This window comes from Protopterus annectens, chromosome 3.part0 (assembly GCF_019279795.1).
Source record: "Protopterus annectens isolate FY-2018-M chromosome 3.part0, PAN1.0, whole genome shotgun sequence".
Classification (NCBI taxonomy): domain Eukaryota; kingdom Metazoa; phylum Chordata; order Ceratodontiformes; family Protopteridae; genus Protopterus; species Protopterus annectens.
In genome coordinates, this window is record NC_056731.1 from 670,992,444 (window position 1) to 671,136,622 (window position 144,179).

A 144,179-nucleotide genomic window follows, 5' to 3' on the forward strand; every position below is an offset into this window, starting at 1 on the left:
GGATAGTGTTTGGCCCTTCTGCTGCAGAGGTGTTCAAAAAGTGTGATGAAAGGGGCAAGCTGATCCAGGGAATCTGGAAGATTTCTCAGCCCACTTTTCCAAATTGTCCAAGGAATTTTCTTTCTCCTCATCTAGTTTTGGCAAAAAAAAAAAAAAAAAAAAAAACAGAATAAGCTGTCTGAACAAAATTCAGGTAAACAGATGTTTAAGAAAAAGTATCAAGGAGATCCAAAAATAATTCTCAAACCTCCCAGAACCAAGGACAGTCCAACAGGTCTGAATGACTGATCAAGAGACCCTGTGATCCTCTCGCACCCTGGCCACTATTCTCCTCCAGAAACTCTTAATCTTCATTTTTCTGTTTGGCAACAGATTGTTTCAGGCAAATGGGTTCTAAAGATCATTCAGTAGGGTTACAGATGACAGTGGGAGGAAATTCTTCTTTTCTAGGGAGTCTTTCCTCATCCTGCAGATCAGATACTTTTTTTAATTCCTGTTCTTCATCACATGCTGTCACAAGGAGTGGTAGAACCAGTTCCTCCTTCCCAGGTGGGGAAGGGGATTTATTCAGAGTTGTTCTTAGTGCCCAAAATAGAAAATGTTTGGAAACCTGTTTTAAACCTGTTTGTAACAGTGCTCAAATTCAAAATGATGTCACTTCACAACCTGTTACCTCTTCTTTCAATTCGTCTTTAAAGTTTCATGGTAACACTAAACTTGAAAAATGCTTATCATCACATCCCTATTAATCCAGACTTCAGACTTTTCTTAAGGTTTTTATGTCTGGATCACATTATACGTTTTCTGCCTTACCCTTTATACTATTGACTGCACCTAGAGTGTTCACAATGTGTCTGGCTCCAATCATTACAGGCTACAAGATATCTGCATTTTTCATTATTTAAATGACTGCTTATATTTGCAGAGTCTTATTCAAAATGTCAAAGGTCTCTCTCTCTCTTTCTCTCTCTCTCTCTTGGGTGAGAGATCTCTTGCACAAGGTGGAATTCCAGGAGAACATTCAAAAGTCTTTTTTGATTCCTACACTCAGGATTGTGTTTCTGGGATGTTATCTAGACACCTCAGTTCAAAGAGCTATTCTTTCACAGGAAAAATATATATCTACCTAGATCTATTTCTAAGATTTTCCACTCAGACTTCGGTTACTGCAAGAGAATACCTAAGAATTTTGGGTCTCATGGCATCTATGATTCTTTTGATACCTCTGGTAAGATTCCACATTATAAAGATACAGGATTATCTGAAATCTCTTTGGTCCCAACATCAACACCCTTTGCTTTTTCAGATTCAGGTACTGGGGTATGTCCCCTTTTCTATCATTACTCAAAAATAGTCAGTCACCACAGATGCTGGTGATTTTTACTTAGGGAGTAGTTTCAGGTGGGATAAAAGTGCAGCAGCTGTGGGACACCAAGGACAGGTGCAGGCACATAAATATCAAGGATATGCTTGCCCTGTTCAATGCTTTCAATGCTCTGAACCAATCTTTGATCCCTAGGACCGCTTAAAGCAGTTACAGAAATAACAGTCATGTAGTACATCAACAAGCAAGGGGGAAAACAGGTATTACCCCATCTGCAGACTAGCCATATTAGCTTGGGATATACCTTCACAGCACAGTCTCACTCTACAGGCATCCTATATTCCAGAAGAACTCAAACAAAACTGACACAAGCTGAAACAAAAAGTCCCACAAAAATGACAAATGCAGAAGGAAATAGTCCAAGGCAACAAAGTATCCATAAACAAAGTATTTATTAAGCGCTTTTCATTCCACCAGGTATTATAACTTCATCAGATAAAGTATTCACACATTTAACACTACTTAAATACGATTAACAACAAATCATATGACTATTCCACCAATAATAATTCCCCCACTGGCATATTAACCCTTTGAGTTCCTAAAAGGCTGTAATATACATTACTTATGTTGTTCATTTAAAAATCCACACAAAAAATTATTAACAAAAACTAGCTATTGTAGTTTAACTAATACAATACAACATATCAATATAATAAGAACCTTCTAAATTAAAATTTAAAATTATTGATTTAAAACTATCTTGTCAAACTTTTCAATTTCAAAATACACAAAATAGAAGACATTTCATTTAAGCCCGGCTGTACCCCTGCGTTCAATCTTAGTTTCCATAACAACTCTAGTCTCTCTAATAAAAGTGATGCAGGGCCACCCCTTCCATCTTGCGTAGTTTGATCAATTGCTTTAAAATTAAAAATATGAGTTGGGTATTCTACTGTGTGTTTAGCCAATGTGTTTTATATTTTACTTTTCCTTACACTGTATAGGTTTTCATACACCCTTTCTTTTAACTTTGCCTTATGTTTTACATTGCATTATTAAAATCTGAATTTGTAACATGGTGTGTTTTGATGAAGCCTTTTCTTGTACAAGATGAAAGCAATAAATACATTGTTAAAAAGTGGAAGTTTTTCCATTGATATGACTTGTCATGTTTTTGGTTTAGGCCATCTATTTTGTTATTAATTCAAATAAAAACAATTGTCCGTATTTCTTTAAATATGTTAAAAGATAAACTGTTAGAAAGAAATATATGGTACCTTAGTTTTGGATGAACAAAATTACTACTGGTATATTCTGAATAATTTGTATGGATTTCAAGCTATGAAAAGATGCTTGAGAAAAATGGGGGAGCTTTGTGTCTTGAAGGATAAGGTACAGAATAAGGGGATGTAAGAAGGACTGAATAAATTAATAGGATGGGAGGAGATAATGAAGACCATAAGACATCTTAGAAGTGGAAAGAGGGGCACTGTAAATGGCTTCCTTAGATTTCTGTAAGAGAGGAGAGTTGCAGGTGGCTAATACTTTAGTGGACATATTTACTGAGATACTGGAATGAGAAAGGATAACAGGAATGATGGAAGAAACCAATGGCCTGATTCTATGTAAACAGAAAGGCAGCTCAAAAGATGTGTGGAATTATGAACCAATATTATTATTACTTAATTTGGATGTGAAATGTTTTGCAAAGCTTTTAACAGCCACTCATTGACATGTGAACAGATATCACTGTTGTACAGACATCACTGGTGTACAGGTATCATTGGTGTACATATATCACTGGTATACAGACATCATTGGTATACAGATATCACTGGTGTACAGACATCGCTGGTGTACAGATATCCCGGTCTACATATATCACTGGTGTACAGACATTAATGGTGTACAGACATCCTGGGCTGAGTTGGGATGAAAAAGATTTCAAGAGGAAGGCAGGAATAGTCTTGACGAATATACAAATACTTTTGAGATTCAACGGTGTGTGACAGGCTTATATGGTGAGGGAAAAAAAGATGAATTGTAAAGGATTGATTGTCAGCAGAAAGTTAATAGGATGGGGTTCTCCAGATTTCAAAAAGTATATTACAGAGATAGATCTAGGCCAATAATTAAGAGAATGAAAACTGAAAGCAGGGGAATAGATCTGTGGGAAGAGGGATACAGAGGGAAATATATATCAGCATAGCAAGAAATTGAATAAGGGACAGTTAAGGCGGTACATAGTTTTCATAGAATGAAACCTATAAAAGGTAGAAAGAATTTATGAAAAGGGTAAAAGAACAGGAAGTGGGGAATAGAAGATGAACTCTGGGAGTAGCTGCCTTATACAGGCCCCTTAGATAAAAAGTATTAGTAAATGAGAGATTATCAGAATAAAAAGAAATGGGGCAGGGTACTCAGCAGGGAATCCCACCATCATCAGGATTATTCCTAATGGCAATTGACAGTTAAATGCAACAAATTAAACAAGCCTGTGTGAGGCATAAAGACAAGGAAAACAAAAGTATTTTCTTGTTTGTAGTTGATTGTTTGCTAATATTAGAAAAAGCAGAACATTAGTTTTCTCCAATTTTGAAAATTTCTAGAGCATTTGGGTATGAGGAATGATTACAATATCACCCAGAAAAGGCAGTAGTAAGAGGAACAGGGATTAAGGATGGTTGGGATGTGGAACTTAAAGAAGCATGAAAGGATAGAAATAGTTTGGCTACAAGGTTTACCAAAACCAAAGTTCAAATGTTTGGATTTAGTGTTTCTGGTGCTGCTCATTTTGTGAATGTGCAAAAGCTCTATTAGGGCTTGATCTAAGGACATTTATATGCCAAGCACAGATTGCCTCTCAACAATCTGTAGGAGACTGAGAAAAGTGCCAGGGCTGTAAACTGATCTTTATAGGACAGTGCTTTAATACCTTGGATTATTTAGGCAAGGAACCTCTGTGGGTATTCAAACTGTTGCATATGCCTAGTCAGGTACATGCGAAAGGGGACATTGTACTTAGTGATGGGTCTGATAAGGGACAAGTAGAAAGGTACTATAAGTTCCTTGGACCTGGATGACATTACCCTTAATTACAAATTGGGTGACATACAATGATTTTCTTACTACCTTGGCTATATGTTGGTCAAAGGTCAGATTACTGTCTACATATGTTACAAGATCTTTAATTACCAGGTCTAAACTTAGAGGTATATTAATATTTTGTATTTTTCCTAGGTAGACTTTTTCCTAAAATGCACTTCTTTGCAATCAGTTTTAATTCATAGCTTTGGCACCGGTCATTTGTCTGTGTTAGACCCTCTTGCAGGATGTTAGTGTCATGGGATGGATTTTTGATCGCTCCCAATTTGCCGTCATCTGTGAACTTGGTGAGCCAGAAGCCCTTGAAATAACCATTGACATCCGAGAAACAGATACCAGTTAGGAGTGGACCCAGCATGGAGCCCTGTGGTACTCTACTGGTGACTTGCCTTCTGGTGGAGGTGGCCTCACCAATCCTGACTTCTTGTGTCCTATCTGTAAGCCAGCTGGCAATCTGGCAAGTTGTGTAGGGATATATACCTATTTCAGTGAATTTGTCAACTATACGTGAGTAGAGTTTTTTATTGAATACCTTAATGGGGGTCTAAGTAGGCTGTATTTACTGTTTTCCTTTCCTCCATTGCTTTGATTACCTTCTCAAAGAAGTCTACCAGGTTAAGTATGTATTACATTCCTTACACAAAACCAAACTGGGATGGTTGAGTGTCTGTAGGTTGTCGATGTCTTTACTGATCATTTCCATGATAACTCGTTCCATGGCTTTGCATATTAGACTAGTCAGACTAATGGGACTGTAGTTTATGGGATCAGTTGATGGTCCACCCTTATGAAAGGGATTACTGTTGCTGTCCATCATTCGGTTCGTTCATAGCCTAATTTGAGGCTGTATCTGACAATTGACTCAAGTGGTCCTCATTGGTTATGTTTCAGATTACTTTGAGGCAACCCACAATATTGATGGGCCCCATTGAGGCTATGTTTTTAGCTTTAGAGAGCACCACTATGACCTTCTCCCTGCTGATAGTCGGGGGGGAGGTCATGGTGGTATGGATTTCATAAAGAATGGCTGGGAAAATGGGGGGTAAACTTTGAGCTGAATTTGTTGGCCAGCAGATTTGCTATGCCAGTCTGCTCAGTGAAGGTGGTACCATTTACTACCAGCTCACCACACTGTTGTATGTTACCTTTGAGGTTTCAAAACTATCTGTAGAAGGCCTTGTGTTTGTCTTTAGCCTGAGGAGCTATCTTGACCTCATAATTAACCTTGTTGGATTTAATTGGTCCTCATGGTTTCCTGTTTAGTTTTATTAGTGAGCTGCTGTCATTATAAAAGTTGATCTTTCAGACCTGACCATGTTTCTTTTTTTCCTTTGTTATACACCACCTCTGTTAAGATTAGGACTCCACCAATGTGGTTTGTTTTGGGGGCTTATTTTGGGCTTATGTCTAGTAGGTAGAGCAGAATCTATGCAGTCATTTAATTTTATACAGTGTTCCTTTGAATAATTCTGCATAGCCTAGTGTAAAATCGAGGCTGGAGAAGACAGTATATTCAGACAAAATGTCACTTAGGATCTAGTTTGCCTTTAAAATAGTTTCTAACTGTAACAGGTTTTGCGTGGTTGATTTTTGTACTGAATTGTTTAGTAAATCAGCAGGTTTATCACTTTGGCATTGGCTAAAAGGGCTCTAAGAAGCTGTATAAAATTTTAGCTAGACTCCAGAAGCCCGGGGGTACAGGTGCATGGCATCTTTGGCAAATCGACATGGTCTGTTGGCCATGTCCTCCCATACGGACAGATATTGAGTCTTCCTGGACTGACACCAGAAACTAAGCCGGTTGTTAAAGGCAATCACCTCGTGTTCATTTGGTGGCATTGTCCTTGGTGAAGTTAGAATGTTGCTCAAAGCAAGGCACATACCAGTCTGTGATGCATATTATGTGAGGTCCATAATGCCTTTCTCTTCTTAAAATCCAGAGAAGTATATTTCAGGTCATTTACATCCACGCAAACTATGGCAGAATCATACTGGTACCAGTGGTGCAATGTCATGAGTGCTTGTGTAACTTGGTGGATCCTGACTCAAGATAAGCAAATGACCATAATCTCCTCCTTGTCCAGTCTGATAAGTAGAGCATCTGTGTGTCATACAATGGAAGTCCCCTGTGACAAGAGTCCTGGTAAATTATTTGCTTGCCTTATTGGCTTTGTTTTTGGGGGGGTTGCATCGGATGTAGGCTTATGTCCAGTGCTTGATGTTGCTTTTGGTATATGCTTCTGAGATTGCTGAGGACACGCATTTTTGAGATTTGGGGATATTGCTTTTTAGTGCCTCAGCATACGATGGTCTATGTGTGTGGACACTATGTGTAGTGAATGTAGAGTGTGTTTTCTTGACAACCTTGTTTGTATGAAAGACCTTTGCCTCCAAAATTATGTATGTACATCTCTCATATACTTTGTAAATTTCTTTAAGGATTAAAAGGTTGTTAGTGAATATAAGACAAATGCTACATTCTATCAGGATGCTCATCTCTACCAAGCTGGATACAGAGACGTTTAGAAATTGCATATCCCTGTTGTTCGGGCCTGTATTAGGGTGGGCTATTTGGGTTTGAGGAGTGGGTTATACAGAGGTCTTCCTGAATGGTCTAAAGGGTTAGGGACTAGAGTTGACTAGTTCTAGGATATGGTATTAATGTTATCTGCCCTGCAAGCTAGCTAACCTGAGCTAAACTTGTGCATTACATCATAAACTGTAGGTTACTGCCCTAGTACTAGTTTTATAGGTTAACTTCCATGTTTTCCAGTTCATATAGACCAGGCCACACCTACTGCCACTAGATGGAATATCCCAGTCCTCTTAATGTAAACACACAAAAAAGATTGCTTGAGAGTGTATGGCATCATAAAAATAGCTTTATAAAGACTAGCTAGACAAGATGATTTCAAGTCAGTTAGACCAACAGCAGAACACTTTTGAGCAAATGCAGTAATTTTAGCCTTAAATACTGATACATGAACAAATAAATAAGAAATCAATATTAAACCTCTAAAATAGTTTCTGGAAGTGTCATTTTTAAATACAAGCACTCAGCTTGTGTCAGGATAGCACATGATGCAAGAAAATCCCTTCAGAGGCACAGGCGAGGACACCAAGCATTGCTGAGCTCTGTGGCAATCAGCCAAGAGCCTTTCAAACATGACAAATTTACACAGGCACTTAAAACAAAGGAAACTGTGCAGAATCCCATTAGCAAAGCCAACATTGCAGGACCACAACAATTAAGTACCAACAAAAATAGAAAGTATGAACTTATACAGTAACACTGCAAGTAAAGCTTATCAAAAGTGCAGTTCTCAGCAATTACAAGCAGTATAATATCAGGGGTACTTGAAAAAGATTCAAAGTGAAAAATCAGCAAAAAGCAGTTAAGTGAAGTGCAAAATGGTAAAATAAATCATTTGTTTGCAAGGGATGGTACAGGATTTATTCAGAACCCTCTCATAGTGTGGCAAGGATGTTAAGCAGATGGGAACTTAGTGAAAATGATGATTTGTAGTAAAGAAGGTTAGCTAAAGAACAATACTTGCTTGATGAATGGGCTCTCAGTATTATTGATCTATGTAAAACAATGGGTGGTAAAAGTATTTAATCAGATTACACAACTGACAATAGTAATCAAAGGGGAAGAGAACTTTGGTGGTCAGATTACCATAAGGGTTGAAAGCCAGAGACACTGTTTTTTAAAAATAAGAACAGCAAAAGGGTGGGAGGCTTGGGAAAAATTTCAAGCTGATGTAAGAAGTCTGATAAATCACACACTACAGCTTGTCATCCACAATATATCACATCAGCAAGTGAGCAAATATGGCCAGAAATATGTTTTGGATCAGTGATATACAGACTTAGGTTAAAAAAGACCAGGATAGCAATCAGTCTGTAAAACAGATCTGTACAAACTAGAAAAAAGAAAAAAAAAAACAGATCCAAGAGCTTTTCTAAATCAGCTCCCACCAAGGCAGATTGTAAATGCTATATCCTCTACTTTTAACAGTATTGTCTCAGCTAAAGACCAAAACAGTTTACTTACAGAAAATTCAGCAGTCTGCTTTTAGAAAATTCAAGCTGATGTAAGAAGTCAGACAAGTGAGACACTATGGGGAGAATTTAATAAAACCAACATGGACTTTTTTCTGTGTAGGCATCATGGCACACTGCTTACATGAAAGTAACAGGATTTCAACCCAGTAAACAGAGCTTGTATCATGCAGACAAGCGCCAACATGGAAGTATGTATGGCATGCAAACCACCTCATAAGCGGGTGAACTGCATGCAAATTAGGGAGGTGGAGTGATCCAGCAAGCAGATAGTCAGTACTCTAGACCCTGTGTTGGTGTCCATAGTGTACATGGAAATATTCCATGTTCAGGATTTTAAGCAGACAACAGGGGCTATAAAAGTGCAGTTAGATGGAGAGAAATAGCATAGCAGACACATATATGTGCAAAATTATCCACCACATGTCCAAAACTGTATGGGAAATAACTTAAAATAATTTTATTTTTTTAATGATGTGGGTATGTTTGTGCAGTGAGCTGCAGTGCACAAATATGCTTTTGTGAAAAAAAAAATAAAAAAGAGTATAAAAAACAAAGTAATTAGTATGTGACAGTAATGTATTATAGGACCCTGCATGGAGTATCTACAATGGTGGAATTGTGCTGTTGCTAATGAGACAGGACCAGGAACTGGGTAGTTTCCAAGTTGTGCACATGGATTCCTATGCAAATGAGGTGGGGTTACTGAATAGCAAAAATGGGTATCCGTGTCCACAGATCCTATCCATGTAGGCACAGAACCATGGTGGTGTCCAAAGAAGATGTAGCTGACATCAAGGGGGGTACATCTGAGGACTTGTAAGCTCATTGGAGCTCAGCTGTGCCTGTTTGTGCAGCACGGTACTCTGCTGAGTGGGGGGTATACACTTTCTGCTAATCTTTGTTTACCTTTGGGGCATGTGTTTTCATGTATTTCCGAGTGTTTGCATGTGTTTGTGCTGCATGCTGCCATGTTGAGCATGACCTGACATGGGGGTTGTGTAGTCACTGCTGAGCATTGTTTACCTTTGTGGCATGTGTTTGCATGGTGTGCCGCAGTGCTGAGAGAGGAAGGCTGTCCGAAAAAAAAGAGAAAGCCAATGTTATATTATTTACTGCTGACTCCTGTTTCACTTAAACTAGGGCCATTAACAGTCTGTAATGATGTACTTGGCAGGTGGAATGCAACATTAGTAGCCAATTACACAGGCTGCACCTATAGCAGAGCACTATACAGGTTGCATAAACCCTACAATCTGATTTCAGCCCCCATACTCTGCACCAGTAGAGTACAGACTTGGGATTTTTAACTGAAGGAATGCTAGTTGTTGCTGCAGGTCTGCTACATCTGTATGTGCTAGATACTGAGGTCAGTCTGCTGCTGCTGGAGCTGACAATAGGCCTAGACTGAGAAGGAGAAGAGTTTTCAGGCCCAGCGTAACCTTTCAGGGGCTACATGAGCTGGGCATTGTAGAGCACTACAGGGTGGACAGGGACAAACTACAAGAACTCACTGAGTTCTGCCACCCTCAACTCAGACACTGAGTCAATAGAGAGGAACCCATCCCAGTGGAAACAGAGGTATGTGTATCTCTTAGAGTACTAGCTACAGGTACTTTCCAAAAGACCAACTAGGGACATGATGGGTGTCTCGCAAGCATCACCATCCAGGATACACCACCATTTCCTGAATGCCATGTTACCAAATGCCAGTGATCACATTAATTTTCCCCACACCCCCGAGGAGAGGGCCAGAAGTATGCAACACTTTGTAGCACACTACCCAGAGGTACTGGGTTCCATGAACTGCACTCATGTACACATCAAGGCACCACCCGGTGAGGAGAGTAGACTCTACATCAACTACAAGGGGTATCAGTCCATCAACTGCCAGGTCATGTGCAATGCCCAGGGAATTATCATGAATGTGTGTGCTGGCAACCCTGGCAGTTATCATGACTACCATATCTGGCACCCATCACAGCTGTACCAGATGTTTGCTAGGAGGGGCATCCTGCATGGCCATTTACTAGGGGATGCTGGCTACACACTTGAACCGTGGATGATGATACCCATCAGAAATGCACCCACACCCACGGAAGAACACCATAATGAGGCATATGCACAAACTAGGAAGATCATAGAGCATGTGCTTTGGCTCCTGAAGTCACGGTTTCAGTGCCTCAATATATCTGGTGGACCCCTGCAGTACTCTTTCCTGCCACATGTACACAGATGTTCACAGTATGTGCCATGCTACACAATATGATCCTTCAGAAACAGCTGCAGCAGGATCAGCAAAGGGAAGAGATACACAGCCCCCTACCAGTACCTAGGTCCCCACAGCCACATACATAAGGGGACTCAGAGGAGGAAACCCCTGAGGATGTCCCAGTAGGCAGATGTAGGCATGCCCAGTATGCCCTGGCCTTAGAGAAAACACAACACAATGCACGTGCACTGATAACCTGGGGCCCTAGGGACTGACAGCTCACCCCAACTCACATACATATAGTAAAAATAATCCCAGCCAGCCTGCACAGCCTGTTCCTAACCATGTATTGGCTGTGTACTGCATGCATCAGACAGTGCCAGCCCTGAACTACAAGCCTGTCAACTTCTGCATTTGCAAGGTAAGTCACTCACCTATACACTACTTGTCAGGGGTATTAGAATTTGCTACTTCTAGAGATCTAACAGCCACTTGGGACAAGAGGTACTCTGTCCATAATATGCACTAAGCCAAATGGCTGGAAAATCCACTACATTATTTAAGGGATATGGTAAACAGTGGGGTCACAGGACAGTTGAAAAACTGACTATGTTAGCTGGTCATCTCCCATCCCCAACACATCAGTGTTCCCATACAACTGCTATAACAGTGAGTCTGCAATGCTATATCAGCAGACCTGGTCTATATCACCATATCGAATGGTGATAATGCTGAATGCCAAAAACATCGAAATTTCACTAGAACAAACTTGTGTTTTTGGGCTTGCGGTACAGTGAGGATTGGGATATTTGCCCTATCCTCACTGTAGTGTGACCTCGGAGTTGGAATATATATTTAGCGGGGGATGTGGGGGGTGCAGCCCCCCACAATAGCAAGTTCGTTCTCGTGAACTTTCGATGTTTTCGACGTTCGGCATTATCACCATTCGCTATGGTGATATAAACCAAGCAGACCAGCCAATTCCAGGGCTGTGACATAGAACCTGGCCACATGTTGTATGTCTCACATAATGCAGGGGTGACAATATATGTCTGTATGCTGTTGATTGTGTGAGGAATGACACCTCTCTGTCTGGTGGCTGGTGTGGCTCACTGTGCTAGGGAGGTTAGCATAGGTCATGGTGTTTATGGTTTGATCTGGCAGCATCCACATCTTTTGCATGTGGTACTCGTATGGTGGTATTCCCACAGACTGTCTTGCCCGTCCCTCATTCTGTTACTGCAAGGAAAGCTGGACAAAGTCATAGAGAATGGGGGGATAAAGGGCCAAAACTACAGACAGACAGATATTACACATACCCTGATGAACCCATTAGGTGACTAGTATAACAGCAGGTTGCAAAACAACAGAATAGCTGCAGGATGTAAAGGCCATCGCTTAAATTTGTCAGGAGTTAGTACAATTCAGTGACTGCATTATACAATATTTTACTGGAACACCACAAATGTATGAGGAACAGACCAGACATATGGGGCAAAATACTGGACATTCTGCAAAAACATGTACAGTGAAAGGAATGCAGACTGTCACTCTGTGTGTGGTGTTACAATATGTACCCCACTCACATATTAAATATAGCACACAGCCGGGGAATGCCTTGGACAATTTCAGGGAAGTGCTGTATTCTGGAAACAGGTGCAGCAAATAATGTCTGCAGATCACAAAATCTCAGAGCAGAGTACAGGTAGCTCTGACCTGGAGTCACCTTGTAAGTACTGACGATCCCACTGGTCATGCTCCTACACTTAGCTAACTTGAGCACAGATCTGTTTCCTCTTCCTCACAAAGACCTGCTATGTGGAAATACATCTGAACATACAGACAGCTACGTATACATGTCTGTCTTTCCCTATCCCCACTCACACGATTAGTGTATCTATCAGTATGTATCATATATACATATGATACTAATATATATATATATATATATATATATATATATATATATATATATATATATATATATATATATATATATATATATATATATATATATATATATTATATGTATGTATGTATGTAGGTTCATAGGTTGGTACTAGGCTATCGGCCCTAGGGCCTCTACAAGCCTAGCCATAATTCCCTGGCTATTTCTTCCCACAGTATTTACTTCCCTGAAAGCTATATAAATTAGAATGATACACAGAAACTTTCACCAAATATCTATCCAACACATTTACATAACGTACACACACACAGCAACATTTAAAGACACATCCTTATTATACATATTTATATGTATGTGGGGATCTAAGAATATCTCCACATACGCACTGAATACTGAGGTTATCTGCACTTACACATCACAACAGTTGTCCAAAGGAACTAGGTCAAGGCTGCAACAGTACATAATCCACTCACCCACAGACCCCTGTGCCTGCAGAATGTCACCTTGTAGACAGACACATGTGAGCAGATGTTGTAATGTACAATGGTTTCAATGCATGCCATGGACAGGCCATATTGTCCCTGGCCACATGTTTGCCTATCTAACTACAAACAGCCAAATATGGCCATGCTGGTAACTGTACACACATAGCAGGGATATTAACAGGTATCCCACTCCTTGGACACTAGATAAAATAACAGTATGAATCAATATCACTCTGCAGGCCACACATGCTGTCGAACACAAGGCTAATTTGCATACTCCACAAGTACTGTGCCTGCAATCCCATATACAACAGACATAGTCTGTAGCACATGTGATAAATACTGTGAGCTATAGTGTGTAATAGTAGAGAGGTAGGGGTTCTCATCTCATATCAGCCAACTCTGTGTCAGTGTGTGTGTAAGAATATCCCCTTGCAGCACTATAGACATGCCCATATTGGCTATGTCTGTGCAATGGTTATGTATTTCTTGATGCCCTGTGACTAGGCCTGCTGATGTCATCCACCTTAAGAGCACTGGCAGACAGTCTCATACCAGATAAACTCCATAATGCATAAGATAAGTACTGTGAGATATAGTGTGTAATTTAGTAGTACAACTCCATGTGTATAAATATATCCCCTTATAGCACTACGGACATGTTCATATGGGTTATCTCTGTGCAATGAGTATGCATTTTATGACCCTGTGACTAGCTGCTGGCCCTAAATTGCCCTGCTCTACATAATCATAAGTGAAGTCTGCCACCTGTCTGATCTGGACACAGGATATTTGTAGATGTGTCAACTCCATCGCCACATTTTCTAGATTAGTAAGTTCAGAAAACCAAGGTGACACATAGCAAGGGCAGCAGACATTATCACAAAGTATGAATGCATGATTATGCTGACTGCTCCCATTGTCCCTAATAGACTCTTCTACACATAAGCACCTAGGGAGCCATGCACGTATGCTGGCATACCTTGCTGACATCATATTTCTACTGCATTGCCATGCCATCCTGTGCTGCTGCATTGCCATCATGGGTCCATAGTTTATTCTCTCAGACTGCTGGAACAGAAACATACACAGGTCCATGACACACCTGTCATTCCAAAACTCTACTGCCTGTCCAACATCATGCAACGAAGATACACAAAGTGTGATGTGTAATAATGACACATGCCAGCATACAGTATCTGTGGTGTCCCACAACAAGTGGCTTATCAAAACAAAAATCCACTACACAAGTACTTGTCAAGTAATATAGACACCATGTACATCAGACACATAGTAGCATTTCCATGCATGTATGGCATGGATGGCAGGGATGTGGCACAGGTATCATCACATGTACAGGGTGCCATACAGTTGACAGCATGTGCGTGAGTCAGGAAGGGGTGTGAGTTAGATGGGCCATGGATAGGTGCCGTGTGTGTCTGTTGGTGACCTGCATGTGACAGTGGTGTTTGAGTGTGTGCATGTACACAGTCAAGCCCAGTGCTAGCCCTACATGTGCGTATGTTGGACAGCTGTGGACCATACATGGTAGAGTGGGCAGTTCACCATCTCCAGTGATGAACACTGGAATTGGCTCTTTTAGGAGTAGCACTGGTACCACCATGCCCAAAGTCAGCTGCAGTGCTAGTACCTGATGGTGACTGCTGTCTTCTGGGGCTGTGTCTCCCACGGGACCACCCAGAACCATGTGTCCATGGCCTGCCACATCATGGTGTGGGCAGCACACTTCCCCCTGTAGCACTAGAAGTACTGCCACTATAAGAGCATGACTGTGCATGGCCACGTGGACACTCAGCAGACAGTGTTGCTGATGTATGCCCACGTATCCTGCACCCAACTCCAACCCGATGTTCCAGCACATGCAATGTGTGGTAGAAGACAGACACTGTCTTAGCCCACTGTCTGTCCCCTGTAACAGTGAACCTATCCAGGGTGTCCCCAATGTGGTGGAGGCAGTCATGGATGTCAAACTGTGCTGCATCCATAACACTAAGCATCCATCTGATGTTGCTTTCAGAATGTGCCTATGCCTCCATGATGGCCAGAATCATGAGCCGTGACCCATGATGTGACATCTGAAACAGGGGATGGATGGACAGCAGTCCTCCTAAGAGCACCCCTGTCATTCCACCTGTGTGGGAACTCACCAGGTCTCAGGCTATGGCCAGAGTCTACACTCATTGATGCCATAGTTACCACACTGTCCTGTTCAATGGTGCCACCCTCTGACTGCCCAATATCTGTAGCTTCTGGGGACAGGGTATGTGTGGGTATACTGACTGTATATGATGACAATGGGGGCAGAAGAGGGGTATCAACCTCTGGGACAGATTAAGCCCCCAATGACCCCACCTGTGCCTCATTATGGCCACCATCATCATCAGAGTCTGATGAGACACTGGCATCAAGTTGTGAGGGGGACAAACTCCAACCCCCCCGGTCAACTGTGAAATCCAGGACAAAAGCAGTACATTACTACCTGCACTTTTATGTATAGTAGTCCACACAGATTCATAGCAATGAGGATCCACAACTGCATTTCAGTCTCACAACTTCTCATCTCCGCTCCCATGCACAGCAGACAATCTCACACCATCATACACAGACCAGTCAAGCCCCTTATAACATGCAATTCAGCTACATCCAGTTAAACTTGTCAGTACAATCTGCCTGTAAGGTATGCGATATGACACTATATGTGATAGAACTACACATGAAACCCAGTGCACTTATCTTGAGAATGATATGCCAGTACTAGTGTCACTGCCTCAGGTATGTACCATCTCTCTTTAGTGTTTGAACAGGCATCTTGGAGTAATTGCGTCACATATACCAGGCTGCGTATCCACTCATAGCTATAAGTGCAAACATGTTGATGGTCGTTTAAATACACACTTGTGATTACCCAGTCTGTGAACTGTAGTTAACTGTTCCAGAATGGAGCACACATATAATCTACTCTGGCTAAACACAACATTTGTATATAGGGCAATATGGCAGCTCTTAACTTTCATAGGGTATATATGATCCATAAAAAACAGTATCACACTTACCAGGTACAGGACAATGGACTTGGGCCACACCTGACGGACCTATGAAAAGGTTAGGGAGAGATATTGTCAGCATCACCAAATGTTGCAGCACTACACTATAATATGTGCACACATCCATATGTACAGTATCTGCTGTAATACTGGCTGTATTGCTGACATTCTAAGTATGTGTGCACAACTGAGGTTAAACCCCATCTCCCCCCCATAATGCAGATAGACCTGACACTCATGTACAGGTGTGTACAGCCTGCCACAATGACTGATACAGTATTACACTGCTGAACACAGTATGCTTACCTGGACGCTCCTCTGCTGTGGACACTGTGGCATACACATTCACGACGTATGGTGTGATGGATGCCTGGGAGCTGTCATGTGTTCCTAGGTTCACCAGGAATTCCTCTTTGGCCAAGATCGGTTGTTCCATTGCAGGCTCTCCACCTATTGTGGCACAATCCCTGGCAAGATCAGCTGCCCTTCATTGTGCAGCATTCAACATGTCTGTGGCCTGGTGTCAGACGTGCTCATAGGTCCTGTCCTCTTGGCCAATCTTATTGACATACCGCACAAGGTCTGCCCACAATGATGCCCGCTGTTCCCGGTTATGTCTCCCTCAGACAACAAGATCTGATAGTGCTGTTTCTGTCCATCCACTATTATGTCATTCTCCACATCTGTGAAGGGGGCATGTCTACTGTGGTACATGGTTCCTGAAAGACAACAAAAGGGGAACATATTACAGGACCAGATACGTGGACGTCCATTATGTACAGATCCAGCACAACCATAATGGTCTGCTCTAGCCACTGCTCTCTCACATCATACATCACAGTCTGTCAGCATACTACATGTGTGGACACCACTAAGATAGTAGCAATACTGGGCTATGTGCCTGTGTGCCATGATATATTCTGTTGTACATTCCTACACCCAGCACTGCAGTCTACTGTGGTGTGTCCCCTATGGGCAAACTCCCACAAATATGTCATACAGCCACTGCCAGACAAATAGCATTGTGTGTAATTACAACCACTATATGAGGTCCAGCTACACCATTGTGCCACAATAACAGAAAACAATGCAAACCTGCTGCAGTATATGTTCTCTCAACTATACAGATGTTTGCAGAATGTTGAGATGTCTGCCTGATAGTTTTGTCATTTTCATACAAACGTGGGGACGTCTGACAAATGTTTGGCTAATCATTGGTGATTGCTGTCAGAGAATAAAGACAGATATCAGAGTTTCAGACGTCATACCCTTCAGAACACAGTTATGCTACTGTAGTATATGTTATTCTATTCAGTTTCTTACTTTGTGCAGGCAATATTTAACTCATTCTCTCCAATGGAGCTCAGAAAGTTTGCACTGTAAATTCCAATGGGTGGAACCTAAGCCTTTTGACAGAATCAAATTATGTCCTCACATTTCAAACTAATGTTCATATATCTGGAACCATAGGGGTTATGAAAGAAGTATAAATGGCAAACTCTTCAGCAAAAACTATTTTTATAGTGGTAGTATTCTTTAGGTTCTAGGTATTAAACTGAATTTCATAAGTCACAGTAAACACAGTAACTATTACATTTGTAATATTATGTAAACAACTTATAATGTTTCAGTAACCACTCATGTTACACATACACTGTCAGCAGCATTTTATTCATCTAGCTGAGAGTTTTCTTATGAGGCTTATAAGTTCTGTTTATTTTATTTGGTTGTTGACCTATACAAAAAATGTGAAAATTATATCTATATAAATTAATATAATAAAACCAAGTTTAATATCGCTTTACCTGTACTAGGCAGAGGTCAAATATTATCAGTTGAGTTTGTCATCATGTAATCTTTAAGATGAAATCTTTTAAAACCCTGTACATATCATGGTTTGGAATTATTGATGTAAATAAGAGCAAGCAATATTTGATACCTAGAGGCATCAGTAGGAGTTAACTGTAGATGCACCTGGTGGTGTCACTCATATGTAATGAGTTAAACAAAGTTGCTAGATTTGTGCCTTTGTCCCCCCATTAAGTATGGGTCTGTCCTAATTTCTTGCTGTAAGAAGCTGACAGATATGTTAGGCATAGCTCTCAACCAAATAGGGACAAATGTCAACAGAATCAGGGACTTAGCCAGAGTACATCAGGGACATTCACAGACACTGTTAAAATGTTAGAACTATTTGTGTGAGACATTGACAGAATAACAGGAGGTGTCTTACAGTACATTGTTTGATATTACAAGAGTATACACCATTATGTATAGTCACTATGTATTTCGTCTAATCCCCTATCTTTCCTACAACAGCCAACCTTTGTAGGAAGGATTAACAGGGACAGAGCTAAGATGTGCATGAAAATCAGTGTCCAATGAGAGGGATGGCTGTAGGTGTAGGACAGCAAATTATCAATGACATACCATCACCATAGATCTAAGACAGGCTTACTACTGCAATCGTTATTCCCCATACCTCTATCCTCCCATCTGCATTCTGTTATATGGAGAAATCTATTACCTACTTGGTGGAGTGCAGTACGTCTTTGTTGAACTTTGCTTCCGGTAATCCTTTGAAAATATGCTCTCTGTGTGAGTGAAGTCTCATACAGATCTGTCCTCATAAACACCTGGCTGCCTTTTTAAGGTACTGCTCATTAGTAGGTAATTGCCTCTGCGCCAGTCTGTGGGTCAGAGTTGCTAATTGCAGCCAAAACAGCTGAATTGCACTATTATTAGTCAGTGACATGCCACCACAGTGCAGTATATAACACCTTGATGTAGACCTGGACCCCTTTCTTAGTTGTTAAGATGGACATTACTGAGGTGTGGAGACTACAACATCACAGAGGGTAGGTACCATAATTGTCAACTGTAGAGATTTATGCAGTATATCCACAGTTTCACGTAATATGTGTGGTCAGTGTACCATGACATTGTGGTCATCTGGCAGTTCACTGTCATACATTGTGGGCTAAGGTCAGTAATAAAAGTCAGACATTTGAGTGTCAGACTTCATGCCCATCAGAATATGCCTGCTAATGCAATAGGTGTTATTCTATCAACTTACTATATTTGTAGGAGCAAGCTGTTAAACATGTCCCTTTCTCAGGGCCTTTGTCTCCCCCATTAGGTATGTCTGTGTCCAGAATCATTGTTCTAAAGAGTTGGGAGGTATGGTAGGTCTGTAGCAGCTACCTTTACATACAGCTGTGTGTGCTAACACATAGGGGAAGTGTGGACACTGTGAAGGACAACAAGCTGTAAATGTAATTGTGGCAACTATGTCAGCCTTATCATTATGGAAGAGGCAGGGTAAGGGCACCCTTTACAGTCCAATTGAGGCATGTTCTTAAGCTACATCTGTTTTGCAATAGTGCCAATAACAGAGTAGTAGGTAACATGTAGTTAGGCTATACAGATATGTGCAGTGTGTCCCCACCTGCAGGCTTTTGATTTGCAGAACTGGATAGCAGTTTATTAATTAACAGTAAGCTGTGTGGCTAAAGATCACATGACTCAGTCATTACTTGCTGTCTTCACAATAATGTACTTGAACTGCAACACAAAACTGGATTTGAACCCAGGACTGTGTGTGGGAACATGTATTGCATGCAAGGCATTTAACTGACTGAGCTACTGAGTCACTGCTGCAGCAGGTGTATTTGCAAGGTATATGTGCAGACATACAGGCTGTGACACACATTGCCTGCATCCATCATTATGTGCATGGCTTTCTATTGCTGTATTTCTGCACCAGGGTTCCAGTTGAACATGTACGTTGCAATTAATGCTTTAGCAGGTGTGTTTCAACATGTTGCTGATAAAAGGGCACATTTACCTGCTATCACAGGCCTCACTTACATTCATTATGTCTGTGGCTGTCTAGTGATGCATTATTGTACCAGGGTCAAAGGTACACTCACATTTTTTCCATTAAATTGTATTCCAGTTTGAATGGTGCGGCACAGTGTGCAGCTCCGCTGAGGCATGCTCAATGACTGTAATTGGCAATCAGTATGTTTTGCTGAATTCAGATCTGTGTGGTGTGGCGGGTTAATGCAGTGTGCTGTACGTCTGAGGGGCTCATGTTCGAAACATGGCAGTGGTGTTTATTTTGTACAAGTGTCTGACAATGTAATAAACTCATTTAATCATTAAAGCTCCATTTAAATTAAGCTAAGAGAAGCAGCGTAGTGCAGTACACCACTCTGTGCAGCTCCACGCAAATGCATGCTAAAAAAAAAAAAGAAAAGGAAAAGGGAATGATAGGAAAGTGGCGAAATGGGGCAAGCAGGGGAAAAAACATAATAAAAGGTAGGTAGGGATGTGCAGGAAGGGTTAGGAATGAACCATAGCTATCCATTTCTTCTGCAGCAAAAGCTGTGCACTTTGACAGATTTTGCAGGTGAATTTGGACTCTCAAACCCAGGAAGAGGGGTGAGGACAACATAACTGCATTGTCAATCCAGTTGGACCAAATTTATTTTGTCTAGTGGACACGTGTGAAATGGAGAGATATGTACGGGGCGATATTTTTTTTGTATTAAGGTGAGAGTGGAATGTTTGGGAAAGGACATAGTTACATGTGGGGGAGGTAAGTGTCTTAGGAGAGGATGCATTCACAAAGAGACAAGACAGCAGACAGGTGCAGTGTGTGACACATGAGGGGGGTGAACACCTTGGATAGGGAGGATGTTGTGGGTTCCAAGTTTCACGTGCTTCCAGACAGCAGCAGCTTGACTCAAGTCCCCACCCTTGGGACTGTTGACACTGCTCCTTCAATACCTTAAGGGTGGCTGTGCTGGAGGCTGGGTGCAAGGGCAAGACTGCCCCAGCAAGTCAGCCAGCATACCCACAGTCCTGCACAGGTAGCGTTCAAAGCTCAGATGAACAATCCTGCGCGCCATGACTGGCAGTTGATCCTGGGTGACAATGGACCCTCCGCCACCTCTCCCAGGGGGTGGCCGGGACCTGTCCCCTGAGGCGGTCCCACCTAACACTGCAGGTGTTGCAGAGGGAGTGGAGGGGTCACCAATGGTCTGGGTCCCAGACATGCTAGGACCTGGTGCCATGGCCGGTTGAGGCAAGGTAGGTGGATCAGCGGGAACCAGCCTACCCTGACATGCTGTAGTAATGGAGACATAGGAATAAGTATAGGTTAGCTGTGAACAAATCATTGTTAGTAATAACAGCATGGCAGAACATTGTAAATACGCTGATTACATATCAATGCATGTTATGTGAAACACAACAATAAATAGCAGGACAGTCAGCATGTTAACAGCATGCCAGTAACAGTTACAGCATAATGCCAACGAAATAAGTAATTTAACAAGCTATGTTAATATACAACCATTATAATACATAACAATAATAAAACACACGTCCCAAAATACAGTTCATATAACAACATATGTTAATAGTAAATCATACCCAATGAATACCAATAAGAAATAAATTTAGAGTGGGGAGAGAGAGAAAAACAGACCATTTGCAAGACTGCATGTAATTTCCTTGACAACAGTACTATTATCTACTCCACAGGTCTGTATTTTTTATTTATTTATTTTTTAAAGAATACAGTGAAACTTTTGAACTCCTGCTACTCCCAGCTCTAGCCTACCTGTTTGTGCCCTGCTGGAAGCCAAGGAATTAACTCCTCAATAGAGAATACCTCAACCCGCTCCCCGAGAATCCTTTTTTTTCCCAGTAAAGAATACAGTGAAAGTATGTCTTCTAATGCTGTTATTGCCTAGCTAAATACTTCTGCTAGGTAAATAAGCAACCCTCCCAGATTAGCCAGCAGCCAAATCTTCTCCTTATTAGCCTCAAACTACCCTTTCTTCCCAATCTCTTACCCTCTTCACTCTGAATTAGGATAGCTCCATCCCATACTTCAGCTTCTTATCCCCCTTAAGGGACTTCTTATCCCCCTTAGGGGGGGTCTCGTTCTCCTGCTGCATTTACTTACCTGACCACTAGGTGGCAGCCTACTATCAGCTAACTGCCCTGTACTCTTTCCTGTCTCTAGTGACTCCTCCTGATGCTGAGTTCCTAGACTTTCTGTAGTCTACCTCACCCTCTGCCCTGTTTCCCAGTAGGTTCTAATTCTCACATCTCACTATACTTGTAGCCCAGTCTCTCCCTGCAACCCTTCTGCTTTTCCCTCTAGTTTCTCCCTGACACCCCCTTACTTTCCTCTTTAATTCTACACACTTACCTTCTGATCTTCATACCTTACTGATTGTTCTCCTTCACTTTTTCTTACCCTCTCTAGCTCTTATCCTGTTGCATTTCATCTCCTTAATACTCCTACCTTTCATTTCTCTAGTATTTCAGCCTTCTGATCTCGAGCCTGTTTATACCTATTTGTCTACCTGACTGTCCTTAGTACTTTCTCCTTTAGATCTGAAAGTTCATATACCCTTATCTTTTACTGGATATCCACTCTCCTTATCCCCTGCCCGCTCTATCTCTACCTTCCTTGTAGTCCTCACCCCACCCCTACCTTTCCCTCCTGCTTACAAACTAGCTGCTGTATATCTCATGTTCTCTGGTGTCTACCTGCTCTTACTCCCATTCCCTCCCCCTCTCCCCCTCACTTACCTCCTGCACTGCCTCAAATTCCTCACTAATGTGATAAATGTACCCCACTCCAAGGGATGCCATCTTTATTCTTCTGTCCCGTCCCCTGGCTGCTGTGCATCCCTGGCTCTGGTGTTTGCTACCTAGTGTAAGTACGGAATTGTTGACTGCTTTATTTAAAAAAAAAAAAAAAACAGCATCACTTGTGAAGGCTACGGACTGACAATATTTTCAGTGAATGTGGAAAACTGTCTGTGTTTGCTTTGGTATTTAATCTAATTTGTTTTTTTTTTTAAAACTACTGTAGCGTGGTGCACGTGGAGTGTTTTAAAAACTGCCTCACTTGTCTAGGCTACGGACTGCTACTGATTTTATTTTATCAAGTTAAGGGGATAAACAATCTGCATTGCTTTGGTTTGGCTATTAATATTCAGTGAATGTGGAAAACTGTTTGTTTTGGTATTTAATCTGATTCTTTTGTTTTAAGCTACTGTAGCGTGGTGCATGTGGAGCGGTTTGAAAACTGCTTCACTTGTCTAGGCTACGGACCGCTACTGATTTTTATCAAGTGAAGGGATAAACAAATTGTGTTGCTTTGGTATTTTCTTCTTGAATGGCTCTGTGGCTACTGTAGTGTGGTGCATGTGGAGCGATAAGATAAGATACGCCGTTTACAATCCGCTGTAATATTTGAGGCTAGTGTAATTGCCTTTGATATGTGATACAAGATCTAATACTTGATATTTGCACATACGTTCTATTTCTCATGCTGTAAGTTTCTGTACGGAGATGGTAGTAAAGCCTTAGGTTAAGTAATAGGGTTTGCTACACTTTTGGTTCTTTACTCCTGCATGGAGCCTATAATATAATATAATTACTATGGATTTCATCTGTTAGTGCTATAGTACCTACTGGTACGATTAAACTACTCTTTACTAGGTCTCCCATTGTATGCTGTCCCCTGGTCTTAGGAATTGCTTATCTAACATCTAACTTCAATTCATCATCTAGCGTGGACCTTGTATAATGCATATTAGTTACTGAACTTGCCTGTCTAGGTTATCGAAGGCTTATTCGGGTGGGTCTCGTTCTCTACCCGTTTCAGACACACTAACATATTTTATTTTATTTTTTCTTAGTAGTTACACTAAAATAGACTGAATAAATCCCTATTCACATTGATTCATGGTCGGGTTCTATCATATTAAACTAGTTGTAATCTAATGCGTGCAAATGCGTGCTGACCCTGTAGCCTTTTGGAGGCCGCTTTTATCAGGTTGTGGGGGGTTTCTAAGCTATTGAACAGGTTGCTACACCTTATTTCCCAGCTAGCTCAACCAGCCATTAATATTATTAGTGTATCTTTGTCCTACCAAACTTGTCTAAATGCAAGGGCATTAAATCTACTTTATCCTTTACAAACCTAAGTATTTGTTGGAACTTTTTAAAGTTAATGTAACCCTCTCTGTTAATATGTACATATAATGTTTAGAACTGTACAGCAGCTGTTGGAAACTGCCCAAATTTTCTCTGAACTGTAGTAATCAAGTTGTGAACTACTGTAATGGCTAAATAGATCTGCATGCATTACGTGGTATTTTTAAATTATGATGACATGCTATGATTTTTTGGGTTTCACCTGCTGAGGAAACTGTGACGCTTGTGTCTATGGGATTTCACTGTTTCTGCATCTCCTAATTACTTAACTGTTAGCCTTATTCACTGTTTTCTTCTGTTTATTTCTTTTATGTACCAGCTTTTGAACTCCTGCTACTCCCAGCTCTAGCCTACCTGTTTGTGCCCTGCTGGAAGCCAAGGAATTAAGTCCTGAACAGAGAATACCTCAACCCGCTCTCCGAGAATCCTTTTTTTCCCAGTAAAGAATACAGTGAAAGTATGTCTTCTAATGCTGTTATTGCCTAGCTAAATACTTCTGCTAGGTAAACAAGCAACCCTCCCAGGTTAGCCAGCAGCCAAATCTTCTCCTTATTAGCCTCAAACTACCCTTTCTTCCCAATCTCTTACCCTCTTCACTATAAATTAGGATAGCTCCATCCCATACTCCAGCTTCTTATCCCTCTTAAGGGACTTCTTAACCCCCTTAGGGGCGTCTCGTTCTCCTGCTGCATTTACTTACCTGGCCACTAGGTGTCTCTAGTGACTCCTCCTGATGCTGAGTTCCTAGACTTTCTGTAGTCTACCTCACCCTCTACCATGTTTCCCAGTAGGTTCTAATTCTCACATCTCACTATACTTGTAGCCCAGTCTCTCCCTCCAACCCTTCTACTTTTCCTCTAGTTTCTCCCTAAAATCCCCTTACTTTCCTCCTTAATTCTTCACACTTACCTTCTGATCTTCATACCTTACTGATTGTTCTCCTTCACTTTTTCTTACCCTCTCTGGCTCTTCCTGCTCCATTCGCCCTGCAGGCTCACTCCACTCCCCTACCCTACCCCCAACTCTCACCCACCCCCAGTGCTCCTACATTTATACATCACAAGCCACACCCCTACCCCTAATTAACCAAATAGCATCCAACCTTCACCTAACACATAACAAGAATGCACACCCATATTCCAAACACTCTTCACAATACCCTTCAGAATAGCCTATTTAATCTATCTCCTTAACAGTTTCCCTACCTTTTGCTGACATTCTATATTTCTTTCTTAAAAATGCCCTCACAACACAAACCTAAACTAACAATCCTTATTATATTACCTACTTTAATACTAATTCTCTCTATATCATTTAACCTTACTCTATATGAGAATGTATACTATAGGGAACCCCCCATTCTCTAAAACAAACACTGCCTCTCAGTCAACCAAGCTCACATATCCATGCTAACATCACCTCTACCTCTACCTACCTTTCCCCAAAGTATGATAGACTAGCTCATATTTCCATCCATCAAGCCAGAAAGTCCCTGAATAGTCTCTATAAAACCCTAAAGTTCTTACTTACCCTTCATCAACACCCATTACTCCATGGAGATATTCATCCCAACCCAGGACCAAATAACAACATCCCACTAAAGTCCCACCAACCACAGCCTACACCCCCTTTTACCTCTACTAAAGATCCAAACTCCTTACTCATAGCTCATCTTAACATACAGAGCTTAAATAACAAAATCAGCCAACTCCATGCTCTACTTCACACCCAATCCTTTGATGTCCTATGTCTAACAGAAACCTGGCTTAAACCAGCGACAAAGGACGAGGAAGTCATCCCACCTGGTTATAATATAATAAGATTAGATCATAGAACTAAAAACGGTGGAGGGGCAGCAATTTTGTTTAAATCTTCCTTACAAGTCTCCATAGTAGAGATGCATCTACCCTTTGATAGTCATGCAGAACTCCTTATCTCTAAGCTCCAGATCAGTGCAAACAAGTCCATTAATATAATATGCTCCTACCTCCCTCCAGGCAACAACATCAATATCCTATAAACCATACTCTATTGGCTCTCCTCCTCCTTCCCACAAGAAACCATCATGCTTGGTGACTTCAACATTGACTGGAATACCTGTACCTCAGCCCAACCTGCACTCCTTATAATCCTTATAATCCTTATAAATCTTTATGGCTTTTCACAAATTATCACCTCACCAACCAGAATCCATAAGCCTAGTGGAAAACAAAGCAGCTTAGACTGGATTCTTGTAAATAACCACCCACTCTCATATAAAGTTGATACCCTACCAGATGATATAAGTGATCACTTCCTTACTTACACAATCAGGGAAAAAACATTCATTCCCAACCAAACCATCTTTAAAACTATACGTAACAAAAATAATTTTAATCCAGTCAGCTTCCAAGCTGAACTACAAGCTTGTGACTGGTCTCCCTTGAAACAACTTCCACTGGATGAAGCTGTATCCTTTTTTAACTCCAAATTCCTACAAATCCTGGAACACCATGCACCTACTAGAACCATAAGAACTAGCACCAAAACTGCTCCATGGCTTACCAAAGAGACTAAAAAAATTTGATTAAGAAATAAGATCTGGTTTAAATGGCGAATCACTAAAAATCTAACTGACCACCAGAACTATAAACAGTTAAGAAATGCCACTAAAAGATCAATACTCCTTGACAAAAAGAACTACTACTTTAAACTTCAGCATAAACATCAACAAAAACCTCAAATTTTCTGGTCAGCTATAAATAAACTCTTACACCCAGGACACACCAAGACTCCAACCCCCGCAGGTCTCTCTTCAAACTCTTCAAATCAGATTGCTAATGCCCTCAATACCTGCTTTACTGAAATTGTACAATCTCTTGCTAACTCTTTACCTCCTGCTAACTCGAATCTCCCATCCACCCTGACAAGCATACCACCCCCCTTTCATCTAGAAACAGTTCCTACATCTCTCATCTTTACCTTACTTACTAAACTTAAATGATGTACCCCCTCAGCTGATCTTTTACCAGCTGAATATCTGCAGATTGCTGCAAAAGTACTATCCTACTCTATTTTCATTCTTATCAAGAGAACCATTACCGAAGGCCTTATCCCATCTCTCTGGAAAATCTCTCACATTATCCCACTTCATAAAGGTGGTAACTCCATCTAACTTTCAAACTATTGCCCCATTGCCCTACTCTCTCCTCTAGCCAAACTAATGGAAAAATGTATCCACCAACAGCTACTTCATCACCTTCTCTTAAATAACCTTCTGTCATATTGTCAGCATGGCTTTAGGCCTTTTCATAGTACCACGACTGCACTCTTATCCTTCTCTGACAGCATTAACAAAACTGTAACAATAATAAGCTCTCTGCTGCACATTTTATTGACCTTTCTAAAGCCTTTGATATGGTTAACCATCAAATCCTTCTAAACATACTAAATACTCTCTCATTCACCTCACAAACACTACAATGGTTCAAGACCTATTTAGAAAATAGACAGCAAGCTGTCATCTGGGACAATCATATTTCCTCTCATCTTCCTATTACTTTGGGGGTCCCACAAGGTTCTATCCCAGGACCTCTCATTTCCTCTATATTCATTAATGATCTACATCTAAATATTCCTCAAGCCACCTGCATTCAATATGCAGATGATTCTACTTTAGTATGTACTGCCTCATCTGCTCCTGAACTCCAAACTATTACTCAAACTGTATTTAGCTCAGTTGAGAATTGGTTCCTACAACGTTGCCTCCTACTAAATTCCAAAAAACTAAGCTACTGCTTTTTACCCCAACACTTAAGTCTTCCCCTATTCACCTCACTGTCAAGACCAGTAATGGCACTGTCATTGCACCAGACCCAACTACCAAACTATTAGGCATAACAATTGATCGACATCTTAACTATGATTCACATATTAACATGACTATCAAAACTGTAAACAGAAAATGTGGCTCTCTCTATCGTATAAAATCTTTTCTTACCCCTGAAGCCAGAACCACAATTGCCCATACCCACCTTATCTCTACCCTCCTCTATGCCTCTCCCATTTATACCAATCTCTCCAAAAGTAACCTTAATAAACTGGCAACCTCCTACAACAACTTTACCAGATTTGCCACTGACTCCCCATTTAAAACCCACCACTCTTTAAATCTTAAACAGCTTGGTTGGCTATAACTTCAAAACCAGATACTTTTTCAACAACTTATCATCACCCATAAAATATTACATCAGCCCACCAACACCCCTATTCTCAGTAGCCTCATCTCTCCCTATAGTAATCTCACTACCCTTCGCTCAGCGAATAAATTACAAGTAACCATCCAGAAATCCTTTAACAAAGCAGGAGACTCCCTCTTCTCTAATTCAGTAGGGAGAATCTGGAACAGACTTCCCAGCAATCTACAATTACTTTCATCATTACCACTCTTCAAGAATCAAATAAAACTACTCCTTAAAACCCAGTGGCTTTGCCCATGCACTAACCCAGATTAAAACTAAATGTAGTATTACTGTTTTCACCCTCATTCAATAACCAAACCTAATTACTAATATTGCTTTTTTGGGTTTAATCTTCTCCTATCTTCTAGTGCCTGTAAACTACCCTGTATTCATAAAATATGAATATTCCTCCTATTCCAAGCACTTGCATTTCAACCTTATATGTATTTATTTCTGTTTTACTAGTGGGTATAATCCTTATGATACCCAATAACCACCTAAATCCATCTTACCTTTCCTACTTTTCTCTAAGACAAATGTCTATCCTTTTACCTAATTATCTGCTTACATTGGGGGGAGCACTTTCTGAAATTCAGTCAATGAAGAAAATGTATATTAATGTTCATTGATGTGCATTTTTGTCTTCTGTCTTTATTGTCTATTTCATTTTTTCATTTATTCTTTGCAATATTGTTACTTAGCATAGTTTGGGGCTTATCTCCCCGGGCCTCCACTGAAAATGGACATGTATCCAGTTGGACTAGCCCAGTCAACAAATGTAAAACAAATAATAAATAAATAAATACATAAAATTTACCTGTAGTTCCTATGGAGAGAGAAATTGTGACTATTATGTGTCTGCTACTGTAATATTTACTTGTACTTACTACTGGATTTGAACCCTGGACTGTGTATGGCAAAATGTACTATACACAGAGCATTTAACAAACTGGGCTATTGAATCACTACTGATTACTGACTGACTGATATTTGCCTAGAGCTCACCTGGAACCAAAATATGACCTGTTAGTACTACTACAGTGTTATACTAGAGTGCAGTGACAGTAGAATACACATGCATGAAATAAAGCATAACAGAGATAGTAAAGCTATGTTTCAGTATCATATCTTTGAAGTCAACAAACAATATCAGCTCATGGAGTGGGCTACTTCACCCATATACCTTTATTACATGATGTCTGTGGATGATAGAGCATTATGTTACTAACATTGGATTAGAGACAGCCTTAAACAGTATTGCTATATGAGTTAATCAATACAATTTGCAACCATTAGATTTGCATTCTACAGCTATTACAGTGTTATACTTAACTGCAGCTCCTTACCTTACAGCCTCAATGCATACAGCTCTACTGCAATGGTTACAACAACACAATCCTGATGAAGACCATTTTCCTTTGTGTTACTGTTATTGTTTCATGTTTTTTATCACAGTACACTTAGCTTTATTCAATTATTGCAGCACAGCTCTAATTACACATTCATTGCACTACAAACTTTACTGCATATATTTTGATGCAGTTAATGGTACTGTTTCATGTTTTTATTGCACTACAGTTGGCATTATTCATTTATTGAACTACAGCTCTAAGTCTACATTTATTGCACTACAGACTTTATTGTATGTACTTTAATGCAGTTATTTGTACTGCTTCATGTTTTTATTGCACTATAGTTGGTAATATTCATTTATTGCACTTCAGCTCTAATTCCACATTTATTGTACTACAATCTTTACTGCATATACTTTAATGCAGTTATTGGTATTGATTCATGTTTTTATTGCACTACAGTTAGCAATATTCATTTATTGCAATGCAGCTCTGAATCCACATTTATTGCACTACAGACTTTACTGTATATACTTTATTGCAGTCCATGCTTTACTCTTTCTTGCTCATTTCACTACAGTTAGCATAATATATCCATACTCATGATGCTCATGGCACAACCTGGCGAAGCAGCTGGCATGCAAGTTGACATTGCGAGCCCTCTCAGCTGTAGCTGTTAGGAGAGAAGCAGACCATTATGCGTAAAAGTTTTACAGACATTCAGAATACATATTGGTAAAACAGAGGAAAAAGTACTTATATAGTTGTGGGGCATTCCCTGACCTCAGTTCTTGGACCCAGGTGTCCAAGACTCCCCTCTTCCATCGTTTCAGGTCATCATAGTAGTGCTGACACTGCTCACATATGTGGACGATACCAGTGACACTGTTGAATTGTCTGGCCAGCTGATCCCAGGTCTCCGCTTTACACTGTGAGTCTTGTAAACCACCCTGCAGCAGTCAGTCATCATGGTTTTGCACAAGGAGCACAGCCATGACCCTGGTCTCGAGAATGTCCCAATGCTGTGCCCAAAAGAGGGCACCTTCACCACTGCCAGCCATAGTATGCCATCAGTTGATAGACACCAATGGATTCTGCTGTATTCCCACCCATTGGGCTTATTATAGGCTGTTTTCCTGCCCTTACAAATCATTGGGAAACATTCAAAAAAGTAACACGTTGCTTAACACCATGCAAACCAGCACAGTTGAGCTGGGAAGCATGAAAACTCATAGAACCATAGTCTTAGCAGAGCTTAGCAGTGTGCAAACCAGCAAAGCAGTACTAAGCAGTGCATAAAAATTGGCAGCTATTACCTTGTTTATGTGGTGCTTAGCAGGTCTAAGCACAGTTGAGCATAGCTTAGCAGACCTCAGCGGGGCCATATTTTAAAATAGTCTGCATAATATGTATATCAAAATTAAATACATATTTTCCCTTCCATGTATTCAAACCCTGGACCTATTGCATATGAGGCTGCAACTCTTGCCATTTAGCTACATGGATATTAAGCAATCCAGTATACCTTCACATATACCATTGAGCTACCTATAGGCAGTGCCTTGTAAACACGCTCAGACATGCTTAAACACACCTTTAAATAAATAATTAATTACATCCGGTTTCTGTTTTTAAATGTCTGCTATCTTGTATGTGGGTAGAGCCTGACATTGCTGCACTCTGCGTTATGCCATGCAAACATGCTTTTTTTCAAAAAATAAAATTAAATAAAAATAAAACAAAAGGACATTGCAGGGTGTCTCATACTCATCTCCGGCCCTGGTTAGCACTACACCTCTCCTTAAACTGATTCAATAACCTGTTTCTTCGGCTCTCCCTCAGCAATATGCCATCATTAATATGCATGGCATGCTGATGAGGGAGCACTGTGACCATGGACATGGATACATTCCATGTAGGCTCTACACAGTGCCTACATGGATTTTATTAAATCCTTGGGTATCTCATGTCATCCACAATATATCACATTTGGCTAGGAATCAGTGACAGTGATATATAGACTAATTAAACAAAAGCCAGGATAGCAATCACTCTGTAAAACAGATCTATACAAACCAGAAAAAAAAAGATCCAAGAGCTTTTGCAAATCAGCCAAGCTCCCACCAAGGCATCAAGACAGACTATAAATGCTATGGTCTTTAATTTTAACATTGCCGTCTCAGCTAAATAACAAAACAATTTACTTATAAAAATTCAAAATGATGTAAGAAGCCAGGCAAATCAGAATCTACAGCTTGTTGTCCACAGCATATCATGTTGGCATGTGAGACAAAATGATTTACTATCCCTCCTGTTTGTTTAGCCCAATGCTGGATAAACAGATGTCATGAAATGAGCCTACTGCTTTTCTTCAAGCTCTAGTTTATTAAAAACTCTTCCTAACTAAAAAAAGATTCTGCTCATAAGCAATATTTACACCAACTGTCTTAGAACTGTTAGATCAAGAGTCATCACTGCCAAATATGGTTTCACCATGTGTAGATGCAATACTGGACTGCAAAACATCTATTTGCTCCTTTCTGTTGAACATATTTATATGAAAAGCATTCTTATTCTGCTGTACTGTGTCAGAGCACTGATTATGACCTAACTTAGCCAACAACTGATTATTTTCTGTGCCTATATAGCTTAACATTGATTCGCCTTCCATAATAGCATCACATGCATTGTTTTGTTTATTACCTGTTTTGAGGTTTGTCTGCCCTAGCTGGTAGTACTGCAGATTGAAATAAGATCAAAAATATAGTAGCATTTTTCTTCATCTGTGTGTTTGCATAAAATATGGTTTGTAAGACTGAAATGTACATCAGCAACATCCTGTTTCATTGAATAATGATTACTAACAAACTATCTAACTAGCTAAAATCCTTGGCAGAATAAGGGACTTGTTAAAAGACTTTTCCTGCTTCAAACTCCCCTCCCCTTGCTTACCATAAACTTGTCTGAGGTTACACAGCCTGAGGTTTGTTTATATATTTCTGAGACAAATGGAGCTTGCTTGCAGTGATTCTCTCCAAGATGTAATACATTCTTCTTCCCCTTTTCCTTTATGTTATTCTGAAATGTCATTTTCTGTGGCAGACACAATTGATTAACCTACTGCAGCAACCTACAAAACCACTTTTCATTTATTATGCCTGCAGTTTGTGGAACCATTGCTACATCTTCCTTTGAAGTGCCATATAATTTAATTTTATCTTTAATCTATGTTTTAACTAATAACACCACATTTCATTAATGAAATACTACATTTTGAAGTCCGTGCTTGCTGTACATTAATTCTATTTTTATTACTTCTTATACTATTTTATCCTTTCTGTTATTTTTTTTTCAGATGACTAGAATTTGCCCTCATGTAGTTCAATATCATCTATGTTATTAGCTTCAGCATTTATCTTCATCCTTTGTTCACAGGGAAATATAATATAGCAATAACCCATGGCTGCTGTGGGTAATGGAAACCAAAAGCCAGCAGAGAGCTCACAGCACAGCTATAAAAATATAAAAAAGTTTAATTAGGTAAGCACTTTCAAGTCACACAGGATGCTTCTTCATACCATAAAAACATTACTACAGAATCAAGCAATATATACACAAAGTAACCACTCAATTCATTTAAACAAACTACGTGACTTGAGATAAGATTTTAAAGGTACAGTCTATTTAGACCAAGACCATTTTCAGCTTGCAATAAAACAATCCATTTTAACTCACACTCATCAGTCTTATTTTTCCAATTGCCCATTCTTAAACTCTGTGATATTAATTGTAACACTAAAAAGGTAAAATAATGTGTGGAACCACATAAAAGAACATGCTTAGCTAAAGCAATCTTAATGTCCAATTTACGTATCTCATATAAGTGTTCACAAATCAACTACCTTACGTAGTGGTTCGTCTTGCCCACATGAAACTATGGGCTAATCTTATATTTTGCTAAATATACTAGATCCCTGCTTGTACAGTCTGCATAAAATGAGAAAGTAAAAACTTTTTCAGTAGATGGATGACAAACTATATTACTATTTTCAATAAATGAACAAATACTGCAAGATCTACAGCAAAAGGTACCTGTGTGCTCAGACTATTGTTGTACCGAATGTCCATGTCCATGTTAACGGCTGCCAATGTTTGTGCTATGCTTGGCTCTGATTGGCTGGTTTGCACACTGCTAAGCTCTGTGAGTTTTTGTGCTTCTTAGCTCAGTTGCACTGGTTGCACAGTGTTAAGTGATGTGGTGCTTTTTTGAATGTTGCCCAATGACATGCAATGGCAGGAAAACAGCCTGTATTAAGCCCAATAAGTAGGAATACACCAGAAACTATTGGAATTCTTTCTTTGATGGTTACTATGGCTGGTGTTGGTGAAGGTGCATGCTTTCAGGTGCAGCATTGGGGCATTCTGGAATCCAGGGTCATGGTTGGACTCCTAGTTAAAAAACATGATGACCAGCTGCTGCAGAGAGGTTTCCAGGGCTAAGAGTGTAAGACAGAGCTGCCCAGAGAACTCACCAATGTTACTGGTATCCCCCACACAGGCAAGCAGTGTCATCACCACCATGATGAACTGAAACGACAAAAGAGATGACTCTTGGACCCCTGGGTCAAGAAACTCAGGTAGGGAATGCCCCACAAGTATGTAAATAAGTTTACCTCTGTTTTAGCAATATGTACTCTGAATGTCTGCAAAGTTGGTATGGATAACAGTGTGCTTCTCTCCCAACAGCTGCTGCTGAGAGGGCTCGCAATGTTGAGTCGCACACCGGGCGCTTGGCCAGGTTGCTCCATGAGTGTGGTGAGTAGAGATGTATTTTGCTAACTGTAGTGAAATAAGCAAGAAAGAGTAAAGTATTAAATGCAATGAAATATATACAATAAAGTTTGTAGTGCCATAAATGTGGAATTACCATTGTACTGAAAGAAATGAATAATGCCAACTGTAGTGCAATAAAAGCATGAAACAATACTAGTAACTGCATTAAAGTATATGCAATAAAGTCTGTAGTACAATAAATGTGGAAGAGGAGCTGTTTTGCAATAAATGAATAATGCCAACTGTAGTCCAATAAAAATGTGAAACAATACCTGTAATTGCATTAAAATATATACAATAAAGTCTGTAGTGCAATACAAATGGAATTAGAAAAGTATTGCAAGAATTGACTAATGTCAACTGTTGTGCAATAAAACATAAAACAATTCCAATAACACCAAGGAAAATGGTGCACATCAGGATTGTCTTGTTGTAACCATTGCAGTAGAGCTGCATGCAGCCAGGCTGTAAGGTAAGGTGTGCCAGTTGAATATAACACTGTCATAGCTGTAGAATGCAAATCCAATTCCAATGGATGCAAATTGTATTGGTTAACTCATACAGTAGTAGTCAAGGCTGTCTCTAGGCCAATATTGTACACATAATGCTTTGTCATCCACAGACAGCAGGTACTAAAGGTATATGGGTGAGGTAGTCCACTCCATGAGCCGATATTCTTTGTTGACTTCACATATATTTCAAACCACTAACAATAAATTATGTACACCAGCATTGTTTATACTGACATATAGCTTAGCTACTACCTGCGTTATGCTTGTATTTCTTCCATGTATGCTCTACTGTCACTGCAGTCTGGTATAACACTGTTGTAGTACTACCAGGTCATGTTTTGGTTCTAGGTGAGCTCTAGGCAAATATCAGTCAATCAGTAATCAGCAGTGACTCAGTAGCTCAGTTGGTTAAATGCTCTGTATATAGTACATTTTGCCACACACAGTCCAGGGTTAGGATCCAGTGCTATCTAGCACTAAATATTACAGTAGCAGTCACATAATGTTTACAAATTCTTTCTCTACAGGTAAATGGTTAAGGTATCCCTTATTATGAGTAGATACTTGTGTGTTTAGATGTCACAGACTGTTAAAATCATTAGCAAGAATGTGTTCATGAGCAATGTTCAGTCAGAAATAAAATGTGTAATCCCAGTATGGTTGTATGCCTGGAGTGTCTGTTAAAAGTTGCTGCAGTCAATTAGTACATCCTATGCACATGTCTCCTGTAGTCACTGCTATTGGATTCTATTCCCATGCCTACCAACAAAGGCATGACAGTTGTTTAGTGTCTTTCCTGTACACATACATGTCTCTCAAATGTCACGATTTCATGTTATGTAATAGTGCGTAATCCGTCTGTCACATGATTACCATGGAAATGATTACCTAGATTGCAAAGTATCACTAAATCTGCCCACAGAATACCTTGGCAGTTATATAGGTCCACCTGATGTGCAAGTTCTGTGTAGTTGTGTATCCGCAGTTGTTACTGCCTGGCCCATAGTGTCCTATGCAAATAGCTTGAGAGGCATGTATGTGCTACATCAGCTATAGGAGACTTGTACTAACTGTACACATAAACAAAATATAGACATGTACAGTAGATAGTAGTACTGTTGTCAAAGTACTAATCTGAAATGTTACTAATGGTCTGTTTTTCTCTCTCTCCTCACCCCTAATCTTCATTTATTTCTTATTGTTATTCATTGGTAATGTTTTACTATTAACATATGTTGTTGCAATACCCATATCTTGAGACTTGTGTTTTATTATTATTTTGTTTTATAATTATGCATATTAACATATTTTGTTGCATTATCTATTTTGTTGGCATTATGCTGTAACTGTTACCGGCATGCCGTTAACATACTTACTGTTCTGTTATTTATTATTGTGTTTCACATAATATGCATTGATATGTAATTGGGTTATTTCCAATGTTCTGCCATGCTGTTATTACTAACAGGGATTTTTTCCCAACTAACCCATACTTATTTCTATAACTCTGTTACTACAGCACATCAGGGTAGGCCAGTTCATGGTGATCCACTTACCTTGCCTCAACCGACCATGGCACCAAGTCTTAGCATGTCTGGGATCAAGACCGGTGGTGTCCCCCCTGCTGCCCCTGCACCACCTGTGGCGTCAGGTAGGACCATCTCAGGGGACAGGGCCCGGCCTCCCCCTGGGAACAGTGGCACTGGAGCCATTGTCATTCAAGTTGAATTGATGTTCATGGTGTGCAGGATTGCTCAGCACTGGTATGAACACTGTCTGCACTGGATTGAGGGCATGCTGGCCAACCTGGTGGGCCAGCCTCTCCCTGCTGCCCAGTCTCCAGCACAGCAACCCTTGGGGCAGTGAAGGTCAGTGTCGACTGTCCCATGGGTTGGGACATGAGTCATGCTGCTGCTGTCTAGAGGCACATGTGACTTGGATTCCACAACACCCTCCCCATCCAAGGTGTTCACCCACCTCATGTGTCACACACCTATCTTGTCTCTCTTGTCTGCAAATGCATCCTCTCCTACCCAACTTACCTTCCTACATGTACCTATGTCCCTTCCCCAGTATTCCACTCTCACCTTATTAAAAAAAGGGGGGGGGCACCTGTCCCAAAAAAAAAAAAATATATCACCGCATACATATATCTCCGTTTTGCACACATGTCCACTGGATATAAGTAATTTGGTCTAACTTGACTTGACAATGCACTTATGTTGTCCTCACCCCTCTCTCTGAGGTTTGAGAGTTCAAATTCATCTACAAAATCTGTCAAGGTGCACAGCTATTTCTGTACAAGAAATAGATAGTGATGCTTCTTTCCTACACCTTTCCTGCACATCCCTACATACCATATGTTTTCCCCCTGCTTAACCCCATTTCACCACTTTTCTAGCTCCACTTTTTTCTTTTCTTTGTATTTTTTAGTGCAGAGCTGCACAGCGTGGCATTACTCAGCTTCATTTAGCTAGCTAAATAGAGCTCTATTGTGTATATGTGTTTATAGCATTGTAAGTCACATGTACAAAACAAACACCTCTTCTATGTTTCAAACCCAAGTCTATCACACCTGCAGTACACTACATTAACCCAGCACGCCATGCAGATCTTAATGAAAACAGGTGTTTATATCAAAATATAGTAATTGCCACTTACAGTCATTAGGTGTGTCTCAGTGGAGCTGCGCACTGCTCCTCACCCCGCAAACTAGAATTAAAAATTAATGGGAAAATGGGAATGTTCCTTAGACTCTGGTGCAATAATGCACCACTAGACAACTAAAGACATAAAAATGGATGTAAGTGAGGCTTGTATCAGAAACAAGTAGAAAGATACCTGCTAAGGCATTCGTGGCAAAATACATATTCAACTGAGGCATTGATGCAGAAATACATCCATATAAAGCCATACACATACTGATGGATATAGAAAATGTTTGTCACAGCCTGTATGTGTGCACATATATCTTGTAAATACACATGCTGTAGCAGTGACACAGTAGCTCAGCCTGTTAAATGCCTTGCGTGTAGTACATTTTGCTGCACACAGTCCTGGGTTCAAATCCAGTCTTGTGTTGCAATGTTGTTCAATTACATTATTGTGAAGACAGCAAGTAATGACTGAGTCATGCAATCTATATCCACACAAGTTACTACTAATTAATTAACTACTATCCAGTTTTTCAAGTAAAAAGCCTGCAGGTGGGGGGACACTGCACATATCCGTACAACATAAATATATGTTGCCTACTACTCTGTTATTGGCACTGTTGCACAACAGATGTACCTAAATCACATGCCTTGATTTGACTGTAAAGGGTACCCTTACTCTGGCTCTGCTGTAATGGCAGGGCTGACATAGCTGCCACAGTTACATATATGGCTTGTTGTCCTGTAAAGTGTTCACACTCAGCCCCCAAGTGTTCTATACTGCAGCAGCAGCTGCTGCCTGCAGCACACACACCTGTATATAACGGCAGCACACACACCTGTATATAACGTTAGCAACTACAGACTACCATACTTCCCAACCCCCTATCACAAGGAATATAGACACAGCCATACTTAATGTGGGGTCAAAGGTCCAGAGACTGGGACATGTTTTGCAGTTTCCCCCTACATTGATAATAGGTTGCTACAATATCATCTATTGCATTAGTATGCATATTCAGAGGGGTATGCAATCTGACACTCAAATGTGTGTCTTCTATTACTGACCCCAACCCACAATGTTTGCCAGTGAATTTCCAGATGACCACAATGTCATGGGACACTGACCACACATATGAAGCAAAGCTGTGGACATACTGCATAAATCTCTACAGTTCACAGTTATGGTACCTACTCCTCAGTAATGCCCATCTTAACAGCTATGGAAGGGGCCCAGATCTGCATGAAGGCCATATATATTGCACTGGGTTGGTATCTTATTGGCTAATGTTAGTGCAATTCAGCTGTTTTGGCTGCAATTGGCATAGCAGAGCCACATACTAGTGCAGAGGCAATTACCTGCTAAAGAGCAGTACCTTAAAAAGGCAAGCAGCTGGTTATGAGGAACAAGTCTGTATGATACTTATCTCACACAGACAGCATATTTTGAAAAGATTACCGGAAGCAAAGTTCAACAAAAGAGTACTGCACTCAACCAGGTATGTAATTGTTTTCTCCATATAACAGGATGCAGATGGGAGGATGGAGGTATGTGGAAAAAGGATTACAGCAGTAAGCCTGTCTTACATCTATGGTAATGACATGTCATTGATACTCAGCTGTTCCACACCTACAGGCATGCCTCTCAAATGCTCATAGGCTCATAGGTTCATAAGTGTTTACTAGGCTAATGACCATAAGGGCCTTTTTAAGCCTAGCCAAGCATCACAAATCTCTGACAAGTTCTGATACCCTTGATAAGTGTAAGCATGGGCCTGGGAGATGAACCATTTATAGGTTACCTATTGGCATCCGAGACATAGGTGCCAATCCAGAGCTGAATTTCCATATTCCTATCCAATTGTCCAAGTTGCACTTGAATTGGATTAGGGAGGAACTCTGCTTCACATGGGTGGGGAGCCTGTTCCATAGATGGGGTAGTCTCTGGGATACATACCTATCTCTCCAGCAGGTCCTATTTATATCACAGGCAAGGTTTAAGTATTTAGAATGGGTAATTCTGGTACTGTTTGGTTTGTGAATATGCAGGAGGTCCATCAGAGTGGGGTCTGACAATGCCCTGTATGCTAGGCATTTATTTATTTATTTATTTATTTATTTATTTATTTATTCCAGTTTGATAACCGGGGAGGTCCACTGGGCTCAAGGAGCCAGGGACGTCGGGAGGCATATGCACTGTACTGATTTCAGTACAACTTTTTTAGATGGGGGGTAGCTTTTTTGAAAAAAAAAAACGTACATATTTAAAGGGTCACGTGAAAGAAAACAAAAGCTGGATAAACGCCTGGTATACACCTCAAGCGAAAAAAATGAAAAGACCAATGGTTAGACCACAGCTGAAGATAAAAATGGAATAATCCATGTCAGGAAATAAATCACTTGCAGCTTCACAGTAGTGCCCTTTATAAAACCAAAAGTTGTAACTGAGATGTAGTAGTCAAGGTAGGAAACGGTTCACTTGCAGTTTCACACCACTTTATTAAACAAGAGTAAGCGCTTTCATGATCTAAGTCAGCTGATCGCTTCTTCATACTCATAAAAACAGTTAAAACATTGGTATTTAAAATATGGTTCAACCAATGAAAACACATATAGAACTATGACATAGACTAATTAAAATTCCATACACCAGTACATTAATTTGCCTTATATTCTGCAAAAGATGAAATAAAATATACATATAACAGACACATTTTATGTAATAATCCATATTACTTAATGTTTTAGTGGTCTGGATTTTAAAAAAGGTTGCAAGGAAACAACATTGTTCAATCCAGGAGACCTATCAGCCTGAAGTAATAAAATCCATCTTTGTTCTGCTTCCTCTACCTTATTCCTTATATCACCTCCCCTCTTACTTTTATTTATTATTTCTAAAACCTTGAAATTAAAAATATGTTTCCTATCTTCTTCTTCCACATGTTTTGCTAAAGCACTTGTGTCTTTTTTATTTCTTATATCTCTAAGGTGTTCAAGGATACGTTCCTTTAGACACCTATTGGTTTTGCCTATATAAAAGGCATGACAGACAGTGCAGAAGCTGTAATAAACCAAATTGTGTGTTCTGCAGTCAGCATAAAAATCTATATCAATTATAAATCCTAGTGTAGGATGTTTATATGTTGATTTATTATATAAATAGTCACATGCTGTACAATTTCTGCAAGGAAAAGTCCCCTGCCTATCAGATAGGATCATTCTTTCATTGTTTCTGGATTTATAACAGAGTTGCTTTTTTAAGGACCTCTTATTTCTAAAAGAAAAGCTGGGTCTATCTTCTAACAATTCTCTCAAGTCAGGATCCGACAATAAAACATTCCAATTCTTCTCAAAAATATTACAGAACCTTCTGATGTCACTTGAATAGGTGATAGGGAATCTAACTTTAAAGTCATGACCTTCCTTGCTTTTAACATCTTCTATAGTATTTGAGAAGAGCGGTTTACATCTCCCATCCCTATTTTCAGTGGTATATTTAGAGCTTTCATTTATGTCTTTCTTACTATAACCTCTGTTTAAGAAGTCTTTCTCTAATATATTCATTGTCTTCACAAAGCCTTCATCTCTGTTATGTAAGCGGCTTATTCTCATATATTGTCCTTTCACTACATTTTTGTGTACAAATGTTGGATGCATACTAGTCTTATGTAAGATACTATTTCTCCATGTACATTTTCTATGCATCCCTGTTGTAAGTTCATCTAATGCTGTCTTCTTAACCAAAACATCTAGGAACTCAATAGAGTCCCTGGAATGTTGACTAGTGAATCTTAAAAATTCAGTGGTGCTATGTAAGTACTCCACCATCTCTTGCATCTCTTCACTAGTACCATCCCATAACAGGAAGACGTCATCTACAAAACGTATATACCATACAATTTTGCCAGCATATTTATTGCTAGCACTTAATACATGATCTTTTTCCCATGCAGCCAATGCTAAGTTGGCGTAGCTGTTAGCATAAGCCGTGCCCATTGCTACACCAACTTTCTGTAGATAAAACTTGTCATTGAATAAAAAGACATTATTTTCTAGGACAATATCAAGCAACTCGCATATCAAATTAATCTTAGTGCTTTGAAAAACTTGTTTCAAGGTCAGAATATCATGTATTTTCTCAGTACCCCATTTATTCGGTATCACTGTGAACAGTGAAGTGACATCCATTGTCACAAACATATAATTTCTATTAATATTCCTGGTCTTATTGCAGAATATAAGGCAAATTAATGTACTGGTGTATGGAATTTTAATTAGTCTATGTCATAGTTCTATATGTGTTTTCATTGGTTGAACCATATTTTAAATACCAATGTTTTAACTGTTTTTATGAGTCTGAAGAAGCGATCAGCTGACTTAGATCGTGAAAGCGCTTACTCTTGTTTCATAAAGTGGTGTGAAACTGCAAGTGAACCGTTTCCTACCTTGACTACTACATCTCAGTTACAACTTTTGGTTTTATAAAGGGCACTACTGTGAAGCTGCAAGTGATTTATTTCCTGACATGGATTATTCCATTTTTATCTTCAGCTGTGGTCTAACCATTGGTCTTTTCATTTTTTTATATTTAAAGGGTGTTGGCTCCTTTAAGGAGCATAGGAAGTGAGCTCACATCATGTCCGGCTGGCTGGCTGCAAGCAGGAAACAAACTTGGAAGGCAAACAATGGATGCGAGCAGGAAACAAACTTGGAAGGCAAGCAATGGATTTGCGAGCGGGAAACAAAGGTAGGATTATCGGAAGGTGGCTGCATGGATTCGTGAGTGGGAAACAAAGGTAGGATTATCGGAAGGTGGCTGCATGGATTCGCGAGCGGGAAACAAAGGTAGGATTATCGGAAGGTGGCTGCATGGATTCGCAAGCGGGAAACAAAGGTAGGATTATCAGAAGGTGGCTGCATGGATTCGCGAGTGGGAAACAAAGGTGTGTGTGTGTGTGTGTGTGTGTGTGTGTGTGTGTGTGTGTGTGTGTGTGTGAGAATGCCCCCCACATAATACACCTGCTGGCTATAGGTGTTCAGGCTCAAACCCTGTACCTTTGCTTCAGGGTAAGAACAGCCTAAAGTCCGTAACCACCACCATTTCTGAACTTTGTTCAGATTTTGATGTTTGTCCAAGTTTTTTGTGCTAAGGTATGAATGGTTGTGAGCTATGGTGAGAACTGAAGTATTTCACCCATTATTGATTTTGATGTTTGTCCAGGTTTTTTGTGCTAAGGTGTGAAGTGAGACGTTCTGGGATCAAGACATGCATGGTGATAACACAGCATTTTATTCTAGCAACTTTTCAAAATTATACAAGCAATGTTTAAAATGTGTCCCTGTTTTTTTTGGGCTTTTGTCCCCCCCCCCATAAATGTTGGTTTTTTCCAGATTTCTTGTGCTGCAAAGTTCAGAGATACAGCTGAGTGTCAACATTTTACAAGGAGCTGAGAGCTGCAGGGGAACTTAAGTTTAGTGCTGCTTATGCAGAGTCTGCTTCAATTGTTAATAGCACAACAGGTAGTGTACTTGCTTTTTGATGCAGAAGGTTGTGGGTTCTTCTCCCACAGTAGGTAGATGCATTGCTGATACTGTAGTGTGTTGTAAAGGGGGGTGGATGCTGTAGTCTGTTTTGGCAAAGATATCTAGTAGTAACTATGAACCTGTTATCAGTGTGCCATCCATTCCCTATTGCAATATTACTAGCGTATCATTGTTTCTAATGCAACATAGGCAATTTATTCCTCAATGGCAACAGGCACATTATTTGTAGATGAAACCATAAAATATAAAGTTGTTTGCTAGCAGCAGCCTCTTCATTAGTTACAGATTTCTCTAATGTGGAATTATGTAGATGGCTTTTACAAGTTCAGAGATTGTGCATATTTACTGATACTGTTGGACTGTAGAAGTTTGAGTAGACTTTTATGATGGAAGGTGTATCAAAGAGCACATGTATGTTTCATGTGCAAAGGGCCTATGATTTGAAAACAGCCCAAAGTTAATCTTTATCTGCCACTGGCAAAATGTATTTTCTTTGAATGTGGGTTTCAATGCTGTTTCAATGAATGTGAGTTTCAGGGGCAGAGAAGTTTTAATGCTAAGTCTAGTTTCATTGTGAGACTGCATTGCTTTGTTTAGCAGATATTTATTGGTGTCCGTGCTGTAAAATGCAAAATAAAACTTTTTCTGGCAAATCATTTAGGAATGAAGTCATTAAATAATGACTGTTAAGTTTCAGACATCATAATCTTCAGAAAAATGCATGCTAAAGCAAGACCTGATATTCTAGCAACTGTCTTAAGTTTATACAAGGTCAATTTTTAGTACTGTTTGTATGTTCCCCCAATATATTTGGCCTTGTCCAGATTTCCTGCATTAAGAGGTTGAGAGGTATGTGCAAATAAATCGCTTTACAGAATTAGGAATACCCAAACCTCTCAACTGTCCCCAATTTTGGCTCAAAATGTTGCTCTCCCCCTAATAATCTCTCCACAAAATAGCAATTTTGGAAGAAAACGTGGAGGGTTTACTTTACTTTTATAAATAACTGTAATGATCAGAGTTATACATTACTTTTATTTCAGAAATGCATGTAGATTCTCTAATTTAGTCAGCTGCTCTAAGTTAACTGTGCTCATATTAAAATGGTGTCCCTTCTTTTTACAGGTTCCCAGCTGTATTGTCTGGCAATTTTATATTTTTGCATCACATTTTTGGTCCGTTTTTCATAAAATTGCGGTTTTCTGGCAAATTAGTGGCAAATTGTTAAAGACTGAAGTTAGAAAATAATGGCAGACATTTGAGTTTCAGATTTCATACCTTTCAGAAAATTCGTACTGATGCAAGACCTACTATTATTCTATTATCTTTCTAAGTTTATAACAGCAATATTTAAAAAAAAATCCTTATTTTTGGGTCTTTGCCTCAGTTTTATTTATGAGTTTGTTGCTCTAAGAGGTTGAGAGGTGTGTGTGTGTGTGTGTGTGTGTGTGTGTGTGTGTGTGTGTGTGTGTGTGTGTGTGTGTGTGTGTGGTAGGTAGGTAGCATACCTCTCAACTGTCCAAATTTTGCAGAATGTCCAGATTTTTGCCCCATATTATTTTTCTGTTCCTCATAAATTTTGTGATTTTCTAGAAAATCATTTGAAGGCTGAAGTTGCTAAATAATGACAGACATTTGAGTTTCAGACTTCACGTCCTTTAGAAAAATTCATACTAGCACAAATCCTGTTATTCTAGCAACTTTCTCATACTAGCACAAATCCAGTTATTCTAGCAACTTTCTAAGTTCACGAGAACATTATTTAATATATGTCCCTGTTTATTTTTAGGCTTTGTCCATATTTCTTGCTGTAAGAGGTAGATAGGGGTGTGTGTGTGAATGAAACATCCTAGTTAGGGGTATCAGGTGGTTAGTAATTTACTCAAGCTCAAAACCTGAACCTTAGTTACAGAAAACAAAAGCATAAATTCTCTACCCCAACTACCATGCTGCATTTTTCAAAGAACTGACATTTCAGGTTAATTTTCAATTCAAGGAACTGAGTTTGAGCGAATTTATATTATATTACTGAAAAGGCATTACAGGGAATGCCTCTTCATCGACACTAAAAGAGCGAACCGTGAATTACGAGAATGGCCGTAGCTTGGCTGGGGAGGGGGGTAGCAGTTTGAGAGCTGTGAGTACAAATTTGAAAATCCTAGCTACACCCCTACAAGGAGCCCGTTTTCAGTGGAGGCCCGGGGAGAAAAGTTCCATATTACATAAAAATAAACAAACCAAAATGTATATTATATAGTGAGACATAACAGAGTACAATTGCAAAATAGAAGAACATTCATAATATATTCACATACTAGATTAGAGAACAATTTGTATAGAGTTTAAGTTGTACAGAGGCAGCAGATCATGTGTACAAGGTTATAAAAACTAACAATTTTAAATCATCTGTACGTAGTTATAAAAACTAATATTTGAAAGATTGCATTAAATGCAATTTTTCAGCAAAATAGGGGAGAAATAAAAGTGGAAAGTACATTATTTGCTATGTATACATTCATGATATTGATGTATTCAGAGAGAGGCAGTTGAACAATAGAAAAAGTGGAGTGCATACATGGAAGCATTGATGTTCTTTTTTAAATAGCATCAACATTTATATGTAGGCAGTAGTGAGAATCATTCCCAGATGGGGGAGAGAGAAGACAGATATAATGCTATTTACAATATATACATTCAAGATATAGATGTTATATTATGTTATATTCAGAGAGTGGCAGCTGTTTAGGAAATCAGAATGGAGTAGAGTTATATGTAGAAGAGTCATTAGCAGGTTAGGTAGGTAAAGTGCAATTACATTTTCAATTATGGGAGAGGTAGGAATGGAGCTGAGTTTTAAAGTTTTCAAAGTTTTCAGAAATTCTTGGAGAGGGTGGGAGAGAGTTACATTTTTTTGGCTAAGGAAAAGGATAGGAGAAGCTGACCAATGGGATGGTTTGGTTTGTGTACAGAAAGTAGATTTTGGTGTGCAGATCTTATTCTGTTAAGGGTGTATGATGGTAAGATGTTTGCTAGCACTGGGCATTTGGTTGGTTTAAAAATTAATTTGTGGGCTGTAGTGAGTTGGAGGTAGTCAAGGTGGTTGGGAAGTTCTAGCCAATTTAGCAGGTGGAGTGATGTACAGTGGTGGGAGGAGTATTTAGAATTAGTTGCGAATTTTGAGATTTTGCTGTGACCGATTTCCAGTTTGGAAGACATGATGGAAGATAGTTTGGTTAGTAGGGGAGCACTGTACAATAGTGATGGTAGTAAGTAGGTAGTGACGAGTGTTTGTCTTGTAGAAGGAGAAAGAAAGTGGGAGTTTCTGTACAGCTTGCCAGGTTTCTGATGTGTTCTCTTAATATTTAGCTGAATATGTGTATCAAATTTTAGGTGTTCATCAATTGTAACCCCAAGAAGTTTAGCAAAAGGAACAACTTCTGTGATGGAGTTGGGATGGCTGATAATATTGAGAGTGTTTGTCAAGAGGGAGGGTTTTTGAGGGAGAGAAAAATAGAATTTTGGATTTATTGGCATTTAGAGAGAGGTGGTTTTGAAGCATCCAGTTTTCAGTAGTTGAGAAGGCAATTTGAGTTTTTGTTTGGAGCTCTGGGAGGTGAAAATCAGAGCAGACTAAAGTTGAATTGCCTGTGTATTGCATTATATTAGTGTTAAGAATGGAAGCATGGACATCATTAATAAATATATTAAAGAGCATTGGACCGGGTATGGATCCCTGGGGTACCACAGTTGGGGTAGGTAGGAAGGCTGAAGTGCCAGTTTGCCATTTCATGGACTGAGATCTGTCAGAGAGGTAGCTGTTGAACAAGGTTAGGGTATTTTGAGAGAGATTAAGGTTAGAAAGGTGGTTCAGGAGGTGGGTATGGGAGACTGTGTCAAACGCACAGATCTCCCCTCAAAAGCCTGTGTGAAACAGAATATAGGGATAGGACCTTGAGGCAGTCTGCATAGGACATATTACTTATGCCCTGTATTCTTTTAGTGAGGAACCGCTGTGGACATTCTAGTTGTTGGATATGCCTGGTTAGGTACATACTAAAGGAGACATTGTACTCAATAATAGGTCTGATGAATGCAAAATACAGTGTAACAATGACTTCCTTGGACTTAGAGACCATGCCTTTGTTTATAAGTTGCGCAACATAGAATGATTTCCTCACCACTGTGGACACGTGATGATCAAAGGCTAGATTACTATCTATGTGTGTCCCTAAGTCCCTGACTACTGGGTCAACTCTATGGTGTGTGTTGTCAATATGAAAGTTACCAAGGATGGATGACTTTCTAAAGGATACTATTATCCATTTCTTGGCATTTAGTTTTAGTCCATGACTCTAACACCAGTTGTTTGTTTGTCTCAGCTCCTCCTGGAGAACATTTGTGTCAGTGTTGGATTCACTTGACAGCTCCTAATTTGCAAACATTTGCAAATTTAGTCAGCCAGAGACCACTGATATTGGCCTTGACTTCTGAGACATAAATGACAAAAAGAAGCAGTGCAGGGACTGATCCCCGAGGGACTCCACTTGAGAATGGCCTCTTTGTAGAGGTGGACTCCCCAATTCTAACTTCCTGGGTGCTGTCTATGAGCCAGTTGGCTATCCACTGGGTGACATATGGGTTTGTACCTAACCTCTTGAGTTTTCCAACAATTCCCAAGTGTCCCTGACTTCCACACACATCTTAGCTCTGTCCCTCTTATTCCCACCTAAAATTGTTTGCTGCTGTAAGGAGATAGTGAATGACATGTAAAACATAGTAACAAGAGGTAAAGGTGAATAGTCCTGTAACATCAGACAGTGTACACTAATTCACCTCCTCTCAGTCTGTCAATATCTGAAATAATTACATCTAACATTTTAAAAGTGTTCTTGATTGCCCCTGATGTACTCTGGTTAAGTCCATGATCCTGTTTACATTGTTCCCTGTCTGGTTGAGAGCTACGCCTAACATAACTGTCGACCTGTTACAGTAAGATATCTCAACAAAGCCATAATGAATGGAGGGACAAAGGCCCAAAATGAAGGACACTGCAACTATTGCTCGTACAAAGTAAAAAACTGAATAGAATAACAGATATTACAGTAGCATAACTGTGTTCTAAAGAGTATGACGCCTTAAACCCAGATGTCTGTCTTTATTTTCTGATATCAAACATCAATGATTAGCTAACCTTTTGTCAGAAATCCACAATGTTGTATGGAAATGACCAAAACTATGAAGTAAACATCTTCTCATTCTGCAAACATCTGTATAGTTGAGAGGTCTGGTGCCTACAGGGAACATATAATACACCAGGTTTGCATTTGTTTGTCATTGTGGCACACTGATGTTGCTGGAGGATGTCATAATGGTTAAGGTGTTTACCTTACAGACACAAGGTGCAAGGTTTGATTTTTGCATGGGATAATTGGCTATGGCTAGGCTTAAAATAGTCCACAAGGGCAGTTAGCCTTGTATGAACCTATGGACTGTCTCCATAGTCTGGTTGTAATAGCACACTGCTATTTGTCTGGCAGTGGCCGTATGATATATTAGTGGGAGTTTACCCATGGGGACACACCACAGTAGATTGCAGTGCTGGGCATAGGAATCTGATACAGCATACAGGGACATACCCCAGTATTTCCACTATCATGGTGGTATTCACACACGTAGTGTGTTGCCAGACTGTGGGATATGACATTTGAGGGAGCAGTGGATAGTGCAGGACATTATGGCTGCGCTGGATCTGTACAAAGTGGACATCCACATATCTGGTCCTGTAATGTTTTCCCCTTTTGTTGTCTTTCAGGAACCATTTACCACATAAGACATCCCCCTTCTCATATGCAGAGAATGACATAATAGTGGATGGACTGAGATAGCACCATCAGACCTTGTTGTCCAGGGGGAGGCATAATTGGGAACAGGGGGCAGACATGCTGAATGCTGCACCACACACAAGGCAGATGCTGCTGCCAGGGATCATGCCACCACTAGTGGAGACCTGCAATGAAACAACCACTCTCGGCCACAGAGGAATTCCTGGTGAACCTAGGAACACACACAACAGTTCCCAGGCATCCATCACACCATACATTGTGGAAGTGAGTGCCACAGTGTCCACAGCAAAGGAGCATCCAGGTAAGCGTACTGTGTTCACCAGAGTAATACTGCATCAGGCATTATGGCAGGCTGTACAGACCTGCACAAGGGTGTCAGGTCTATCTGCACTGAAGGTGGAGTGGGGTTTATGCTCAGTTGTGCACACATACTCTGAATGCCAGCAATACAGCAAGTATTACAGTAGCTACTGTGCATGTGGATATATGCACATATTACCTTGTAGTGCTGCAACAGTTTGTGGTGCTGATAATACCTCTCCTTGACCTTTTCATAGATCCATCAGGTGTGGCCCAAGTCAGTGGTCCTGTACCTGGTAAGTGTGATACTGTTTTTTATGGATCATATATACCCTATGAAAGTTAAAGGCTGCCATATTGCCCTGTGTGCAAATGTGGTATTCAGCCAGAGTAGAATATTTGCATGTTCAATTCTGGAACAGTTAACTACCATTCACAGACTGGGTAATCACAGGTGTATATTTGAATGACCATCGATACATTTGCACTTATAGTTACTAACGGCTACACAGCCTGGTATACATGGGGAAATTACTCCCAGATGCCTATTCAGACACAAAATGGAGATGGTACATACACAAGGCAGTGACACTAGTACTGGCATATCATTCTCAAGATAGGTGTTCTGGGTTTTATGTGTAGTTCTATCACCTATAGTGTCATATTGCATACCTTACAAGCAGATTGTACTGGCAACTTAGGTTCTTAGGTTCATAGGTTGGTACTAGGCTATCGGCCCTAGGGCCTATACAAGCCTAGCCATAACAATTCCCTGGATATTTCTTCCCACAATATTTACTTCCCTGGACCCCTGTCAAGCAGGGCTACTAACATGATCCCCGGGGTGAATTTTCTATCTCCCATCCAATCGTCAAGTTTCCTTTTGAAGAGGGCCAAGAAGGCGCTCTGCTTGACATGTATGGGCAATCTATTCCAGAGTATGGGGAGTCTCTGGGTCAGGAACCTATCCCTCCAGCATGTTTTGTTCACTGGAATGACAAGCTTTAGATCCCTGGAGCATGTGGCTCTGAGGGATTGGGATTTCTTTAAGTGGAGCATGTCCAACAGCTCAGGGTTTGTCATGGCCTTGTATGTTAAGCAGAGATCACCTCTGAGTAGGCAATATGCCACAAAGTATAGCTGGAGTTTTTTTAGACGGTCAGCATATTGCATCTGCTTTAGGCCTGTGATTCTTTTAGTGAGGTATTTCTGCAGTCTTTCCAGCTGTTGCAGATGTCTTCTGAGGTACAGACCAAACGGGAAGTTATACTCTGTAATAAGTGTAATGAGGGATGAGTACAATGGGGCAATGACCTCCTTTTTTCTGGATGAAAAGCCCTTAGTGATGAGGTGTTCCACATAAAAGGATTTCCTGATTGTTGTGGGAATATGGTTATCAAAGGTGAGACCACTGTCCACCTGTGTCCCTAAGTCTCTCATCACACTTTTGATGTTTAGTGTACTGCCACCTATGTGGTAATTCATGTTTACATGTTTTTTCCAAAAGGGATAACTATACATTTCTTGGCATTAAGCTTGAGCCTATGACTCTGGCACCAGGCATCAGTTTCTGTAAGGCCCTTTTGTAGAATATCCACATCATTTGGGGATTCAGTAATGGCTCCCAGTTTGCAGTCATCTGTGAACTTTGTTAGCCAGAGTCGCTTAGTGTTGGTCTGTACTTCAGAGAAGTAGACACCAAACAAGACTGGTCCCAGGACTGAACCCTGAGGGACTCCACTTGTCACTTGTCTGCAGCTGGATTTGGAGTCGGCTACTTTCCAGTCTGGGTTCTGTCAGTAAGCCAGTTGGCAACCAATCGAGTGACATAGGGATTTTTGCCTAGCTTAGTAACTTTATCTATGATTCCAGAGTGGGGGATGGTGTTGAAGGCCTTGGCGAGGTCCAGATAGGCTGTGTGGACTGCCTTATCCTCATCCACAGCTCTGGAGACTGATTCGAAGAAGTCAATCAGGTTCAGGAGACAAGATCGGCTCTTTCCGAACACAAACTGCTTGGCATCTAGTGTTTGAAGGCTGCCAATGTCTTTGTTTATAAATTCCATGATAATGCGTTCCATGCCCTTGCAGATCAGGCTCATCAGACTAATGGGACGGTAGTTCCCAGGATCCAAGGTGGACCCCCCCTTGTGGACTGGGATAAATGTAGCTGTGCGCCACTCAGTGGGCACGAAGCCTGAGGTGAGGTTATGATTAAACATGACACTTAGGTGAGGTGCCAGTTCATTTTGTAGTTCATGTAGTACACAGCCCAGGATATCATCTGGCCCCATGTATGCTGCATTCTTAGTTTTGGAGAGTGTGGTTTCTACCTGTGTGGCCATGATTACTGGAATTTGGCAATCTTTTGGTATTGAGATGGGCCCTTTAGGGGGTGAAAGGGGGGTGAAGTTGGCAATAAATCGATCTGCCAGGATATTCGCAATATCCTTGGGAACAGTATATTTAATGCCATTCTGTTGTAGCCCAGTGCAGATCTGAGCATTGCCATTTAGATTCTTGACATAACTACAGAATGCCTTGTGGTTGTCTTTGGAATCTTTGGCACTTTTATTTTCGTAACTAGCTTTTGATTTTATGAGGGAGCTCAGCTTCTTACTGAAGCTGGTGAGGGAGTTTTTTGCATCCTGGGATTTTCCTCTCTTCTGCAACAGTTTCTTCCTTCTGTTGTATAGTTTGTTTATAGCAGGGGACCACCAGATTGGCTTCCTTTTTTTGGAGGAGGGCATCTTGGTTCTATTTGGGATGGCACGATTCATGCATGAGTGGATGAGCTAGTACAGTGCCTTAGTGTAGGATTCAGCAGTTGAACTTTCAGATCCCATCTGCATGGGTGTCTTGAAGTTTGTCACTTCTGACTTCAGTGGCATGAAGTTGGCTTTGGAGAAGTTTTTTATGGAGGTTTCCTTACTGGGAGGTGGGGGTGGGATGTGGATGTGAAGGATGATTTGCTTATGATCAGACCTGACCAATGAGGGGGTGACAACCGGTGTATAGCATCTGTCTCCCATGTTGGTAATGACCATGTCTAGGATATTGGAGCCCCTGCTGGGACAATGGATTGGTTGATCCAGGGCATTGGAATTTATGAATTCCAAGAACCATTGAGAAAAGGTGTTGGTACCTGAGTAGTTTTCCCAGTTAATGGCAGGGTAGTTGAAATCACCCAGTATTAGGGTGTTTGCTTGTATCTTAATATTTTCCAGTATGTTTAGAAAGGTGTAGCAAGAATCTTGGGGCATGGTGCGGGATCTGTAGCAAGCTACAATCTGGATTGCAGTCTTACCTAGTGTTAGTTGCACCTGGAGAATTTCAGATGCATTGTGTTGGGCAACTAGCCTGGAGATGTGAATATCCTTGGTGAATATGGACACTCCTCCACCTTTAGTGTTTCGGTCTTGGTTTTGTGGCTGAAAAGTGTGGTAAGAATTGTAGACTGGTATTGCGAGGTGCTCTCTGGAGCCTTGAACCAGGTCTCAATTACTGCACAGATATCAATGTTCTCCATTTTTAGGAGTGCCTCAAGAGAGTGTATTTTGAGGTTTAGACTTCTAGCATTGAGTAGCATTACCTTCAGATTTTGCATGCTTGTATCTGTTATGGTGGTGGTTTTGTCCTTTGAACCTTGCCTAAAAAAGGCACTATAGGGGTGGCAAGGGCTTTAGCCAGTAACCTGAATCCCAGTGGTGACAGGTGCAGACCATCTCTGGCAAAGCATCATGGTTTGTTGATCATGTCTTCCCAGGCAGACAGATACTCGATCCCCTTTGTATGACGCTAGAAGCTTAGCCAATTGTTGAAGTCAATTATTTTGTCCTTATACTGTGGTATCATTCTGGGTGAAGGCAGGATGCTACTCAGGGCTAGGGTCATACCTGCCTAGTCCACATGATATGAGAGCTCTTCCATGTCTCTTTTCATGAAGTCCAGGGAGATATGTCTGAAGTCATTCACTCCAACATGGACAATGACAGAGTCGTATTTGTACTTGTGGAGTGACTTGAGTGCATGCATTATGTGGCAGATCCTGGCACCCAACAGGCAGCTAATTGTAATTTTCTCCTTAGTCAGCCTGGTGAGTGGGACATCAGTGTGCCTGACTATAGAGTCACCTATGACTAAAGTGTTGGGTACATTGTCTTGCCTTAGGGGAAACTGGATGCAGCTGAAGTGCATGTTATAAAGGGCTTGACTTGTCTGTGTCTGTTGGTGTGAGGTTGTCTGTTGGCATGGGAGCAGGGATGATAAGATGTGAGACCGGTAATGCAGTTGTGGATCATCATTTGTATGAGTATGTGTGGTGTACCATAAATAAAAGTGCACATAGTAAAGTACTGCTTTTGTCTTGTTTTTCACAGGTGACTAGGGGGGTTGGAGTCTGTTCCCCTCACAACCTGATGTCAGTGTCTCATCGGACTCTGATGATGATGGTGGCCATAGTGAGGTATAGGTGGGGTTGCCGACAGCTGAATCTATCCCACAGGTTGACATCCATCTTCTGCCCCCATTGTCACTGCACACAGTCAGTATGCCCACACATACCCAGTCCCCAGAGGGCAAAGATATTGGACAGTCAGAGGATGGAGACATTGAACTGGGCAGTGTGGCAACTATGGTGTAAATGAGTGTGGACACTGTTTATAGCCAGAGATCTGTTGAGGTCCCACACAGGCAGATTGACAGGGGTGCTCATAGGAGGACTGCTGTCCATCCACCACCTGCAGATCATGGGTCACTTGGCACATGTTTTGCACCATCATGGTGACTCAGGCATGTTCTGAATGCAACACCAGATGGATACTTAGGGTTATGGATGTAGCACAGTCTGGCATCCATGACTGCCTCCACTGCACTGGTGACACCCTGGATCAGTTCACTGATGCAGTGCACAGACGGTGGGCTGGAAAATTGTCTGTCTTGGTTCACACATTGTCTGTGCTAGAATATCTGGTTGGAGTTGGGCATCGGACATGTGGATGTAGGTCAGCAACACCATTTGCTGAGTGTTCATGTGGCTGTGCACAGTCACGCTGCTGTAGTGGCAGTACCTCCAGAGCTACAGATGGTGGTGTGCTGTCCATACCACAATGTGGCAGGCAATGGGCAAGTGTTCCTGGGTGGTCCCATGGGGGACACAGCTCCATCAGCCAGCAGTCCCCATCACGTACTAGCACCGCATCTGACCTTGTGCATGGTCATGTCAGTCTTACTCCTGGCAGAGCCAGTTCCCGTGTTCATGGCCAGAGACAGTGACCTGTCCACTCCACCATGTACGGTCCACAGCTGTCCAACATACACATGTGTAGGGCTAGCACTGGGCTTGACTGCGTACACACACACACACACACACACACTCAAACAACACTGTCACATGCGGTCACCAACAGACAGACATGGCACCTCTCCATGGCCCATCTAACCTGCATCCCTTCCCATCTCACACACATGCTGTCAACTGTTTAGCACAGCCTAGGCCCCCAGCACCCGCACAACACACCCTGCTCATGTGATGACACCTGTTCCACATCCCTGCCATCCATGCCATCAATGCAGGGATATGCTACTATGTGTCTGATGCACAGGATGTATATATTACTTGACATGCTTGTGTTGTGCAGTATTGTTTTGGCATGCCACTTGTTGTGGGCCACAACAGGTACTGTATGCTGGCATGTGCCATGACTACACATCACACTTTGTGTATCTCTGTTGCATGATGTTGGAGTGGTGGTAATGTTACAGAATGACAGGTGTGTCACAGTCCTCTCTATGTTTCTGTTCCTGGAATCTGAAGGGATAAACTATGAATGCACAGTGGCAATATAGCAGCACAGGATGGCATGGCAGCACAGCAGAATTATGACATCAGCAAGGGATGGCAGTATACGTGCATGGCTCCCAAGGTGCATATGTGTAGAACAGTCTATCAGGGTCAATGGGGGCAGTCAGCATAATCATGCATTCATACTTTGTGATAACGTCTGCTACCCTTGCTACGTGTCACTTGGGTTTTCTGAACTTACAAATCTAGAAAGTGTGCTGATGGTATTGTCACATATACAAATATCCTGTGTATAGATCAGACATGTGACAGACATCAGTAATGATTATATAGAAAATGTAGAGGCCAGCAACTACTCACAGGGCCATAAAATGCATAACCATTGCATGGAGATGGCCCATATGGGCATGTCTGTAGTGCTGCAAGGGGATATATTTACACACACAAGTCGGCTGATGGGAGATTAGAACCCCTGCTTGTCTATTATTACACACTATAGTTCACAGTATTTATCGCATGTGACACGAAGTTTATCTGATATTAGACTGTCTGCCAGCACTCTTAAGGTGGATAACATAAGCAGGCCTTGTAGAGGAGGCCAGTGCAGAGGCCAGCAGCTAGTCATAGGGCCATAAAATGCATAACTGTTGTACGGAGATGGCCCATATGGGCATGTCCATAGTGCTGCAAGGGGATATATTTACACACACACAGTTGGCTGATGTGAGAGTCAAACCCCTACCTGTCTACTATAGCTTGCAGTATTATTGCATGTCCAACGTTATGTCTGTTGTATATGGGATTGCAGGCATAGTACTTGGGGAGTACACAAAGTAGTCTTGTGTTAGGCAGCATGTGTGGCCTGCAGAGTGATATTGCTTGTTACTGTTATTCTATCTAGTGTCCTAGGAGTGGGATATATGTTACTATCCCTGCTATGTGTGTACAATTTCCAGTATGGCCATATGTGGCTGGTTGCAGTTAGATAGCCAACAAAGTGGCCAGGGACAATATGGCCTGTCCAAGGTATGCATTTATACAATTGTACATTATAACACCTGCCCACATGTGTCTGTCTACAAGATGACATTCCACAAGCACAGGGTCTGTGGGTGAGTGGATTGTGTACTGCTGTGGCCTTGGTCTGGTTTCTTCAGACAACTCTTGTGATGTGTAAGTGCAGACAACCTCAGCATTCTGAGGGTATGTGGGGAAATTCTTACATCCCCACACACATATATAGTTTTGGCCCTTTGTCTCCCCATTATCTCTGACTTTGTTCAGCTTTCTTGCGGTAGCAGATTGAGGGGCATGACAGCCTGTGAGAATACCACCATGCGAGTACCTCACATGCAAAAGATGTGGATGATGCCAGATTCAAACCATCAAAATCATCATGCATGCTAACGTCCCCAGCCCAGTGAGCCACACCTGCCGCCAGACAGAGAGGTGTCATTCCACAAACAACAGCATACAGACATACATTGTCACCCCTGCGTTTTGTGACACATACGATGTGTGGCTAGGTTCTATGTCATAGCCCTGGAATTGGCTGGTCTGCTAATATATCACTGCAGACTTACTGTTACAACAGTTGGATGGGAACACTGGTGTGTTGGTGGTGGGGGAAAAACAGCACATGATCCACTGGCATAGACAGTAGTGCAAATATCTTGTGACTCCACTATTTAACATCACCCTTGACTGCTGTAGTGAATATCAAACCATGAGGCCTAGCAACATTATGGAACACATATTATTGGACTGGGTATCTGTAGTCCCATGTGGATGTTACATCTCTTCAAATAGCCCACTATGTTCCCTTGCATACATGCAGCAGGTCCATGCATATGACAGCATATTATAGTACTCCTTACAAGTGGTGTGTAAGTGAGTGACTTACCATGAAAATGTAGCAGTTGACAGAACTGTAATTCAGGGCTGACTCTGTCTTATGCACACAGTACACAACCAATGCATGGTTAGTTTCAATTTGTGTGGGGTACCAGGCATCATATTTGCTATATGTATGCAAGTCAGAGTAAGGTGTCAGTCCTTAGGGCCCCAGGTTGTCAGTCCACGTGGTATGCATTGTGTCTTGGGAAAGGCCAAGGCATACTGGGCATGCCTACATCTGCCAAAAGAGACATCCTCAGGGGTTTCCTCCTCCAAGTCCTCCTGTGGGCGTGGCTGTGGGAACCTGGGCACTGGTGGGGGGCTTGTATCCTTTCCCTTTGCTGATCCTGTTGCAGCTGTTTCCACAGGATCATATTGTGTAGCATGGCACATACTGTGAACATCTGTGTACTTGTGGCTGGAGAGTACTGCAAGCCTCCACCAGATATATCAAGGCACCAGAACCATGACTTCAGCAGCCCAAACACACTCTTTATGATCTTCCTATTTGTGCGTGTGCCTCATTATGTCATTTTTCCATGGGTATGTGTGCATTTCTGATGGATGTCATCATCCACGATTCCACTGCATAGCCAGCATCCTCCAGTAGAGGGCCATGCGGGATGTCCCCCCTAGCGAACATCTAGTACAGCTGAGATGCATGCCAGATATGCGAGTCGTGATAACTGCCTGGGCTGCCAGCACACACATTCATGATAATGCCCTGGTCATTGCACATGACCTGGTAGTTGATGGAGTGATACCCTTTGTGGTTGATGTAGATTCTACCCTCCTCACCAGGTGGTGCCTTGATGTGTACATGAGTGCAGTCCATGTCACCCAGTACCTCGGGGTAGTGTGCTACACAGTAGAAGTGTTGCATATTGCTGGCCCTTCCCTCAGGGATGAGGAGAAAATAAATGTGCTCACTGGCATGTGGTAGTATGGCATCCAGGAACTGGTGGAGTACCCTGGATGCTGATGCCTGTGAGACCCCCATAATGTCCCCAGTTGGCCTTTGAAAGTACCTGCAGCTAGTACCCAAATGTGCTACACATACCTTTATTTCCACTGGAATGGTTTGCCCTCTGTTGTCACTGGGTCTGAATTGAGGGAGGCAGAGCTCAGTGAGTTCTTGTAGTATGTCCCTGTCCACACTGTAGCGCTCTACAATCTCCAGCTCATGTAGCCCCTGGAAGGTTATCCTGGTCTGAACACTATTCTTCTTCTTCTCAGTCTAGGCCTATTGTCAGCCGCAGCAGCATTGACCTCATCATCTTGCACAGGCAGATGTAGCAGACATGCAGCAGCTCCTAGCATTCATTCAGTTAAAAATCTGAAGTCTGTACTCCAGTGGTGCAGAGTATGGGGGTGAAATCAGATTGAAGAGTGTATGCAACACTTATAGTCCTCTGCTGTAGGTGCAGCCTGTGCGATTGGCTACCTGTAATGCATTCCACCTGTCAAGTACATCATTATGGACTGTTAATGGCCCCAGTTTAATTGAAACAGGGATCATCACTAAGTAATATACCACTGGCTTTCTCAGCCAATTTTTTTTTTTTTGGACATTCTTCACTCAGCACTGTGGCATGCTATACAAACATGCACCATGAACATAAACAAGGCTTAGCAGCCAGTGTACACCCCCCCTTGTTGAACGCAGCCTTGCACCATGCAAACAGGTGAAGCGAAGGTAAACAATGCTCAGCAGTCACTGCACACACTCCCCTGAAAGGTCACGCTCAGCACAGTGGCACTCCATGCAAACACACTGATACACGAGCCCTGAAGGTAAACAATGTTTATCAGTCAGTGTACACATCCCCCTGCTTATCACAGCGGCACACCATGCAAACAGGTGCAGCTGAGCTCCAATAAGCTTACAAGTCCTCAGACACCCCTTCCTGTTGATGTCAGCTACCTCTCCCTGGATACCAACATGGTTCTGTGCCTGCAGGAATGTGATCTGCGAACACGAATACCTATTTGTGCAATTCAGTAACCCCACCTAATTTGCATAGGGATCCATGCACACAACATGGAAGCTACATGATTCCAAGCCCTGTCTCATTGCCAACAGCACCATTCCACTATCGTAGATACCCCACACAGGGTCCTATAATACATTACTGTCACATACTACTAAATTTGTTTCTTACACTCTTTTTTATTTTTTTTTCATAAAAGCATGTTTGTGCAGTGCAGCGTGCCATGCAAACATAGACAGATCATTAAAAAAATATTATTTTAAAGTATTTCCCATAAGGTTTTGGACACATGGTGGATAATTTTGCACATCTCTGTGTCTGCTATCCTATTTCTGTCCATCAAACTACACTTTTGCAGCCCCTGCTCTCTGTTTAAATTCCTTTTCGCGGAATTTTCCCATGTACACTTCGGACACCAACAAGGGGTCTGCAGGACTGCCTATCCACTTGCTGGATCACTCTACCTCCCTCATTTGCATGCAATTCATCTCCTTAAGAGGTGATTTGCATGCCATGGATACTTCTGTGTTGGTGCGTGCATGAGCACCGCCCAGCTCTGTTTACTGGATCGCAAACCTGCTTACATTCGTGTAAACCAATTTGCCACGATGTCCACATGGAAAAAAAGTCCATGTAGGCTTTATTAAATTCCCCCATAATCAAAAAAATTTAATTTGGAGATACTTGTTAGCTAATTTAATTCACTAACAGTCAGAGAAATGATTTATAGCTTCAAGTTCTTCAAAAGCTGTCATTTTCCTGTTAGAATTTCAGCTGCTTGGTTAAGAGAGAACAGACTTCAACATGAACCTCTCAAGAAATGGTACTTGGGATTCTTATAAATGACATCCAGCCACTAATATCTATTAAGCAGGATGTATTGCTTAAAACAGACAAAATGGATGCCAAAACAGAAAGTTTCAAAGAAGAGAGCAGAGAGAGGATGGAACATTTAGAAATTTTTATGAAACAACAAAGTGCACAAATCAGCAGTATGGGAGAAACTTTAAATGATAATGGAGGGAGAATAACTGAAGATGAGTCTCAGACTGAATTTCTTTTAAAGCACAATAACTGGCTCATATATAAAGTTGATGATTTAGAAAATAGACTGAGTCAGAATAACATTAGAATTTAAGGTGTACCTGAAAAGTATGTGGGAGACAATATAATACATTTTTTAAACATCTGGCTACATAAAACATTGTCTACTTGAAACTTTACCTTTTAGAAATGAAATGGCACATAGATGTATGAGAGCACCTTTGAAGAAGGGAAACTCAACACCATGTTCAATTACAGTTAAGTTTATGGCTAACTGAGAAAAAGGTCCAGTATTAAAAACACAATGGCCCAACCCACGTATTAAAATAGGTGAACATGTAGTCAGATTTGACAATGATTATTCAGTGAAGTAATAAATAAAAGAAAATCCTGCTTACCACTTATCAAGGAAATTATAAAGGCCAATATTAAAGCCACTTTGGTGTTTACTGCAAATATCACATTATTTCTTTCCGAAGGAACTAAAATATTTGACACAATGGTTGAGGTATCCACTTTTGTCTGCAAAAACAAAACATTAAAAAAATGGAGGTGGTGGCTAGCCCATAGGAAAATGGAAGCTTAATCCAGCTTCTCACCTAACCCCAGGCATTTAATCCACCTTTTTTGATGACAGAAGCCCTTTCTTCCTAGTCTTGTAACATGACAAGACCATGTCTCTCAGTGAGGAAAACTGCAAGTTACATGATCAGTTTAAAAAAAAGTATCCCTGGAAGATCACCTGCTCATCCTATTTGAAAAACTCTCTGAAATGACAAGTGAGATGGGGACCTACATCATCTCAGACAAGAAACAAAGATCGCATTGCTAGTGAATGAGATAGAATCGCTTAAAAAATCTATGAAGGAGTTACAGCAGACATCTGCTTCTTCGTCAGGTTAGTTATCACGGTGGAAGGAGGAGCTAGCTGAACAAGCTACTAAGGCAGATGATCTAGAGAACATATTGCAGAGATGCAACATATGGCATGAAGAGAGTACCTAATGCTGTGGCAGATAAGGATCTCTGGACTTTCTGCAGTAATTTAGCTTGGAGGTCATACATCTCCTGAGTGACCTTAACCCAATAATTGAATGAGTTCACCATGTGGGTTCCTCAAAAAAAGTGGGAGATAACCTCCAGGCATGTCATAATTACTTTTTATTAGCCAGGACAGGGGAGTGGCTGATATGATATGATATAATGAGAGTGTAGGAATTTACTGGAATAAGGACAATACAATATCTCATGGCTCAGAGATTTCTCACATTGCCTCTCTGGCCTAAGGTAGACCATGTCCAGTTACACAAGGGAGTTAATGGACTGCAGCTACAGAGTTTCAATGTGATTGCCAGCTCTTCTTTCTATTGATAGTGCAGGAAAACAGTACTCATTAAGTATTCCAGACAGTTAACTCACTTTCTGGAAGACCAACAGGCCCATGACATGCCCACAGATTAAATGGACGATGACTCGAATTGGACTTATAAAAAATGGAGTGGGAGTGTGCATCTGCATACTCAAAAAAGCACAGTCCTAGTAAACTACCAGGACCACCAAGGAAGCGTCCTGCAAAAAAAGCATGTCCGCTGTGCCCCACCGCCAAGATGAGATGTCCACTCATTAAGAGAGCATTAACAGAAGGCCTTCAGCATCTAGTATAGGATGAAAAATGTACTGGATGTCAAACCACTGGGTCGAGCCAGTCCCTTTCACTTAACAGGAATCATACCTACTCATGAGATGAGTGTCCATCCATGGCACAGAAGAAGAGCACATTGGCATATAAAACCATGGTGCAGGAGGAGCAAAATATCTTTAACAGATGATCAAAAAAGGCCCTAGAGGTATCTAGAAATTACTGGAGTTCAACACCTTTCCAGATAAGTCCAGTCCCTCTAGCAGCAAACCCTGGTCAGAAATTCTTTTAGGCTCCCCTGACTCTGCTGATGAACTTTACTGGAGAGTGAATGGGCTAGGCGAAGTGTGTCGAAGTGTAGCAGATGATTGACATTCTCAGAATCAACCCCTTTTCTTGCCTTTATAACTATTAGTGCACATGACATTGCATGTTGCCATCATGCACCTCTGTGGTTGATTAGATAATATTAGGAAGTCTAATGAGGGCATTAAGTGCTAACCTGATACTTATACTACTGCTGGATGTTCACTTTTAAATGATGAGTGCTTTCTCATGTGTCCACTCTAGGTTTTGAGCCACATTAATATTATTCTTTTGCTTGCTAGCTGCAGTTATGCAGAGGCTCCTGATACATGCTAATCTTTAGGTATATTACTTATGTTAGGCATCTTATTCAGTTTTTTTCTATACATGTGAAGTATTTTTTAACACTAGAGCTTCCTGTAACCTTATATGTATATCCTGCCTCCTGTTGCTCTCTCTTTACTATTTCTTTTCTTGGTGCAGGTGATAGGTCCCAGATACTTTCTATCTATACCCTTTTAACCATCTTTCCAGAGTTGGGAGTTCCAAGACGGCAGTCTAATGGCTCTCTATCTATTGTGTTCTTAGTTGTTTAGGCTATCTGTTACAAGGGTGCCATCACAGAAAGTGGCATGTTTCCTGTAGAATTCAGAATTCCTTCTATATAAGGCTACAGTGAGGTAAGTGCCAAGGCAATCATGTTATGTTTTAGTTTTGTTTTGATCTTGAAGTGTGGCACTGAATCTTGAATATATCAGTCTGAGTCTGTATGCAACTTTCATGGTATGCAGTTCAGTAAATTCATGATTACCTTTGACATGTGCACAACTTGCACTGAAATTGGTGTCATGGAATGTGGGAGGGAGTGACCATCCCATCCTGTGTGCCTGGAATCAACAGCTTTTGGCTCGGATAGTCTGTCTGCAGGAAATGAAGCTCAAAGTGAGGGGCAGACAGAAGGTTTGATCTAGAGCTTTCCCTCTATCTTACTCTGGCCACAAGCCTGTAGGGGGAACAGAGGAATTCTGCAAGTGTTCCAGCAGTCTGTTAGGGTGGAACCTACTTAGCTGGATAATAGTGGGTGTGATAGGTGCCTAATATGGTCTGGGCAGAATAATGGAGAATTATGAAATAATGAGGACTTGCATGCTCCTACTGAGAATGACAACATTTTTTATGAGTTTTTCTCACAATGGCAGAAGGCTGTAAACCCTCTTTAACATTCTGGCAGGGCCCTTCAATCTAGTGCTTAATGATAGGCTATATGGGATTCCTGAGTACCATAAGAAAAGTCAAGATTTCATTTGCACCTGGATGACAATTCTTCACTTGATAGATGTATGGAGACATTTTCATCCTCATGGCATCAGTCTGTCTTTCTTTAGGGATCTCTCTAAACAGCAGCAGGATAGATTTTTATCTTCACACCTAGTTATGAATTTCAGGGGGTTTATTTACCTGCAATCCTGGAGATTAATCTTTTGGACCATGTGTCCACTCACCTAAATATCTACGAGATTAACTGCTCTTAGAAGATTAATAATTGGAGATGGGCTTACTTTAGATGGAACAATAGCACTGACGAGGGCCTACACAAGAACACAGTGGCCTCTTTCTTGGAGAAAATTTTTTCTCTGCGCACTGTCCAGAATCTTCTGTGGTGGGTAGACTGTAAATCCCCCTAGTAGAGGTGACATGATGAAGGTTGTGGGTTTATGATGGAGGAACAGAGATAATTATGTGGCCTTTAGTCTGTAGAGTTATTGAATGTTCTGAATCTTCTGGAAATATACAAGGCCAATGCTGAACTTCTCTGCAAAGGCCAATTTTGGTAGATCTAAAGGGAGGCTGATCCTATAGTCATAACCTGTTTTGTTTTTTTATTCTTTTTAGGTAACAGCGTTTCTGTTCCTTTATATCTAGGCTAGCTCTTCTCCAGGAACTCAGGTGGCTGACAATCACTTATTTATTTATTTATTGCCTCTTATTTACTGAGATGATCTGACTGGGCACTCAAACCCATTTTCAGTGGCGGCCCAGAAAGAAAAGCTCCATTAGAGTTACACAAATTTACAGAAATTACAAAGAATTTACAGAGAAAAAAGAATCAGTTTCTTAAACAGTAGAAATGGCGTTTTAGAATCATCCAACGGGTAATACAATTAAGACAGAGGTTAATACAATTTGATTTCTGTACGAGCATTACACAATAACAGGTTACAGTTACATATACAGCAAAATAAAAATTTTATTCACAAAGGAGCAATGAAATGCACTATACAGTTATAAATATACATAGGATTTATTTACATTTACAGGATAAGGTAGAAGAGCTGGAAAGGTAGGGATTGTTGATGGTCTAGAGATCTGAGAGAGAGAGAGAGAGTCAATCAGGGGGTTATGGTACATAATCTGCTTTCTTGACATTCTACAGTACACTATATGGATCTGACTTTAAGGTGGCCAGAGCCCTTATGCTTCTTCCTATGGATACTGACAAAATAAATGTTCCCATTACCTGTGATGAAGAAAGCAAGGCCAGTTTCCTACTTAAGGGCAAGAAATCCCTGGAAATTGATAGCTTCAACACAGAATTTTACAAATGGGGAGTATGGCCTTATAGGATGCACTCACTAGAGTGTATAATGCCTGCTATCTATATCAAACACTTCCACAGATAACAATCAAGCAATCATTTCACTTATTTCCAAAACCTAGGATCAAAACCCATCGCTCAGTGCCTTTATACCAATATCATTTATCAATCTGGATCAGAAGATCTTATACAGAATCTTGGATAATAGGCTTGAATGCTTGGTGCTCTGGATGGTGAATAAATGGCAGTATAGGTTTATACCAGGAAGGAGCATCTCAGTATCATAGTGAGAAGTAGCAACATTTTTGTTGCCAGCCCCCAAAGGATATGCTGTGAAGTGTATGTGTTTGTTCAACATCAGAGACATTTGACACTGTGGAACAGTGGTTCCTGTTTTGGATCCTCTGCCTTCACCTGGATGAAACACTTAACTCGGTTCCTTGTTTCGGTGTCATGCTCAGTGGATGACTCACCCACCCTGGTAATATAAAGAGGGGTACCACACAAGAGTGCCTCTTTCGCCTGGCCTCTTTCTAGCTGCAGTGAAGGAGATGGCTTTTCAGATTATGGGTGTTCCAGATGATCAACAGCACTCAGATGGATCAGATAACAAGTTCTTGATGTTCACAGAGGATTGCATTCTTCTGAGTGGCAACCTACTCAGTGTATTAGGCAGAGTATTAGATATATTTGACCACTATGGGAGATTTCAGGTCTCTGTTGTAACTTGGTGAAGTCTGTAATTATCAAGGGCAGGGATGGAGATTCTGAGTTATACAACAATGGGTTGAAGTTGGTTACACTGGCCATATACTTGGACCCGGTGTTATACTGCTCATTTTCTGCCACTGTAAAAACCAATTTATACTTGCTCCAACAGAAGGTGGCCAACATTCTCCCCAAGATATCTAATTTTACTTCCATTTCAGGTAGAACAAAGGCAACCAAGATTATGATTCTACCACATATTCTATACTTAGTGAAGAATATCTCAATCTCTGCATCACATCAAAAATTGGAACTTATCAAACACCTCATGAATAATGCTGCAATAGGATGGGACAGGCAAAGGACAGATGCTGAAGTTTCCTATATCCCAGGAACATTAGGTGGTTGGGAGCTTCACCATGTAGAAAGTTATGCTGGCAGAATGCAGATGGAAGAATAATCATGGTGTTATACTGTTCCTGCAGCAGTGGACCAGGTCTGGCTAGCCCCTATTAGGCTTGTGAGGAGACCCATGTGTCAGGACAAGCAGATGAAAATTCTGCATAGATACTATTTTTCCTCGCAGAAGTTATGGTCTCATGGGAAAGCCAGAAACAACAGTTGTTGGAGATGTGGAGCTGGTTTAGCTGGCACATTACATATGTTCTTGGAATGCCCTAAAACTAGGGTACAGTAAGAATTTTTGTAAAGGACAGTGCAGAACATCCTTGCAATTAACATACCGTCAGGTTGGGAATTCTGGGCCTTTGGCATATACTCTTAGTCACCTCTTAAGATTGCTTACAATTTGGACATTTTGTGAGCATTGCATAGCATTGTTAAGCTGTCTGCTGCCAGCTACTGGAAAGTGGTACATGTCCCATTAGATGCTATTAACAGGGATACTTTTTGTAAACATCTGGGCAATATTCTACAATCATTCAAAGGTATGGGTCAACTTACTTCAGTTCTAAGCCCTTGATGGGCAATTCTATCTTATCATAAACAGAAAGGGACCTAAATGTAAACTGTTAAAGCTGTCCCACGGTTTTATTTAAAACTCATTCTCAATATTAGCCTGAGTTGCATGCATTGGGGAACAATGGCAGACATGGTAATATTAGTAGGTTGAGCTGTTGATAAGAGACTTCGATCTGTAGAATGTTTTTACATTACTTGTAATTCTCATTTGCCTACATTCTCAAATTGCCATGCATAGTTGTCATGTGCAATTACTACTGATATTTGGCTGTTCTTTGTTTTTATTAAGTTTTATAACCAATGACATTCAGGTAAAAAAATAGTAAAAGACTAAGACTGTCTAATTACTAGTTGGTTTTGCCACTATAACAGCCTGAATATAACTGAACTCTGTCTACCTCTTACTTTTATCACCATTTAGTAACAGTAGAAGGCAAACAAGAATCATACGCTTCATGACCTTGAACAGCAGGCTATATATTCCTTTTCAGGCATTGTAAAGATTTTCTTCACTGTTCCCAGTATTTATTTTTAGCCGGGAAACACAGACTGACATTCATAACTACTGAGCTGTACTTCGAATAAAGTGTCACTGTATTTGTAGAACCTCAGAGTGGGTGTCCTGGAATTAATCAGCTTTGCGTAATATTCAGTTTACAGTCCTTTTAGTCAGCTCCCCCCATTTCTGTACTAAATAAATATGTTTGGCCTAGTACTTTATGTTAGGCAACATGTTCAATCCAAATAACTTCTCCTGAAACAAATTTGCATAAACAGAAAGTTCAAACTCCAAACAACATAACATAATTTTTAACAGGAAATAGCAGTCTAATGATCTTGGCAAAGTGTCAGCCAGATGCTGTTAATGAGACTGAGATGGTTTGATGCCAGAACAATACATGTGCCATGGAGACAACTGTTGCAGATGTGTTATGTAAAAATCCTGCATGTGAGCAGCCTTGATCTGAAGTAGATGTTCCTACCTACATGCAGAGCATATGTGTATTAGACCAGTAATGAACAAGAGACTAGTAAAGCAGTCTAAAGATCTCTTATCTCTGCTGATGTATTTGTGTGTGTGTGTGTGTGTGTGTGTGTGTGTGTGTGTGTGTGTGTGTGTGTGTGTGTGTGTGTGTGTGCTAAAGGAGGAAGTCCTTCACAATTAATGCTTGGAAGACAAAAAAAAAAAACTGACACGCCAATGTTAGACTCAAAACTTCAGCCTAAAATTATCCTGTTTAACACGGTGCAACAAAATTATCAAAGAGCTAAACCTTTATATAACATGTTTAATGACAGGCAATATTCTGCACATCTACTGCTCATCCTTCAACAAGGCCAAGCCATGTACTCGAATGTAAAAAAAAGAGAAAAAGTAGGGCACAACATCCATATCTAAATAGTCTCAACATGAAATCAGTGTTCCAGGAATTAAACCTCATAAGTATGAGGAAAGAATAACAAGGTCAACAGTGTCCCCCATACAGCAGAGGGATAAAACCATTACTGTCTCCCCAGACAACCAGTGTTTGATTAGCCACATGGGCGCTGAAGGGGAGTCTTATAGGAAGGATAGCTGTCAGTAGTCAATGTCAGCTGGCCCATCCAGGGGGAGGGGTAGCAGCCTAGGTTTTTGCAATTAGCAGGGGTAAGAACCTGGCAAATTCCATTATATATAATTATCAACCATGGGCTGGGTAAGATCAATCTGTAACCTAATGACATAGATTAATTTGAGCACAAAAAGGGAAATTGGCCTGTCTTAAAATGGCCCAGAAGGGCAGCTAGCCTAGTACTTACCTATGGACATGACTATGAATAATGTAGTTAGCAGTGAGACTCTTAATTAGGAGATTGCACATACGCGGAAGTAAGTGCACATGCACCTTCCAAAGGCAGCGATTGTGGAGCTTGCAAAGATGATGTGGGTTGTTGGGAATTAAGGCACATTCCCTAGGAGCAGTATGATGCTGCACCAGCATTCTCAATCCCATTGGAAGGCTAAGGTGGGATTGGTAGACCAGGAGAACAAGGACATGAGCTGTTGGCAGACCATGATCAGCTGTGGGAAGGAAAAAAAATGTTATAATCCAGTTAATGTCCAGTAAAACTGTTTTTTCTGTGATTTCAGACAAGGTTGGAAGTTGAAATGCAACTATTGGGTGACAGATTGTGTGTTGTCCAACCAAATAAAGTGTGACTGTTCCTGATCCAGCTGTTTCTGTTTTTCCTAGTCACTATAACAATATTAGTAGTAGTTATAATAGTCTTTCTCAGTGGTTTCCTTCCATAGGTAATAGTTTTCTTTCTAATTCTAGTTTCTGTACAACATGTGCAACCAGAAGTGGACATGAAGTCAGAGTATTGAATAAACGTCAAAGTTATGATTCTGTAATGCACCAATAAGTAACCATGCAAATGTATTTAATAAATAATGTCTTTATCAAGTGCTGTTTCATAACCAATCATATTAATTGTATTTGTAACCATAACAATATGCTTTGACTGGATTAGGCAGGAGTGTTGAAAGTATGGTGCATCAGTTGTGTGCTGCTGTACATTATAATTTTGAACAGATAATGTTTTTCCCTGTTGATATGATGAAAGTAAAATAAAGCTGCTAAAGTGGTTGAATACATTGTGAGCATCTTCATAGGTTCATAGGAGGTTACTAGGCTAATGGTTCTAGAGCCCTTACAAGTAAAGCCATATTTATTCCAAGTTGTCCCGACCGTTGGTGGTTAGCTGAGCCAAGTTCACAGAAGTAATGGTCTATGGCAGTTAATGCTGACTTCCTCTTTCCAGAAGGGACATGGGCACTACCCCAGGAGTGAATTTGCGGTCAGCCATCCAATGATGTAGGTTGCATTTGAAGAGGATCAGGGTTATGCTCTGTTTCACATGGATTGGAAGTTTGTTCCAGAGAAGTCTCAGTCTCTGGGAAATGTATCTATATCTCCAGCATGACCTGCTTATGTCAGAGGGTAGGTTAAGATCCCTGGAGCGAGTGACCCTCCTGCAATTTGATTTATAAATGTGTAGCATTTCCATCAGGGCTAGGTCAGAGACTGGCCTGTAAGCCAGGCACAGGTCACCTCATTTGCAACCTGTAAAAGACAGAATACAGTGACAGAGCTTTCTGTCTTTCTGCATAAGACTTAGTTTGTGTACCCTGTAATTTCTTGGTGAGAAAACTCTGTAGTCTGTCCAAATGTTGCAGGTGTCTGGTGAGGTACATGCAAAAAGGAGCATTGTATTCAGTTATTGGTCTGATGAGGGCTGAGTGTAATGCAATTAAAACATCCTTAGATCTAGATGTGATGCCTTTACTTGTAAGATGTACCACATAGAAGGATTTCCTTACTGCTGTGGATACATGGTGGTCAAAGTACAGATTGCTGTCAACCTGACTACCCAGATCAAATACCATTGGGTCTACACTTGTGGGGGGGGGGGGTGCTGTCTATAATGCAATCAAAAGGGATGTCAGCTTTCCCAAAGGAAATAATAATGCAGTTTTGCATTTAGTTTTAATCCATGGCTTTGGTACCAATATTTTCTCTGTATTAACCCTGTCTGCAGTATATTAGCATTATTGTGGGATTAAATGGTTACTCGCAATTTGCAATCTTCAGTGAACTTTTTCAGCCACAGGCTGTCCAAGTTTGCCTGGACTTCTGAAAAATAAATTCCAAACAGTAAGGGGCCCAGCAAAGAACCCTGTGGTATTCCACTGGTGACTGGTCTTTTGATAGAGGTGAAGTATCCCACTTTGACAGTATGTGTCCTGTCAGTGAACCAGTTGGCTACCCATCTAGTAATTTAGAGGTTAATTCCACATTAGGAGATTTTCTCTATAATACCTGAGTGGGGGACTGTGTCAAATGCCTTGGCTAGGTCAACATAGGTGGTATTCACTGTTTTTCCCTTGTCCAGGGCCTTGGTGACTTTCTCAAAGAAGTCAACCATGTTTAATAAGCATGATCTGCCCTTAATGAATCCCAACTGGGTTGGCTCCAGAGTTTAGAGATTACCTATGCCCTTATTAATAAGATCCATAATGATTCTTTCATGGCTGTACAGATGAAGTTAGTCATACTTATGGGCTTATAATTCCAGGGTCAGTTGATGGTCCCTTTTTGTGCAGAAATATTACTGTTGCTGTCCTCCATTCTGCCAAAAAGTAGCCAGTTCTCAGGCTGTTGTTAAACAGGGATCCAAGCGGGTCTCTTAGATCATGTTTTAAGTTGTTTAAAAGGCAGCCTGGAATGTTGTCGTGCCCCACTTTGGATAGCGCCAAGTTGACCTGCTATCTTGAGATAATAGGGTGAGGAATGGTAGCAGAATACTTTCAGGGATGATTGGAGGGGATGGGGAGGGTGAAGTTTTCTCCAAATCTCTCAGCTAGCATGTTGACTATTACCTCCAGGTGAGTATAGGTGTTTATATCCACAACCAGTTCAGCACATAGTTGGGTATTCCTTTTTAGATTTTGGATGTAGTCAAAGAATGCCTTGTGATTATTCTTAGCTAAGGAGGCTATTTTTGCGTTGTAATTAGCTTTGAATGACTTGACGTCATCTCTTATTTGTTTGTTTACGCTAGAGAGAGATTTCTTCTGATGCTGAGCCAGTTACGTCTTGTACTTGGACATTAATTTATTTCTCTTGTTGTACACCCTGTTTATACTAGAGCTCCACCAGGGTGGCTTGTTTTTTCTGGCAAGTCTTATTACTGGACAACCATTGGTGTGCATCATGACATTTGACACAGTAGTGACATCCTCAAGAAGGAAAAAGGAAATTTTTGTTTAAGCAGTTTTTGAAAGTTCCATAAGAATAGTGCAGTATAAATGGGACAGTTTTTTGTGCCAACTGTAGCTTGGCAGCTAATGTCATGTAAAATATTTACACAGTTAAGTACAAATATTGTCAGAAAGAATAGATGAAACACATGTGCAAGTCATTTGTCCTTATGAAGCTCTACTCCAAATAGATAATGATAAATAAAAGATGTTGTGGTAAATGGCAGTGCATTTTTATGCAGGAGGTAATCATTTAGTCATGTTCATAGGCAAGTACTAGGCTAGCTGACCTTCTGAGCCATTTAAGTCTGGTCATTTTCTCTTTTTTGTGCTTGAATTAACCTGTCTCATGTGGTTGTAGATTGGCCTTACCCACCCCATGGTTGATAATTATATATTACCCCTAATAAGAATAACTGAGATCATACCATAGATAATATGAGGGGACCTATGTATGGGATAAAGCATTTAGGAGGTTCCTGCTCATTAGTCATACAGAGAGCAGTCCTGAGGTAAACTTTATCTTTTCCATCAATAGATTTAAGTTGCACTTGAATAAGGTTAAGGATTTAACTTTGTTTTATGTGGATGGGTAGTCTGTCATATAAAAGTGGTATCCTGTGCGAGATATACCTGTCTATCCACACCATTTTTTTAGATGTCCTAGAAGAGGTTTAGATCCCTAATCTGAGTATTTCTTTTGACATTTGATTTCTGGACATGCAATAAATCCATAGCTAATGGGTTGGAGGATGCCTTGTATGCCAGACACAGGTCACCTTTTAGCAGTCTGTAGGATACCAAGTACAGAGACATGACTTTGAGTTGGTCCATGTAGAACAGGTTGTTTAAGGCTTGTATGCTTTCAGTAAGGTAGCTGTGTTGGTTTCCCAGTTGTACATATTTCTTGACAGATACATGACAGATGTGGCATTATATTAAATGATTAGCCTAAATGAGGGTTGAGCAAAGTGTGGGGGGGTTAATGACATCCCAAGATCTAGACACAGTCCCTTTGTTATAAGCTGTGCAATATAGAAAGACTTTCTTACAACAATGTACACATGTTGGTCAAGAGGTAGGTCATTGTCCACATACGTTTCCAAATCCTGAACCACTGGGTTAACTCTTAGGAGCATATTGATAGTGTGGTTGTTCCCGGGGGTTGATGACTTCTCAATGGATACACTAATGCATTTTTGGGATTTTTTTTCAGCCCGTGATTTTGGCACAAGTTATTTATTTGAGACAAACCTTCCTGTAGGATGGCCAGGTCATTTGGGGGTTTAATGACTGCTCCTCACTTGCAGTCATCTGCAAACTTAGTGTGCCAGAGCCCTTTGATACTGGCTTCTACTTTAGAAAAATAGATGCCAAATAGGACAGGGCTCAGCAAAGAACTGTGGGGGACTCCACTGGTGAATGGTCTCATTGTGGCAGTAACTTCCCCTCTTTTGATTATCTACAGTGTATCTGTAAGTGATATAGGCATTTGGTTTATTCCTACTTTATTTAGCTTTTCTACTATGCCTGAGTGGTGAATTGTGTCAAAAGCGTTGGCCAGGTTGAGGCTTGTGGTATGTACCATTTTCCCTTCATTCCTTGCTTTGGTGACTTTTCCAAAAATATTCACCAGTTTGAGTATGCATGAACTGCCATTTGCAAGTCCAAATTGAGATGGGTCCAGTGTTTGGAGGTTCCCTATGTCTTGACTGATTAATTCTATGATAGACATTTCCATTGCTTTACATATGAAGCTGGTAAGACCTATGGGTCCTTAATTGTCTGGGTCTGTAGAAAGTCCTCCCTTAAGCTGTTTTCCATTCACTTGGTGCAAAACCTGTATGGAAGTTTTGATTGGTTGTTAGGGATGGGGCTGAATTGCGCTTTACACTATTTAAGATGCATCCACGGATATTGTCAGGACCCATCAATGCAATATTTTTTGATTTTGATTTTGATAGCACCTTTAGGACTTGGTGTTGTGTGATACCTGCAGCCGAGCCAGTTTCAGGAATATCTTGAGGGACAGATGGAGGGGAGAGAGGGATAAAGTTAGACGTAAATTTATTTGCCATTAGGTTCTCTACATCTTGTCTCAGTGTAGGTAATATCGTTCACAATCAGCTCAGTGCATTGCTCCCTTGTGCTTTTAAGATTACAAGTATAATTAAAAAAAATGCCTTGTGACTGTCTTTATGACTTGAGTAGTTATTTTAGCCTCAAACTTGTCTTTGGTCGATTTTTTAAGCTCCTGAGTTATTTGTTTATTTTAGTGACAAAGGCTCTAATATTCTTATTTATTTATTTGTTTGTTTGTTTGTTTGTTTCTTTCTATTTTGTTAATGAGGTTAGTCCAACTGGGCTGGTGGCCTTTTTTCAGTGGAGACCTGAGGAGAAAAGCTCCACACACAGAAATAACAATAACAATAACTAAGTTACATTTAGGTAATATGAATACATAACTACATACATTCATGCCATAATGAAAGTTGGCAAACGATGAAATTCATCAAAAAGAACAGTTGAAAAAGTGTGGATTTGCAATAACAAAAAAAAAAAGTAAGCCCTCAAAACATCTTAATGATCAAACCAAGTTGGTAGAGAGGAAGAAGCATTATTAAATAGAAGGGGTAAATAGTGAGGTGGGAAGGAATGCATAGGAGAGTCAAGGGAGTGAGAGAAACAAAATCATTCTAGATCTACTGAAATGAATAAATATGTTTAATATTTATTCTTGCAAAATAGCTGTCGACTCTTCCACATTTACATAAAATAGTACCCAAGACAGTAAATCAAAGGTATGTAATAATGAAGGGATTTTCACATTTTCTTTAAAGTGACATTTAAACAAATGTTTCTGTGTAAAGTAAAGACTGAAAGGATGGAAAACATAAATGCTCCATAATATTATGATCATCCGAACATGCAGAGCTGGACATACAAAATAGCACCTTTAGGACTTGGTGATGGGTTGGCTTGCTACAGATCCCCCACCATCCCCCAAGATTCTCACTACACCTTTCCAAACATACTGGAAATATTAAGATACAACCAAACATCCTAATACTGGTGATTTCAACTACCCTGCCATTAACTGGAAAAACTGCTCGTGTACCAACACCTTTGATCAACTGTTCTTGGAATTCATAAATTCCAATGCCCTGGATCAGGTAATCCATATTCCCACCAGAGGCTCCAATATCCTAGACCTGGTCATTACCAACATGGGAAATTGATGCTCCACACATATGGTCACCCCTTCGTTGGTCAGGTCTGACCATAAGCTAATCACCCTTAACATCCACATCCCAACCCCACACCCCAGTAAGGAAACCTCCATAAAAAAACTTCTCCAAAGCCAACTTCATGCTACTCAAGTCAGAAGTGACAAACGTCATGACACCCATGCAGACGGGAACTGAAAGTTCAACTGCTGAGTCCTACACTAAGGCACTGTACGAGCACATCCACTCATGCATGAATCGTGCCATCCCAAATAGAACCAAGATGATCTCCTCAAAAAAAGGAAGCCAATCTGGTGGTCCCCTGCCATAAACAAATTTTACAACAAAAGGAAGAAACTGTTGCAGAAAAGAGGAAAATCCCAGGATGCAAAAAAACTCCCTTACCAGCCTCAGTAAGAAGCTGAGATCCCTCATAAAATCCTCCAAAGCTAGTTACGAAAATAAAATTGCCAAAGATTCCAAAGACAACCACAAGGCATTCTATAACTATGTCAGGAATCTAAATGGCAATGCTCAGATCTACTCTGAGCTAAAGCAGAATGGCATTAAATATACTGATCCCAAGGATATTGCCAATATCCTCGCAGATCAATTCAGTGCCAACTTCACCCCCCTCTCACCCCCTAAATGGCCCATTTCAATACCAGAAGATTGCCAATTTCCAGTAATAATTTCTACAAAGGTTAAAAGTGCACTCTCCAAAGCTAAGAATACAGCATCCATTGGACCAGATGACATCCTGGGCTGTGTACTACATGAACTACAAAATGAACTGGCACCTCACCTAAATGTCATGTTTAGTCATAGCCTCACCTCAGGCTTTGTGCCCACTGAGTGGCACACAGCTACAGTTATCCCACTCCACAAGGGGGGATCCATCTTGGATCCCGGGAACTACCACCACATCAGTCTGATGAGCTTGATCTGCAAGGCCATGGAATGTATTATCATGGAACCTATAATCAAAGAGACTGGCAACCTTCAAACACTGGACCCCACCCAGTTTGGGTTTGTGAAGGGCCGATCTTGTCTCCTGAACCTGATTGACTTCTTTGAATCAGTCTCCAGAGCCGTGGATGAGGGTAAGGTGGTCCACACAGCCTATCTGGACCTTGCCAAGGCCTTTGACACCATCCCCCACTCTGGAATCATAGATAGACTTACTAAGCTGGGCATTAATCCCTACATCACTCGATGGGTTGCCAACTGGTTAACTGACAGAACCCACACTGTAAAAGTAAACCACTCCAAATCCAGCTCCAGACAAGAGACAAGTGGAGTACCACAGGGTTCCGTCCTGGGACCGCTCTTGTTTGGCATCTACTTTTCTGAAGTACGGGCCAACACTAAGGGACTTTGGCTAACAAAGTTCGCAATGACTCCAAACTGGGAGCCATTATTGAATCCCCAAATTATGTGGATACTCTACAAAAGGGCCTTACAGAAACAGATGCTTGGTGCCAGAGACATGGGCTCAAGCTCAATGCCAAGAAATGTATAGTTATCCCCTTTGGGAAAAAACATGTACCCATGAATTACCACATAGGTGGCAGTACACTAAACACCAAAAGTGTGATAAGAGACTTAGGGACACAGGTGGACAGTGGTCTCACCTTCGATAACCACATCGCCACAACAGTCAGGAAATCCTTCTATGTGGCACACCTCATCACTAAGGGCTTTTCATCCAGAAAAAAGGAGGTCATTGTCCCATTGTACTCATCCCTCATTAGACCCATTATAGAATACAACGACCTGTTTGGTATGTACCTTTGAAGACATCTGCAACAACTGGAAAGGCTGCAGAAATACCTCACTAAAAGAATCACAGGCATAAAGCAGATGCCCTACGCTGACCACCTTAAAAAACTCCAGCTATACTCTGTCGCATATCACCTACTCAGAGGCTATCTCTGCTTAACATACAAGGTCATGTCAAACCCAGAGCTGTTGGACATGCTACACTTAAAGAAATTCCAATCCCTCAGAGCCACATGCTCCAGGGATCTAAACCTTGTCATCACAATAAACAAAACATGCTGGAGGGATAGGTTCCTGACCCAGAGAATCCCCAGACTCTAGAATAGACTGCCCATACATGTCAAGCAGAGTGTCTCTTTGGCCCTCTTCAAAAGGAATCTTGACGATTGGATGGGAGAAAGGAAATTCACCCTGGGGATTACATCAGTCACCCTGCTAGACAGGGGTCCAGGGAAGTAAACAGTGTGAGAAGAAATAGCCAGGGAATTGTTATGGCTAGGCTTGTATAGGCCCTAGGGCCGATAGCCTAGTACCAACCTATGAACCTATGAACCTATGCACATATAAAAGGGAATACACATTATTTAATTTATAAACATATATGACACAGTCTGTAGCAACCGAGTTATGTATTTATTTACTGCTATTCATTTATTTTGCAACATTTGCACTAGATTTCACAGACAAAAACGTTTATGGTGGAGAAGTCAGTTCAGTTTTGTTAAGATCTCTGCAACATGCAATTTGTATTAAAGGATTGCTGCTATTCAGATGCAATTGCTAACCCTGATTTAATAAAAACTGACCACCAGATAACTTCTGAACATATTATTCATTAGTTGAGCAGGAATACTTTGGTAGAATACCATTTCCCTGCCAGATTAATACATTCAGTATGAGCAACTATGTGTTCTTTGGTCTAAACTAAAATATCTAAAGTATCGGCTGGTCAAGATCTCAAAACTGCAGCACTCCTGAGGTTTTACAATGCAGAAAAGTAATTATTTTTTGCAGGGAGGCATGCCCCTAACTGGGATCTCTAAATACACCTATGTTGAGGACAAATTCAGAGAAAAGGGAGATGGTGGAAAACAAAATAAAGCTCACCTCCTTCATCTTCTCTGAAATCACAATGCAGTCAATGCATGATCTAGACAACTCAAACGTAGTGAAATATGGACTACATATTTTGATTTTCTGAAACTAGATGTTCCAAACTGCAGTTATGCTAGAATTCCCAATGTCAATTGATGTTTATAGAAAACATAGTGGTGCAGCAATTAGCACTGTTGCCTCACAACAAGAGGTTCTTCAGTTTGATTCTTGGCTGGGGTGCCTTCTGTTCAGACTCTGCATGTCCTTCCTGAGTTTTCATGGGTTTCTTCCTATATTCCAAAGACATGCATCTGGAGTGTTTCTGCCTGGGCCACTGCTGAAAATGGGCTCTGTCCCAGTCCGACTTTATTGGTAAACAAATGTCAAATAACATAAATAAAAGATGTCTGCCAAAAGCAGGTGCATGGCGTGAATATGTGTGTATGTAGTCAGTGCCCTGGTTTTCTAGATTTTGACTATCTACAAGACTGAACAAATGAGCATGATGCCTGCAATATTTTATTCTCTGATTCAGTGGAAGTATTCAAGTCAGTTTGTTTTTTGTTTTCTTCTGTGCCACTTTTTTCCCCCCACCAAACAGCCTCAAAAAATCATTTGCTAATGATGACTACAGGAAAAAAATCCATGCGCTTCATTTTCTGAGCACAGAGATGAACAACATGCACAAGAAGAAACTGCTGGTAATCATCAGAAATTGATTGTATTGCACATCCAAGGGCAGTAATAGACTGGTGATCCTTGAACATGTGAGTGAAGACTGTCAGAAATGATAATCCGTCTGGCCTGTGCAACATTGCAACCTTGCTTTCATAAGATGAAAAACAAGTCCACAACTAGACAAAGCAGTCGAAAACAGTATGATACAAAAAAGATGTCCCTTTGTTGAGCGTGTATGAAAAGGACACCATGTACTATATCACAGTTCAAAGAAACAGGCAGTCAAAACTATGTTATCTCATTTATAAGGGAGATAAGTACAGTTCTTATTGTAAAAAAGGATATGCAAATGTCAAGTTTAAGTAATAACATGAAACGATTTATTGAAAGATGTGTTTCAGGTTTTGCTAACAATTTACTCAATCCAACATAGTAAATTACTCTTAAGAAATGTGCTTTCAAACATAGACAGTCTGAAACAATTAGACAATTGCATCTGTCCAAAAGAGCAACAGGCTTCTGAACAGATTCTATCATGTTTATTAAGCTCAAAAATTGTATTAGTTTTGCATGACTACAGAAATAACATTTGGAAAAAATTACATTGTTAGGTGCCTAATCAAAGCACTAGCTCAGTCTGCTAGTATGTGTTATGTAAATGTGCCATCTGATTAATGAAATCTGGAAATGAAGCCCATTCAGAAACAAGAAACAATTTTTGCTAGCCTTTTCAGGCAATTTTGACTATCACAAATATGTTGAGTTGTCATCAAATTCTGCAGAGCCATGTACAACCTCTGGCCAGAAGGGCAATCTGCCATAACTGTGACAGCAGACGTAGAAAATTCAAACTCTTAGTTTGAAAGTATATACTGCAGTATGCAAAGTCAGACCAATGCATCACTATTTTAAGGGAGGCTTCAGAACACAGAAGTAATAAAACTCTTTCTAGTGAAAAGTGAAATGAACACAGACTCTAAATAAAAAGGATAAATTATTGCATTAATAAAAAAATAGAACAGTTATATGATATCGTCAGAGAGTAAGTGGTACACAATTAATAACAATACCGACAAACAGGCAAACAAAACAGAAAAATGAAGAACAGAGAGTGGACATTGGGTAATAGAACAGACATTGGATAGTAGAATGGACAGTGGATAACAGAATGGACATTGGGTAATAGAATGGACACTGGATAATAGAACAGACACTGGGTAATAGAATGGACATTGGGTAATAGAAAGGACAGTGGGTAATAGAATTAGGTAATAGAATGGATACTGTACCAGCTATTACCATGTTTTTTTTTAAGTTCAATATGATAAGGAGCAAAATGATGAGTCACAGATATCTATAGGGAAATCAGTGTCATTAAGTGTATTACAAGAAAAAACGCAAATATGATGACCCAGAAGATTGGTAAGTAAATACCCAGGCAACAGAATGCATGGTTTATTGTTTAACAATGAAACTACAGTGTAATTCAGTCACAGAAAGACTTTGCAAAACATGCATAATATACTTATTAGCTTTCTTTATTAACAGTTTCTTCAAAATGTCATTTCTATGCCTGTCATGTATTTAGTTTCTGTAGTGCCTGGAAACAAAATGTGCTTCTTTTGGATCATAAACATAATGCTGTAAAATATTTAGTTTTATGAATGAAATATTTACTACCCACATTGTCTTGATAGCAGTCAGAGCTTTACAACATCTGGTATATTTCCTTAGGGTATGATGTCTATAGTTAAAAATTTGTTAGAGTGATGTGTTTGTAAACTGTCTGGGCAAGTTCTGGATGGAAAACCTATCCATGTTTTTTTCATTCTGACCAGTATTGACTTCTGTCAGGTACTTTTTCAGGTATAGCCTAGGGAGGAATTGTATTCTATTGAAGGATACAGCTGGTATATAGCCCCAGTGTGCACCGGTGAGGTGTAGCTTAATATCAGCTTCTAACTTGTACAGCATATTGAAGGCAAAGAGAGTCTGAAAGTCTTGTAGACCAAATAACTAGAAATGCTCAGAAATCTTTAGATTAACAGTGCTATAGTACCACATATCCAGAAATCAATCAGATGTGTAAGTCTTTCTCAGAGTCCCCCAAAACTCAAAGTTCCTTCAGCAGGACAAGGGCATATTTATGAGAGAGCAGGCATGCATAATTAAAAAAGAAAGGTATTTTAAGGTTAACAGGAGCCAAGGAAGGCATGTTTCACTCTGCACTCCAAAGTGATGGGTGACTTGTCTGAATGCTCATTCATAGTTGCAAGACCATGAGAATAAGTCTTTAGGAAAGATGGCTAGCTCCGTTACTAGCAGTAACATAGAAAATGCTAGAAACATGAAAAAAAGGCTCTTTGTACCTGCATGATTATTTTCAGAGGTGAGATTGACAGGTAGGGGAAAAATGCATAAAAAAGCAGAAAGCAAGTATCCCACAGCTGTCCTTTAATGTTAGTATGTGGATTGTAAGCCAGTTGTCAATGAGACTTGAACAGAACTCTGTGTGGCCACAATGTCTCACAGATACATACAATAAAGTCCAGTCCCACTGCAGTGATTAAGACTAAACAGAAATCAGGTTTTTAGCTTTGATAAAGGCCACCTGCTAGGAATAAGCTATGTTCAACAATTTCACTGACTATTACCACAAGGGGTCTAAATGAAACATTTATGAGTGCAGTTTGCTTTACACCTCTACTCAGATTATAAGAGAATTGCTTTGCTAATGCCTCTCCCTTAAAAATTTTAATTTTGCTATCAATTGCAAGAAAGTCAATCACTTTAAACTGCCCCACACTGGAAAGAGCTGTGGGATAATTCTGCCTAAAAATGCAAACAAAGCGAAGATTAAACTTTAGCAATGTTCTGGAACAATTGGACACCTTCACATGAAGGTGGAAAGAAGACCCATATGGTACCCTAAATTATAAAAGATGTAGCCATAACAGACAGAACACATCATGCGTTAGTGGTGTACAAAGTATCTCAGCTGGTTTATTCCATAAGTAAACTCTTTGGGGGAATTTAATAAAGCCTACATGGACTTTTTTTATGTGTAGGCATTGTGGTACTCTGCTTACATGAAAGTAAGCAGGTTTGCAATCCACTAAACAGAGCTGGGTGGCACGTACACACGCCAACATGGAAATATCTGTGGCATGCAATCACCTCATAAGCAGGTGAACTGCATACAAATGAGGGAGGTAGAGTGATCCAGCAAGTGGTTAGGCAGTCCTGCAGACCCCATGTTGGTGTCAGTAATGTACATGGAAAGATTCTGTGTACAGGAATTTAAACAGACAACAAGGGCTGCAAAAATGTAGTTTGATGGACAGAAATAGGATAACAGACACAGATATGTGCAAAATTATTCAGTGTGTGTCTGTGTCCAAAACCATATGGGAAATACTTTAAAATAATTTTATTTTTTTTAATGATCTGTGTATGTTTGAGCAGCGCACTGCAGTGTGCAGATATGCTGTTGTGAAAAAAAAAAAAAGATTATAAAAAACAAATTTACTAGTATGCGACAGTAATGTATTATAGGACACTGCATGGAGTATCTACAATGGTGGAATGGTGCTGTTGTCAATGAAGCAGGGAATGGAACCATGTAGTTTCCAGGCTGTATGCATGGATCCCTATGCAAATGAGGTGGGATTACTGAATAGCACAAATGTATATCCATGTCTGCAAATCCCATCTGTGTAGGCACAGAACTGTGTTGGTGTCCAGAGAAGAGGTAGCTGACATCAAGAGAGGGGTGTGTCTGAGGACATGTAAGCTCATTGGAGCTCAGCTGCACCAGTTTGTGCAGTGCACTGTTGTGCTCAGCAGGGGGTTGTGTACACTGGCTGGTAAGCTTTGTTTACCTTCAGGACATGTGTTTCAGCATGTTTGCATGACCTTTCATGGCAGTGTGTGCACCGACTACTGAGCATTGTTTACCTTCGCTTCGAGTGTTTGTGTGGCATGCCACAGTACTGAGTGAGTAAGGCTGTTCAAAAAAAAAAAAAACTGGCTGAGAAAGCCAATGGTATATTAATTAGTGATGATCCTATTTCAATTAAACTAGGGCTATTAACAGTCTGTAATGATACACTGGGCAGGGGGAATGCATCATAGTAGCCAATCACAGAGGCTGCACTTACAGCAGAGCACTATAAAGGTTGCTTACACCCTATACTCTAATTTCACCAAGTATAGACTTGGGATTTTTAACTGAAGGAATGCTAGGGACTGCTGCAGTTTTGCTACATCTGTAAGCGCTAGATGCTGAGGTCAATGCTGCTGTTGCTGCAGCTGACAATAGGCCTAGACTGAGAAGGAGAAGAGTGTTAAGGCCCAGCATAACCTTCCAGGTGCTACATGAGTTGGAGATTGCAGAGCACTACAGGGTGGACAGGGACATACTACAAGAACTCAGTGAGCTCTGCCGCCCTCAACCTAGACACAGAGCCAACAGAGGGGAACCCATCCCAGTTGAAACAAAGGTATTTGCAGCTCTTAGGGTACTAGCTACAGTTACTTTCCAAAGACCAACTGGGGACATAATGGGGGTCTTGCAGGCATCAGAATCCAGGGTACTCCACCATGCTACCACATGCCAGTGAACACATTTATTTTCCCCACACCCCTGAGGGAAGGGCCATCAGTATGCAACACTTCTACCATGTAGCACACTAATCTGATGTACTGGGTGCCATAGATTGCATTCATGTACACATCAAGGCACCATCCGGTAAGTAGGGTAGAATCTACATCAACAGCAAGGGGTATCATTAGGAACATCACAGAGCATGTGTTTGGGCTGCTAAAGTCATGGTTCTGGTGCCTTGATATATCTGGTAGAGCCCTGCAGTACTCTCCAGCCACATGTACACAGATGTTCACAGTATGTGCCATGCTACACAATATGATCCTGCGGAAACAGCTGCAGCAGAATCAGCAAAGGGAAGGGATACACAGCCCCCAACCAGTGCCTAGGTCCCCATAGCCACACCCACAGGGGGACTTGGTGGAGGAAACCGCTGAGGATGTCCCTGTAGGCAGATGTAGGCAGGCCCAATATGCCTGGCCTTGGCCAGGAGACATAACATAGCACATGCACTGACAACCTAGGACCCTAGGGACTGACACCTTACTCTGACTCGCATACATATAGTAAAAATGTTGCCAGACAACCCACACAACCTGTACCTAACCATGTATTGGCTGTATACTGGATGTATCAGAAAGAGTCAGCCCTGAACTACATTTCTGTCAACTGCTGAATTCACAAGGTAAATAACTGACCTACACACCACTTGTAAGGAATACTATAATATGCTATTGTGCGTTTGACCTGCTGCATGTATGCAAGGAAATGTAGTGGGTTATTTGAAGAGATGTAACATTCACATTGGTCTATAGATACCCAGTCCAATAGTATGTGTTCCGTAATATTCACTAGGCCTCATGGTTGGAATATTCACTACAGCAGTCAAGGGAGATGTTAAACAGTGGGGTCACATGATATTTGCACTACTGTCTATGCCAACAGATCATGTGTTGTTCTTTCCCCACCCCCAACACATCAGTCTTCCCATACAACTACTGTAACAATACATCTGCTATGATATATGAACAAACCAGCCAATTCCAGGGCTGTGACATAGAAACTGGCCACACATTGTATGTCTCACGTAACGCAGGGGTGACAGTGTATGTCTGTATGCTGTTGATTGTGTGAGGAATGACACCCCCTCTGTCTGGCAGCTGGTATGGCTCACTGGGCTAGGGATGTTAGCATGGATGATGGTGTTGATAGTTTGAATCTGGCAGCATCCACATCTTTTACATGTGATTTACTTGTATGGTGGTATTCCACCAGACTGTCATACCCCTCAATCTGTTACTGCAAGAAAGATGGACAAAGTCAGAGAGAATGGGGGGACAAAGGGCCAAAACTACAGACAGACATTACACATGCTCTGGTGAACCCTAGAAGGAGACTAGTATAACAGCAGGTTGCACCAGAACAGAATAGCTGCAGGATGTAAAGGCCATCACTTAAATGTGTCAGTAGTTAGTACAATTCAGTGACTGCATTATACAATATTATACAGAAACCACAAATGTATAAGGAACAGACCAGACATATGGAGTAAAATGCTGGACATTCTGCAAATACATGTACAGTGAGAGGTATGCAGACTGTCACCCTGTGTGTGATGTTACATTATGTACCTTAGTCACATATTAAGTACAGCACACAGCTGGAGAATGCCATGGACAATTTCAGGGAAGTGCTGTACTGCAGAAACAGGTGCAGCAGCCAATGTCTACAACACACAGAATCCTGGACTGGAGTACAGGTATCTCTGGCCTGGAGTTACCTTGTAAGTACTGACAGTCCCACTGGGCATGCTCCTACACTTACCTAACTTGATCACAGGTCTGTTGCCTGTTGCTCATAAAGACCTGCTATGTTGAAATATGTCTGTACATGCAGAGAGCTATGTATACATATCTGTCTGTCCTATTTCTCCTATCCCTCTCAAACATGATTACTGTATCTATCTGTATGTATCATATATACAATAACTGTACCAAGCAATATCACACTGCAGGCCACACATGCTGTCTAACACAAGGCTACTTTGTGTACTCCACAAGTACAGTGCCTGCAATCCCATATACAACAGATGTAGCCAGTGGCACATGCGATAAATTCTGCGAGCTATAGTGTGTGTAATAGTAGATAGGTAGGAGTTATAATCTCTCATCAGCCAAGTGTGTGTGTGTGTGTGTGTGTGTGTGTGTGTGTGTGTGTGTGTGTGTGTGTGTAAATATACCCCCTTGCAGTACTATGAGCATGCCCATATGGGCCACCTCCTTCCAATGGTTATGCATTTTATGGCCTGTGACTAGCTGCTGGCCTCTACATTGCCCTCCTCTACAAGGCCTGCTGATGCCATCCACTTTAAGAGCACTGGCAGATAATCTAACTGCAAATAAACTATGTTGTGCATAAATACTGCAAGCTATAGTGTGTAATACTTAATTGGTAGGGATTCTAATCTCACATCAGCCAACTCTGTGTCTGTAAATATATCCCCTTGCAGCACTGCAGACATGCCCATATGGGCCATCTCTGTGCAATGGTTATGCATTTTATGGCCCTGTGTCTAGCTGCTGGCCTCTATATTGCCCTCTTTTACAAGGTCTGCTGATGTCATCCACCTTAGGAGCACTGGCAGACAGTCTAATATCAGATAAACTCTGTGGCACATGTGATAAGTTCTGCAAGCCATAGTGTGCAATAATAGACAAGTGGGGGTTGTAACCTCACATCTGACAGCTCTGTGTGTGTGTGTGTGTGTGTGTGTGTGTGTGTGTGTGTGTGTATGTATAAATATATCTCCTTTCAGCACTACAGACATGCCTATATGGGCTATCTCTGTGCAATGTTGATGCATTTTATGGCCCTGTGACTAGCTGCAGGCCCTAAATTGCCCTCCTCTACATAATCATAACTGATGATGACCACCTGTCTGACCCAGACACAGAATATTTACAGATGTGTCAACTCCATTGCCACACCTTCTAGATTTGTAAGTTCAGAAAACTCAGGTGACATACAACAAGGGTAGCAGACCTTATCACAAAGTATGAATGCAAGATTACACTGACTGCCCCGATTGACCCTGATAGACTGTTCTACATATAGGCACTTTGGGAGCCATGCAAGTATACTTCCGTACCTTGTTGAAGTCATATGTCTGCTGTGTGCCATGCCATCCTGTGTTGCTGTATTGCTGCCATGTATCCATAGTTTATCACCTCAGACTCCAGGAACAGAAACATACATCAAGTCTCACATCTTCTCATCTCCGCTCCCATGCAAAACAGACAACCTCACACCAACATACACAGACAAGTCAAGCCCCTTATAACATGCACTTCAGCCACTTCCAGTTAAACTTGCCACACCTGTCATTCTGTAACACAACTGCCAGTCCAACATCATGCAACAAAGATACACAAAGTGTGATGTGTAGTCATGACACACGCCAGCATACAGTACCTGTTGTGGCCCACAACAAGTGACATAGCAAAACAATACTGCACTAAACAAGTACATGTCAAGTAATATAGACACCCTGTGCATCAGACACACAGTAGCATTTCCCTGCATCAATGGCATGGATGGCAGGGATGTGGCACAGGTATCATCACATGCACAAGGTGTGGTGTAATGTGGTGGTGCTGGAAGCCTAGGATGTGCCAAACAGTTGACAGCATATTTGTGAGACAGGAAGGAGTGTGGGTTATATGGGCTATGGAGACATGCCATGTATGTCTGTTGGTAACCTGCATATGACAGTGACGTTTGAGTGTGTGCATTGTACAAAGTCAAGTCCAGTGCTAGCCCTACACATGTGTATGTTGGACAGCTGTGGACCATACATAGTAGAGTGGACAGTTAACCATCTCCAGCCATGAACAAGGAAATGTCTCTGCCAGGAGAAGCACTGGCACCACCATGCCCAAGGCTAGATGCATTGCTAGTACCTGACATTGACTGCTGACTGCTGGGGCTGTGTCCCCCAAGGGACTACCCAGGACCACGTGCCCATGGCCTGCCATGTCATGGTGTGAACAGCACACTTCCTTCTGTAGCACTGGCGGTACTGCCACTATGGGAGCGTGACTGTGCATGGTCATAAGAACACTCAGCAGATGGTTTTCCTGACCTATGTCCATGTGCCCGACAGCCAACTCCAACCAGATACTCCAGCACAGACAATGTGGATCCAAGACAGACACTGTCTCAGCCCACTATCTTTCCACTGCAATGCTTTGGAGGCAGTCATGGATGTCAGACTGTGTTGTGTCCATAACCCTAAGCATCCATCTGGTGTTTCATTCTGAGCTTGCCTGTGCCTCTCTGACTGCCTAAAACACGCACCGAGTGACCCTTGATGTGACACCTACAACGGGTGGTGGACAGACAGCAGTACTCCTACGAGCACCCTTGTCAATCCACCTGTGTGGGACCTCACCAGCTCTCTGGCTATGGAGACTGGCTACATTCATTGACACTAAAGTTGCCACACTGGCCTGCTCAATGTCGCCACCCTCAGACTGTCCTGTATCTGTGGTCTTGGGGACAGGGTATGTGTGGCCATACTTACTGTGTGCAGTGACAATGGGGGCAGAAGAGGGATAACAACCTCTGGGACAGATTCAGCCCCTGACAATAACACCTGTGCCTCACTATGGTCACCATCATCATCAAAATCCAATGAGACACTGACATCAGGTTGTGAGTCGGACAGACTCCAACCACACCCACCCCCCCACTTGTGAAAACCATGACAAAAGCAGTACATTACTACCTGCACATTTATGTATGGTAAACCACACAGACTCATACAAATGAGGATCCACAACTGCATTACCAGTCTCACATCTTCTCATCTCCGCTCCCATGCAAAACAGACAACCTCACACCAACATACACAGACAAGTCAAGCCCCTTATAACATGCACTTCAACCACTTCCAGTTAAACTTGCCAGTACAATCTGCCTGTAACATATGCAATATGACACTATACATGATAGAGCGGCACATAAAACCCAGTACACCTATCTTGAGAATGATATGTCAGTACTAGTGTCACTGCCTCAGGTATGTACCATCTCCCTTTTGTGTTTTAACAGGCATCTGGGAGTAATTGCCTTACGTATACCAAGCTGTGTAGCCACTCATAACTATAAGTGCAAATGTGTCAATGGTTGTTCAAATACACAACTGTGATTACCCAGTCTATGAACCATAGTTAACTGTTCCAGAATGAAACATACAAAGATTCTACTCTGGCTAAACACCACATTTGTACATAGGGCAATATGGCAGCCCTTAATTTTCATAGGGTATATATGATCTGTAAAAAACAGTAACACACTTACCAGGTACAGGACTATGGACTTGGGCCACACCTGATGGACCTATGAAAAGGTGAGGGAGAGGTATTGTCAGCACCACCAAATGTTGCAGCACTAGAAGGTAATATGTGCATTTATCCTCATGTGCAGTAGCTACTGTGATACTGGCTATATTGCTGACATTCTGAGTATGTGTGCACAACAGAGCATAAATCCCAACACCTCCCCCAATGCAGATAGACCTGACACCTTTATACAGGTATGTACTGCCTGCCACAATGCCTAATACAGTATTACACTGGTGAACACAGTACACTTACCTGGACACCCCTCTGCTATGGGGTGGCACCCACCTCCACAATGTATGGTGTAATGGATGCCAGGGAGCTGTTGTGTGTTCCTAGGTTCACCAAGAATTCCTCTGTGGCTGAGAGTGGTTGTTCTATCGCAGACCCTCCACAGGTGGTGGCACGATCCCTGGGAACATCAGCTGCCCTTTGTCATGCAGCATTCAGCATGTATGTGGCTCGTTGTGGGATCAGCTCATAGATCCTGTCCTATTGGCCAATCTGATTGACATCCCACACAAGGTCTGCCCACAAGGCTGCCCACTGTTCCAGATTATGCTTCCACCTGTGCAACAAGATCTGATGGTGCTGTCTCAATCCATCCATTTTATGTCATTCTCTGCATCTGAGAAGGGGGTATGTCTTCTGTCGTAGATGGTTCTTGAAAGGCAATAAAAGGGCAACTCATTACAGGACCAGATATGTGGATGTCTTCTATGCACAGATCCAGCACACCATAATGGCCTGTACTATCCACTGGTCCCTCACACATCATACCCCGCATTATGGCAAGACACTACATGTGTGGTTACCACCAAGATAGTAGCAATACTGGAGTATGTCTCTGTGTGCCGTGAAAGATTCTGCTGTGTGTTCCTACACCCAGCACTGCAGTCTTCTGTGATGTGTCCCATGGGTAAACTCCCAGTACTATGTCAAATGGCCACTGCCAGAGAAATAGGAGTGTGCTATTACAATCACTATATGTGGACAGTCCAGCAACATCAGTGTGCCACAATGACAGAAAACAATGCAAACCTGCTGTAGTATATGTTCCCTGTAGGCATCATACCTCTCAACGGATGTTTGTAGAATGTCAGGACGTTTGCCTCATAGATTTGCTCATTTTCACACAACATTGTGGATTTTTGACAAAAAGTTGGCCAATCATTTATGGTTAATGTCAGAAAATAAAGCCAAACATCTGAGTTTAAGATGTAATACCCTTCAGAACAAAGTTATGCTACTGTAATATCTGTTATTCTATTCACTTTTTTACGTTGAAGGAGAAATAGTTACTATGTCCCTAATTTAGGCCCTTTGTCCCTCCTTAATTATGTCTTTGTTCAGATATCTCATTGTAACAGGCTGGCAGCTATATTAGGCATAGTTCTCAGCCAGACAGGGAATAACGTAAACAGTATCATGGACTTAGCCATACTATATCAGGGACAATCAGGGGCAATTTTAAAATGTTAGAACTATTTATGTGAGACAATGACAGAATGAGAGGAGATGAATTAGTGTACATCGTCTGATGTTACAGGAGTATACATCCTTACTTATTGTCACTATGTTTTATGTGTAATTCACTAGCTTCCCTACAACAGCCAATCATCGTAGGAGGGAATAAGAGGGATAGAGCTAGGATGTGAGTGGAAAACAGGGACATTTGAGAGGCATGCTTGTAGGTAAAGGACAGCTCAGTATCAATGACATGTCATTACCATAGATCTAAGACAGGCTTACTGCTGTGATCCCTATTTCCCATACCTCAATCCTCCCATCTGCATCCTGTTATATAGAGAAATCAATTACATACCTGGTTGAGTGCAGTACTCCTTTGTTGAACTTTGCTTCTGGTAATCTTTTGAAAATGTGTTCTCTGTGTGAGGTAGGTTCCATACAGACTTGCTCCCAATGACCAGCTGCTTGCCTTTTTCAGGTACTGTTCATTATCAAATAATTGCCTCTGCACCAATCTGTGGCTCTGATATAGTAATTGCAGCCAAAACAGATGAATAGCAGTATCATTAGCCAATGACATGTCATCACAGTACAATATATAAGGCCTTCATGTAGACCATGGCCCCTTTCTTAGCTGTTAGGATGGACATTATTGAGGTGTGGAGTCTGGAGCATCGCAGAGGGTAGGCACCATAACTGTCAACTGTAGAGATTTATGCAGTATGTCAACATTTTCTCTTCATATGTGTGGTCAGTGTCCCATGACATTGTGGATATCTGGCAATTCACTGGCAAACATTGTGGGTTGAGGTCAGTAATGGAAGACACACATTTGAGTGTCAGACTTCATACCCCTCTGAATATGCATGCTAATGCAGTAGATGTTATTGTATCAACTTACTATCAATGTAGAAGCAAACTGTAAAACATGTACCAATCTCTGGACATTTGTCCCCTCCATTAGGTATGGCTGTGTCCGGATCCCTTTTGATAGGGGGTTGGAAAGTATGGTAGTCTGTAGTAGCTACCTTGACATACAGATGTGTGTGCTACAAGCTACACTTGCTGCTGCAGCTTAGAACAGATAGGGGGAGTGTGAACACTTTGGAGGACAACAAGTTGCACCTGTAGCTGTGGCAGCTGTGGCAGCCCTGTCATTACAGCAGAACCAGGGTAAAGGTACCCTTTACAGTCCAATCAAGGCAGGTGATTAAGGTACATCTGTTATGCAACACTGCCAATAACAGAGTAGTAGGCAACATATACTTATGCTATATGGATATGTGAAGTGTGTCCATACCTGCAGGCCTTTGACTTGCAAAACTGGGTAGTAGTTAATTAATTAGCAGTAACCTGTGCAGATAAACAATGCATGACTCAGTCATTAATTGCTGTCTTCACAATAATGTAATTGCATTGCAACACAAGACTGGATTTGAACCCAGGACTGTGTGTAAAAAAATATAATGCATGCAAGGAATTTAACAGACTGAGCTACTAAGTTACAGATACAGCAGGTGTATTTGCAAAGGCTATGTGCAGACATACAAGCTCTGACACACATTGTCAGCATCCATCAATATGTGCATGGCTTTCTATGGCTGTATTTCTGCTGCATGGTCCAAGTTGAACATGTTCTTTGCCATTGCTGCCTTAGCAGGTGTCTTTTTACATGCTGCTGATACAAGGGAACATTTACCTGCTATCACAGGCCTCACTTACAGTACATCCATTTTTATGTCTTTGGCGATCTAGTGGTGTATTATTGCACTAGAGTCCAAGGGACACTTCCATTTTTCCCATTAATTTTTAATTCCAGTTTAAGCGGTGCAGCACTGCATGCAGCTCCGTTGAGGCACGCCTAATGACTGTAAGTGGCAATTGTTATGTTTTGATGCAAACACCTGCTTTAATTAAGATCTGCATGCAGTGGTTGGTTAATGCAGTGCGCTGCAGGTGTGATGGGCTTGGTTTCAAAACAGACGAAGGTGCCTATTTTGTACATGTGATTTCAATGTCATAAACACATATACTCATTAGAGCTCTATTTAGCTGAGCTAAGCAAAGCTGTGTGCCTCAGTGTGCCGCACAACTCCATGCTTAAAAATATAAAGAAAAGATAAAAGGGGAGGTAGGAAAGTGATTAAATGGGTCAAGCATGAGGAAAAACATAGTGAAAGGCAGGTAGGGATGTGCAGGAAGGGTGTAGGAAAGAACCATAGCAATCCATTTCTTGTACAGCACTAGCTGTGCACTTTGACAGATTCTGTAGATGAATTTGAACTCTCAAACCCCAGAGAGAGAGTTGAGGACAACATAACTGCGTTATCAAGCTAATTGGACCAAATTACTTGTGTCCATTGGACACGTGTGTGAAATGTAGAGCTATGTATGGAGTGATATTTTTTTTGGGGGTGGCAGGTGCACTTTTTTCTTTATTAAAGTAATAGTGGAATGTTGTTGGGGAAGGGACTTAGGTATGTGTGGGGAGGTAAGTTGGGTAGGAGGATGCATTTGCAGGCAGACAAAACAGCAGACAAGGGTGGTGTGTGACACATGAGGTGGGTGAACACCTTGGATGGGGAGGGTGTTGTGGAATCTAAGTTGCACTTGCCTCCAGATGGCAGTAGTATGACTCACATCCCAACCCTTGTGACAGTTGACACTGCTCATTCACTGCCCCGAGGATGGCTGTGCTGGAGGCTGGGCTTCAGGGTGAGGCTACCCCACCAGGCTTGCCAGCATGCCCTCAATCTGGTGCAGGTGGTATTCATAGCTCCAGTGAACAATCATGTGCACCATGACCGGCAGTTCAGATTGTGTGACAATGCCTCCACCACCAGTGCTCCTAGGGAGAGGCCGGGCCCCATCCCCTGAGTTGATCCCACCCAACACCACAGGTAGTGCAGGGGCAGCAGAGAGGACACCACCGGTCTGGGTCCCAGACATGCTACGACCTGGCGCCATGGATGGTTGAGTCAAAGTAGGTGGATCACCTGGAACCGGCTTACCCTGGTGCGCTGTAGTAATTGAGGTATAGCAATAAGTATAGGTTAGCTGTGAACAAATCATTGGTAGTAATAACAGCATGGCAAAACATTGGAAATAACCCAGTTACATATCAATGCATATTATATGAAACACAACAATAAATAACAGAACAGCCAGTATGTTAACAGCGTGCTAGTAACAGTTACAGCATAATGCCAACAAAATAGGTAATGTAACAAGATATGTTACTATACAACCATTATAAAACAAAACAATAATAAAACACATGTCCCAAAATACAGTTTTTGTAACAACATTTGTTAATTGCAAACTATAACCAATGAATACCAATAAGAAATAAATGAAGATTAGGGGTGGGGAGAGAGAGAAACAATCCATTAGTAACATTTCCGGTTATTTCTTTGACAATAGTACTACTATCTACTCTATGGGCCTGTATTTTGTTTATGTGTGCAGTGATTACATGTCTCCTATAGCTGATGTAGCACGCACATACCTCTGAAGCTATTTGCATGGAAGATTATGTGCCAAGCAGTAACAACTGTGGGTGCACAACTACACAGAACACATCAGGTGGACCTGTATAACTATCAAGCTGTTCTGCGGGCTGATTTGGTGATACTTTGCAATCTAGGTAATCATTTCCATGGTAATCCCGTGACAGATGGATTACGTACTATTAATTACATAATGTAAAATCGTGACACTTGAGAGACATGCATGTGTACAATACGGACACTAAACAGCTATCATGCCTTGGTTGGCAGGCATGGGAATAGAACCCAGTAGCAGTGACTGCAGGGGACATATGCATAAGATGTATTAATTGACTGCAGAAACATTTAACAGACACTCCAGGCACACAACCATACCGGGATTACACATTTTATTTCTGACTGAACATTGTTGACAAACAATTCTTGCTAATGATTTTAACACAATTATCTACTGTTAATATGGGCTACCACACCCATTTACCTGTAGTTCCTGTGGAGAGACAATTTGTAAGCATTATATGACTGCTACTGTAATATTTAGTGCTACATAGCACTGAATTCAAACCCTGGTCTGTATGTGGCAAAATGCACTATATACAGAGCATTTAAAAAACTGAGTTACTGAGTCACTGCTGATTATTGACTGACTGATATTTGCCTAGAGCTCACCTGGAACCAAAACATGACTTGGTAGTACTGCCATCAATGTTATACTAGACTGCAGTGACAGTAGAACACACATGCATGAAATACAAGCGTAACACATATATTAGGTACACTATATATCAGTATAAACAATGCTGGTGTACACAATTTATTGTTAGTGGTTTGAAATATCTGTAAAGTCAGCAAACAATATCAGTTCATGGAGTGGGCTACCTCACCCATATACCTTGATTACCTGTTGTTTGTGGATGACAGAGCATTATGTGAACAATATTGGCATAGAGACTGCAATGAAAAGTACTATATGAGTTAACCAATACAATTTGCATCCATTGGATTTGCATTCTACAGCTATGACAGTGTTATACTTGACTGCAGCACCTTACCTTACAGTCTCAATGCATACAGCTCTACTGCAATGGTTACAAGATAATCCTGATGGACACCATTTTCCTCAGTGTTATTGGCATTGTTTCATGTTTTATTGCACAACAGCTGGCATTATCATTTATTGCAATACAGCTCTAACTCCACATTTATTTCACTACAGACTTTATTGTATATACTTTAATGTAGTTACTGGTACTGTTTCATATTTTTATTACACTGCAGTCAGCATTATTCATTTCTTGCAATAAAGCTGTAATTCCACATTTATGGTACTACAACCTATATTGTATATACTTTAATGCAGTTAATATTTTAATCTTTCTTGCTTATTCCACTACAGTTAGCATAATACATCCATGCTCACCACACTCAAGGTACAACCTGGCCAACTGCCCGGCGTGCGACTCGGCATTGCAAGCCCTCTCAGCTATAGCTGTTGGGAGAGAAGCACACCATTATGCATGCCAGATTTGCAGAAATTCAGATTACATATTGATTATACAGAGGTAAAATAACTTACATACTTGTGGGGCATTCCCTGCCTGAGCTTCTAGGACCCAAGTGTCCAAGAGTCCCCTCTTTCATCATTTCAGGTCATTATAGTGGTGATGATACTTCTCACCTGTGCGAGGCATACCAGTAACACTGGTGAGTTCTCTGGCCAGCCAGTCCCAGGCCTCAGCCTTACACTCCAAGCTCCGGAAACCTTTGTGTAGCAGCCGGTCATCTTGGTTTTTAACTATGAGTCCAGCCATGACCTTGGACTCCAGAATGCCCGACGCTGCACCTGAAAGTGGGTACCTTCACCAACACAAGCCATAGTAACCATCAGAGAAAGAACTCCAATAGTTTCTGCTGCCCCGACGCTGCACCTGAAAGTGGGTACCTTCACCAACACCAGCCATAGTAACCATCAGAGAAAGAACTCCAATACTTTCTGCTGTATTCACACCTATTGGGCTTTATATAGGCTTTTTTCCTGCCCTTACATGTCATTGGGCAACATTCAAAAAGGTGCTGCATTGCTTAGCACTATGCAAACCAGTGCAACTGAGCTGAGAAGCATGAAAACTCAAAGAACCATAGAATTAGCAGAGCTTAGTACCACACAAACCAGCCAAGCAGAGCTGAGCAGCGCATAACCATTGACAGACGGTACTATGTTTATGTGATGCTTAGCAGGTCTAAACACATTTGAGCAGAGCTTAGCAGAGTGCAGTGCGGCCATATTTTATAATAGTCTACAAGATATGTGTATCAAAATTAAATACACATTTTCCCTTCCATGTATGCAAACCCTGGACTCAATGCACATGGAGTTGTAACTCTACCCATTGCGTTACGTGGATACCAAGGCATCTGGTTTACCTTCACATATACCACTGAGCTACCTATAAGCAATGCTGAGCACCTCCTCACACAAACACAATTTGACATGCCCAACCAGACCTTTAAAAAAATAATTACATCTGGTTGCTATTTTTAGATGTCTGGCAAGTGTCTGCTATCGTATATCTGAGTGCAGCTTGGCATTGTTGTGCTCCTTACTGCACTGTGCAAGCATGCTTTTTGGGAAAAAATTAAAATAACACAATGGAAATTGCAGGGAATCTCTTACTCATCTACAGACATGAGTAGCACTAAACCTCTACCTACACTGATTTAATAACAGTGTTCCCCAGATCTCCTATGGCAACACGCCATCATTAAAATGCATGATGCACTGAGGGGGAACTGTATATACAGACACGGTAAAATTCAGTGTAGTCTCTACATGGTGCCTACACATATTTTATTAAATCCTGGTGTACATTTCTACATACCCCTTCCAGTTCAGCATTAAAATGTAAATGAAATAAAAATAAACATTTTTTAAATAACTGATCAGATACTACAGCTAGAAAACCAAGTTATGGATTTTGAAGCTAGGGTATGCAGTCTTTAGATACACACCAATTCCTTGTAAAATTTACCCAGAATCTGTGTGAAAATTGATGCTAACAGCAATCGTTTAAACAATGTACACATTTTCTGGGTATATTAAAGGATGGATCCAAAATATGACATTTTCTACCTTCAAGTTTGTATGTTGGTAATATTTATTCCAGATCCAGCTGTTAAGCAGAGAAGAGAAGGGATCATTGCTCTCTCACTGTACCTCTAAGAGCTAGACCAAGGCTGATTATTGTAAACATTTTCCTTTTTTGCAAAAAGAAATGTTGAATGAAACATGAACAGAACTTGACATAACCTACATGATGCACAGACTGTGATTTGATAATGGCTATTCTATTCAAGTAGTGAAGAAGCAAAATGAATGACTGCCAACGATTTTGTCCTTAACAGTACAAAAACTGAAAGCTGCCTCTCTCTCTGCCCCTTGTGATTATGGGTCAGATTTTAGGATGGAACACTAATTTCTTACCAGTTGGAAGAGACTATTTCATTTTTCAAAGAAAAGAGAGAACAGCAGTCAAAAACAGAATGGGCCACTCAATGTGGGAAAGGGCAAAGGCATACAATATCAGTAGAATTAAAACTGGGTAATGCATCCACAAAGCATGATGCATCTAATAGCCAGAATAAGATTACCTGACTAGCTGATAAAAATTAGGTAAGATTTTTCTACCTCCTTAACATATATTTTTGCTGCAGCTGTTTACATATTTTTCTTAAAGGTACAGATGGCTGATAAATCATCAGCATTATCACTGACACCACACATACTAGTTGGTATTAAACAGTTAACTGCCAGAACTAAATGCCTGTAAGTGGAGACATGTTTGTAGCCTTGTATTTATGCATCCAACATTCAGATCACTTAAATGAAATGAATGTCTACAATGAATTAAGCAACCTATAAAAGCCAGAGCCAATTGGATCTGGTATTAGGCTGTTTCACTTATAACAAGACACATATTTACATTCGTGAAGAGCTGTCTTTCCAAACACTAGTAAACATAATACTTCACATTACTGTTTATTAAGCACTATGCAAGTTTGTATCAAATGGCATTATGTAATTGTTGTCACTGTATGCAATGATTGTAGAAAAAATGTCCAATCGAACTGCTCATCAGTAAATCTACCTGTGCTTTTTTAAAACTAATATTTGTAAGGCACCATTTACGGCAGGTGATTAGAAAAATAATGTTTTTCAGAGGAAGCATTAGCATTAGCTAAGTACTTGAAACAATATGTTCAAATTGTTATGTTATAGCTATAGGAACAAACATTTTTTTTTTTGCTGAATCACTCAAATGACTGCAACACCAGTATATATTTATTTATTTTTTTATTACTGGAAGGTCATATCTTAATATTATAATCAGCTTTACTTTCATTTGTAATATTTTCTGCATGACTACTCCAGGCTGTGGCAAATGACAATCCCTTATGAGGATATAGCATGTTAATTAAAGTGTTTTAGTCAAGTCTGTCATTCCTCTTTTGCATTAAATGATGATACTTCTTAAAACACAGTCTTATTTAAGGCAAGAGTCACCATAGGTTCATAGGTTCATAGGTTGGTACTAGGCTATCATCCCTAGGGCCTATACAAGCCTAGCCATAACAATTCCCTGGCTATTTCTTCCCACATTATTTACTTTCCTGGACCCCTGTCTAGCAGGGCGACTGACGTGATCCCTGGGGTGAATTTCCTTTCTCCCATCCAATCGTCAAGGTTCCTCTTGAAGAGGTCCAAAGAGGCACTCTGCTTGACATGTATGGGCAATCTATTCCAGAGTCTGGGGAGTCTCTGGGTCAGGAACCTATCCCTCCAACATGTTTTGTTTATTGTGATGACAAGGTTTAGATCCCTGGAGCGTGTAGCTCTGAGGGATTGGGATTTCTTTAAGTGTAGCATGTCCAACAGCTCTGGGTTTGACATGGCCTTGTATGTTAAGCAGAGATCGCCTCTGAGTAGACGATATGCGACAGAGTATAGCTGGAGTTTTTTAAGGCGGTCAGTGTAGGGCATCTGCTTTAGGCCTGTGATTCCTTTAGTGAGGTATTTCTGAGGCCTTTCCAGTTGTTGCAGATGTCTTGAGAGGTACATACCAAATGGGGCGTTGTATTCTATAATGGGTCTAATGAGGGATGAGTACAGTGGGACAATGACCTCCTTTTTTCTGGATGAAAAGCCCTTCATGATGAGGTGTGCCACATAGAAGGATTTCCTGACTGTTGTGGCGATGTGGTTATCGAAGGTGAGACCACTGTCCACCTGTGTCCCTAAGTCTCTTATCACACTTTCTGTGTTTAGTGTACTGCCACCTATATGGTAATTCATGGATACATGTTTTTTCCCAAAGGGGATAACAATACATTTCTTGGCATTGAGCTTGAGCTCATGGCTCTGGCACCAAGCATCTGTTTCTGTAAGGCCCTTTTGTAGAGTATCCACATCATTTGGGGATTCAATAATGGCTCCCAGTTTGCAGTCATCTGCAAACTTTGTTTGCCAGAGTCCCTTAGTGTTGACCTGTACTTCAGAGAAGTAGATGCCAAACAAGAGCGGCCCCAGGACTGAACCCTGAGGTACTCCACTTGTCACTTGTCTGGAGCTGGATTTGGAATCGGCTACTTTTACAGTGTGGGTTCTATCAGTAAGCCATTTAGCAACCCATTGGGTGACATAGGGATTAATGCCCAACTTAGTAAGTTTATCTATGATTCCAGAGTGGGGGTGGTGTCAAAGGCCTTGGCAAGGTCTAGATAGGCTGTGTGGACCACCTTACCCTTGTCCATGGCTCTGGAGACTGATTCAAAGAAGTCAATCAGGTTCAGGAGACAAGATCGGCCCTTCACAAACCCAAACTGGGTGGGGTCCAGTGTTTGAAGGTTGCCAATGTCTTTGTTTATAAGTTCCATGATAATACGCTCCATGGCCTTGCAGATAAGGCTTGTCAGACTAATGGGACGGTAGTTTCCAGGATCCAAGGTGGATCCCCCTTGTGGATTGGGATAACTGTAGCTCTGCGCCACTCAGTGGGCACGAAACCTGAGGTGAGGCTATGATTAAACATGACACTTAGGTGAGGTGCCAGTTCATATTGTAGTTCATGTAGTACACAGGCCGGGATGTCATCTGGTCCCATGGATGCTGTATTCTTGGCTTTAGAGAGTGCATTTTGTACCTGTGTGGCCATTATTACTGGAATTTGGCAATCTTCCGGTATTGAGATGGGCCATTTAGGGGGTGAGAGTGGGGTGAAGTTGGCACTGAATCGATCTGCCAGGATATTGGCAATATCCTTCGGATCAGTATATTTAATGCCATTCTGTTTTAGCTCAGAGCAGATCTGAGCATTGCCATTTAGATTCTTGACATAATTATAGAATGCTTTGTGGTTGTCTTTGGAATCTTTGGCAATTTTATTTTCGTAACTAGCTTTGGAGGATTTTATGAGGCATCTCAGTTTCTTACTGAGGCTAGTAAGGGAGTTTTTGCATCCTGGGATTTTCCTCTTTTCTGCAAAAGTTTCTTCCTTTTGTTGTAAAGTTTGTTTATGGCAGGGGACCACCAGATTGGCTTCCTTTTTTTGGATGAGAGCCTTTTGGTTCTATTTGGGATGGCACGATTCATGCATGAGTGGATGTGCTCATACAGTGCCATAGTGTAGGATTCAGCAGTTGAACTTTCAGTTCCCGTCTGCATGGGTGTCATGAAGTTTGTCACTTCTGACTTGAGTAGCATGAAGTTGGCTTTGGAGAAGTTTTTTATGGTGGTTTCTTTACTGGGGGGTGGGGGTGGGATGTGGATGTTAAGGGTGATTAGCTTATGGTCAGACCTGACTAATGAGGGGGTGACCATAGGTATGGAGCATTGATTTCTCATGTTGGTAATGACCAGGTCTAGGATATTGGATCCCCTGGTGGGACTATGGATTAGTTGATCCAGGGCATTGGAATTTATGAATTCCAAGAACCGTTGCGCAAAGGTGTTGGGACATGAGTAGTTTTCCCAGTTAATGGCAGGGTAGTTAAAATCACCCAGTATTAGGGTGTTTCGTTCTATCTTAATATTTTCCAGTATGTTTAGAAAGGTGTAGTGAGAATCTTGGGGTATGGTGGGGGATCTGTAGCAAGCTACAATTTGGATTGCAGTCTTACCTAGTGTTAGTTGCACTTGGAGAATTTCAGACACATTGTGTTGGCCAACTAGCCTGGTGGTGTGAATATCCTTGGTGAATATTGACACTCCTCCACCTTTAGTGTTTCAGTCCTGGTTTGGTGGCCGAAAAGTGTGGTAAGAGTTGTAGCCTGGTATTGCAGGGGTGCTCTCTGGAGCCTTGAACCAGGTCTCAGTTACTGCACAGATATCGATGTTCTCCATTTTTAGGAGTGCCTCGAGAGAGTGCATTTTGAGGTTTAGACTTCTAGCATTGAGTAGCATTACCTTCAGATTTTGCATGCTTGTACCTGTTATGGTGGTCGTTTTGTCCTTTGAAGTTTGTCTAAAAAAGGCACTATAGGGGTGGCAAGAGCCTTAGCCAGTAACCTGAATCCCAGGGGCGACAGGTACAGACCATCTCTGGCAAAGCATCGTGGTCTGTCAATCATGTCGTCCCAGGCAGACAGATACTGGATCCCTTTTGAATGACACCATAAGCTTAGCCAATTGTTGAAGTCAATCATTTTATCCTTATATTGTGGTATCATTCTGGGTGAAGGCAGGATGCTACTCAGGGCTAGGGTCATACCTGCCTGGGCCACATGATCCGAGAGCTCTTCCATGTCTCTTTTCATGTAGTCCAGGGAGGTACGTCTCAAGTCATTCACTCCAACATGGACAATGACAGAGTCATATTTGTACTTGTTGTGGAGTGACTTGAGTGCATGCGTTATGTGGCGTATCCTGGCACCCGACAGGCAGCTGACTGTAATTTTCTCCTTATTCAACCTGGTGAGAGGGACATCAGTGTGTTGGACTATAGAGTCACCTATGACTAAAGTGTTAGGTACATTGTCTTGCCTTAGGGGCTGTTGCTGGGTGGCACACTGGTGTTGTGAACTATGTGACACATTGGTTGTGATTGGTGTTTGTTTGCGTTTCAGCTTCAGAGGTCTTTGTTGCTTGGGCAGATTACAGTTAAGAGCCTCTGCATATGTGGATTTAGTGTTGCTATATGTGGGTGTTGGTGGTGCGGGTTTAGAAGGGCTATGTGTTGCTTGAGGTGTAGTGTGGATGTTAACCTTCTCCTCTTGACTGTTTAGCACAATCTTGGGTGGAGAGAGCTCTGCTTCTATTTTGGCTATGCAAGTGCAACTCTCACAGGTTGTAGTGTTGGGTGGTAGGAGGAGAGGGTTGTCTGTGTACATGAGGCAATTGCTGCATTGCTCCAGTATGCCCAGATTCACCAGGTGGACAGGAGAAATCACCGGAAGCTGACCCTTGGACATACCTGGTTTGGGGCTTTTTTTTTCTTTGTAAAGTATAGGAGCTGTTTCCTTAACAAGGTACTTTGCAATTATAGGCTGTTTAGTGCCTACTATTAATTTCTCCTTGTTAACAAGGAGAGTTCAGTGTTTGTATGAGTTTAAGGCTTCCTAGTGCTTTCCAGCAGGTATTAGAGAAAGTGCTAGTCACATGGATGCTTAAAGGTAAGATTGAAAAGAATGCACTCTGCAGTTTGCACTAGAGAAGTTAGATGTGAAAGTAGGTAACTTGAGTTTTACCTGTTTAAAAAGTTAAGGTTTAGTGGAGAGTTACTATTTTTAAAACAGCAAGATGGACTGAAAGGGGTGGTCACTTTTGTATTTTGGTACTATGAAATACTGTAGGATGGCCAATAAATTTAAATAATTGAAGGGGTGGGATTTCAAAAGTGATGATTTTGTGATTACTCATAAGCCAGTGAAAGTAGAGAGAAATGAGATATATGGTCAGATTAATATAAGAGGCGGGCAACTAGAAAGACAGTGGTATTTAACAAGACAACTTAAATGGGTGGGAAAAATTCTGCCTGACTCAGAACAGAGAGAGCTGTGGTCTCTTTTGAAGTTTTAATATGCTGTTAAAACAGAATGCAAGCAAAACACAAGGTAAAGAAAACAAACTACAGTATTCAAAATATAGAAAGGCAATACAGTAATACAAAAAATAACAGCAAACTAACCTTTCCTTCACAGCAAAGTGTAGCAACCATACAAGCAACAGCTCAATGCTGCTAACAATGACATCTCTAATCTGTGTTCTTAAGCAGCAAATTACTAGGGTGCTGTCATGGAATAAAAGTTCAACTTTTGTATTAGATGACACATGATAGCAGTTATACATACTGTACAATATTATTTTTGGGCAGGAGACTCCATTTATTCAGAAGCAAAATTTCTGTAGCAGTATACCTCATACATTTAGCAGGTCAATGTTGCTGTATATGGCATATGTAATTTGTGTTCCTAAGATCCATATTGTTTGGATACTGTTATGTTATGAAGGCACTTCAAGTCTTGCCACCTAGGTGGTTGTCAGTCTGTAAACAATGTATGTAGTTATTAAGATAATTATTGATGATATAGTCTTTCTTTCACATAGCATAATTCAAATATATGTTTTATTGTTAAGTTTGTTGATGTAGGACAACTAGTGCAGAAATAATTACTTTCTTGATCTCTTGTGTGTCTTCTTTTCCAGGGCTTTAGCTAGAAATGGTCATCCTTTTCAAACACCTGTAATCAGTGGAAGTATAATTAATCATGATTACACTGTAGATTAAACAGTCTTGTAAGTGAATTCTCAAACTATTTGATTTTTAAGACTGTCCAGTAAGGTTAGATGTGCTTAGTAATAATATCAGTGAGTTTCATTCACTCATTAAAAAGGCCAGGCTGGATTCAAACATCTGATTGCTCAAACCAGATGCTACAGCATGACAAGAGATGCATTTACCTAACACTAAACATGCAGAATTATCAATATGAAGCTATCACCAGGTCATTGCTTCAGCTCATCCAACATAAAGAAAGCAGTCTGTTATAGCCAAGAGCTACATTTTCTTCAATTATTGAAAATATTTGTTATAGATGACAACATAGTAGCATGGATTTTAGCCAGATATAGTTAGCACTTAATGTTCCTTCCTGGAATAGAAGAGATAGGGAGGCTAGATCAATTCCAGACAACCTAGAAGTATATACAATAGGTAGAATAAAGCTCATGGGAGATGTAAATTGTAAATGCAACACTAATGTTATCACATCCCCAATGTTTTTGCAATTTTTCCAGGTTTCCTTGCATTTGGATAAAGGATCTAAATATAGTAGGTATTGGAATGATGTTCACTTTTGTGGCACTTCAATTAAAAGAAAAAAAATAATTTTTATTGTCTCAAAAATCAAGCTTAGTAAGGCCTACAGACCAGGTGGTCTGACTAGTGAGATTTTTTTTTTTAATTTCTCTAACCTTATGCTATAGGATTATTGTAGTAAAGTAGCAACCATCTATTGAAACCGCACCCACCCCCACCCACACTTTGGGCACTCTTACTTATTGCCCCTATCTAAAACCAGGAAAAACTCTAGAATCCCCAAGTAATTTTCTATCCATTTCCCTTTAAAACACAGATTGAAACTGTTTATGTAAATCTTGGCCAGATGCTTCAAACCTTATCTAGCCACGTTGATCCATATGGATAAAGCAGATTTCATAAAGGTTAGACTGTTTGAATTAATATATTAAATGCTGATCCCTGGTTTGAATTAGCCTTTATGTTTACTGATTCTTGGACCATAGTATCAATAAAGGTGAACAAAGACAGACAAACTTTATCTCAGTGCTTCATAAATTTAATATCCCATTATTTCTAATACAGATTCTTAAAGCTATAGGCTCCATGCAGCAGTCAATAGGTGCATATTTTTTATGTATCCTTCATTGGCCAGGTTAGATGGCTACTGGTCTCTTTTCAGTGGCAGTCTGTGGTGTTATTTATACTACTAGTGGAAATTTGGTCAGGGTATCATGGAACATTCCCAACTCTTTTCAATAGATGCCATGGGATCTTCTACATCTATGTGAGCTACCACCAGCTCAAGCAGATAGGACTTCAGGTTAATGTCTCATTTGAAGGACAATACACAGAGGAAGCCAAGAGTGCAGCACCTCCCTAATGCTGCACTACTGTGTCAGTAATTCAGTTTACCTGGAATGTAAATAAAATCTATAGCCTGCTGGTCTTCTAGCATCAAAGGCAAGCATGCTACTTGTTGAGCCATTGCAACTGAAGACAGGAGTGAGGTAAGAATGCCCCTTATACCTGTTTCTATTTGCAGTGTCTAAGCAGCCTATAAATGTTCATTTAAAGGTTCTGATTCCTTTACTTAATGCAAACAGTTTTCATGAACAGAAAACAAGACCCGACTCTTTGCAGATGATTAAATTGTATTCCTAAAGAATCACCCTCAAAACATCTCATCAGTTTGGAATCTGCTATCATAATGGCAGGGCTGTTATAGTTAAATTAAGTAAGGAAAATAAATATTATTCTCAACCAGTTTTTAGATTGCATTAACTTATGTAACAATTATAAATTTGCCCACATCCATTCTTTTGTGAAATATCTGAGCATTATGTTCGCTGCAATCCATTGACAAGCAAGAAGCTTAAATAAATGTCTTAACCAGGAAGTTCTGTCTTCACACATTACAATTTAAAAGCAGTAGAAATTGCTTTTTGCATTTAAAGTAATTTTTGTCAGGTCTATCTTATGATACTAATAATCTAATTTATCATACTTTAAGCTATTCTTACAAAGTTTTCACCAAAATGCCTTCTTAGCAGGACATGAATATGATGAACTTTATATGGACTCCTGATTGACCAAGAGTAACTTTATTACTTCATCAGACTCCATTGTGCATAGTTTCAGAATCTTGTTTTTGCAAGGCTACTATTTCTGCTGGAAACCAGATAACAAAGAATTCTGGATTTAAGACTACTTTCATGTTGCTGTGGTTCTCAAAGCAGGCCTGGATAGTTAATGGACAAACTATTCACATTACATGGGTTCCCCACATCTCCTGCTCACCTGTACTTTTGTTTTTTTTTTTTTTAAAGTCAGCTTGTAGTGATTTGTTGGTCTTATACTATTTACACGTCTCTTTATGGGAACTTTATTCATTGCCTTTTTACTCCACCAGTCAGATAAACCATAATGGTTATCGCCAGACTGCCCACGCTCCTAAGTATAAGTTAACACTCATGTTATATTACATTAAAACCCCATACTAATTATGAAATATCTCGCACAGATAGTGCATGATTCCATTTATTTGGAATGTGTGCTATCTAAAGTGTACACCATCCTGCTAGCAATGTATGCCACTCTCCTTATATTAGGGAATACTATTAGACAGAACTTGACTACAACCTCACATAAATAGATCAACATGTTTCTATTGCATCCCCTTTTGGATTACCCCATCTCTGAAATTCCAAATGTTTTCCTGCAAAAGTAGCCATAAAATGTTTTGCAGTCACAGCATTTAACAGCCATGCAGTTTAGGTTATCAAATCATTGCTGAATGTAATCAAAGGAAAAAGCATAGGGCACATAGTATCATAGTGCCTATGAGTATTCTGGCTACACTAAGATAATTCTGTACTGCAGAAAAATGTGAAATTCTAGTTGAGCTATATTATTTCTGGATCCAGATTGAACACTGTTTAGTATTAGTCCACAGTAGATATCAGGAAGGTCAATATTTGTCTCATAAGAGATTTCAGAAGGACAGTACCTTTTCTCCACAGAGCATGCTTGACAAAAGTGTATCATGCGAAAATGAAAGTCTTAGCTTCCTCTCCTAACAGTAGAGTTATGGAAGCTTATAGAGCAAATGCACAATATGGAGTTACAGGCTTCCCAAGAGATGTAACACACATTTTAAAACAATTATTAACTTACCGCATAGAAAGCATAAAGAAAAATCTTGGGTACTCCATTCTCACCTATCACAAATTAACGTTACAATAGTTGCACACACACATGTCTTTAATCCTCTTCAATAGAAATGCGATGCTATGCTTCAACCACACTCTACTACCTTGTAAATAATTTAATTAATTAAATTCACTCACTCTCTTACAAGTTGTATCAAACTCCTAAAGTGACCCCATGGAAAGCTACCATTACCCATGGAGTTTTTCAAGGCAAAGTGGGAATGTATATTGGTTGCAAGGTCTTTCCTCTATATCACATGTGCATGCACTTACACCTACAGGCAATCTCGGGTCCCGGATCCACCTTACAACATGTCTTTGGAATATGGAAGGAAACCAGAGAGATTAGATCCTACATAATGGTCAGAGTTAGCGCCCCAATCTGATCCCTTTTTCCTCTTCCTGAATCTGTGCTACCTTTTTTCAATTTCACTTCCTTTATGTATACACACTGTTCTGCAATTGCGTTGAATGTCAGTTTTGTTTTTATTCATGCTATATACACCTTCCTTAGGTATCATTTAATGAGGAAAATAGGAAGCTGCTATGTAAATGTTATTAATATGGAGCACATGAGTGAACAGATTGTCATATCAAGAAGGTACTGTGTTAAACTGCTTATGTCAGTGTTTGTTTACAAATAGAACTATAAAAATAGAAAGAAAACTCTTACACTGACTACAACAATTATGTTTGTAGTCATGGTGTGATTATTTGCAATTAATTATATGTCAACAAGCCTCAGGGAAGTAGGAATTATTTGTCACAAACACTTGTGATTTTAATACTTGTTTAAAATTAATGCAGCTGTGACAAAAGTTTTTTTTTTGCATAAAACATTATTAGTCACAAAAGAAACTCAAAAGTTGAACTTCTGAAAGAAAACAAACGGCTGTGGCTTTAGCATAAAAAAGTACAGTGCTTCAGAAATCTCAAATGCTCAATACAACTCAGAAAAAAATATCTTGTTCTGTCTCTCTCTCTCTCTTTCTCTGCGGCTCTCTCTATCTGCTCCTCTGGTCTTATATGATCTTATGGATAAACTGGATAAATGTTTCTTTTACAGGTTTATTATTCTGGCCCTCCACACCCTTCCTCTCTCTCTCTCTCTCTCTCTCCCTGACTTTCTGCTTTGTGTAATATAGCTCCTTCTTTTATAAGCCATTAATGACAACTATCCCCCTCAACTCTTCAAGTGAAGTCCAAAAAAAAAAAAGAAAAAAAGGACTTCTTTCTGCATAAAACATACAGAACTCAATCCTCAATCCACTACTTACACCCCTCCTCCCACTCTTAGAGTTCTTCAACTGAAGAACCAAAAAAATAAAATACATGCCCCTTTCCTCTTACCCCAGGACTGCCCAACCCTCATCCTTCCTCACATTTTTGTAAGTAAAAAAAAAACTTTTTTCCTTTAAATTGTAGTTGCTATATTTACAGTGTGCACAGAATGCGACACAGCTCAGGTTGTACTTTAAAATTTTTTTCTTACTGTTAAGAGTTTTAAGTACAGAAAGGGAGATATATTTGAGGAACAGAAAAAAATAGAACTCATTTTTTCTTTGTGCTTTCAGTGCAGCTTTGCAAGTGAATTGACTGATCTGACCATAAACCTAAGTATTTTAAAGGATTTTTTTTTCTATTGGGAAAGCACTGAGATCCATGATGCTGAGATTTTCAGAGGTATATTTCAGCTTTTTTGAAGTTCCACATCGTATTTCTGTTTTGAATGGGTTTAGGGGTAGGTTATGGTTGTTTAGCCAAGAATGAAGGGAGTGGAGGTCAGACTGAAGCTGGGTTTTAATAACTGAATGCAAAGAACAGGACCAAAGATAACAGTGTCATCTGAATGAAGAATGACAAGTGGGTTAAGGAGGTTGAAGGGTAATTTTTTAATAAAGATTGAAAACAACAGTGGGGCAAGTATGGATCCATGGGACTCTCCTCTAATAAGCCTTTTTTGACTTTGAAATACCTATTTGTTAAGAAATCCTGGAAACAGCTGAAAATGTTGAGGCTAATCAAAACTTCTTGGAGGGATTAAAGGAGCAGAAAATGGTCAATAAGATCAAAAGCTTTGGCAATGTTGAAGAAGAGAGCTGCTGAAAAGTTTTCTTTGTCCATGTTGAGAAGGATCTCATCTGTAAGTAACTATAGTGCTGTCATTATGCTCAGGCCAGCCTAAAATCCATGTTATGTAAGAGTGAGGACATGGTACTGTTGGATGTAAGTTACCAGTTGTAGATTAGTTTTTCAAGTATTCCCCAAGTGTAGGGAGGATGCAGATAGGGAGGAACTGGGATGCATTTTGTGGATGAGGTTGTTTGGGAAGAGGTTTGACAAGATCAATTTTTTATATATACATGGCATTGTATTTGAGTAAAGCAGAGGTTATAAATATGGAGAAGAGGTGTGGTATAGAAGGTTTTGCAGAGTGAAATAAGCCAAGGGATTAGGTTGTATACACCAGTGAGTGCATCCAGGGGTATGTTTTTCTATAAGGGGTCAAGGTCTTTTTGAAGATTTTTCTTAAAATAGAATACTGGAGTAAAAGGAGAGGGATTGAGTAGTTGGGAGGAGAAGTAGAGGCTGCAGTACTAGGGAGGTGGCTGAATTCCTTGAGAAAGGCAGAGGTTAACTGTTAGCCTTAATAGGTCTGGATGATGATAGGGTAGGAGGTGGGATCAGTGGATTTTTGGCCTGTGAGATGATTTACTTCCTGCCAGAAATGTTTAGTTTTGACTAACAAAACAAGTTGTTTGTTTTTGAAATAACTGTTTTTGTGCAGTGTATGGCTTGTTTTTCTAGTTTAGGTAGAGTGGTAATGGCAGAGCAATTTTCTGGTGAAGGATTTTGTCTCCAAGAAGGACATGCAATGTCCTTAAGTCTGAGCAGAGCTTTCCGTTCAGGGTTTAGCCATGGAATTTTGTTGTATTTGAAAAAGGGCTGTGAGAGTGGGAAGAATTTTTTCTTGAAGTTGATGGAGGGTATGTATTAGATTTGTGGCAGCTGAGTTGGAGCTCTGTAAGCTGGTAATGGGAGACCAGTTGGAAGTTGCTGGATGATTTTTCAGGTCTCCCATATTGATTGTGGATCTGGCTCTGAAGGCAGCTATTTTGGGGGGACAGTTTTAGTGACAGATGAATAATTTGCATGTTATGGGGGTGTGGTCACTGAACAAAGGTGGCAGAACAAATATATTGGAGATGATGGGGTGGTTGTCAGTGATTAGCAGATCGAGAAGGTAGTCGATGCTGGTTTGGAGATTTGGATGGGTAGCATCATCAACTAACTGCATAAGTTTGATATTTGCTAGGAATTCGTCAATGCCATTTTTCAGGAGATTGTAGTATGCAGTTAAGTTAAAAATCACCAATAATAATAATATTTTTATACCTGTGGACATCTGTGGTGATAGTAAGAATAAAAGATTTTAATTGTTAATATAGAGGTTGGAAGAGGAAGGTAAGTGACTGCTATTAGAAGGTGACAAGCTTTACCAGCACAATTCTTAACAGGTGTAATGAAATTCATACATAATACTGATAAAAAAATCACCATGCTGTGTTACATTTACTCCCCCCAGCCGGAAATCATTGGTTTAAAGCTAATTATATGGTCTCTTTGGCCTTGGTAGACAATCCACATTGTATGGGTGTAAGGCAAGCCTGCATTTCACTTTTGATTTGAAGGCCTACAATGTTGTGGCACAGCTACACAATTTCATATTGCCTTCTTTCTGTTGGTGGAGCCGGATCAGTTCTGTGGGTAAATTTCCTACCTGACAGGTAGAACTTCAGTGACCCGAATGCCTAATTAATAGTCTGTGTTCAGCGTTTGAATACTTAGGCTATGTCCTGGTCTGCTTCTTACTCAAATAACAAATGAACTGCTCCTCTTCATAAATCCCTTGGGACAAAGTAGGATCCATGTCCACATCTGACACATCCATATATACTATGAACTATTTGGTGAAATCTGGGAATGTCAACATGGATTCAGGGTATAGAATATCATTGAGTTGTTAGCAAGTAATTTCTGATTTAAGGTTTTATTTAAATTTTGTGGGCATCTTTCCTCTAGTCAAACTGGTGAGAGGGCATGTAGTTGTGGCAAGGTTTGGTAAAAATGTTCTTTAATTTCCAACCAGCCACCAAGAATCTCTAACCTGATTTTTTTTAGTATGTCGATCCAGCCAGGTGTTTACGGTCTGTGCTTTGTCCTTCTAAGGTTTGTTAATTCTCCTTCCCGTTAAGTAGCCAAGTGCTTTACCCCGGCATTCCTACTTTACCTTTAAGGTCATTCACTACCAGTCCTGCCTGACGTAGAGATCTTAGCTCAGCTTGTATTTCGGATAGGTGTACATTACAGTCTTCGGCGAGTATGATTACACCGTATAAAAAGCAGAGGCATAAGGGATGTGCGGTTTCAGGGCCTTATCTGTCAGTCATTGACAGGTAGATGGAGTGCCATGTCGTCCAAATAGGAGGCACTTGCACTGAAACAGGCCATCAGAGGTTAACAAAGGCAGTGGTTAATTTAGCCTTCTTGATTATGATATTTTCCATTAACCTTTTGTTAAGTTCAGCTTAGTTAAAACCTAGCTCTCTATTGCTGTTTGATTAACCAATCAACCCTAGGTGTAGGGAAAACTATTGAACTTAGAACTGTACCACCTAATGGTTCCATCTGGTTCTGAGAGCAAAACTAAGGAGCTATTCCAATTCTGGTTGATACCTCCTCACAAACTACTTTCCTTTAGGATTCAGGTATTCAGAGAATCTTAGGTTAATCCTTTCCTTGGGTTGATTTGGAATATGATAATTGATTACATTCCTTTTACCAACAGCTTTGAGAATATTTCTTTGCATTTCAACAATAACTCTTTTACCTTCTGTTTTTTTTTTTGGGGGGGGGGGATTTGACATGTGTCATCTACTTGCACCTTAGATTTGGAAAGTAACCTTGCTTCCTTGACAGGATGTCTAGTCTTAACTGTCAAACCTACCACGGTGGCCTATGCCTCTTTCTAGGGCTTTAAAATGTTGACATGATACACGTGTTTATGATGTCTCTTCCCCTTCTGCCTGACTGTATAATTTACATTGCTTAGCTTTTCCATGATGTGAAATTATCAATAACATTTTCCTAAAAATTTCTTCTCCCAAAACAGTACTAAAATTAAAAATTGCTCAATGACTAGAAATTCTGTGTTACTTGTATTTATATTATATAGCCCATGCTAATGGATGGTGCAGTGGTGCAGCAGTAACATTGTCATCTCACAGCAAGAGGTTCTCTGGTTTGATTCTCAGCTGGGGTGCCTGTTGTGTGGAGTCTGCATGTTCTCCCTGTGTTTCTGTGGGTTTCTTCCAGGTGCTCCTGTTTCCTCCCACGTTACAAAGACATGTGCCTGGAGTGTTTCTCCCTGGGCCTCCACTGAAAATTGGCTTTGTTCCAAGTCTGGCTTTCTTGGTAAATAAATGTCACTGTGTCCTTTCTGTATGCTCTCAGACTATGGGCATTTCTACCTTGCATACTAGTATAATTTCCTAATACACTTTCAGATGACATCCTTTCTTCTTCCTGTGTCTCTTTGGTAATTTCTAATTGCTCCTAGGAATGTGTACCATGGAGTAGCTCAAGATGATGCCTGGGGTACTTTTGTGATGGAAGAGAGTAGGTAAACTGCAGTTGGTTCCAATTCTTCCTGGTGTCTTCAATGGCATTTATAAACATGGACTTCTGGGTCCTACTGAAATACTGTATCAGTCCATCAGTCTGAGAGAGGTACACTGACAATTGTTTCACATTAAAACTCTGGTACAGGTACTGGATTATTTTCAACATGAATGGGGTTACCTGAGTCATAAGCATTTCTTTCTGTAGCCCCACTCTAGACAATAGTACAAAAAGGCCCTTTGCTATCATTTTTGCAATAGCTTTGCATAAAAAGGTGGTACTTAGCAGCATAATCTTGGATTACAATTATGCACAGCAATGTATTGTTAGAGCTATCTAGTGGTCCAATAATGTCCATTGCAATTCACTCAGAAAGTATGGAAATTAGAAGGATTTTTAATGCCTGGATTTGGCACTGTGTTCTGCCACTCAGGGCACCCTGCAAAAAATAATAATTTTCTTTGTTTATACCTGGCTAATATAACTAAGCAAAAACCCCTGCCTTAGTTTTATGCATACTTAGGAACCACAGGAGTACATGGCTATGTGTTAGTTTCATCACTGCCATTCTGAACAGAGTGAATATCAGTAGTTAGCTTACTACTACCTCTTTCTCTTTATTTACCTTTTACAGCAGGTCATTTTGTATCTCAAAATAGAGATAAGAAACATGAATATTTGTGTTAGAGTCCGCTGTCACCACCAGGGCTTGATCCAGCACTAGGTGACTTAGGCAGCTGCCTAGGGCCTGTGTTAGCTGGGGGGCATGTTGGCTTTGGGGACCCATGTTGGCGTGTAGCGCCAATAAAAAATAAAATTGTTCATAAGTAAAAAGCCCAACAGCATAAGTCAAAGACGTTTGAAAAACTGGAAGGCTTTAGGACCTCACAGGGAGACTTCAATGAGAAATGAGCAGCAAGGCCCAGAAACCCTTAGGAGGGCATCAAATGTCAACAACCTGGAGAGCAGGAAATTTGATGGCCAGCACAAACCAGAACTAGATTTCCATAATAAGACTGCCAAAACAGTAAATGCAGCTGGTGTAACCAGTACTACAAACCGAGGTGTGTTCGTGTAATGCCCAGTTAGGAATGGCAGGTTGGTGAGCTTATTCAAGCTCAAACCTTGTACCTTGAATACAGAAGACTAGATCATTAATTGTCTATACCAACTAAGCAAATGCATTTTCAAGGACTGTTGTTTCAGTACATCTTCAAGGGCTATTAGGTTTCAGTACATGTTTAAAGAATGTTGAATTTCTGTGCATTTTCAAGGAGTATTGAGTTTCAAGGGAAGAGAAGTTTACTGCTGCTCATGCTAAGTCTGTATTCAATGTGTATCTATTCTGTACTGCAAAGGGACATCATCAGCATTTGTGCTATAAAATTTGAAAACAGTATTAGTAACACAGCAGATAGTATACTTGCCTTTGGTGTAGAAAGCTGCAGGTTTGACACCCACACCATGTAGACTGAGTGCTGATTTTGCAGTGCCTTTTAAGGGGGAATGGAGGTGTTGCACTCCTGAGTGTGTCCTTCTCCAGATTAGATGCCTAGTAACTATGAGAGTGTTGCTGATTTGACAGCCATTCCCTATTGCCAAGTTAATATTTTTTTTAATGTAACATGGACAATTTATTCTTCAAGGGCAGCAGACACTGAATTTGTGCGTGAAACACTGAAATGTAAAGTTGTTTGCTAGCAGCAATTAGTTACAGATCTCTTTATTGTGGAATTATTCAGATGACTTTTACTTCAACAGATATTGCTTATTTAACTGATATTGGCGGATTGTAATGACCGAAGTTTGAGTGGCTTTTTGTGGTGGAAATGTTCTGTAATGGGTCCTTCTGTCATTATTGGTTCATACGTTTTATTTCATTGCTTACTGGAAAAATGTTCAAACCTACATATTTAAAACACAATCTAACAAGTGGTGCTGTATTATACAAGGGATATAATTTAATACAATCAAGGAGACTCAAAGAACATGTGCATGTATGCATGTTCTGAAAAATGTATGCAAGGGGTCTATGGTTTGAAAACACTCCAAAGGTGAACTTAATCTGTCACCTTGCCAGATGAATCTTCTTTCAGTGTGGGTTTCAATGCTGTTTCAATTAATATGAGTTTTGAGGGCAGAGAAATTTACAGTTCGTGCTAAGTCTATTTTTTGTGAGATTGTGTTGTTTTATTTAACAAATGGTTATTCTTGTTGGTGCTATAAAATTTGAAATAAAAGTGTAAAATATCTCTAATCATTATATACGTTTGGGGGAGCTTGCTCCCAATATCAAAGGGCATAGGGGGTTTGCTGCCCTGCAAAAACCACTGTTTTACTTTTCTACTCTTTTAGTGTTTTGGGCATTAGTTTTTAGTATTTCTTTTGCTCAATTCTTTTCTGCTTGACACTTCATTGTAGAACTACATATAGTTGTACTTAACAAGTGTAATTCTTCAACCATGCAGAGTTATTTTGTCAGATATAATGCAGTGTATGCACACAGTACCAGGATTTTTGCAAGTGGCTTTATTTTTATTAGATTTAGTTAATACAGTGGACTATCACTTTGCACATTTCTCATTTGTTTGTGATGTAGTCTAAATTATGAGAAAAACCAAACTGCTCTGCATGTAAAAAAGCTTTTGCATTTTCTGTGCATTGACTAACTATGATGATATATTCATATACAGTACAGTACAAAAAAGAAGAGGATCACCATCTTATATAAAATGATAGACATTCTGGTACATGATGCAGATGCATTTAATAAAGGACATTACATATTAAACATGCCCATCAGCACTTGACATTCAGTTATCTGTGGCAGGTGTAAAACTTCACTAATAAGACATCCCATTAAAGTGCGTTTGGTTACAAAAGATTTCTGTGTGAAACCTGCCTGTCCTCCCTGTGTTAATTTTTTAAATTTTATTTTATTTTCTGGAAGCCCCATTTTCTTCCAATATCTGAAAAACATGACCTAGTTAAAGTCACTAGCATCCAAATTGCTGCAGTCTGCATGAAATATGTGAATCAGTTACTATGTCCTGAATTTTGTCATCTGACTACATCCATGGTGTGCTAATATAAGCTTTACCTCTCTTGTGACACTAAAAAGGAAAAAATGGATATCAGAAAATACATAAACAACTAAATAAATAAAAAAAGAATTGTTGATTCATTTTTAAAGTTATTGTATCAAAAGTATACATAGACATATCCATATAGATATAACTATATATATATATATATATATATATATATACATATATATATATATATATATATATAATATAAATATATATATATATATATATATATATATATATATTTATAGAGAGAGAGAGAGAGAGTGAGAGAGAAAGAGAGAGTGTGCAAATGGCAACAGGCAATCTATATATTTATTTGTTTGACTAATAAATTAATTGTGTGTTTGGTGGGGAGGAAGGCTACATACCCAGACTCCTGCTCATACCTCTCAATCTCATAGTGCAAGAAATCTAGACAAAGGCAAAAATAATAAATAATAAAATAAATAATAAAAAAAGGCCCAAAAATAAGGACAGAGTTTAAATATTGCTCTTACAAGCTTAGATAGTTGTAAAATAACAGGTCTTGAATCAGCATGTATTTTATCTAGGAAATGATGTCTGAAACTCAAATGTTTATTATTATCTTGTGACTTCAGTCCTCAACAGTGTGTCCCAAAACCACATATTTAATGAACAATAGACCAACAAAACTAAGGCAAAATTCTGGACATTCTGCAAAAATCAGGACAGCTGAGAGGTATGAAACTCCAAAGAAAACTGACAAACCACTTAATAAAACAATAAAAGAGGCAAAAAATGGAAACAAACTGTTTTTTATTAGCACTTTCGTCAAGTTTAATAAGGTCTGAAGAAGTTGCGTTATTAAAATTGACAAAAGTGCTAACAAAAAACAGTTTGTTTCTGGTTTTTTTTTGCCTCTTTTTTGTTTTATTAAGCAGTTGAGAGGTATACGAGTCCTGCTCATTTTTATAATCTAGACTGAAAGCATTGCATTTCAGTATATATATATATATATATATATATATATATATATAAAACAAAACGTTATTTTGTATAGAGATAGTGAAGGGATACAGATGGCTGTTTATAGGAGGGATTGTTATCAGCCATCGTATGTACAAAGGAGTAGCATGCACCCTCCCCATGTTTTTTCAAATATAGTTAAGGGACAAGCGTTGAGGATATCGAGGTTGTCCTCAGAAGATCACAGGTTTGCGGACAGATTGATGTACCTCGAGGAAGCTTTTATTGAGAGAGGTTATACCGCTAAGGAAGTGAAATGAGTTAGTTTCAGAGCCAGGATGGACAGAGTTGGCAGAGGCAAACCATACATCAATGGGGGCAGTAGTAAACAAGTTAGATGTAATGGACACGATAATATCGTACCAGTTGTGTTGCCTTATGCACATGGTATACACGTTATTAAGCAAATTATAGGCAAGAATTGGCATATTTTACATACGGAGGAACAGACTGCACGAGTGGTAGGGGCAAAACCGAGATATGTGTTTAGAAATAGTATGAATCTTAAGCAGCAACTATGCTATCCTAAACCTTTAATTATGAGACAGACAGTGAACTGTGACTTTGGCACTATACCTTGTGGTAAGTGCAATTACTGTGTGTACATTGATCAGTCAAGGTTTTATAGGCATCCGGACACGGGGTGTCTATGGCGCATTAACTGTAAAGCCAACTGTGATACTCAACATTTAGTTTATATAGCCTATTACATTGCGTGTTTTCGATTTTATTTCAAGTCGAAGTTTTATTCGTATTAAAGGACTACATTTTAATTGGAATTTTTGTGGATTTCGTTGATTGGCCATCCTTGGGTGGATTTTCTGTCTTTTTTCTGACAATATTGACAGTTTTTGTGACAGACCACCTCTAGTGTTTGGGAGTTATTTATTCATTTTTAATTACTAACTAGTTTTTTTAAAAAAGGAGGGAAATGTTAGTAGTTCATTGGTGATGCTTACTATTTAAATGGTTGTGTTAGTATGTGTTTTTATTCGTCTGATGAAGTAACTTATGTTATGAAAGTGCTTACTTTCTATTAAATCAAGCTTTGTGGACACCAGTTCTGGATTTGTCTTTTGTTGGATTATTGAATTATAATATTCTGCCTTCTTGTTCTTTTGGGAGACTATATATATATACATATATATATATATATATATATATATATATATTTATATATATCTACAGTGGATATAAAAAGTTTACACACCCCAGTTAAAATGCCAGTTTTTGTGATATAAAAAAAAAATGAGACCACAATAAATAATTTAAAAAATTTCCCACCTTTAATGTGACCTATACCCTGTACAATTCAATTGAAAAACAAAAAATAAAAAAAAACGTACAATATACTGGTTGAATAAGTGTGCACACCCTTAAACTACTATTTTGTTGAAGCACCTTTTGATTTAATTACAACATTCAGCCTTCTTGGGTACACACCTGCCATCACTTAAAGAGATTCTGATTAACCCTGAAATAAAGTTCAGCTGTCCTAGTAGGATTTTCCTAACATTTACTCAGTTGCCTGCTACAGCAAAAACCATGGTTCGCAGAGACCTTACAAAGCATCAAAGGGATCTCACTGTTGAAAGTTATCAGTCAGGAAGAGGGTACAAAAAAATTTCCACAGCATTGGATATACCAGGGAACACAGTGAAGACAGTCATTAAAAATGGAGAAAATATGGGACAACAGTGATGCTACAAAGAACTGGATGTCCCTCCAAAACTGATGAAAAGACAAAACAAAAACTGGTCAGGGAGGCTGCCAAGAGACTTACAGCAACAGAAAAGGAGCTGCAGGAATTTCTGTCAAGTACTGGGTTGTGTACTGCATGTGACAACAATCTCCCATATTCTCCATATGTCTGGACTATGGGGTAGGGTCGCAAGATGGAAGCCTTTTCTTACACAGAAAAACATCCAGGCTCAGCTAAAATTTGTAAAACAATACATCGTCTCCCAAAAGCATGTGGGAAAATGTGTTATGGTTTGATGAGACCAAGGTTGAACTTTCTGGCCACAATTCCAAAAGGTACGTTTGGCGCAAAAACAACACTTCGCATCGCCAAAAAAACACCATCCCCACAGTGAATCATGGTGCTGGCAGTATCATGCTTTGAGGTTGCTTTTCTTCATCTGGAACTGAGACTGTAATCAAGGCGAAGGGAATTATGAACAGTTCCAAATACCAGTCACTTTTGGCCCAAAACCTTCAGGTGTCTGTTAGAAAGCTGAAGATGAAGAGGAATTTCACCTTTCAACATGACAATGATCCCAAACATACATCCAAATCAACAAAAGAATGGCTTCACCAGAAGAAAATTAAAGATTTGGAATGGCTCAGCTAGAGCCCAGACCTAAATCCAATAGAAAATATGTGGGGTGACCTGAAGAGGGCTGTGCACAAGAGATGCCCTCACAATCTGACAGATTTGGAGTACTTTTTCAAAGAAGAGTGGGCAAATATTGCCAAGTCAAGATGCGCCATGCTGATAGACTCCTACCCAAGAAGACTGAATGCTGTAATTAAATCTAAAGGTGCTTCAACAAAGTATTAGTTTAAGGGTGTGTACACACAACAAAGTATTACTTTAAGGGTGTGCACACTTATGCAACCAGCGTAATGCATGTTTTTTATTCTTTATATTTTTTCCCCTAACAGATTTGTTTGTTTTTCAATTGAATTGTACAGGTTATAGGTCACATTAAAGGTGGAAACATTTTTGAAAGTATTTATTGTGGTTACATTTTTTTATATCACAAAACCTGGCATTTTAAATATATATATATATATATATATATATATATATATATATATATATATAATCCTGCAATGGAGGGTTTTTTTTCTATCACCATTCCTTTCACAAAATTCAATGGACTGTGTTTGTCAAATTAGGCATTATATAGTTCTGTTAAAAAAAAACGGTCTTACTACCAGGAAACAACATTCCAGTTAGACAAGAAATCAATATATCAGACCTGTCAGTTTATGCACTCTAAATTGCAGTTGCTGTAACAGCTTGAGGGAAGGAGCTGGTTAAGTGTGTACTTCCATCAAAACTTTTGGTTTCTCTACGTGACAGAGCTGCAGCTACATAGGTTCAAAGATGATAAACTAGCCCAGTTTGCAAGACACAGTAGGACAAAGCCCACCCGTGCTTCCTGATTAAAGTTTCCATCATCTTACTTATCTAGAGACAATTGTATCGGTAATGATTTCATAAAATGATTAGATTAGGTGGTTGCTGATGCCCTATTGTACTTCCAAGTATGTAAGAAGTGTGATTCATTTTTGGTGGGGTGACATGGGGTGAGCCATCAGCTGAGACAAAACCGATTTCTTTCTTCCCATTATTCATTTCTTTTTATCACCGTTAAAAGATCCAGATTACTTCAATTTACTTCATTTGTTGGATTCCCGCTGCTGTTTTCCCTCTGTGGTCTGGAATGTGTTTGAAATGAAATCCATGATGTCCATACTTAGAAGTCTGGTTAATACAATGTTACTCATGTCAAGATGCACCTCATGATGACAGATTCAGTGCTGCCTATGCCTACATTTTAAAAGTACATCATTGGTTTGTCATGGAAGGTAAGAGGAAAGCATTTATTATAGATAAAGGAGGCTGACAGGTTTCTAAGTAAACCATCTTCTACCAGTTAATCAGGAAATTCTGCACCCTTTACTTCATAAAGAATTATGCAATGTCATATAGCATTACTGAGAAAATGAAAAATATGAAATGTAATTTTGCAATAGCTGGAATTAAACATATTCCACTCAGGTTTTCTAAGCTGTATATGGAATAATTAAAAAAAAAAAAAGAGCGAGAGAGAGAGAGAGAAAGAGAGAGAGAGAGATGAGCCATGACGATTATGGTATACTGAAGAAATATTTTTGTTAAGAAAATGGCAGAGACTCTTTAATACAACTTATTAAAATATTTAAACTGTCAGAACCAGGTCCATTCTCAAGACACACATACTGATCATGCACAGAGCTATCAAAAATAAGGTCTATGTCAGTCAACTCCATTGACGTAGAGGGATGAAGCCATGCTTATGTACCTGATGACCCAAGCTTGTTTGTTTAGCAGATTGTGCATTTGTTGTAGATGGCATGGAGGAGCCAAGGAAGTGATGGGGTAAGCTGACTCACCTCTCTTCAAGCAGAGGGTATTGGGGGCACATGTCCAGACAGGATGGTTCTGGGGTGTCACAAACTGTATGTAAGCAGTGGCATCAAGGGGACAGGCAGGGCAGTCTTGAGGAGTTATGTCATTTGTGGAAGGGAATCACATGTACTTGCTTAAATCCATTGTATGCCAGACCCTAGGATGGGTTACTTAGCATGTTCTGAGAGGTTAGAACTTAAACAAAGTAAATACCTCTGATATATGATGACACTGCTTCCCAGTGCTGACATCTCTTACTTGAAAGTTAGCTGCAGGTATCTTGCTTCCTGAGGGTTACGATTAGGCTAATACAGTAAATAGGATAACAAAATTAAAAAAAAGCATACATAAATGAAAATAAGGTATGTTTCAAAATAAAGGAACACCCACACTTTAACAGCAGCTGTTAACTGGTGGCTGTGGTGGTGCAGTGGTTAGCATTGTTGCCTCATAGCAAGAGGTTTTCTTGTTCAATTCTCAGCTGGGGTGCCTTCTGTACAGAGTCTGTATGTCTTTCCTGCAATTGTGTGGGATTGCTCCAGGTACTCCGATTTCCTCCCACATTCCAAAAAACATGCAGTATGTGGATTGGACACACTAAATTGGCCAGAGGTGTGAGTGAGTGGTATGGATGAACTATTGTGGCAGGGCTAGCCACCCAGTGGTGTAATCCTTGGCTCAAGATGATTGTCACTGTTGAAAGTGACACCCCAACCGCATGTGCAAAATAGGAAAAAGGGGTTGAGGATGAATGGATGGACCCACACTTTAACAAAAACACAAAAAAGTAGTAAAACATACAAATTATTGAACAGCAGAAGAGAAACTTCTCAGAGATAATGCAAGGATTTTATTTTTACAGGTTGTGTTCAGAATGGGGTAGCTTTTCTAAATAAACCAATGTAGACAGCTGCCAGTGAAATTTAATACTGAAAAATACACTAATAAGGTACTTATAGTGGAACACAAATTAAAATTATCATCTATACCTAAAGATAACCCAAATTATTCTTTAGTTCCATCAGATGATTAATAACACTTAACAATGCTCTGAATTAATGCTTATGGGAATTACACTCTTTGACCATAAAGACACTGCTAATATAGTTGCAGATAAATTTGTACAAACTTCACACCAGAAATCAAAACCACAGTTAGGGTGATAAAAAGGGAAGAGGCTGCCCTGCATACAAACTATCAAAGGCTAGAATCAGCACTATTGGCCCCTGTCAGTTAGTGATGCTGTCATTTTTGCTGGACAGATGGGCATGACATCTGTGTCTGTATTCATTTAAGCAGCCATGATTGAAATCACAGTCACTTTAATGATTTGATTGCAGTGTGTGTGTGTGTGTGTGTGTATGTGTATTTTATATATGTGTGTGTGTGTGTGTGTGTGTGTGTGTGTGTGTGTGTGTGTGTGTGTGTGTGTGTGTGTGTGTGTGTGTGTGTGTGTGTGTGTGTGTGTGTGTGTGTGTGTGTGTGTGTGTGTGTGTGTGTGTGTGTGTGTGTGTGTGTGTGTGTGTGTGTGTGTGTGTGTGTGTGTGTGTGTATGTGTGTGCATGTGCATGTGTATGTCTGTACGAGATGTAATATATCTTTCCTACAGCTTCTGAAATGTGTTTCAGACATTTAAAGAGCTATTATGTAGAAGTAATAGCTCTTTGGCCAGAGAAATTATTTATATTCCTTATCTCTACATCTCTATGTAGAGAGTGCCTCTGTGTGCGAGAGGTGGGGTAGGGGTGCAGGGTATCAGCTGACCTAGCTACAGCAATGCCAAAACAATTATTGAAGATTCCTTAGTCCTCCTCCCGACAAGATTATTATGGAACATGCCTTAACTGCACTTATCAAACTTTAGAATACTCCTTACAGGCCTTATTAATATATAAGCTCAAGTGGCAGGACCTTTCTGAACTTGTCCTAAAACTGTTCGGTTAAGCACTACCACAGGTCATGGTTCTGAAGTATGGAAATTATTATTGTTATGCCTCTCTATAAATAAGACTCCACCATGAATCCCAGGAACTACAGACCCATCAGCTATACAAGCCTAATTTACAAAGCCATGCAGTGGATTCATGCTGATTTCATAATCAAGCAATGATATAATGCCCTTGACCATCAACAATACAGTTTTGAGAAAAGATCGTGCATATTTAATTTTGTAAACTTGTTTGAGAAAGTCACTGAATATACAGGTATCAGCCATGTAGTTTAGACATTGTACCTGGATCTAACCAATGTATTTTGCACTATTTCCAAGCTGAAATTAGAAATAAATTTAAAAACGTAAATGTAGACCCTAACATTGTACGATGGATAGCAAACTGGCTGACAGACAGAATCCACATAGTTAAAATAGCAGATGCCACCTCAGAGACTGAAAAGGTAGCTAGAGACATTCCTCAGGGCTCATTACTAGGGCCCCTTCTGTTTCGTGTCCAGTTAGATTTCCCAATCACTAACTGGAACATATCATTAATTAAGTTTGTCAGTGACTACAAGCTGGCATACCGCTCAACTGTCCAGCTTTTTGCAAAATATCCAGGTTTTTACCTCATGTTTTTGTCTGTTTTTCTAAAAATTGTGGTTTTAGGGCAAATCATTGGGAAATTACTGAGGACTGAAGTCAGAAAATAACGAAAGAAATTTTAATTTAAGCCTTTATATCTTACTGAGGACTGAAGTCAGAAAATAACGAAAGAAATTTTAATTTAAGCCTTTATATATTTTATAAAATGCAAGCTAATGCAAAGCCTGCTATTCTATCAACTTTCTAAGTTTGTAAGAGCAATATTTAAAAAGTGGCCTATTTTGGTGCTACTCAGCCTATTTGCTAGTTTATGCCTTCTTCCTGCTGTTATGTACTATTCCGGCCTTGGACTACCCTTAACTTTCACACTCTTTTCTGGTTTCTTTTCCTTAGTATTGAAAGGGATTACAAGGTTCTCCTCTCCTTGTATATTCACCCACACATTTGTTTTGTGGCTTTGTGACATTAATCTTGTACCATTCCCAACTTCTAGCTTAACAATGGGTGCAACAGTTAGGTCTACCCAAAGATGGTGTAGAGATATGACCCTAGGTTGAGATTCCTGAGGCTTTTTTCCCTTAAATTTTCTACCTGGCATGTTAGGTACTCTTACAGCTTCCCACTGCCTACATAGTTCATTAAAATGGAGGAAGTCTTTCCCAATAATAATTGTGTAGTGTATAAACTATGGAAATAAAATTACAGGGTGTGCTGTCTTCCCAAATTGCATCTGAAGTTCTACCTAGACAATACGATATCTTTGTTTATCCCTGCAAATGCATATATGGAAGAATAGGTCTTTTGCTTGCAAATACACTGCTACATTAAAAGCGTTATCATTCTACCGGACTTTAACAGTCCATGGATCTCCCTGTTTTCTATTAACATGGGCACTTAATGATCATAGTAGTGGCACAGTAACAAACCAGTTTCCAATAATATGGTAGTGGTTCTGTCACATTCTATAGGCCCATTTCATTTGTATTTTTGCAACTGTTTTACCACACAATAAACTTGCGTTCGTTACTATTGTTACTATTACAAAACTTTGTTATGTGTCCCCTCCGACCACATTTAAAACATAAGATATCAGTAATCGTCCATTCTGGCTTATGAAAAGAATTATTGGTCACTTTAGATGACTTTCTTTTATAGAAGTTTTATTTATTCTTAACGAATGTTTTCACATTATGTCTAATTTGGTATAATTTTTAAACTACAGTTTTTTCTTATTATTTATTGTATTATTTTGAAGATTGTAAAACTATTGTTATTAAAATCTTTTTGTAATACTTTAAAGTATTTTTCCTTGTGCCTGCACTGAAAATGACCACCTACCCAGTTAAACTTTCCTGATAATCAAATGTCAATAAATAAATAAAAAAGTTCTCATAATGTATCACCCTTTCAACAAGTGTAACAAAACGCTCTGTATTTTGTGAGTATGTCTAACACACTCACTTTTTAATGTTAGTAGTCAATGTCTGTTTATAAATATAAGTCACTGCATTTCAGCCATAGTCTCTGTATTACTGTTGCCCTCAGGATCTAGCCACAAAGTAATAGTATGATTTAGTTCAAACACTAGCTAATATTTTACTTCTGCCAAAAATACACTCATGAAATTTGCGTAGTCAAGTCTCTGCAGTGTTCCCCACTCATGCACACAGTCACCATTTTACCTTCTCATAGTCCTTGTAATCTGTGCCCTTCATATTCATAACAAGGAGGAGAACCCTTAGGAGTTGGGCAGCTATTATCCAAGCCCATTTAGCTCAGTCACTGCTCTCATGATTAGCAGTTTGTTCAAAAGTCACATGCCATTTCTTCGATTAGTAGCTTCATGGGTGTTACAGACTGAAGTGTAGCCATGGACTTTGTTATTGTTGCTGTATCCACCACAGCAGCAGCTTAGAGGTGTAATCAGCTATTTTAGTGCCCAGTGCCATCCCCCAGTTTGGCACCCCATAAGTTCAGGAACAAAAAAAATAAATAAAATAAAAAAGTCTTGAAACTCTTCTTTCATTTTCAACTACATTTGTATCAAGCAGTTGCTACAGTTTACATCACACATGGCGAGCTACAGTGGTTAAGTTCAGACTATAATTACCAGCATTCAAATACCAGTAATATACTGACAATAATCTGTGTCTGCAAATCAAACTCCCAAAACACTTTGTGTCTGGGGCAGCCCCCTTAGCTCCACCCTACCCATATTACTGCCTCAGATATGGTTTGAAGAAGGTGTTCTCCATGGTGATTCTTCAAACACAATTAAGGCAGTTGACCTTCTCAAGACCTTTGTCTCTTTATTGCAGCTCACTCTGACAAGCACAGAGAGTACACTAATTCTGCATTTTTGGGAGTAAAACAGATGAATTCACTAATTACGGGGTGTTTTACCACTGCACCTTATTGTACCGTGCACTCTCTCTCTCTCAACACCAGCTTTACTACTGCACCTTATTGTACCATCCACTCTCTCTGTCAGCAACAGCTGTACTACTGCACCTTATTGTACCATGCACTCTCTCTCTCTCTCAGCACCAGCTTTACTACTGCACCTTATTGTACTGTGCACTCTCTCTCTTTCAGCACCAGCTTTACTACTGCACCTTATTGTACCGTGCACTCTCTCTCTCTCAGCACCAGCTTTACTACTGCACCTTATTGTACTGTGCACTCTCTCTCTTTCAGCACCAGCTTTACTACTGCACCTTATTGTACCGTGCACTCTCTCTCTCTCAGCACCAGCTTTACTACTGCACCTTATTGTACCGTGCACTCTCTCTCTCTCTCAGCACCAGCTTTACTACTGCACCTTATTGTACTGTGCACTCTCTCTCTTTCAGCACCAGCTTTACTACTGCACCTTATTGTACCGTGCACTCTCTCTCTCTCAGCACAAGCTTTACTACTGCACCTTATTGTACCGTGCACTCTCTCTCTCTCAGCACCAGCTTTACTACTGCACCTTATTGCACCGTGAACCCTCTCTCTCTCAGCAACAGCTGTACTACTGCACCTTATTGTACCGTGCACTCTCTCTCTCAGCACCAGCTTTACCACTGCACCTTATTGTACCGTGCACTCTCTCTCTCTCTCAGCACCAGCTTTACTACTGCACCTTATTGTACCGTGCACTCTCTCTCTCTCTCAGCAACAGCTGTACTACTGCACCTTATTGTACCGTGCACTCTCTCTCTCTCTCAGCAACAGCTGTACTACTGCACCTTATTGTACCGTGCACTCTCTCTCTCTCTCTCTCTCTCAGCACCAGCTGTACTACTGCACCTTGTTGTACCATGCACCCTCTCTCTCTCTTAGCACCAGCTGTATTACTGCACCTTATTGTACCATACACTCTCTCTCTCTCAGCACCAGCTTTACTACTGCACCTTATTGTACCGTGCTCTCTCTCTCTCTCTCTCTCTCTTTCTCTCAGCACCAGAGACCACAAAAAAGGCTGTTCTAATCTGAGACTATTTTTCATGGCAGGTACAGGTTGGGTCTTCAGGAAATTTATAAACTGAAGGTTTTGTCAACTCTCTCCAGCAGTGTGGAAGTGAATATAGCTGATGTACATATAAACATACCTTAAGCTGCATTACACACCTGAACAAACAACTAAGCATTTTCCCACTCACTCCTCACTAATACATCCACCCACACAGTATCCTAAAGAAACCAAACTCAAAGATGTAGTAGACACCCTGCCCACCCCACCCCCCATGTCATTCCCTTTGAAACCATGGACCTGCACTTCCCCACAACTTATGTAGCCAGCTTAATTGAGATGGATATCATGAGACAATGTAAGAATTGTCACATGCTGTCTGATGATCATGGACTATTTAAGCAGCATAACATAGTGTCTGAGAGATGTATGTATATAAAGTCCTTGGAAGCAAAAATGTCACACACAGTAAACTCAGACACCAGAATTGTCTGCTGTACACCACACACCTCACCTCACCAAGGCCATCACAATACACATATTTCATCATATGCTGTGGTTCTGAAGATTAATGTGCCTAAAACTCAAAAACCTCCAAAACACAACAAGTTAAGCCTACCATCTCACATAGCATATGAAGTCCCAAAGTTAAGGATGGTGAGCCTCTAAGTCAGGCATCTACCTATCCAAACATTCTAGTTATAGGTGACTCCACTGAAAGACATACAGAGATGCCTCTTACCAGGATGAGCAAGGAAACAGTGATGGTTAGTTGCTTGCCTTTTGTCAGGATCCTTCAGATCTCTCACATACACACACACACACACACACACACACACACACACACACACACACACACACACACACACACACACACACACACACACACACACACACACACACACACACACATCATTAAACATCATGTATCAGTATGACTCAGTCATAGTTCATGCTGTTGCCAATGACTTGAGATGTACCACCCTGGACTATATGAAGTGAGACATGATGGAGCACTCAAACTTTGTTTCCAAGGCAGGTATGAGCCTAGCACTGAGCAGCATTCTACCTTCTCCAATGCTGATACCACAATATGAGCAAAAAATAATTGACTTCAATAATTTTCTAAGGGTTTGGTGTCATTTGATGATGGTTCAATATTTGTAAGCTTGGGAGGCTATGATCTACACACCATGCTGCTTCACCAGGGATGGCCTGCATCTGAGCCAGTCTAGGGTTTTGATTATTGGTGAAGACATTGGTCACCCCCATACTGACTTTTTTTAGGCAATGCCAACATGATAAATCTATGAATATAAAGCAGCAAGCAAAGGAAGATATGAAGGTGTTAATGATGCTGGGAGCCTAAACAAGAAACTGCACTCCCTACAATCCCTCGTCACCCTGGAGGATGTAGAAGTTTTTGTAGTGACTGAGACATGATTTAAAAATGGTGAAGAGCACTCTGGCTGTGCAGGGCTTTAATGCCTTCCACATGTTTAAACCAGCTAATCTGCAGGAGAGAAAAAAAGAGGAAACGTCTCAGTCTTCATCCAGAAGAGACTCACATCAAGATCGATGATGATGTTGAAGCACTTCTTCATGTACAAATAACCATCAGAAAGCTCCCATGCCACATATTAGCTAGCTGTAGAACTCCCACTATGGCACAAGAAACTACAACATGAATCTTCAGGAACTGGAATTACTTAGCATTAAACCCAATGACATTTTCCTAGGAGATCTAAGCTATTCAGCTAGAGCTTTAGAATTCTTCAACATCATTAGTGTACAAACACAGACATTGCAGAAATGTGCATCACCCCATTATATCAGCATGCAGACAGGCGCATAGATGCAGATCCTGAAGGAACAAAGACCCACGTCAGAAACGAACCCCTTTACTGGAAGCTTAATATCAACAAGCTTTCCAGTAAAAGAAAGACAATTATGATCAAAAGTGAAAAGTGCCCCAGAATGATAGAGCCTTTGTCGCTGAAATAAACAAATAAATCAGGAACTTAATAAAACCCACCAGAGCCAAGTTTAAAGCTAAAATAGCTGCCCAAGTGAAAGACAATCACAAGGCATTTTTAGTTATATTCATAATGCCAGAAGTACAATATAGTAATGCATTGAGCTAATTGTGAACAATGCTTCCTATGCAGAGACTGAAGATATAGCTAACCTACTGGCTGATAAATTCAAATCAAATTTTACCCCTTATTTCTCTCTGTCTATCCCACAAGATATACCTGAAACCAACCCCACCTCCTGTTGTCACACAAAACCATGCCCTGAAAGTCCTATCAAAACCTATAAATACTGCATCAGTTAGTCCTGTCATTATCACTGGATGTATCTTAAATTGCATGAAGCATGATTTAGCCACCCTCCCCTTACAACACTGTTCAACCTCAGCCTCCATAAAGGTTTTGTACCAAGTGAATGGAGAACAGCAACATTCATTCTCCTGGTTTCTGTTTGTTTGTTCGATGATCTATCAAAAGGACATTTTGTCAGGTGTGTCTTTCATCAAAACAGGCAAATGGAATGTGTAGTGAGTATGTGTGTGTGTCCTTACAAATGTATGTGGGTTAAGGTTAGAATAGAGGTTAGGTAAGGGGATATATTAAGTGTTTGCGATTTTGTGTGTTTAGGGTTAGGTTTAGGTTTGGGGATAGATTTAGTGCATGTGTGTATATGTGTGCTCACACATTGGTTAGTGTCTGAACTCTCTTGTGTAAAGATAGTGTTATGGGATTTTTTTTTTCAATTTAACTCTACCCCTAACACTAACCTGCATCTTAAATTAAAAAAAAAAATCCATTCCCATAACACTACCACTATTCAGACAAATCTGAGTTTAATGTGGTTGGGTTTTGGGTAGTGGATTAGAAAAGGAAATGTGTTTCCTTTTTGGTATATTGCATGTTGATGTTGCATTAGAGATATAATGATTGGTCAACATGTTTGGTTGCTGTTATGTGTGTTGACCAAGAAAAATGATAATAAATAATTATAGAATCAAAACCAAGGAATGAGTTATCATGAAACTAATCAATAAGGACAAAGAGAACCTCCAAACACTGGACCTGGATTTGTCAAGGCTGGTCATGCTTACTCACTCTAGTGGACTTCTTTGAAAAGGTCACCAAAGCAGTGGATGAAAGTAAAACAGTATGCATCACACATCTCAATCTGGTCAAGACTTTTGACACAATTCCGTACTCAGGCATAATATAAAAGCTAAGAAAACAGGAAATAAACCCCTACATTACTGCTGGATTGCCACTGCCATAGAGAGAACACAGGAAATTAAAATAGGGAAAGCTACCTCCACAAAGAGACCAGTCACCAGTGGAGTCAATTTGGCATTTCCTTTTTTAATGGACTCTGGCTGACTAAGTTTACAGATACTGCAAACTAGAAACAGTTATTGAATCCCCAAAAAGACTTAGCCATTCTGCATTATGGTTTGTCCCAAAAAAAAAAAAAAAAAAACTGATACTAGAATCACTAAATACCAAAAAAGAAAAAGAATACAGCCATTATTGTTTACATTTGGAATTCATCTACCCAGGGAAAGTCCCACATTGACAACAGAACCCTGAAAGTTGGCCGAGTTGTTCAGGGCGGGGGAACTTATGTGGACAGTGACCTAATTTTCAATTAGTATGTATCCACTGTTGTAAGAAACTCATTATATATTGGCAGCTTATAAACAGAATAATTGCAACAATATCTAAAGATGTCATTATACTCTTTATTCAGCCCTCAATAGGCAAACATCTGAGTATAATGCCCGCTTTGGCATTGTAACTGTCCAGACACATGCAACAAGTGGAATATCCACAGAGATACCTTACTAAAAGGATTGATGGCCTAAACAATATGTCCTACATAGACTACCTCAAAGCCCTGTCACTATAGTCAGTATCCAACAGACTGCTAAGAGGTGACCTGTGTCTGGTATACAAGGCAACCTCCGGCCTACCTACAAATGGTGTCATAGATACTCAGTTTTTGAATTTAAACCTTTTCTTCAGCATCAACAAAATGGTTTGGAAAGAAGGGCATGTCTCACAGTATACCATTGCACTGGTACAGACCCTTCATCTTTATAAAATAAAGCCCATCCCTTTTCATATTCAAGTATAAGTTGGATCTATGAATGGTTAATAAAAAATACTCTAGGAAGGCCCTCTGTGCTTCTAATGGATAGAAGCAGTTCCTAAATGTTTTATCTTCAAATTATCTATGGTGTGATCCCAGGTATTTTTACTAGGTGTAATATATGATTATCACCCATGGAATGAGTAAGGCCAATCTAACACTAAATGGGATAGTTTAATTTAAGTACCAAAGGGGAAATTGGATAGGCTTACAATGGTCTGCAACAGCAGCTAGCCTAGTGCTTTACTATGAGGCTATGAGTCTATAAAGAGGAGGGAAGGGAGGTGGTTTGCTTCAGTGACCCCAAATGGTACAATATTTTCTGGATCATTATTACTTAGGTTTATGTAAGTATGCATGCGTGGGATAGAATCCAATCATGCAGTGTCCTGATTTTTTACTCTTCTGTTTAAACAGATAGTATATACTGAGATAAATTTCTGTCACTAAAATAGACTTGTAAGAATTACACTGAATTAGCTCACTTGTATCCATAAGTATATTACTGATCCAATCACTTACTAATGAAAAAGAACAGCATTAGCTATAGCATACTCACTTAGTGCCCAAAACAAGCGTGAAAGGGTGAGAGGCACGATGAGTGAAGTGACAGCCTTTATTCCCTCTCAGATGATTTTCTGTGCTAACATCAGAGAGTTTAAATGTTAGATATGTTTGACTTACTGTCTGTTGTGGAATACAAGCTATAAAATTGAACAGTCTTATCATTATTTTGTTTGTGGGACATCAGTTGCCCCATTGGAGACAAAAAGGGAAAATGCATTTCTACCTCTGGCAGTATAAGCAGCACTATGTTTTTAACACTGTTTTGTACTCCAGTTGACCATGAATGATTATTTTTCATTAAAACTGAAAAAGTATACAGTATTCACAAGTAGTGAGATATGAAAGTCTCTGTACTTATGAAAATACAAGATAACAGGATAACACGGTCAAAGTACAAATAAAAGTTACTCAGCAGATTGGTTTAACTTAATGTATCAGATATGATTTTAAAGCAGAAAATCAAATCTTGTTTTCAAAACGTGCAAGAATTGATGTCTGATATGGGAAAATTATCAAAAAAAAAGAAAAGAAAATTCTGTGCTGAACAAACATTTGGGAAAGACAATATATTTTAACACTGAAATGTTTTGATGTTGAATCCTGTACAAGATGTACTGTCTTATCAGCCCTAAATAAGTCCAAGAACAGTGTGATACATCTGGGCACAGAACCATAGATACATACTGAAAAGAAGATGGACTTGAGAGACAGGATGGGCCTGAATGTAAAGCATCCTAGTGATCAGAGAACTAATGGTATGATAGAGAGCAAGTCTGTTCCTCATTTTCGAGATAAACAAGATCAAGGTGACCATTTTGTTACAGGACCTAAACTGGGACACTTGAGGGCCACCCTGAGAAGCCAGGTCTGTAATCCCATTCTCCTGGCCCCCATGGGAGTAGAGATAGGCCCACCATGCCATCTTGCACTGGGGCCAGCAGGCTGGCCTCATATCCTTCATCCAGCACTGTGGGGATGCCACTCTGTGAATGGCACCACCCAAGAGGCAAGAGGCCACATGCCAGGAGGCTCAAAGTGATGCACATTCATCAGTGCCTGGCACCGGGGGTGAGAGAGACTGAGTTATGCTGCAAAATGCACAGGGATGGGGGGGACCTAGGACTATCTCAACTGTGAGTTTGAAAGCCCTAGGTGGAAGGCAAAGGGGAGAACCAGTGTCACAGAAATCTGGATGAGGAACTGTCTGAGGCTTTGTGGCCCAGCAAAGTTCCTTGAGGCTGGGAATATACCCTGAGAGGCTCCAAGAGCATGTGCAACACTGTATGATTTGGCAGCATGGAAAGAGCTCTCTCTCCTGGGTTGAAGTTTAAGCCTGGAGGGGGTCCATCCCAGTGGAAGTCTGGAAGGGAGACAGAGGTGGAAAGTGAATGAGACAGGGTAGCTCCTGCCTTGGTGAGGGGGTATGGATCATGCCCCCTCTGGAAAGGAAGTCTGGAAGGGGTAGAGAGGAAGATAGTGGCAGGGCTGGGTGAGGGGGGATCAGGCAGAGCTCTCCCCAGCAGAAGTCTTTAAGGGAGCAATTGGCAGACAGCAACAGGGCCTGGAAATCTCCTGCCTGGGTGAAAGGGATTAGGCAGAGCTCCCCATGATGGAAGCCCTTGAAGAAGCATCAGAGCAGATGTCAGAGATGCCTGGAGAGCTCCTGTCAGGGTGAAGTCATCCAACTTTACCCTATAACTGATGGCATCCTTGAAAGATCTCAAAGTCTCCAGAGCTGCTCTGGATGGGAAAGCAGGGGAGCTCTGAAGCCTTCATGCGAATGGATCTGCCCCTCAGCAGCTGAGGGGAGTTTCGGAGGGGTGGACAGGATCAGAGGGAAGCTCCCCTGAGAAGGTCCGAGGGCATGAATGATCTGGCATGATTTGGCAGCCTGCAGGAGACATGGAGGTGGCAGAGTCCCCTAACATGGGGGGCCATGGCTGGGGAAGGTCTCTTGACCAGGTCGAAGGGGAGGCCTGTAGGGGTCAGCCCTGACAGAAGTCAGTAAGGGTGCACTGGACAGATGGGTGTGGGTCCTGGAAAGCTCCTGCCTGAGTGCGTGGGGTCAAGCAGAACACCCTACAAGAGAAGTCCTGGAGGGAGTGACTGCCAGATGGTGGCAGAGCATGGAAGGCTCCTGCCAGGGTGAAGGCATCTGACCTTACCCCATACCCAATGACATCCCCAAAAAATTGCAAAGTCTCCAGAGCTGCTCAGGATGGGAAAGCAGTGGGACTGGCTGCCCCAGGAAGCCAGGTCACCATTCATACTGAGCAGTCAAAATGTCTGTGTCCCAAAGACAATGTTCATGATTCCAGGACAGAGACTTCCAAACCGGGACTGTCCTGGAAAAACTGGGACTGTTGGTCACCTAGAACAAGATGCCCATGGTAGAATGCAGATGTAGATAACACTTTTTAGTAAGTATGCATGTTATACTGGTCATATAAATGCCTGTTTAGACTCTGCAGCATTTGGTTGAAATGTTGTGTATTATATTTATCTATGACGTCTATGAACCTACTCTCATGTTGCGATGATCTCAATTAAAGCAGAGAGCTTGAAACAATGGCAGTTATAATCTCTGAAAATGAACTTTTTTGAGAGTGGTTGTTTTTCTATTTTACTCAAAGTGTTAAGGCAAATAAATTACTATTTGGATAATACAAGTGACAGGGGTTTCCTAAATGAGCCACTCTCTTATGACACATCTAATTAAAAATATTAAAAATCAATGGCAAGATCTGAAAGTTTAGACCAACATATTGTTTTAAAAAACACATTCCCCCGGATTCAGCAAGCATCCATGCAGGAATACATTATTCCTGCACGGCAGGGATTGTTCTGTCAGCACGGCAGCGCACCATGCATATGTATGAAGGCACACTGCCATGCTGTAAAATGGACATGGCTCCATGTACGAGCACGGGTTCCTATGACAAGATCGACAACTTGAAATGTCGAAACTGACTTCACCGACAACTGAAACAGCCGACAACTCAAATCGTGGAGGTTTCCGAGGTAAGGGATGTAAATTCGCTACCATGCCTACCATGGTTTAGTAAGTGTGGCAGTGTTATGCTACCATGGTAGGCATGGTAGCGAACTTACATCCCTTACCTCGGAAACCTCCGCGATTTGAGTTGTCGGCGGTTTCAGTTGTCGGTGAAGTCAGTTTCGACATTTCAAGTTGTCGATCTTGTCATAGGAACCCACGAGCACAGGATGTGTGTCTGAGAGCAGAGCTCTCACAATACACATAACCCTTGCGCTCCAGAATTGTCATTTAGCAATTTAAAATGAGTGAGAATGATTTTAACACCCCCAACCCATCAAGGTAAGAAATCTGGACAAAGCCATAAGGGACAATCATCCCTACCAAGCCAAAAGTTAGTAGAATAACAGATTTAGCATAAGCACATAGCACACACCTCCCAACCCACCAGAGTAAGGCATGTGGACAAAGCCATAAGGGGCAATCATCCCACAAAGCAGAAAGCTGATGGAATAACAGGTTCAGCATTAACATGGATATTCTGATGGGTACAAATAAAAAAATACAAGAGATATTTTTTTTTTATATATGCAATAAAGTTTAAGCATAGCTGTGTGGGTGTGCCCATTGGTTAGCTACGCTTAGCCCAGCTGAAACAGCATGATAAGTTAAAAAACAATAGACATCCAATGCAAGCATAAGTGCAATAGTGTAGCAGTTCAAGCGTATGCCTTGCATGTAGTGATCCATGGTTTGAGCCTCACCAAAGCCATTTCCCTATTGCATGTGTAAACATTAAAATTTTAATTTTGTGCATATTTATGTAACAAGTAACTGATTTTTCTAAACCAGAGTAGTGTATTAGGCTAGATGTGAGGTGTCAGTGTAATAAAGTAGTGAAACCCCCATATAAACACAAGTGCCCCATACAATATAGTCACACAAGAATAACTTAATCACAGCACATTGGGTATGTCAGGGGAAGGTGAATAAATCTATATTATGTAATGAATAATGAATTAATCCCATACAGGTGGTAGACTAATATAATAAAACATAAGCAATGCTAAGCATTGCACAGCTATGTTGACTGGGTGTAAGCATTGTTTACATATGAATAATAAGGAATGGATAGCCCAGCTAAGTGGATTTGCCCATTGGTAAGCAATGCAGAACCTGCCACTTTAAGCACTGCCAGCCTTAGCTAAGCAGGTTTGCCCGTAGCTTAATTTAGCTCAGCATTTTCAAAACCATCCAATCATGGCAAAGGGTGGGAAATCGGCCATATTTAAACCCAGCAGGTGGGAATACAGCTCATAGCTGGTTGTAGCTCTCCACTGTAGGCAGTATGGCAGTTAATGGAGAGGACATGCACTTCTGGGTGCAGCGCTGGTGCATACAGGAGTCCAAGGTCATGGTAGGACTCCTGGTAAAAAAAACATGACATGAGACTGCTGCAGAACCAGTACCAGGGCTCCCAATTTAAAGGGGAAGCCTGGGAAAGTCTTGCTCATTATCTCACCAGTGCCACTGGTATCCCTCGGACTGGTGAGTAGGTCTGGCACCACCATACTGACTTGAAACAGAGGAGGAGGGAGCTCTTGGAACAGTGGTTCCATGAGGCAAGAGACAGGGGAGATGTCCCAGCAGTATGTAAATATTCATAGTAATAATTGTTTACTAAAGTCCAGCCTGTGTATGTGATAGACAGGTATGCATAAATGTTTCTCTATTTTCATTACAGCTGCAGCTGAGCGGGCTGTGAACCAGGAAGCCCATGCCAGCAGGTTGCAAAGGCTGTGTCGCGAGGCTGGTGAGTAACAATCCTGTTTGTAGTAGCCATACCAAATAAATATAAAGTAGTAGAAAGTCACCTATCACTATAAAAAATGTGTATGGTTTCCACTGAATAAACTAGATAATGACAGTAATAGTCCCATATTGGTCATATTTAAATAAAAGTGTAACTGCCTGACAATAAAGTTCTAAATCCTGGACTGGTTGTGTTTACTCTGGTATTGTATGGCTTCACATGTTGCATTCACCAAGATTTGGTATGTAAATAGTACTGTTGTGTCAACTGTTTCTCACACTGTGCTACATAAAAACATGTCTAGGAATGTCTGTATAAGAATGTTGTAATTACAAGGTCAGACTGTGCAACCAAGAGAGACTTAGAAAACACTGAAGAACAACACAGCCCTTTCTAAATAGCTCACTGTGATGAAGCACAAATTGTTGTATCTTTAGCACACACAGCCATGGTTCAAATCCTGGGAGTGGTAATAAGCTGTATGCATACCTCTCAACTGTACAGATTTCTGCAGAATGTCCAGATTTTTGCCTAATATTTTTGGCCTGTTCCTCTATTTTCCTGACAAATCACTGTGATCATCTCAGGATTGTAGTCACTAAATAATGACATACATTTGAGTTTCAAACTTCAGATCTTTCAGAAAATGTATATTAAAACAAATCCTGTTACTCTATCAACTTTCTAAAGGTTTATAAGAGCAATATTTAAAATATGTCCCTATTTTTACCCCCAGTCTGTCAAGCTTTGTACAGATTGTTTGCATTAAGAGGTTGAGAGGTACGTGCAGAATTATAACTAAGAATCTGGGAATATGTGTAGAAACAGTCAGGTAGTGTTAACATACATTCCCTCCACAGGTCTATCAGGTAAAAGAAGCAGAATTTAGCTATAAGACAGTTGAAGTATACACTGTGTACAGATATACCTCTGCCCAAACCAAGGCCATAGGGTATTATAATAATACATGTAGAGTAATGATTAGAGCAATGATCATTAAAGTTGTGAGTACTGCAAGGATATAATAGTTGTTAAGTGACATCATTCCCCCCACCATATCTGCAACAATAATCTAAGCACACAAATCAATGGGTATGTTTTACACCAAACCTACTGTTGGGGCATATGTCCTATTGTTCAACAAATATTGAAATGTGTTTCTATTAATGTTCCATGTTGAAATACTATCATTGGTGGCCTGTTGCTATCAATGTAACATGCATGCCGTTGTAATGGCCACTGTGATTCCATATATGCATGTGGTCTGTTTGCTATGCAACTGTTCCAAATCTGTCATTTTGGGTTAATGAGAATATCTATGCATGCTGTTATAACTAATCCTGGATTGTGTTGACTATTACTAACTCACATATGTTCTAAAACTGTAACACCATAGCACATTTGGAAGGCTGGTCCCAGCGAACCAACCTCTCCCACCTCATCTGGCCATGTCACTGGGCCCCAGCACATCTGGGACCCACCCTGGGACCTCCTTGTCCACTGGTCCTGCACCAACTTTGGGTGGAACCACCTCAAGGGATATGGCTCGTCCCTCCCGGGAGTGTGCGTGGACAGGATGCTGTCACTCAACGCCAGGTCCGGGGCTGGTGCCTAGCAAGCTCCATAAGGAGTTTGGAGGTCTGCTATGCCAGCTTGAGGGCCACGTGGTGCAGTTAGAGTGTCAGCCTGACCCTCCTGTTTAGCCCCCAGCACAGCCACCTTCGTGGCCGTGAAGGTGAAGTGGAGACTGTCCGTAGGTGGGGACCTCAGTTCCACTGTTTCCATTTGGGGGCTCATGGGCTTCCAATTTCCAAACACCCCTCCCTGACCAAGGCGTTTACCCCCCACATGTGTCATATACCACACCTGTATGCTGTCTTGTCTGTCTTGTCTGTCTTCCTACCCAACCTACCTTCCGAAATATACCTACTATCCTTCCCCAACATTGCATTCTCACCTTAAAAAGAAAGGGCAATCTGTTCCCCCCAAAATAATCTGCCCCATACATAGCTGTCCATTTTTCACACGTGTCCACTGGACACATAATCTGGTCTAATTGGCTTCACAACACATTACTGTTGTCCGCACCCCTCTCTCAGGGGTTTGAGTGTCCATATATACCTCCAAATTCAGTATGTATGCACAGCTGTTGCTGTAAAAGTAATGGACAGCTATGGACCTTCCCTATACCAGTCCTGCACATCCATAGCTTCTTTCCCTATTGTCTTTCCCTCTACTGCTGCCTTTTTCACCACTGTCCTATCACTACTTTTTTTCTTTTCTTTTAAAGAAATTAGCATGGGGGTAAGCGGGAGTAAGCACTTTTAAGCAGTAGTAAATGGGTATAAGACTGTTTGTGTGGTGCTATGCAATGCTTACACAGATTAAGCACTTTTCAGGCTAACTGTCTGTAAGCATATTTAACCGGAAGTTAGCACTGCTTACCGCTGCTCAAACCCATGCAATCCCGCTTACAACTGCTTAAAAGTGCCTTAATCACTCTGTATCCAACAGCCCTTGTTCTGCCTAGCAGCAAAATAATCAGCCCTTATAAATCTCAAACCCAGGACCCTGCATCTCTTAGCCAAAGCAAGTTACCACTAAGCCATCTAAGCTGTAGACGTGTGATGTTTTCTCAAACATATCATGCAGCACAGTCATTCAACAGTATGGAAAATATATTTATACATAGGTAGGTTCATAGGTAGGTACTAGGCTATTGGCCCAAGGGCCTAAGTAAGCCTAGCCAACAAAGTTCCGTGGCATTCGCCAACCTGAGAAATTTAATTTCCTGTACCCCTGTCGAGCAGAGCCACAGAAGTGATCCCCGGGGTGTATTTCCTATTTCCTATCCACTCATCAAGATTTTTCTTGAAGAGTGTTAATGAGGAACTTTGCTTGACAGAGATGGGTAGCCTATTCCAGAGTATGGGAAGTCTCTGGGATAGGAATCTCTCCCTCCAGCAAGTCCTGTTTATTGTGGTGAGAAGGTTTAGGTCCCTAGAGTGTGTTGCTCAGATGGATTGGGATTTCTTTAGGTGTAGCATGTCCAACAGCTCTGGGTTTGACATAGCTTTATATGTTAGGCAGAGATCACCTCAGAATAAGCGCTATGCTAACGAGTAAAGATGGAGTTTTTTTGAGATGATCAGTGTAGGGCATCTGTTTGAGGCCAGTAATTCTCTTTGTGAAGTACTTCTGTGGCCTTTCCAACTGCTGCAGAGGTCTTGCGAGGTACATTCCAAAAGGGGCATTGTACTCTATAATGGGGTCTAATGTGTGTCGAGTAGAGTGGAACAATGACATCTTTTTTTCCTGGATGAGAACCCTTTTGTGATGATATATATATATATATATATATATATATATATATATATATATATATATATATATATATATATATATACACACACGCACTTCCTAAAAATAAGAATTATTGCATGAAACATATACCCACAGACAATGCAAAGGACATGACACCACACACAGTTTGCATACATATAAATGTTTATTTTTGTACTATTTCCATTGTTTATGCCATTTCTTATAGCATTTAGATGTTTGAAATACATAATAACTAATTAATGCAACTCTCAAAGAAAACATATGATACAGTAATCTTCAAAACATAACACACTTTGCTGTCTAGGCTAAAGACTTCAGGTAGTACAACAGTAAAAAATACACTTGCCTTGAAGATAAGAATCAATCAACACTTAATTAAAGATGTAGTTCAACAGCCTCCAATTACACTCTGTAGTCAGTCCCCCTAGGGGGAAAGTATCAGTTGTCACAATGTAAATGTATCCATTACATAACAATGCTTAACTTAAAACGTCACTATCACACTGACAAAAAGAACTGTGTGCAAGAGACAGTAAGCTCCAGCCCACCACTGTTCCCATGATGAAACGTATGAAAATGTACAGCCCTATACCGTTATATTTCTTATTACTTATATTCCTCACATGTTGCAACAGCCTAGGTTAAAAACATTTAATACCCCTCCCCCATAAAATGTCTTAAAAGGGCATATAACAGTTTTCTCTATACACTGACCTCCAGACTGTACAGGGTCACACATGTTTTGTCCAGCTGTAGCCCTCATATATTTTGACCCTACACCACAACTTGTGTGGGAGTCCACAATATCACTGGAATGATAGCAGGAATGTCAGCACTAAATAATGATAGAACAAACCTATCAACCTCTTACTACATGACATCTGGACAAAGCCTGATATATAGGTGGAGGACAGAGGCTAAAACACGGAGCCATATTTGAAATATTGCTGTTATACACTGTGAAAGCTGCTGGTGTTACAGGATTGGTTGCAACATACCCTTACTCAGAAATATGAAGTCAGAAACACAAATGGATGTTGCTATGTACTGATAGCAATCAACAGAGAGAATGCCACTGCTATGTCAGGGAGAAGACCTGTGTGGGGAACAGACAAAACATAACAGCCCGTCATCTGGCCATCATGTGGATAGGCCCCATGTTGAGAGCTATTCAGACAGACTGCATTCCATGCAAAACTAGCATGTACACACAAACTCTTTAAAACTAGCAGTATTCAGTGCATATAACAGCAATACTCACACACTGTCTCTAGGTCTGGAGCCTTATACAAACATGTAGTTGGCCTGTGTCCACAAGTCCTGTTGCAAGAGGTATTCCTACCTGCCGTCTGAAACACTGCTGCCCCCACACATGAAGGATGTCTTCCATACAGGAAACGTAAGGGACAACACCCACATTATGTAGTTATTTATAGTAGTGGGTTGCTATGACTGTGGCTATTGGAAGAACTACACAGCTAACTGCATGCAATTAGCAAGTGGAGAACAGCAACTGGTGCAGAGGCCATCACCTGAACATGAGCAGCACCTACAAAAGCCATGCTTCAACCTATTCAAACAAGCTTGATCCCAGTAGTAGAGAGAGAATGACACCAAAAAAAAAAAAAAAAACCCACATAAAACCTCAAAATAAGAAATAACAAACAAGAAGACATCATGTACACAGAAGGAACTTGAAGATAAACCAGGTATGTGAAACATGTAAGCATGTAATTGAATGCAGTACTTGGTCTGTAATAATGGAATAGATGATTATGAAAGATGTATATGTGCCAACAATACTTACTGTGATGATGTCCTGCTGAACAAATGCTATGGACATAGCATCTAGCTCTGTCTGCAGTGGGCCCTACATGTCAACTGTGCAGATCTTCACAGAATGTCAAGATTTAGCCATTATAGTGTTTGAGAGCCGCTATGGTGTAGCGGTCAGTATTATTTTCTCACAGCAAGAGGTTCTCCTGTTCGATTCTCAGCTGGAGCATCTTCTGTGTAGAGTCTGCATGTCCTCCCTGTGGTTGAGTGATGCTAAAGACATGCAGGTAGGTCTGAGCATGAATGGGCGTGCCTTCGTTGAAGGTTGGGCATCAGGCTGGCAACTCAGCACCGTAAAAATCCACTGCCAATCATGAGAGGACCGGAGTTCCGCTGTGGTGACCCCTATCTGGGGATAGCCGAAAGACTTTTAGTGTTTGCTCTGTTCCTCCAAACATCTACATTAGTCTGGCAAATAGCTGGAGATGGAAGTAATGAAGTCATGACAGGCACATGAGTTACAGACCCCACCACCTTCAGAACAGTCATGGTAATGTGAAATGTATCATGCTACAAACTTCATAGGTTTGTAATAGGCATATCTACAATCTGTCCCTATATATCGGCCCCTAATGTTAGGCTTTGTCCACATGTGATGCTTTAAGAGGTGCATAGGTTGGGTCACAGCTGAGGAGCCTGACACACCCTGGGAAAGGACAGCTCACATATGGTAACCACTGTAGTATCTGTCAAACAGTCATGTCTGTGCCACTGCTAGGCTAGTTAATGGGATGTTGCCCATATCCATATGCTATCTGTGAATATGAGTATTATACATTTGTATTGTAAATCTAGGATACCTATATAGGGCATGAGCATAGTAAAGCATAGTTGCAGATGTGTGTGTTAAACTGCATGTGATATATTGAATTAATAACATTCACCTGTACAGTATTCTTCTGAAAAATGTTCACAGTTGTGACAGATATCTGTACTCACTTACACATATACTTGTGTTGTGGCAGATATATTAATACGTTATCAAAATTGACTTCCTTGTTGTGTTACCCGGTGATGTGGACCAATGACCATAAGTCCTGGTATAACAGGTTGAGACATATGATTGAGCTGCAAGACTGTAAATATAGTGTGCCACAAATGTATACCAGGTATCCCATGAGCATGTGTATGTATGCATATGTTCAGCTGAAAGGCACAGAAGTAATAACATGGGTCACAAACAATCCGGAAAATAGGATGTACATGTTGCATGTGTGTAATATCACTGTCACAATATACAACAAAATAAAATGTGTACTGCTACTGATTGTTGCATTACCATGATACTGACATGGGTGCTACAGTAGGCATGCTTATCATGTAGTAATCAGAGAAGTGTACAACAGTGTTATGACCCACTGTCCATGCCTACCACTAACAGCTATATCAATACTCATATACACTCGGTATCAAAATGCACACCCCCCTATTGGAATGCCAGGTCTGTGTTCTGCATGCCAATGAGACCACAGAGAGTCATGTCAAAATGTTTCTCACCTCAAATGTAACCCATAACCTGTACAGTTCTATTGAAAAAGAAACAAAACTGTTTCATGGAAGGTGAGCAATCATTGCCAAGTGAAGATGTGATATGACGTTAGAGTACAAACCAAGACAAATGGATGCTGTAATCATCTCAGCAGGTGTTTACACAACGTATCAGTGTAGGGGTGTGCACACACATTCAACTGTCTTACTGTACTGAGTATTAATTCCCACATGTTTCCACAGGAAAGGTTGTTATGTTCCCTACTGAGCTGAGCAGGCTAAAGGACACATCACAGGTGGGAACTGTGTTGACATGTGCTTTTGTGAGGTCATGTTCCAATTGCACAAGTACCATGCATTGGAACAGGGGTGTGTATACTTCATATCCACTGTAGCTATATGGAATCAGCAGTACCTTACCTGTACAACCATCCTCCACCAATGATAGAGTAATCCCCTTGGTGGACAGCACCAAGACACAATGCACATAATAGGTTACTATAGTGGCTGTGCAGGGACACATAGGTGCAGACCACAACTTGGAAGTAAGTGCACCTCAATCTGAGCAAGCATGTAGGTTCACAGGTGACTTGCTGTAAGGCTGACTATGACTAGAAATCAGACATATCCAAACCACCAAGGCCAATTGCAACCATGTCTACACATATGTATACAGTCTCATAGCCAGTAACCCAAGTCAACCTGTACTGGGGGTAAAGCACACCTCATACACACATGCCATGGATACAGGCAACCAGCATCAGACAGGATAGGTGGGAACAGTGGCACCATGTCCACAACATTAGTACAGGGGATATGCACATCAACCACACTCCTGCCCACATCAATGGTGAGCATGGACATAATGTCGACTGATGACAACAACAGCAAGTCTCCCTGGGCCATGAGTACATCACAGTTTGTCTGCTACATGAACACACGCAAGTGCTCACAGTTCCATCACACACTACAGTCAAACACACACACACATGCCACCATCCACACACCATCGACATGGAAGATGGTCACTGTCATCCCGCCAGACAAAAATGAATGGTGAATAGTGGATTATGCCATTAAGTGTCCAACATTGGGGGACCTGGACAGGTCAGGGCCAGGAGTGTAATGCAAGATGCCAAAGCCATGATAGCTTACAGTTTTATGGTATAGTCTGGATTATTTGCAAGTAATAGCCACTGTTGATGTGCATGTGGACAACCGTATGAGGTCCTGTGACCTTTTTTCCCATTTATGTCTTCCAGGTACAATGTTCCTGGAATGTCTGCTCACATTCAGAAACCTGGAAAATGAGGCAATCATCCAGTACCTCAACATGCATCATGCCATCTTCTTCAGCCGCAGGGCCCAGGACATGCAGGAGAGGGCTGCCCTGTGGAAAGAGCTCGTCCACAGGGTAAACAATGTTGGCCTGCACAGCCAGAATTGAGCAGGTGTGACATCGCTGCACAGATCTGATCTGCCATGCCTGTCAGCATGCTGCTGCAGTTAGGAGAGACCAGCTAGCCACAGGTGGGGGTCATGCCATCCAGCTCCCACTGACACATGCTGAGGAGCTCCTTGCCAGTCTTGCGGCACCTGCCCACCAGCCAAGCTAGCAGGCTGAAGACAGCATTGTGGAGGTGGGTGCCACCCACACAATGGACAAGGAGTGTGCAGGTAAGGCCCCAGGGCACATTACTAGACCACTGTTGCTTATCCATTTTTATCTGTAAAGTATATACATGGATATGTCAGATAAGACACCCTGTTTCTGCAGTGTAGTAATAAACAGATGTCCATAATCTATAGCATTGTGGGTTTGTACTGTTGATGTGGTGAAATGCTGCTCCCACCCTGTACCAATACCACAGGTGTGGCTACTGACATTACTTCTCTCACACAGCTATTTAGGTCCCTCTGGTATACAACTGGGGCAGCAGCCTGTAACTGGTGAGTATGGAGTTGTTTTGATCAGTTTTGCCAATACACTGGCTATGTTATGGCCATGCACACATTTAACACACCT